Here is a 144,179-nt window from a genome sequence, read left to right on the forward strand (position 1 = left end):
CCTATTTTTCCATAAATAATAAATTCACCAAAAGTCTCTGTCCTAAACCCACTAACTGTATCCTATGAAATTTATAAGCAACTCTTATTTCTACAGCTTAAGAAAATCTCTAGCACAAATACAAAAGTCTTCTTTGTATAATTTCATGAGGTGATGCAATTAAGGTGAAGTGTACTTAGTATAAAGATTACAAATATGCCTCTCTGTGTACATGACACTTTTAAAGGACTTTAACAAGATGGCTAAGTAGCAGACACAGCACCTCTTTGTCTGCATTGCAGCAGTAATTGGCTTAAGAGGCAGACAACAGAACTGAACATTTGTCTGAGCTCCTTGGAAAATGTCTTCAGCCTTGGCAAATGTGTTTGCTCCACAATTCATTTTGTAGGTATTAAGCTGGGTCCCATTTGCCTACCAAACCATCATCTCCTTAAGCAGATTATGGTTTATAGCTCCAAACACCAGCATCTGAAGGGGAAGGGATGTTTCCATGACGTCACCCCAGTAGGTAGTGACATTTTGAATGCTTGATGACATTTCCTCTTGTAAATAGACAAGGGAAGTCAGTAGGTGCAGCATTACTTTACCTTTTGTAAAATGTCACTGCGCTGAGGAAAGCAAAAGGACTCCTGTATATTATTTTATTGTTTCTGGGAAACAGAAGGAAATTACATCAAAAAGTTCATGGAATCCTATGTAATTCTAACACTATTTGGAGGGGCTGCTGTAAAGAAATATCATTGAACTTCAACTGCATGCATTGTTAGTTTTTATAATAAATAGCTCTCTTACTTAAATTTATGCCTCTTTACACTTCTAATGCTCCTTACTTTATCCTGTAGAAAGAACATCTTTTACAGCCTTACCTGTCCTCTCACATTTACTTTAAAAAAAATTCTTCTTTTAACACCTAAAAATGTTCACTTCCTTATCTCTTTTCTTTGCTTTCCAGCATCTGTACTGGCACGTTGATCAATAGAAGAATGCTTTTCATTTTAGTCCTCACTCTTTTATTATCATTTGGGTCTCATGGCTCTCACTTGCTTTCACTCAGCTGGCACCTTGGTACTCACTGAGAAGAGTAATGCCGTTGGGGTGCTTGGCCTTAGCACTTTTTCCTCTCCTGTGGACATCTTGGGACTTTTGTGATTACAGATCACAGAAAAGGGAGTACATTTACTGTGAGTATAGTCTTCCACAAGAGAAAACATGTATGATCAGCAGTGTTACATTTTTCCCTGGAAAGCTGACCCCAAGCAGATCTGCGAATCCCACAGAAATTTAAGTCTGATATAAAAAGATTTCAGGAATAGTTTGTTGCAGTATTCTGAGTCTGAAATACTTCTCCTGAATGCCATCTATCCAACCAATCTGAGCTGCAACAAGCTGGTTTTCAGCCAGCTCTGTTTCTGCCAGTTGCTGAGAGCAGTTGGCACCATCTCTGTCTATCTCCTATGAAAAAGCAGCATAGAAAAAGATATAATCAGTATATCAATAATAATATTTATAGCTGAGGCTCGTTAGTTGATCATTCCCTGTAATTTTCCATCACATTTGAACTCAACCCCCAGATTATTCTGACCTTTCAGGACCTCGTGTATTTATTTAAGCAATACTTAAGAAATTTTATCTTCTAGGATCAGTCTAAAGATTCACTAAGGCAGGGTGAAATATCCTGCATTTTCTATATCAACATCCTTTTGGAACAGCTGCCCAATGCTGAGCCAGGCCAGCAGAGCCCACTCAGTGGGTTCTGATGTGGGGTCCAGCACCCTTTCAGTCTCACCATTGCTCTTTCAGGGTCTCCCAAACCTCCTTCTGATTTCAGGGCAACTCTTGAGGGTCTACTGCACAAACTCTTTTTTTGAGCTGTTGGATTGCTGTGATGGTGTTGAGGACCAGCATCGAGATGCTCCTGTGGACATCTCTGTGAGACAGACCCTATATCGTTGTGATTAATACTTCAAGTTTGTACTTTTATTCTGTATTAAAAGGTCTTTTGTACAGTACACACCCTTCTGCAGTGCCATGCCTCTCTCTGCCCAATCAATTTCTATGACATCGGCTTTCTTTTACCAACAGATTTTCTTTGGAGGTTTTTACGTGTTCTTGACAGACCAGCTGAAAGCTCTCCCATTTCTTGTCTTGTCCTAATCCTACAGAACACAGCAGGTGTTGAGTGTAGTCAATTTGGTTGCTGCCTTGAGGCAAGATGCTGTCTTGGTCATTGCATTCCCTCCTGACTTCAGCATGCACCCAAAGGCCACACCTCCCATAATTTTAAATTCTGTTTCCTTGATCGCCTTTATAAAGTGGTGGTGGTGGTCTATCTGCCTGGATGGAATTTTCCATCCAAAAAATAGACCTCTCTGAAATGGATATGGGAGGATCTTTGGGAAAAAGCAGAGCCAAATTTTGGCAACCATCTAGACTTATGATTCTTCCTCATGATAAATGCATTGTGGAATGTAGAGAAGTTTTTTTCAATTTCTCAACAAGAAATTCTTCAACACCACTCACAGAAGACACAGGGAAGAAATCTCTGGGCTGTAATTTAGTACAGCTTAGAAGCCTCAAGATGATTAGCACAATTTATCCTCATCATGTTAAAATGGCTGTGCCATCAATATCTAAAAGGGCACAAATCATCTTCCAAAGATGTGATTCTGTGAGTAAATTTTGCACCCACTCATTTTGAGGGGGCTGCAAATAGATTCGTGTGTTCTTCATAAAACCTGAGCAACAGCAGCATGTAATCCTTTTAAAAGAAGCAGGGAGGAAAAAATTTGCCTCTAAAAAAGGCAGACTAATCTCTTGGAAACTCCTCACTGGAACATTGTAACATTAACTGGCAGTTTCCTCGATCCAGGTAATTTATTCATGAAACTTATGGAGGTTAATCAAAAGTTCATATAATTGTAATAAACAGAATACATAATGGACTAATCATGCAATTCACGGCATTTTGTAATTTATTTGAAATATCAGATAAAAATAACTAAGAGGTGTGCCAGGAAGCCAGCAAATAATTTGGAAACTGATGAGCCTGGCATACCTGCTGAACTATGAATAGATAATGTAGTGTCTAAAAATATATAGACAAATATAATGAAGTACAAAGTCTTCCAGATGCTTTATTTTTTTTTTTAATTTTATTTGAAGGCTTTAAGAATTATTTTAAAGCTTACATTGCTGCATCTTGCACAATCTGGTTTCCAGATATGCCTTTAGCAGCACAGGTTTGTGGATGGTAAGGATGCACACAAGGATCTAGAAATGCACTCACCTTACAGGTATTAAATGGGAAGGAAAATCAGCTGTACTGGGATCTTAATATGTGAACAAAAAATGAACATTAATTTGTATTTGCTTTTTCTTTTCCCAAAAAGGATTTGTTAAGGATTAATAAGGACAGAAGCTATGCTATGAAAAGGTTCAGGGTTCAGTGTAAGGTGGCTCATGGTTATTTGTTTTTAATGAGAGGGCATGAAAAAAAACATAGTGTGTGTTGCAAGCACACAGATAAAATGCGTTTTCTATCATAAATGCATAGGTTAAATAGATATTTATAGCTATAAAATATCTATAAAATAGAAGTGTACATATGTCACTGAGTACAGGGAGGTGACTGAACACTGACAGAGTGACTGCCTGGAGAAGTTGTGAAGTCTCCATCACTGGTGATGTTTAAAATCCATCTGTAAATGGTTCTGCTCTGAACACAATGCCCCTGCTTGAACACAATGCCCTCCAGGTGTCTCTTCCATCCTCAACATCATTCTGTGATGCTGTGAAATTCTCATATATTATAAAAATAAATGTTTTAGTTGGAGAAATACAGTACATAAAAATGTCTCATATGTTTTCATTATGCCAAAAACTTATTGTTAGATATGGCTTATTGATAATGATTTGGTTCTAAACATAAAATCTTAATTTTACATAAATCTTACTAAGGGTGGGCCCTGAAAATCAAGGCATGCAATAATTAAATAATGTGCTATTCTGCAGAATAAATATGTTTTCTAAAAAATAAAATGTCTGAAATAAAACGGTCAGTTCTTAAAAACAAAACCCCAAGCAAATGTCAGCTACAGAAAGAGTAAGAAGATAGAATCCAATTTCCTGAAAAATCATAATTTTCCCAGGATACAAAGTTGAGCAGCCTAATAAGGAGATCATACAAAAAGAAATATTAAACATTTCACAGGAAGGCATTTTTCAGACCTTGGTTGGAAGACTTTCAACTCAACAGTTGCTTTAATCAGTTTAGTCAATTATATGCAGGGGAATCACTTCAAAAGCACAAGAAAATTTCATGTTATGCCTTGTAAGTGATGAATAACTTCTAGACTCTGTTCCCTTCTTAAACCCATACAAAAAAGATGAAAAGATTAGCACTTTTCATAGCACCCTTACTTTCCAAGATTGCTTTGAAAGCAGTGAGCAAAGCACAGTAGATTTGAAAACTAAAGAAGCTATTGTGCAGAAATTAATTGATGGCCTTGTTTTGACTGTGTTATAGCAGCACAAGTAATGAGTATAGACCTTGCTTCAGCGTTTTGCTTTCCAGCACATGGCAGAAAAGCCAGTGAGCTGAATCCTAGCAGGTGAATTCTTTTTTTGGAAGCAGTCAGGCTTTTTGAAGTAAGTGGGTAAGCTCCTCTCTCAGGCAATGTTTATTTTCTTTCTAATAGGCACTTCTACTTTCAGGCAATCAAATATTTTTCTGCTCTGTACATAAGCTCTTTCCTTTCAGGCAGGTAAACTTTTTTTCTCCCCCTTATTCCCCCCTGGTAACCAAACATAACCTAAAAGAAAAGGACAGATGAAGTTGTTTGCCCATAAAACTCTGCCACCTTCCTATCCTAGGAAGTTGTCTTGTGACCTAGTTCCTCACCACTGTTTGCTATTGAGCAGGGACAAAACCCAAATGTCATTTCACGACATAATCCACTGTCAAAATTGGCACTAGCCAGCAGGCCTGCTGGTGGTCACTCACAGTTAACAACTGTGGAGCAGGCATCACAAATTAATTTTTTCCACAAAATATGGGAAGTCAGGCCTGAAGAGTATTGGGAAGGAAGCGTAGGAGAACTCATGCTGCCTCTGTCATGTCTCATATACTCTTGAGACTTAAGTTTCCAGTACTTGTCAATGGCTTGCCAAGTTGGCATTCTTCAAAAACCACGCTGTTAATTGGTGTCACATGAACATGGTATCTCTGTTTTCTGCAGTACCATTAGTGGGCTGGTTACTTACCCACTTCTCCCTTAATGGCACTAACATTTATATTCTAGATTTGTAATGTGATGATCTTAAATGCAGTCAAGCTTCTGAGTAGTAACTAATGCTTTGGAAGCCTCATATTTAAAAGATTTTAATAGTTAAGCGTTAAATTTTGAAATCTTGAAAATACTACATCTTTTATAGAATAATATCCATCTTTTGACCGAGACCAAAGTGCACAGGATTATTACTTGAAGAGTCCTGAACACATGCATCCCTCTGTTTATAAAATACGTTGTACAGTAACAGTAAATCAAAATCCCTCTGAATATTGAGGCAAGCAAGAGGTCCTTGCAATATAAAATGCTTTGGAAACTTCATTTGCAAGACTTCATTCCAAATCATGTCAGAGTAGTAAGGAAAGGTTGACTGTGTGTTTAGGAACACTGGAAGTATCTTGCTTTAGGATACTTCAGTTTACATCCACTGGAGGAGTGTAAAATTTAAAGGCAAATGTCAATTTTGACATTTTATATCGTGCAATAAGATTCTAGGTTCAGTAGATTATTTTTATTTAAATGTAAGACAGAAGACAATTTTTTTCTTTTAAATCATCAACTTTATTTTTTCTGCATTTGAAGCACTCTTTAGGCTATTTACTAGCATTTGTTTCTGAAAGTTCCTCTTTCTACAGATTATGTAAATGCTTTTGATTGGGTAGGATCAACAAGCAGAATCCTATTCTCTGATAGGAGATACACACCCCAAGTCATCTGCAGACTTTGATAGATGTCACTTAGTATCACGTCTCCATTTTCACATTTACACAAAAACAGGACAAAACTTCATATACTTTATGGCTTTCTTGACAGGCACTTCCTTTGCAGCTCCACACTCAACATATAAATATATTAAATATTAAATATATTAAATATTTAAGTTTAAAATATAGATATATATATAAAAATCAGGCAGCATGCAAGGTGTCTGTCTGTGGGGTACCTCCCGTGCTGAGGGGATGGGAGAAGTGACAGCCCTGATGGGCATGACTGGATTTGTGCAGGATGCCATGGTTATCAGCCCTGCAGAGCTCCAGAGGACAGCTGGGCAGCTGTGTAAAGGCCCTGGGTGCCTTGCTGGCTGTCAGAAGCACAGCAGAATATTTTCACTCACACCTACTGAAGAATACCATGCTTATTTAATTGACTTCCTCACCCAGTGAATCCACTATGTCATATTGGCTCTTATTCAGTGCCCTTAACACAAATTTCAGACATTAGTTTTGTTTTGTCCTTAACATTTCATTCGTGTGAAGTAGCTGCCTATTGCTTTTAGTTGCTGCCTGCAATATTTCCTATGGCTGCAACAGGTGAAAATTAACAATCTGCTGGCTTTTGCAGGTGTTAGATAATGTCTCATGTGGACCTGGTACCTGCAGATAATTATACTCTTTAGTAGATTTACGTTGCCCGTTTTACTCCATGTCACCTGGGGAATAATTATATGCTACCTAGCTGCCTTTTCATACTGTTTTATAAACTATTTCATTTATTTATGTACAATGGAACTGTGGGGACCAGTAACTTTTATTTCTTCCATTTATCAAAACATTTAACTAGCATACTCCAAGGTGAGTCATCATTAAATAATGGTTCAGGGCACTGCTGAGGTTAAACCTAAATCATCATGGTTGTTTCTCTTGCTGCAAACCCCCAAAATCTCCCTTCTGGCAGTGCAAAAACCTTGACAGCTATGTGCTTAGGTCACACCGTTTAGTATCAAGGAACTGTCAGATCTTGTTTTCTTCTTCCTATTCTGCTCATTAGTTAAAGCAGATTCTTTCCTGCAACAGGTCTGCATGGTGCATCCTAGCCCAGCACGTCCTCAGGAGTGTGATCCCAGGATGATCCACCAGAGTGAAAATATCAGTGCTCTGTCACAGTAAGCCAAGTGTAACATCTTCCTGAATCCACTTACGCAGCCTGGCAGTTCTGCAAGTAGCTGTGTTAAAACAGCAGCTCTCAAATTCTCTTTTAGACTTTCTTCTGTCGGTGCTGGACCTTGAGGAATTTGGGCTTTTCCCCAACCCAAATATGCATGTAGCATTTCCCTCTGTGGATGGCAGGTATGTGACAGTAGGTTCTTTGTGGATGACTTAAATCAAAGACTTATCCTTAATTAACAGGTAAATAGAGAGAATTTCAGCTATAGAAAACAGTTTTTATATTGCCTTCATAATCTATTCTTAAAAAAATGTAGGATTGTACTGCAGTATTTTAGAGCATTTTTGAGTGTTTTACAATATTAGACATGAAAACTCCTTCTCCAAGTTCCACAAATTTGTCATTCTTCCACAGAGAAGAGTGCACACATTTATATTTTTGGGTTTGTTTTAAAAAAGATTTTTGAGGTGTAGATAGGTAGATAGGTTTTACATATAGAAATATGGGTAAAAAACCACTGCAGCACAAAGTCAAACACTGAGATGCTAGAAAATATCAGAACTAAAATCTACTATTCAAAGTATACCTAAGATGCATCTTACTTGTGGGGGTGTGAATGCAACATAGTTTTTCCTCGTGATCCGTGATTCACTCAGAATGCTGAGTGAAGTATAGAAAACTGAATAAAGGATTTATAAAGTATATAGCAATAAATACAGCAGGTGTGCACTAGTCCACTGTGTAACCTTATGATTTATCCCAACCCTGCTCTTCTGCATGTGCAAGCCTCTGAGTTGCCCTGGTGGGGCATTGTTAACTAAGACTCAGGACATGTTTATTTCAGCTTTCCATTTCCTTTTCTTTTTCCCCTGGAGCACTGGCAGTGTGTTTTGGGACTTCCATGTGCTTGCACAAAACCATCACGGCCGTTACTTTTCCTTTTGACCCTCCTATCACAGTTTGGGTCAGAATGGTCCAGAGACATCACTCATTTTCCTTGTCATAGTTCTCCTGTAATGAAGGGTTTCAGCATTTTGTGGGTGAGGAAATAAGGCTAATAACTTTATGGCAAACCAACTCATTTTAGCATTGCAAGCTGAAAACCCATATTTTTTTGCTGTTGTTAGATTTTAGAATACATGAAGCTGCTATTCATATCTCCTGATGAGCATCCAGGATCAGATAAATACCCTGTTTGTGATCATTATGAAAATATTACTGAATAAACTGAGAATTCATGGAATTCATGGAAATTCATGGAAAAATGTAGAGATGTGCCTACAAATTACCATCTCCCTTCTTGAAATGCACTTAATTTTTAAACTCATTGGGGTACACATGCTTTGCTATGAACACTGCAGTTCAGACACAGAGTCACCTTTGGCTTTATCTCCTGGCCACCCAAAAAGTGGAGGGAAATAATGCATGAAAGTCTCACTGCCTAAAAACTTTCTCCAGGTGTGAGGACCTACTTGGAGGGTGTCCAGAGAAGGGCAATAGAGCTGATGAAAATCTGGAGTACAAGTCCTTATGAAAGCAGCTGAAGGTGTTGGGGTTGTTCAGCCAAAACAAGAGCAGGCTGAAGGGAGACCTTGTCTCCCTCCACAACCACTTGAAAAAGGTTGTAGCAACAGGAGGGCTGAATATCTGAAAAAATTATCCACTGAAAGGGTGGTCAGAGCTTGGAACAAGCTGTCCAGGGAAGTGGTAGGGTCACCATCCCTGGAAGTGTTAAAAAAACCATGTGAATGTGGTGCCTAGGGACACAGTTTAGTAGAAATGTTATGCTAATGGTTGGACTTGATGAATGTGGATGTCTTTTCCAGCTGCAATGGTTCTGTGATTCCACACTCTGAATGCAGTGATACACTCTGGTTTTAGTCAATCTTTCCTCATTGTTTGTCAGGTGAGATTCACAGCACAATGCATTACAGTAACCCTCAGGTAGCAGCTAAAGTGTTATAACACTGTCTTGAACTGGCTCTGCCTTTTGTTGGGCAGAACTGATGTTCAGGGCAGGAAAATCTTCATCTGTGATTCCCACTGGAGTATGGAACAGGAATGGACTAGCACTATATCTTTAAATATATGTTTCACATGGTTTTGTTTTTAAAACAACTGAAAACAATAGCTACATGGTTACATATAGGCCAAGTTTAATGAAAAAATGTGATTGGAAATGTATATTATAAAGGAAATAAATTTTACTGGAACACCTCAACATTGAAACTTAGTATTTTAAAAAATAATAATCATAGGATATTTTTTCCAAAATGTTGTTTTACAATAACTTATAGTAGAAAACAAATACAATAATTTGGTTTTACTCCAGTAGCAACAAATTTGTATACTTGTTTCTCCTATTATTTAATAAAATATACAAACAATGTTATTATTTCAATTTAAAATATCTGAGGTGGGATTCATGTCCTCAGGTTTTAAGCTGTCTGCAGAGATCTCCTAGAGTAGAAAGGCAGAGCTAAGCAGCTCCATGACATGATTTACCTTACACTGAGGAAACAGGCCAGATTAAACACCTCCTCTAAGTGACTGCAGCTTTAACTGCATGGGTGTCAAGTTCAGCAAAGGTGTGGACATCCTGTCTATTGCTCTCTAAAGCCAGTTGGGTAAACCCTACTCTCAGTGTTGGTATAAGTGTGTTTTAGCATTTATTTCCTTTTTTCTTTTAAATTGCAGTTAGCTCTCTCTGAATAATGCACAACTGGGAAGAAGAATTGCAGGAAGAATTTATGTAGGATGTCAAAGTGGCCTCAAATGTCCTTTTGTATAAACAGCAGCACAACATTAAATTGCTTTTGATCACAGCATGACATATACATGAAGAAATGATAAAATCCAAGCACTTGCATATTTGGGGGGAAAAAGGGAAATACAAAGGAAAAGCGGAAAAACTGCATAGCCAGGCCTTAATTTTAATAGTTTTCAGGATCTGTACTGATCCATAGATGCAGACAGACTACCTAGCCATGGAAAATTCCCATAAAAACCCACAGATCCACAAAGATCAGCCTTAAAATGGGTTGGGAAACTGGTGATCCACTCATCATTGGTCCACAGCCACCGTATTTGATTATTTGATATATAAGGTAATGCCATCACTAGCAAATCAAACCTGCCTCGCCCACGCTTCTCACAGGTTTCTGCTGAGAGGCATCTATGCTTTGGAATATCAGTTTCTACTGATGTCAATGAAAAAAAACAAATTTGAGAAATAATATAGACTTGTTTGAATCAGATCTTTGACTTTAACATGAAAATATTCTGTATATTCTCATTTTCTCACCAGTTATTTGCCCCATGTAAAGCAATGCTAGTTAAATGGTTAAAGGAGAATTTTTTTATTTTATAGTGTTTTAAGTATCTGAATTTTTATTTTTGTCAATGATATACAAAATTTCAAAGTGTCAGTGAAATGAAAGTAGGATTAGAATCACAACCTTCTACTGTGATGGGTATTGTGGGCTGCTTCAGGCTAACCCATTTTGAGAAGTTATTGTTGAAAGAAGAACAACAACAACTTTTGAAATCACCTTCTGACTAATAATCTGAAATATCAGTGATTTTCAAAGTGACATGCTCCAGATTTTATAACATTTTTCAGGATTTCAAATAATATCATTAGAGAAAAAACAAAACCAAACACAAATAAATAAACAAAAATCAAGCCAAAACTAAAAAAAATATTTTCTCCCTCCCTCCCCCAAACCCATTCTAAGAAAAATGAGGAATTTTTCTTTTTCCTTACTGTTGGCACCCCAGCACTTCCCATTCAAACCACCCTCTACTTTTAGCCATAAACTACAGCTACAGCTTAGACAACTCTTCAGCAACAAATCTAGGATTAAAAATGTGGGTGTTTTAGTTTTAAAAATATAAGTATTTCCTTACACTTCCTCATATTGTCAAGTAAGAGCAATTTGCTAGCAATTAGAAGAGTCATTTTTTGGAAATACATACTTTCACTATAGGTAACAAAAAGGATGGGTAGATTGATGAAAGTTTTTCACCTTAACAGGTCGTTCCTTCTACTCCTAGACAAGGCAGCTACGTCACACACCTGGTGAACATAACCTTTCCCAGAAAGATGAACAATCTGCCCACAGGCTCCCTTCCAGTACTTATGACATCAGTAGAAATCCACAGGGTTGTTCTTTGAAAGTTTAGCAGTTTATGTAAGTTTTTAGAGGGACTACAGTGAAATTGATCACTTTTAATTACATAAAAAGTAACTTTAAATATGAATTTTGTGTCACTTATGCAATGTTGCATTCAAAATGTGTGTGGTAGGTAAGGCCAAGAATTTCTTGTTAGCACAGTTGAAATAATGAGAGTTTGATCATTTTTAGTCCAGACAAAGTATGATAAAGCAGTTAGGAATTTGGATGCATCTTTCTTTGTTTCTAACCCTTCTGCGGCTGTTGTGATCCCTTTTCTTCCTCTCCCTGGGACCCAAGGCCAGGAGATTCCTACAGGTGCTGTCAGTGAGGGTATCATGGTAAGTTGCCAGCATATGGAGTCCTTAACAAGGAGGAATACTGGGTTGTTTATGTCATCAGTTTCTTCTTCTTCTTCCCTCCAAGATCCATTCATGGTAATTTTAATGTTTTTTAATGTACTTTTATACCTTCTTCTTTCTTCACTGATCAGCAGCTCCATGTAACTTTTGAATTTGTTACACAAACTGCCTTGTACTTTTGTTAGATACTAGTTCTTCATTCTCTTTGTTGCCCCTAAAACCAGATTTTCCCAGCTCAGGGCTGGCTACATTTCTTTAGGGAACCATGGACACGTTGTTTATGGGTGGAAAGTGTCTTAAGCCTGTGCTCCATCTCCACCCTGTCTTATGGCCCATTTCTTGACACAGATATTATGTGCTGCTGGGCGGTGTGGTTACAGCAGTGAGGTACTTTATTTACTGCTAGCGTTCTTCTGTTGTGGTTTTTAAAATGTTATTTTTTTCATTGATTTTACCACCAAGTAATATCTGAGATGTTATAAAATTTATATACTATAGGAAATAATTAATGTGTCTTAGTGTTTTGATCATTCAGTTTCAAAACAGACATGATCAAAGTAACCTCTAGACTGCAGGTGGTTTTACATTTTAGTAAGAATCCGGGCATGTAAATTTGGATTTACAGTTAAACACCCTAATGAAAGTAGCATGATCTTCAGAGTCTGAATACAAGCTATTCCTGTGATACCCTATCTCAGTGTCTTAGATGACTCTGGGTTTATTTTGTGTCATGACGAATAACTCTGTTCTCAGTTGTGGGTCCTGACTTGCCCATTAAGGATAGCATTCCTGTCCAGAGGTTATGCAAGCCTCAAAGTAATTGCTTTTGCAATTACTCTGGGGCTATTTTGAAGGATTGAGACTCATTTCCAAAGAGAAAAATCAAGTAATTTTGAAGTGGGCAGTGGATTCAGGGTTGAATGAGAACAACTAATGAATCTAATTATGGACAGTTTTTTTGTTTGATGGTTTTAAGAGAATTTAATATTAAAAAAAAAAACAGTGGAAAACTATGTAGATATATTGGGAAGAAAAACTCCATTGTAGTTATCAATACGATGGAGCCGATACACTTTTCCAGCTTCCTGTTGTTTAAAATGGTGACACACATTTTATAAAATCATTTGCATTTTCCTGCTGAGTTACCTGTGCATCCATGGATCATTTAGCCTGCTTGCTGCAGATGGAAAAACACTGTCTTTTATCTTCAATAAGTTGTCTTAAACATGGTGGTAACCTTACCTGTGCATCAGGAGGCGATGATGACCCAGCCTTAGAAATTGTCTGTCTCACCCTTTCTCTGTCAAGAGACTTTTGACAGAAACATAATATTCCCTTCAAAATCAGTTTGTTCCTTTGCCTTTTTTTCAAATATTCCATTTATTTGATTCTCCTTCTTCCAAGCAGTCTTCAGCCCCACAGATTGATTAGATCCTAATTCTTTTGGCATGCTGTCAACTTGTCCTAGTCAGAATAACTATTAGGCCTTTGCTTTTCCTACTCCTCTGCAATTTTGTTTCCTTTTCTGTGCTTCATGTCTTTTCTTTGTGATTTTCACCTATTTTGCCTGAAGCTGTCTTCTGACAATACGCTACCATCTCTCTCTGTGAATTTGTTTTTTGCCTGCCCAAGTAATTTATTTATGTGTTAGTTTCCTCTTCACCATTATCCAAGCTGTTTGACTTTCTGTGAATTGCTTTTCAGAGTGCCTCCAATCCCTAGTATGTTATTAACAATTTGAAACAGAAGGGCTTTTGAAGCTTCTAATGCAACAACTTAATCATGCTGATGGTGTGTTTTTTAATGACTGAAATGCCTCATGTGCTCACACTGAGATAACACCTTGCACATGCCTCCAGCAGCCATGGAAAATAACACAGACTTCAGTAAGATTTAGGTTTTCTTTCCCTTGGCAGTTAAATGACATATTTAGATTACATGACAAATTGAATAAAAATCAGCCCTTAGAATATTGTGTTCTACGCCTATATTTTCAATTTATGTATTAGGGCACACACACACATATTCATACAAAACAAATTAGGAAAAAAAAACAAAACCATAATACTCTCTGTTCAATTGAAACAGCCCTTCAAAGCCTGGTATTTGGATATGACAGAAATTTCATCCCATGGCTTGTCCCTAAACTCCAGAAATAAATGGAGAATCATATACAATCCAGGATAGGGTTTCTGTTCTTTTTCATTAGTTCCTCTGTAGAAAGAAAGGCTGATGAAGGCAGACAGTAGAAATTCAACAGCAGCAAGATCAAAACAACCCTATCTTTATTCCCCTTGCACCTCACAGAAAACTGAAATGCCAACATGTTGTATGGAATTGCTCACTCTGACACATGTAATATGTTGGTGGCATGCTAATTGTGATTTCCTAGGAAACTGGTGGTCCTGAATTTCTTAGGCTTTTTGTTACTAGAAATTCTAGTTACTAACTGTCATCTGGAGTTTGGTTTCTGTTTTGTTTTGCTTAAAAAGAAAAACAAATTGGGAGAAGAATGATTTAATGTGGAAACTATCTAAGTACCCACACATAGGAATATAATTTTGAATTATATTGGTAAGTTTTGTATGGGCTTTTTGCAGCTTACCTATAAAGTGATTCCTCTGGGCCAGATGCTCTCTTTGTAATCCTGGTAAAGAAAATGAACAAAAAGCAATTTTATCTTCTGTATTTTGTTTTTCCTCTGTGGAATATGTCTGGAGGGACAGGAAAGGCTTGACCCTGTGGCAGGTGCTGGCCCAAAGCTGTAGATCATGAGACCAAACTCCTTAGAAGGCAACAGCCTGATGCACACAAAAATGTTTCCTGCAGCTTTGCAAAAACCATTTTTTATGAATCCTGGGTGAAAATATTTCTGACATATTGATTTTACCGATCAGGTCGTGAAAGATTATGTCCATTATTGTTGCATAAAAGGATGAGAGCAATGTTTATCTCTCTCCATCACCCTTTCAGGGATCTCTGTGTCTATCTGAAGAGCAGCAGTAGCAACCAAGTGCCCAGACGTTCATCATGGAGTCTCCAGGGAGTCTTGGTCATTTGTCTTGAATATAGACTTCACTAAAATCTGTTGTATCCTTGTCACCTCCACACTGGGCCCTAAAGTACTTTCTGCAGAGCTTATTGCGTGGGGAACATTAAATTAGAACTCTATAAACTTAATTTACTTCCAGAGCTTCATTTGCTTCCAAGTGTAATTCTTGATATTGATTTTAACTTATACTTAACTTTTATGGTGATAGTCATGCGTACTTAAGAGGCTGCTACTTTTTCTCTGCTGTGAAACCTGACCTGACTATTAGATTTTAACCACTGGAAACAGGAAGATTCCTTTCTCTGGAAGACATGTAAAGTATTAATATAGTAAATTAAAGCTCCCAAGACATTCTGCATAGCCTGTCTTCTGAGGTTTATATAGGGGAACTGGCTGACATCTGTAGGATGACAGCCATTACTGGACTGAACTAACATTTATTTATTTACTTATTCATTTAACAAATTTAGATTTTATTATTGAGAAGTGTATTTTAATATGCATTCTCATAAATACACATGGATTTTACAACACACAGAAGACAGCAGGCAAAAATGCACCAGTGTTTCCTATCCATGCTCAGTCATTCCTCCTCCCAATGGCAGTGTCAAGAGAACAATTGCAATGACCCTATAATGACTTTCATCTATGGGCTTTAACTTTTCAAGCATGTTTTGGAAGTTTCTTCATGTTGGAAATGCTAATGCTTTGATTTTCCTCCTATTTTTTTTCCCCAAAATTTAGTGTTGACATTGTTCAGACATGCTTTGATTTTGATAAGAACTTTTAAAGTTACTTTATATGGATTTTCAATGATTATTTTTGTGATCGTCTTTCTTCTAACTAAAACATACTTTTCTATTTTTAGAACGCAGACCACTGTGTGACCTTTAGGTGCCATCTGCTCTTGAGCTTTAGCTCCAGAAGAGGAGTACAGTGTATAATGGGTGATTTTCTGGATCAAAGAAAGGAATTGGTGACCCTTGAATCAGGTAGAATTCATTGGTGTGATATCCTCATGCACACATTTAACTCAGAGTAGGAGTAAGAGCAGTCATTCTTCTTTCAGTCCCAGGTACATGCTATTCCTAAAGAAATTCTGGTTTTCATTTTGAACTTTGCTGGGGTTTTCTGAGACACATGACTTTTAGGAGAACAGTCAGACCTGTAAATTTCCCAGTAGTTGAATTTTTAAATGTTGTATGCACTTCAGATGAAGTCATTACCAAGTGGTAAATGTTTTATTTATTTTCATTATGAATAGTGTTAGACCTATTGTTGTCTAACACAGATTGGCTTAAAATGTCATAAGGAACCTGAACATATAAAAAGACTGACATACAGTTGTGATTTATGATTTAAAGATGAATAAATAAATCACTAGTGAAATTTTCATGACAAAACAAATGAAAACTCTTTCTAGTAGAGAAAGCAAGTATTGAGTAAATGTGGGTAAATACAGAAATTATGATAATTTCTGTATGGTAATGTATGGTAAATATTATAATTTTCAAGTCTGGAGAATAATAATCAAAATATTAAAGTTAATATATTTTTCTGTAGAATGTTGTGAAATTGTTGTAGCCATAAATTATGACTACAACATAAAACAATGACAGAGAGAACAACAAAACAGAGAGATTCCATGCTTCCTTCAAAGGCAGCTCTCAAATGACACAACCTTCAGGCTGCAAGGAAAAATGGGAAAGGCCAGAAAACTTCCCTCCTACACTGCCTAATATTATTAATGAAAATTAGCTATTCCTCAGGCATTTTTTTAACTACAGTAAGTCAGCATTGACTGTTTGGTTAAAAAAAACTTTCTGCTGGTATATGCTGCTAGTAGTAGTTGGTTTCTGGAAGGCACGAAGATTTCCAGCTGCATAATGCAGTCTGGTGCAATTATTATTATTTCCTTTTCCAGAAATTCATGGGGGCTGCAAAGGAGGGTCCCCATCCACTGCAGTGACCTTTCTTAATTTGTGCTATAACTGATAAGATTTTCTGCATGTGGCTGAATGAAACACAGAAAGTAGAAATGAAAAGCATATTCAATACTTAATGATGTTAAGACAGCCAATACTTCATTAGAAAAAATATGCAGCTCTAACAAGAAGAATCAAGCCATTATAGAAAAAGCAGCAGAGAGAAAATGTAATTAAAACTCTATAAGAGCTTCTTTTCTGACATTGTTTTCACTTTTCAGCAACTTGGACGTTTTCTGTCTTTATTCTCTTCTCAAAATTACTTTTTTTATTATGGTAAGCATTAAATACTGATAAGGAATTGAAATTTGCTAGTAAAGGGAATGAATAGAGTAATGGCAAAAAAAATGAAGTAATAAGAAGGCAAAAAAGTACATAAAATCCTGGAACTTTTTTTTTTTTTTTTGCATTATGCCTGGGTGTTTTTCTTCTTGTTTCTAAAACTTTTGTGTTTAAAATGTTCTAGTGACCATTGGTTCCCCCCTTTCCAAAAGACTGGACGGTTCTTTCTATTGTTGCTAATCAGACCAGTTCAGTGATGTTTATCCAGTTTTTTACTGCCCCAAGTGCTATCTTGAGAAAATATATCCCGCGTAGGTTAGAAAACCAAACTGCTAAATCTGCACTGCAGCAGCAACATCTGTGTTGCCACCTACCCAGCAGACACAGAATTTTAAAATTGGGTTTTCCTTATAAAATGATGTGCTGAGATTCTCATCCAGGCAATAAAGTAAAGCAAGTAAATTTCACAAAGCAAGAGTCCTGAAGCACATTGAGCAATTTATTTTTAATTTGCCTCTCATTAGCTAATCAAGAAACAGTGGGAACACTGCAAACCCTTACCTGGGTGATAAATAGTTCATAAATCAAGATGACCCTTTGGGTTATTTACAGGCAAAACTTATTCAAATCTTGCCTTAAAAATTATGATTATGTCATTTTAGAGACTGCACTTGCCAAACCATCAGCTGAAGTGAGAAGCTGCTCTTGGTGTAACTGGAGCTGCTGGATGCCTGAGAGACTCCCAAATTAAAGTGAGCTGTAAATGATAATTTTGGATGATGGGTGGATCTCTTCTGCTACATGTGAGTCATGAATGGAGAGCCCCAAGCTAGGTGGAGCTTATTAGAAATCCACAAATATGAGAAAAATGTAGAAAAGTTAGGTTTTGGGGAGAGAGGCAAGAATTCTCTGCACATAATTGAAAATATAGTTAAATTATGGTTTCTAATGAAAGAGCTTTTAAACAGGTCTGGTTAAACTCTGTCTACCAGGAGTGAGAATACACCAAAAGCTGTGCTGAGCTGTGCTGAGCTGTGAGGAGATTGTCATTTTGGGTTGGCATTCTGCCTTGTTTCTACCTGCGATTACTCCTTTTACTTTTTGTATTGTTGTTGTTGAATTCCTTAAACTGACAGTACACTTCAAATGCCAAATGACTGGGGGGAAACATAAAAATATTTCTGTTCACAAATTCCCTATTGAGAGGTAGGTCATGCTTCAAAGTTTGAGGATTTCTGATTTGCTGTTTGCATTGTCATGCGGGGGGCTGGATGAAGGGCTAGCACTGCTGATTTTCTTACACAACCCATCTTACCTACCTGACTTTTAATTTACATTTCTAAAAATCAGATATTGCATTTCTTCTCTATCACCCAAAGCTGTCTTTAGACTTGGTTAGTGCTTGCCAATAATTTATCTATCATTGGACATAAATAGTAATTTCTGAATTATTACCTTCAATAACGTAAAAGACAGAATTACTTCATATCTACGAATAGTTATTATTAGTTTATTTATGTTGTTAGAGCACAAGTAGAAGAATGGGAGAAAATGTCTTTGTTATCATCAGTTACATACATCAAAACTCCTGAGGTAACTACAAATGGAAATACTGGAAACCTCCACAGTTGTCCCAGACTAATCCAAAAGATAAGCATTAGAGGAAGTGCAGAACTGCAGGTGAATGCAACACAAAGGACACAATTTTTTCATTATGGAAAAAAATGACATAAGGTGCATGCAATAGGCAGAGGATTAGAAAGGGGCATCGTAGACTAGACCTTAGCTACAGCAACAATTCAACAAAGGAGATATTCCACTAAGATCGACTGAGAAGAAGTTTTTAATCACCTTTTGACACAAGACCTAAATTTTAAGATCAGTGCAATCTTAAGGTTTAATGCAGTCATGTACAAACTACAACATCATTGAAAAGCAGAGAAAATGTGATTATGCTTGCTAAAATGAATCACTTTAGTTAAAGGAATTTCAGGTATTTTTAAAAGTGGTCTAAGACGTTCAAAAAAATGTTAGGTATTTAAAATTCTTGTAAAAGAGAATAAATCTGAGGAATGAAAATAATATTACTGATCTCCTGAAAATATCACTTTAGTCATTCATAACACTTGGTTTAAAAACAGAATCCAAACTCTAGGTTCCTTAACATAATAACTTGGCTAAAAAGGTAGTTATTAATAAAATATGAATTTGTGAGGAAATTCTTCTTCTCCTTTCCAGGATTGCATTTAAGTGGTTTTACATGATTCATTTACTAATACTAGTTGTTATGGAAGGTGGTGAAAGCAAAGGTTGTATAAACAATTTGCTCTTGATCATTTTTGATGTTGAAGTACTTCTCTAAGAGCCATTTAAATCTGCCAGCTCTGTGTGTTCCTCCATTTTCTCATTTTTCAGAAGCATGAGTGGATAATGAAACTACATAATGAAAAAAAAAGAAAAAAATCCACAGTGTTAACAGCTAGAAATGCTTATTGCAAATACAAAGAGGAAACATGTTGTCCATTTGATTTATTGTTGCAAATATATGCAATGGAAAGCATAAGTGTTTCTAATACATAAATTACCTCCTTCCTGTGGGGCTTTCTTCAGTGGCACTACCCCTGATGTATCTCCAAGCATTCAAGCCACCAGTTCTGTTGAAGTCCATTAGAAATTCCACTTCATATAATGCATTTCACTATTATAGCAAAAGTCTTTACTCCCAAGAGTGAGAACTGTAATACATTTTTGTTATGTAATTGTCCACAGACAGGAGAGCGCCTGTTAGCTAAATCTGATTTAGTACAATGCTGCTATGACTGGTAAAATACAACACTGTAGAGTAAAGTAGTTAAGAAGCAAAGTTTATTTTAATGTAAAATAATATTTTAATGTGTATGTGTGTGTGAGATTTTACAATAGTACAGTTTGATGGTACTTTTTTCTCCTGTTGCAAATCTCACTCTTGTCACATTCATATTTTCTGAAAAATCCCTTCGCCCAGGATTTTTCTCCTGGGAAGCTGAGAAATCTCAGAGGAAAAGGAAAACGATAATTATCTGATTTGCTTCTCCTGTGTTTTGCTCCTTTGGAATGTGTTTGGAGATTGTTTCCCAACAGGTGATTGTTTCATTGGTTTCATGTGAATTGTTTGGACTTGTTGGCCAATCAGGGTCAAGCTGTGTTGGGATTCTGGAGAGAGTCACGAGTTTTCATTATTATCTCTTTGGCCTTCTGTAAGTATCCTTTCTGTATTCTTTAGTATAGTTTAGTATAGCATTCTTTAATATAATATAGTATCATAAAATAATAAATTAGCCTTCTGAGAACATGGAGTCGGATTCATCATTCCTTCCTGCCACGGGGCACCCTGCAAATACAATACACTCTGTATGTAGCAAAGACACAAAGACTCGTTTTTGCTTTGTAATGCATTTTGCAACACAAATCTTTGCATGGAAAGGAAATATTAGAATAACATCAGTTGTTCTGTGAGATCCCACAGATCCCACTAACACTCTTGTGGTCAAACTGCATCCAGCCCTTGGATCATTATTACATGTGGCACCTTTTATGAAACCTTCATCTTGAAAAATTTACTCGTAAATGTTTCTCAAGATTACCACGTACAACTGGAATAATTGCATTTGCTACTTCATAACATATCTACAGTGTAATTACTGGTGTAATTTCATAGCATAGTCTAAAGGGTTTTTATATCATTCAAGATCCTTTCTGTTAAGTTCCTCTAAATTGTCATGCTTGAATGAAAAATTTAACATCATTCATCCTGAGTTGTCACATATTTAAGACATATAAGCAGATGTCATTTGAGCGCAGAGATGTCAGAATAATTATTAGGAAGACTGGAATACCACTTTTTTTTTTAAATAGCAAGATGCTTGTGCTGGGTAATCTTTCAAACAGCATATTAGACAGAGGTCTTTCAGGACAGAATATAGGATCCCTGTTCATGTTTTTACACAGGTAAAAAAGAGTTACTCCATCTCAGAGCTGTGTTTATGTAAAAAGTAGTTAACAAACACCAAGCACCCCCTGATTTTGCAGCTAAAAAAAAAAACCCACACCAACAAAAAAGAAAAAGGACACTTGTATGTCATAGGTTGGCAAGCTCCTAAATAAAGAGAATTAAGTTTATATATTTGAAAACTCAAATTACCATTTTTTCTAAGTCTGTTGATCTTTATGACCTTGTTTGTGCTAAATATGGGACTATCTGCAAGGGACGGCATAATTTTATACTCTATGGGCTTAAATTAAATGCCAGAGAGCTTCAAAAGCCATTTTAATTGCTAAAATGAAAAGATGACACACATCAAAGCATCTTCATTTTTTTCACGTCGATGCCTACATAGCTTTTTTAGTATCCATTTGGAGCTGTTACTTAGGCTTCATCCTTATTATGGCACCCCTGTATTGTCTTATTTTTTAAAGACTGCATCATCACAGTTTCAACAGGAAAGAAAAACTGAGAATGAAATTGGCTTTGAATGGCTGCAATATCTGGGTTTACATGATGCTTTTTCATTCCTGTTTTTCTCCCTTTGCTTCCAAGGCTGTGTATTCCTTGGGCTGGAGACCCAGTGGTGTTTTCTGCTCAAGCCCTGGGTCTAAGGCAGGATGTGCCCCAAAAAGGAGCATGGTCAGGCACTCACCTCGTGCATCCCAGCCATGGTGCCACATGTAACTTGTTTAGTATGTAAATGGGAATTTGTACAAAATTATGCAGACTTAATAACCTCTACCTGAGCCTCTTGAAGCTCTCTTGTTAGCAGACAACATAAAAAACTATTGTCTCTGAATTCCCAGTGCACTACACTTACAAGAGATCCTTCTGGAACAGATGAAGTAATGCCCAAATTCTTTATAAATGTCAAAAGTGCCAAAGATTCTTTGGAAAGCTTTTCAGCATCCTTCCAAATTTAGGATTATAATCTCTTTGTGTATCTCTGCATGTGCATAAATAAAAACAAATTTTCAAAAGAGCTACACATTACTGCCCTTAATGCAATCATGAAGATTCAAATGTTACTTAGGACAAAGGGAAAGAACAGACTTATTTTCACCCCGAGTTGCCACTAGATATAAGAAGTGTGATTAGCTCTTCCTCAAAAAATTCTTTTTTTGGTCAAACTCTATTATTACTTTAGTTCATTTGGCCCTTTTTGCCTTCTATTGTGACCAAACCAGTGCTGGCAATAAGGATTTTTTAGCTATTGCTGTACAGTATTTGCACAACATCAAGATCAAGATGTTTTCCTTTTTCAGCTGCCCCTGACAGCAAATTCCTAGGGGTGCACAAGAAGCTGGGAGGGGATACAGCCAGGACAGCTGACCCCAGAGAGAAATTAAAAACTGCTAAAATTATCAAATTAGCATGTAACAAGAATGAGGAAAGAAGCACTAAAGGCTTTGTATGAATGAGAAGGAAGTCAAAGATAATTTATGTACTGGCTGAAGCTGAAATGCTTCCAGTAGGACAATAATCCTGGCAATTTGCTAAAATAGTTAATGGAAAATGGCTAATTGAAAAACAGTAGGGCAACAGTATTCAGCACAAATCTAAATCATATTCAAACATCCCGACAACTATAACATAAAAATATACATGTTATAAAAGGAATTTTTAATAAAAATAACTAATTTCCTTATTTACAGGAAGGAGAAAGCATAGTCCAGTCAGATGAAGGCTTTTAAGTTTGACCTTAAAACTGTGCAAAACTTTACAGCTCTTTACATTAAAGTGAGATAAAATTCTCTGTCAGTTTATAAAATTACATCTTTCTTTAAAGGTGGTTGGTTTAATAAGTAAGGTGCTGTAGATGTCACTTATTCTGATCTTATTCCGACCTACTCTGACCTTAGGTAAGTTTCTAATTTGGTAACTATATGGTAAATTATTAGTTAACCTGGAGGGAAAGGTTGTTATTGAAATAGCTTTATTATGGGTAAAAAATTAGAGAAAGCATTAGCTTTTGTTGAAAGGGAAATTAGAGAATAGGGAGAGAATTATTATCATTAATTATATTCTTCCAGGAACAGCCTTAGGACTTATCTATAAAAAAACCCCAAACTATCAATAATTATCCACACAAAAGTCAATGCCATTCTCCAGTTACATGTATAATAAATACATTTTGAGATATCTTCTTAATCTGCTCAAGGATAGGAAAGGATTTACTTTGTTATTTATTTAATTGGCGACCTTTACTATTTTTCTCTTAAAGTTCAGAAAACTTGAGAGAAGAAACAAGAAAACTATGAGTAGCTTAAACATGGTACAATCAATCCTTCCTTAGAGCCTCTCAGCTCACTGGCATAAGACAATGGTTTAGTTTATGTTTAAAATATTTCTTTATACATTTGGAAATGTACAATAAGGCAATTTCATGTGTCATGTGTCAGTATTAATGATTTAGTGCTCTAGGTGGACTTGAAACTATGTTTAAAACCTGAATGAGATTGATACACTTGAGATGATATGAAGCTTTAATGTTTGGATGTTTGCACACAGTGGATTGCACAGCTGATAACAGATATAAAGAAAGAGTTGGATCATCCACATAAATGAATACACAATACTACAGCCCATCACCCTTTTCAGTTCAAGATCATTAAGAACATGGGAAAAAATTCTTCTCCATCTAAAACCAGTGGAGTGGATGAGTAGTTTGATTCTTTCCCATTTACATTCACCATGTTTTCAGGGTCAGCTTGGCTTTTTCATTCTTCAAGCAGATGCTGCAAAGTAAATATTATGCAAGTTTTCATGGCATGTGTTGTAAATTCCATTCTGATGGGAGAAGGGTGAGTTATATGTTACAAAACAAGTATCAAAATTGTTTTAATTACATCTATTTCTGTAATTGTCAGTGTTACAGACACAGCCACGATATCCCCATACAAAATGGATGGAAACTATATATGGTAAGTATATTAATGAACTGATGAAAAAGAGAAGACATAACAATTCCAAGGGATCAGGCAGAGACATCTTCAGGTGCTGGCTAAAAACATGATGGGTTGACTAATTAAAGGCTGATAGATTTTAGCACATTATTGTTAATGAAGTGTAACACTACACTGTGAAATGCATCTTCTGTCTCTCTCTCCCACCCTCAAAATATGAAAAGAAAAAAAAGACTGGAAGAAGACTGGAAGAAGACGCTGTGGAGGAGGCTGAAGTGATGAATAGTATGAAGATGGATGTCAAATAGAGTGAGTACAATAACAGTTGAATACAGGACTGTCCCTGAGAGGGCAGGTGGAAGTTGAAGAAAGCTGTACCTAACAGCACTAAAACACATTGCCTGCAACAGTGCATGTAACATCTGCATGAGATTTAGTTCTGGGTGCAAATTTTTCACAAAACTCCTGCTTTCCATTTCACCTCTAACTATGATTGCTAGACATTCACTTTTAAAAATAATAACAAGTGAAGAGGATCCTTCTGCCAGGTGCCTTTTTGTAGTGACAAGGATTCAGATAATTAACTTCTGCATTGTGTTTTACCTTTTTATGCACAGTTTCTCAATCCATTCTGCCAGCTCTTCAGTATTAAGAACTTGCAGTCTTTATAAATGTATCTAATGTCTAGTATGGCAGGAAGAGAATGCATAGGATATTTAAGAGAGAAGTACTCACTGTCTGAGCTTTCCTGGCCAGGTGAATTGAGGAAAAGGAAAAATTATGTGCATTTAGTGTGGAGGAGGCAGACTGGCCTTTCCTGCAGATATTCAGCTGGCTTCCTTAGGACGAGGAGAGCTTTTGATGAAGAAAAGACGCCATTTTCCAATTGTCTATTCTTCAAAGTTCAGCTGTGGCTTCATATGACAGCACTGCACCAGATACAGTGCTGATTCACATTCCCACAAGAAAAGCACTCAGAAAAAAACAAACTCCTAAGTGCCTTTTGGGTGTACCTTGGGGTGGCAGCAGCATTGTGAGCACTCCCCACACAAACCATGGCCTTTCCCCTTCTTCACTGATTTGCTCCTAGGAAAAACTTCTGTTATGAAATGCCTTTGTGAAGGTGTATAAAGAAGTCTAGTTCCTTTTCTCACTTCAGCTGTTTGAGCACAAATACCTTGAAACCTAAGCTAAAACACATGCAGAAAGAAAGGTGCTGCTTGCTTTTGCTCTCTGATATCAAAGTTAACTGATTTACTGACATTGAGGAAAATGAATCACAATCTTTTAAAGGAAAGGGTAGATAACTTGTCCAGCCCCACACTGCTGGCTGGCAGGATTCTGCCCAGCCCCACTGTGCTGCCTGATAACACTCATTTACACAGACTTGCATATCTTAAAACACCCCAGAAGTAGGACTAATGTGGAATGTAAGTACTGTTTGAAGCAATTTTTGAACACAGGCTGTGTTTGCATGCACGATAAAAGATTTTCATCATCAGGATGATGACACTTTATTGTCAATTATGTATCTTTCTGCTTAGCTGCATTCCTGCTGAATTTTGTTTTAATACAGAAATGAGCTATAATCAATAACTTGTCAAATTATTTATTCCTAATGGACTAGGAAAATCCTAGCCAAAGGATTTTGACATTACTCTCTGAATGAATTATCTGAAATACATATTTCTATTATTTGACCAGCTCTCTAGATTATTAAATAATATTCAGTGAATAATTTATTCAACATTTTTCCTGTCAATCTCTGAATAATTTACTCATGAATACATTATTTTTATTATTTAGCCAAGTATATTTCCAGCATCCGTGGCAATGTCTTTGTTGTGTAAAAGCATGGAGATCTCTGGAAAGGGAGATAAACTTTTAACTAGCATAACTTAACTTCTTTGTATTAAGCATTTTTATATACCCAAGTGCATAATTAAATGAATCCATTTTTATCTCTCTCTCTTAGTTTAATGAGTAGTTTTCTGCAACTCTTTAACTCAATGATCCCTACTATTTTTACTGAAAACCTTGCACTGTTGCCATCCTGCCCCTGTTTGTTTTATTCAAGTCCCCAGCACCATTCAGAAAACTTTGGTTACTTTAATTTGTGTGCTGAATATATATAATGAGGTAAACATTTACATTGCTTGACTTTTTCTGTTAACCCAGGTATTTTGAACAAAATATTTACATAAATACACAGTGAATAAATGCAAGCCTGTGACATACAAACACAAGTGAAAAGAAATGAGTGGTTAAAAATGCAGTTCTGACAGAGGAAGAGAAGTGAGATGATTGCATGGAAAGACTGAAGAGGCAGGCCAACTAAAGGTGTGCTGTGGAATATCTGTATCTATTCACCAGATTTAAAAATGTTCCAATCATCTACACTGGAGCAATGATGAAATGGTTTGAAGATGAACAATCCTGCCCCATCCTACAGCACTCATTCTGCCGTTCCCATACGGGGGATGGAGGCATGAGGTGAATTTGGGGATCTTATGACTGCAGTGCAGTGACACCTACTCCTCTGCCCTCCTGAGTCACAGTGGGAAATGAAGACCTGCTTTAATTACTCTGCAGCTCAAACAGCATTTTATCATTTCACTTCATAGCCATTTAGGATGTAAAGGAATTTTGAATATGTGACTCATGGCTCTCAAGAATGTGTAGTATGGATAGCTACACCTAGTAAAGGCAAACTGGAGAGCAGGGATAGTACCTAAAACCAAAACCTAGATCTTGTTTCAGTTCCAGTTTAGCAATTGCTTTTAAAATAATCTGGTGCAGAGACCAGTGCCAGCACAGACTGTGATACCCTGGACATGAATGAGATGAGCACTAAATCTTCATTTCTAGCAGTAAGTTCTAGTGAGTCTGACACTATGTCCACTAGTCAATACATGACGCATACAGAGGCATAGCAAGAATTTAAACCTCTCCTAATTCCACCTCATTTCCACATTTAGGAAGCCAGGTCTCAGTTTTTACTTGCAAATTGCCAAGGACCAGGAGTTTGGCTACTTGCTAAAGGTACTTCCTGGAATTATCTAACCTAATTGATAGTTTCACTTCTGAAGGCAAAATTATTTGACTTTCAGGCATGCTAAGAAGCTGCCTGGTTTGGATATGAGTACCCAAACCCAGAATTTTAATGGCATCTGGGGGCTTTCAGGGTCACATTGCAGCTCTGAGCAGTACTTCATACCACCTTGTTGTTAACAGAGTAATATTCCCTTCATGTCTCTAGTAGACTAAAGAACTAAGGATTTACACAAAAAGTGTGATTCATACCTGAATTTTAGGACCTAAAGTAGGTGACTGGAGGAAAACCTGGAGTTGCTGCTGTGTGTTTGAAACCTGGGGGCAGGTTTTAACGTGGAAGGGAGGTGTTGTCACCATTGCTTGGCTTAGTTTGAGGGATATGTTCAAGCAAAGGCCTGAGGATCTAGGCCTGGATTACCAAGTTTGAACCTTTCTACCTGCTGTTGGAGAGGCTGATATAACCATGGTGTATAGGCTTCTCTCTCCAAGGAAAGAAGAAGCAGGAGGTGTATTTTAGAGAAATGGGGGAGGCTGTCACCATTATTTCCATTTCAGTCCTTTGGCAGGCTAATGCCAACTGAATAAAAATTCAGGAACCAAGAGCTGCTGCAGAACAGGTGAAGACCTCAATAGGTTTTGGGGGAGGATAGCCATAGGCTCCATGAACTGGCAGAGCACCCTGATTTGTGCTATGGAGGCAACACAAAGTGTGGAAAACAAGGCAGGGATGGATAACAGAGTGCAGCAAACAATCTCCTTATGGCCTGTGCTGGAATGTGCCACCGAAGAGCAGAGCAGAAACAAAGGACAAGCCATGTTGTGATTTGTACACAAAGGTGGTTCATGGAATCATTGTTAGCCTGTGTGTTGTACTGAAAGGAAATAATTTCCTTTTATGTTCCCAGAATATGTATGTGATTCTGTAGAATGTTTCCTTTTTTCACCCACACTCTCTTCTGTTGCTGGGAGAGTTTTTCACCCTTTCTTTAATTATATCCTAACTTTTGTCACACTGTAATACTTAGTTCTTATTTCTGCCTTGATTTCTTTTAATTCTTAATACCTCAAAGGTCATAAGGTTGATTATTGGATTATTCATGGAACCACTGGATAGGGAAGCTGCAATTTAACAGTGAAGAACTGCTGTAAAGTTCAGTGAACTCAGTACCTCCTGCTTCTGTAAGATTGCCTACAACATCAGCTATGGGAAAGGAGTAAAGGAATTTTACCTAGGGAAAAAAGGAACTGTTCCAGAATTAAATAAAGAAATAATTTATTTCAATTTTTTTTCCTTATTTTATTTCATTTTCCCGAGTGGCCAGCTTTTCAGTGGAGCCTCTCTGAGAAATGGTAAAAACATATTTAATCAAAATTCTCTTTCCTACCACTGTTGTTTGGTTTTAGCTACTATGACTTTGTTCATCTTCCTTGTAAGGAAAACTATAAAAGTTAATCTTAATACTAGATTTTACAATATTTACTGAGTTGCTTTTTAAAAATTTTCTGAGCTTGTAAAAGTATAATTATCGTATCCTAATAATTATAACAGACGACATTTCTCTTCCTCTTCACAGTGTTTGATCTAAACTGAAAATTTCTGATCTTCTTGTCAAAGACAGAGCTGTTTTCTTGGGAATATTTTGAACTTTGATGAAAGTTTTATGACACTTCCAACAAAACATGCTGCTCGTTAAAGTTTTATAGCGTGAGAGCTCTATCTGCATTGTTTTGAAATTGTAAATATCACATAATTGTCATCAATGAGAGGCTGATGAAATACCTGTTCCCAGAAGCTCGTGCCTGCAGACGGGAGTTTGGTCACAGACCAATAGATGCTTTTGCAGTCCCAGGCTTCCAACACAAGGTTCTTTTCATTCTGTCATTGTGATGCTCCCAAAAGTCAAACCATGATGAAACTGATGATTTATTTATAACATTTTGCAAGGCGTTTGCAGAGGAAACAAATTTTGTAGTCTTTAAAAATCTTATTCACTTTCTCTTTGTCCCATGAGATGCCAGGAGATTAGTGTCCCATTAGTTTCCTTCATCCAGTTTTTATGAGCCAAAACTTACACATCTGTCTTTGGGTAGTAATGGATAGCTATGGTTCCTCAGTGATAGGAACATTAGCTGCAGAGCTGTTTTGTTGTGGGACATATAGCTCACACAACTGCAGTTGACACAAATGCTAATTCCCCTTAATATTTAAGCCTTGGAGAGTCTCTCAAACAAACAGACAATAAGACTTTAACTGTGTGTATATATATTTTTATATTTAAAAATTTACTTGACATGTTAGTTTCAAATCTCTTGGTGTGTATTGTAGCTTTTCTGATAATTGTGTAGAAAAAATACCGCATTCAATGAAAGTTTGTTCCTTTTCAGAAGCACTTGAGTAATTTGACTCCCAGACAACACAAGGTTTTATCTCATCATTATGAAGACTACATGAAAATATAAAGATGTTGCTTAGACAAATTGCTTTTTTTTTTAAGAGACAGCCTAATTAAAATTAGAACATTATTATTTAATGTCATCTAATTAGAACAGATAACATTTTTCTTCCCTTCTAGCTGCATGAGCAATGCCTGTTTCCCTACTAGCTCCACGGAATGTGAACACACTCAGAGGAAGCAGATCATCGCTCTCAAGGGCTATGTACACCAAAGCAGCAAGCCAGGTGAGTTAAATGGAAGCCAGAATATTTCACCTCACATGGGATGTACACTTCAGCTTCTGACAATTGGTATTTTTTCCTGAATCACCTCCTGCAGGTGTGCTTTTTTGTCTTTATTGACAATGTAGGGAAGCTGGGGAAATTGTGTCTGAGCTGAGCTGAGTTGACTGTCCAGAGCTGGGTGGTGTGAATACCTCTTGCACTCATAAAGTAGAACACAGGTGCTCATTTAAACTGCAGTGCTGGCAGCACTGCAAAACAGTGATAATCACAATGTTATTACAATCCATATCATGTGAAAGTTATGTACACAAAAACACCGGAGTGATGATAAACTTGAGAAAGACAGATTTAAGAAAATGAGGGAACTCATAGAAAAGCCCTAAGGAAAATAAACTCCTTTCTTCTACTGGCATTTCTTCTACTTAAGAAAACAGTAATAGTGTCTCAGGAGGTGTTGTGCTACTGAACAAAATGAGAATAAAAAAACTTACATAGCTAAATAGCAAATTTCAAGCAATTGAACTGAGAAAAGAGCCCTCAAAAATCTAACTCACTGTAGCCAGCAGACAGGAAATAAAATAAACAACAGTAGGATTTGTGAGAAATAGAAGAAAAATCGAAACATATTTTCAAACTAACTAATGAACAGAAATGAAGGCTGTCTATAAATACAGATATTAAAATAGGTAGATACATTAGAATTGATGGATAAAATGCTATTTTGCTAGTAAAGGTAAACAATTATCAGAGATTATCAGAAAAAAGGCAAAAAACAAAAATCAGGGAAGGCTGATTATAGGCCTAAAGTTACTCTGACTGAACTCAGTCATGAAATGTCTGAAGACCTAGAACTTTAAACGATCATGACAAATTTGAGAAATGCTCTAAAGCAAGCCAACTAAACAGAAGACATGTTATACAAATACATATATATATATATATATATGCACACGTATGTATTTTTACACACACCCTTGTGCCGTAGTAATTGACTTCAGATGTAAACAACAGGAAAAACAGGGTGTGGGAGTGTTCAAGAAGAAGACAGATCACAAATGTGAAGGATTAGCCAGTGAAGGTATCAAGGTGAGCCAAGCCCAGGGAAGACAACTGCAATTTAAAAGGGCTGTTTCTGAAACTAGAGAGAATAACACAAAGGAAATCAGGGTCTGAATGTAAAGTGATGTACATGAGGTAGGAAAACTATAGAGAACAGCTTCTAGATTTGCACACTGACACAGTTCAGTTAGCTTGCTGTTGTTGTAGAAACCTAAGGAAAAAAAATACTTTCCTGAAAGCAGCTTCAGGAAAAAAAAACCCCAAACAATATTAAAATGCATAAAGGCAGAATGGAAGCAAATATTGAGGAAAATGGCATAATATATGTTTGTAAATTAGTGGTGAAGCTTTATTTGAGTTATAGTGCTCATCTCTCTAAATATTGAAAATTATTTGACTCACTGAAGCATTCTCTTTTATGAAAAGAGTTTGAAAAAACTGATAGTACTATTTTAGAGAAAAAATAAACAGTTTCTGCAGTTGGCAGAAAGCTGGCTTATAATTCACTTGCTTATTTAAGTATTTAAATACTGAATTAGAGTTGAAATATCTATACTACAAATATTTTGCAATAAATTCAGTAAAACTCATTTTAGAAACACAAATGTGTTTCCAAAATGACAAATGCCTCTAGGAGTTGATCGCTTTCCTTGTAATGGCTTTAACTTAAATAAGAAAATTCTTCCCTGTTCTTTTCCTTTAATTTGGTGTGCCAGAAGCATCCACTTACTAACAAAAATGTTGAAACCTCTAAGCATTGAAAAATTCTTGCAATTGTAATACCATAGCCTCTGACTGGACCATTTTGTATTTGGTAAAATTGGGCCCGGAGAAATGTGAGAGGCAGTTTTTTGTTTTAACCTCAGGTTATAAGATATAAAACTATTCATAAACACTTGAGTCTGCTTGAATCATGTTTATCTTCAGTTAGAGGATTATTGGCAATTATTACAGATGCCTGATGAAGCACAAGGTTAAAAAAAGGTGAGTAAATTAAAATCTAAGGATGCAGTGCACCATCATTCAAGGACAGTAATACCTAAGTATTAATATATTTTCAAATGAGTTATCTCTTTAGTGTAGCACTGTTATGATAGAGGCACTGCCACTGTTCTTGATGGGCTTGGCCTTGTTCAGGGACAGGTCTGACTTGGGGCCAGCTGGAACTGGCTCCATCAGACATGGGGAAGGCTTCTGGCAGCATCTCACAGACCTACCCTTGTAGCACCCATCCAGGTACAAAAGCCTTTCCATGCAAACCCAATGCAGCATTTTATATTTTACATAATATTTTATAATACAAGTGCAAATTTTTGGCACTTATATTATAAATATAAATAATATAATATAAAGCGTCAAATAATTTTTTTTTTAAATCCTGAGTTGTATTGATACATTTAAATGTTTTACTTTCGTGCCTTTATTTTCTCATTATCCTTTTCTCTAAGACATACTAGGAACAGTCTTCTATTCTCCCCATGCCAAGTCCCATCAATGGGAGTCAGGGCTGGTTTGCTAATTCAGGTACAGCCTTGCTGCAAGCAGTGTTGTGCTGCAGGCTTAGGAAGGCTTTTCCTCTCAGTCTGAAGGAATTATTAAAAAAAGAAACGAGGAGCTACTTAACGCCTCCAGCTCACTGCTGTAATTAAAAAAAATTATGATGTTTCAAAAAGCCAAGTTGAAGTTCTAGGAGCTAAGTTTGCTTGCCGCATGAAGGTAAGATAAACACTACCTGCTTCATTTCCAAGGCCTGAAACAGCCTTTGTATTCACTTTTTGTGACCTTTTCCAAATTCCAAATGATCTTAGGTAAATGGCTTTCTCATGCTGCACTGTTCTGTATCTGCTGCTTTTGACATGAGTGACTACAACACAAGGGTACAAAAGTACTATGGTAAAGACTCTACGCCTCTATAAATATTACACAATGGGTGTGTCACAAATAAGAAATAATATCACCTGCAAGAAAATGCAAAATTAAAAGAGGATGGAGTACTACATTACTGCTTCTTAGCCTAGAACATGAAGTTTTTGGGCCCCTCAGTTTGGGAAGGACATTGAGATGCTGGAGCATGTCCAGAGGAAGGCAACGGGGCTGGTGAGGGGCTGGGAACACAAACCCTGTGTGGGATGACTGAGGGAGCTGGGGGTGTTCAGCCTGGAAAAAAGGAGACTCAGGGGTGACCTTATTACTCTCTCCAACTGCCAGAAAGGTGGCTGTAGTCAGGTGGGGTTGGTCTGGAGAAAGCTCCAGGCAGCAACTGACAGAACCAGAGGGCGTCTTCATCTGTGTCAAGGGAAATTTAGGCTGGATAAAAGATTTTTGGAAACTAAAAAGTTTTTTTAGGAAAAAGTTTTTCACAGAAAGAGAGATAAAGTTTTGGAATGGCCTGCCCAGGGAGGTGGTTCAGTCACCATGCCTGGATGTGTTTAAGAAAAGACTGGATGTGACACTCAGTGCCATGGTTTAGTTGAGGTGTTGGGGCTGGGTTGGATTTGATGACCTTTAGGGTCTCTTCCAACCTAGTAACTCTGTGAATTCTGTGAATTCTAGAGATCTACTATGTAGCTTATGAGAGTGAGCTTCCAATACATATAGAAATTAGTTGTGGATGAAGTCCTACATTGACTCAGTGAAACTTGGGCATTAATGCTGCAATGCTTCCAAAGCATTCTCTGTAGGAAATCCACATAGAGATGTGGGATGAAGTGGTAATATGAAATGAAATTTGTCACTCAAAAGCCGCTCCAGTCTACATTGAGGCATCGAAATATTGATTTTATTTTCAGAAATGCTGAGCATCAGCTTGACTAAATAGAAACAATATTGTGAAACATCACTGAAATTAAAACAGCTGGTTAAACTTGCAAGTCTAAATACACTCAAGTTACTGCAGATATACAATGAACTCAGTTCTCTGTGGTGTACAAAAAGTAGGGGTAGATGTTCAATCTCTGTTTAAAATCTTGGCACCCACTTTAACCAGTGTATTTTCCTACCTATGTCTAATGCTTAGTGTCTTGTGAAATACTCATTTTTAGTCCATATGGCCCTCCTGTTATCCTGCCTACTTTTACACATGAAGTGCATATGTAAGACATTTGACATTCTACTTCAATATAAAAAAGAAGTCTATTATAATTTCAAAATAATGAAATAGAAACTAGCAGCTAGCCATTGGAATTTTTAATACAATTCAAAGTTAAGAAGAATTGTTATTTACTTAGGACTAAGTTCTGCAGAAATCAGCTTGCAATGTCGCTATTGAAAATTACTTAAAGTGATTTCTAAGAGGAACTTGAGTTAGGATTTGATTTGAAATAATTAAGTCTCTTAATTCTTGGGAGGATCACAGTGGCTAAATAATTTAATTCCTCTCCTGCCCCCTTCCTTTTTGCCCCCAGCAAAGTGATTTGTGTAAATGACTTCTTGCCACAAGTGGGCACAGAGTGGGATCTCTCACTTCTATGCTGAGAGTCAAGGACTGCCAAATTCCTACCAAACTACAAATGCAGAGACCATGCTGAGGGGTATATCATGAAGAATTCAACTAAAGTAGACATGGTTTTGTTTGTACCTCTTGAAATTAATTTATTTTTAATATCAGGACTTCTTGTCACTGCTGTGTATTTAATGTGCTGAAAAGATTAATATTGGTGAGTTTAAAACTAGCTGGCTTGTGACAGATTCATGGGTGTTAGAAGTGCTGTTGTAATTAAGAGCAATTTCAAAAAAATTTACTTGAATGTGCATATGCATATAATATGGAATCCTGATTTTGGACATGAGTCAGACCACTTAATGTATTATAGACACCTGATGGCAGTGAAATACCCCAAACTCTGTCTATGCTAGAGTTTTTGTTTTTACCTCTTGAGATTATTTATTTTTAATATCAGGACTTCTTGTCACTGCTGTGCATTTAATGTGCTGAAAAGATTAATATTGGTGAGTTTAAAAGTAGCTGGCTGTCATGGTTTGACACTGGCACAATGCCAGTGCCCCCATGAAGATACCTTCTCCCTGGTAGCTGCTGTGAGATGTGACCAGGAATAAGCAAAGCAGGCTCCTACTTAGGGAAAAAAAAAAAGAACCAGAACTTTATTAACTACTCTACAACTACAGATAAAAAGGAACACACACACAGGGAAAATGAAAACCTCACAAATGCATTTCCTCCTCCCCCCACCAAATTTCCAACACAATACATCTATTCCTCAAATCACCAACTCTTGGTCCAGCACCACCTTTTAGACAATCAATCCTCAGTTCATCAAGAGGAGAGGAGTCCTTCTTGTACCATGGGCTTCCCCTGGAAACACAGCTGAAGCCTCGTGTGTTTCTGTGTCACTCGTGGCACCGCCCGGAGTACATCTGCCATCATGACTTCTTCCTTTCATGTCCAGTGCTCTCACCACTGAACACAGACCAGAGCTGCTTCTAGGGTTGTCTTTTAAGGATGCTTTGTCCCGATCCAAAAAAGGCACAGTCTCTCCTTTGGGACACCTGTCCCCACAATCTCTCCTTTGGGACACCTGTCCCCCCCATATTTTTTCACCCCCTGGGGCCGAGGGGCACCAACACTGAACCCTCTTGGTTCTGAGGCATTGCCTCCCCCTAGATGCAGTCTCTGTATCACAAGGAACATGGTTCTGTCCATGGCTGTACAAAAAGAGTCCAGCAAAAGCCACTCCATCATCTCTTCCCACTAGGATTCTTCTCTATTCTTCCACTATCTCTCACTCGCCCAGACCTCTCTCACACTTGCACATTTCCTTCCTCATCTTCCACTCTATCTCTCTTCTAGGAAAGGTCAATGTTCTGTAAAGTTCTCATTCTCCAAAAAGGGGTTAAAAGCTCCTACAAGCGGCCGGCTGAACCCCCCCCTCTTCTCCTTCCCAGCCGTGCTGCCGGCACAGGCCCATGTTTATCCAGTTTCAAGGTTACAGTCCCAGGCAGCGGCTCTCTCTCTTTCTCTCTCTCTGTGTCTCTCAGTGGGGGCTGCCCGGTGGCTCCCGGTCTCTCTCTCTCTTCCACCCTTCCACCCCGGGGCTCAGGCCTACCTCTCTCGGCCACATGGCTTTTCCCCTCCCCCTGCCCAGCCAGCAGCTGGGCCAGGGGAGAGACCCGAACTCTTTCCCGCCGGAAACCCAAGAGAACCCTCCCAGGGGAGAGCTCTGCTTTTAACCCCGTGTTCTCAGAGGCGTGTCCATGTCCCAATGGCCAGGTTAAATGCCAATATTAAAGTCTGAACGTCCATTGGCCCAACCATAGCATCCCAAAAAACACATTTCCTGTCAAACCACCACACTAGCTTATGACAGATTCATGGATGTTAGAATTGTAGTTGCAAATAATAGCAATTTCAAAAAAGTTTACTTGAATGTGCACGTGTATATAATATAGAATTTTGATTTTGGACATGGGTCAGGTCACTTAGTGTATTATAGACATCTGATGGCAGTGAAATACCCCAAACTCTGTCTATGCTAGAGCATGCACAGTTCCCACTTGAAACACATGCCTAATTTCCCTTTCAGCTGCAGACAGAAAATGAGGGTTAGGCATGATACATGCCCCAAACCTATCTCATTATGAAGTCAGAGTAGGATCAGAAGATGGAACCAGCCTTTGGGAGAAATGAATTGTCCAGTAACAGAGGTTTTGTCTCTGTGTATCGTCTGCTTGTAAGAGTTACTTCTGGGGATAGCTGCTACTGTGTGTGGATATCTAGTTGTTTGGGTTTTTTTCCAAAGATAGCATCATTTCATACAAAACCAGCGCCTCGTGCTGGGAAAATCAGGAGCCAGTGAATGTTTCAAATTAATGCCGCCACAATGTTATCTGGTTATGCACAGGGGGGCTTTTTGTTGGAAATTCCCACCTTTCTGCTGTGGAGAAGGAGACTACTGAGCTAGAAATTCATTCAAAGGGACCCAGGAGAGTAGTTTTAAATTTCATGATCTTACAGTAAAAAGGTTTTGATCAGAGCATGGTATCCAAGACTGAAAATTTAGACATGCATTTCTTCACTTGTGATGTTCTGAGTTTTCCTCTGGAACTAGATACTAAAGTCCTTCAAGAGTTATGGTCAAATAAATTTTGAGCAGTTATCTCTGTGAATGTTACCTAAAAATAATTGGAAGGTTAAAAGAAGGCTGTAACTTATTTTCTTCATAATAATGTTACTTCAAACAAAGGCATACATGTTCCAGAAAATAGAATGGTGTACAATTTCCCAGGATCTGCTATTCTTTTTGTCATCATCTTAACCTTAAATTTCAAGGGACCATCAATCTGAACCACATTATCCTTAATGTTAAGGATATCCTTAATGTTAGGAGGTTAATCTTTCTTCCTGATTTTAAGATAAGGATAGTCTAATGACAGAACAAGAGTACACCAAAAACTGTATATCCAATCTTTTAACTACCAAGAGAGTTTTAATTTTAAAATCTGACCATTAAACATTCCAGCATGTTTTCACTCACCATTAAAAAGGATTTTTGAGAGAGTTCAAACAAAATACTGTTCTAGAAATTAGTTCGTTGTCAGGAAAAAAAAGAATAGTAGATGTGTTGTAGTGTTGTATAATAATATGTTCCAGACTTTGCTAAATTTAGCCTGTGGTTCTTTGAGTGTTTTCTGGTACGTTGTGTATGTACATATATATATATATATATATATATATATCTCCTGTGCCTCAGAGATGAGGATGATTAGCAGAATACAATAGTGGCTGCTCTTGCACAAGTAGTAAATGTCTTTCCTCTCACAGAATAATCTTGTAATTTAGTGCTTGGCCATGTCACAGCAGTTTAAAAGCAGCATAGATGCACTCAGTATGACAGTACCATCTGTATTCTTGGAAGAATATAATTGTGATGCCTTTATTATTATTTTTGTAACCAAAATAATCTATATTCATCAGCAAATTTGCATCTTGACAAATTTGGACTTAATTATCAGTTTGCATCCATGGCTTTTAATATGGATCATATTTGCTACATAATGCAACTTTAGTGAGTGAAGATAATTAATCAGAACATGTATTGGTTTTGCAATTTTGTCTTATGTATTCTTCTGATTACTGTTGATCAATATTTTAGTATTTCTGTACATAATGTGTGTTCAAAATATATGTATATGTTCATATACTATATATGTTCAAAATCACTCAACTATCAATGCATTTGATGGGAAAGGCATTTGCTCTTAACTGTAAAAGGAAAATAAAATGTGTTTCATAGAGTGGTGAGGGGCAGAGAACAAGGCTAAAGTTTGTTGCTCTGCAGATTGGAGAGTGGTTTTAAACAGGGGAAAGACACAGCCCTGGGAGGAAAAACAAAAAAAAAGTGCAGGAAGGCATGAGGCTTCATAGAAAGAAATTGTTTCTGCCATTGCCCTGAAAAATGAACATGGATTAAAGATGCTCTGCTGCAGGATCAGGTAGAAGACAGAGGGCAGTACAAAATATTGGGGAAGGTGGAAAAACTTCTTGTGGTGTCTGAAAAGATACATGATATATTAATTGGTTTAATTGCAGTGGAATTAAATGAGATTTCTATTTTGAGTTATTATCTTCCATGAGACAGTATCTGAGAGTGATTTATAGATCTCAGTGAGTTAAGCATGAAGCTGAGAAAGATCATTAGCACATCATTTACAAAGGCACATTTTTTTTAAGCCAAGGAAACTATGGCTTGCTCCTCAGATAACTATCAAGAATTCAAAGAAAAACAAAGCTAAAACAAGATAAAATAATATCATGGACTCCAAGACGTGATGTTACTGTGAAAACCAATAATCCTTGAAGAAGGATTTTGGAGAATTGGAATTTTAGAGATTTGTTTGACAGCAGTTTCCTTTTTTTTGCTACCTGAAACTAAGTAGCCTATCACTGCTACCTGGAAAGGAACCAAATAATTTCTCTCCACATGAATTATTTTTAAGAAAACACCAGAGTTCATTAGAGGCAGCTGAAAAAAAAAACATTTGCCCTGTGACTTTTACAGATGGGTGGGTTGTCTCTCCTGATAGTTTTTACGTCTTTTTATATCAAAGGGACAGGACAGGTGGGATGCATGTATTCTCTGTGAGTTCCAGGACTTGAAGGACGCGTTACTTTTCATTGAAGGTAGGGTCTTGTTGGGTGTGAAGTTACTGTGGGCTAAAAACCCTGCCTTGCTCTTCATCTCAGACCTACAAATTATAGGAAACAGTTGGAGAGTGTGTGAATGTTTCTTAGTAGCTCTTCTCCCTCCCAACTACAGCATAATGGTTGTGGAGGTAGGTAACTCACACTCAATCTCTAGAGAAGGCTATAATTGGATCTGACAGGATTGTTTGATGAATTATATGAAGTTTCATAGGTGGGAATTATTTTAATTCTTTTTCATTCTCTTTCATTGTATTCTCTTTGCTTGACTGGACATTGAGAGTACTAAAGGTGTGACCTGATGTGCTGCTGCTCTTCAGCTTGTGTCTCAAGAGCTCAGCACTGGACTCTTCTGTCTAGGCTGCTATGGAACCAAGCCCAATGGTCCAGAAATCCCTCTTTAGCTTCACGTTCCACTTTTATTTCTAAACACTGAAGACTAACTTTGTTCCCAAGTCTTTATGTCCCCTTTACACTGACTGTAGGAACTCAGCTTCATTTTAGTAATTCACTGAAAAATGCTGGTGGATGGTGTTTGGGCTTGTCTGGGATTTTTTATTGTTTGTTTGGTTTTTTGGTTGGTTTTTTGGGGTTTATTTTTTTTTTTTTTTTTGTTACTCTGTTTGTAGGATGCACAGTCTGTATGTCATTCTTAGATTCAACAAGAACCTCACAAAATATGTTCTACGAAACCTAACAACAGATACTTTGTTGGGAGCTCTAACTCCTACTGCCTTTGTTTAACAATAAGCTACAGCAGTGGAGCTTTGCCTTAATTTGAGATGGTTATAAAGTGTGACAAAATTAAAAAGAAAACAAAGGAACACTTAGATGAACTGTGGTGGTGCTGAGTGACCTTCTGTCATGACCCCATAGAAGAGAGGAAATTGCTGATAGATGAAGCACTGCAATGAAATCATTGACAGCAGAATATGGGAAACTGAGTAGAGGTTTATTAAAATGAACATGTTGCAGACATACCTGGAGTATGAATTGTACTACTGAGTCAGGTAAAGGCAGACACTGTCAGCAGAGCATGTAAAATTTGAAACCCAGGCATGCAGTAAATCTTAATCTTTGAGCTGGAAGGGTTATCTTTAAAAGAGAGGGCTATTTTGTCTCTGAAAATATTTAAGAAGCTCACAGTAATTTGGCCTTCCTTTCCACACAGTTTCTAAAGTCCGTAAACTCTATAATTCACAAAATAAAATGTCAGTAGTCCCTTTTAATTTTTTCCCATTGAGTTGTTAATACAATAAATTTCAGATGCTGACTGCTTTTTGAAAATTATTAAAACAAGTTCTGTTGAGTGCAACTTGTCAGTGGGGGAGGCATAGCTAGCAATTCTCTAATGGCTCTGGTAATTGCATTGCCTTGTATCTGGAATGTACCTATGCAACATACCTGAACTGGTCAGGCAGGAGGTATTGCATCCTTTTTTTTGTAATCCTAGGAATTAGATACAGATTTTTTTTTTTTATTCTGAGATCCTGACACAATGTTTCTGAACAAATAGAAACGCTCTGATTTATTTTGAGAACAAACATAAAGTGCCAAGTTTATATAAAGTTATGAAAGTTGATGTTAAAACTCCCTCAGCTGTACTATTTCAGTTTGCTTGCTGAAAGTGAGCAGTTGTGATTATAATCCTGAAGATTAAAAATCCACACTTTGAAGCCTTCGGTACAGCATGCCTCTTCCTCATGTATTCATAATATACAAAGGAACTTTGTATCCTTATAACCAGGAAGTACTTTGAGGACATTCTCTGGGATTTGGAATATAATAGTAAATTCAGTTTGACTTTGATATTTCATTTCAGGACAGCCACAAGAAATAGCCTAAAGTAGCTCTTCCTTTGAGAAGGAGAGTGGATTCCCAACAACAGATGTGGTTTTTGCAGTGCTCTTGCCAGGTACAATTTGGATAGCACTGTCATTAGCCTTTTCTTTTCCCCAGTTTATGAATTGTCTCTGGCATTGTGTTCTATAATCTTATTGTAGCTCAGCATGGCTTTGGCTAAAACTTATGCTGGAGCCTCTTCTTCTTGATTACAGTTGCTATTATTATTTTAATGTCTAATTACTGACAGAGGAACTTAGTTTCCTTGTTGTTCCCTCCTATAGTTAAGTCTTTTTTGATGAAATTCAGACCCCCATCTGGCATGGACTAGTGTAACTCCATAAAAGTCAGTGTTGATTTACACCAGGGAGAGAGAGGAACCTTGCTCACAAATTTATTGGGAGTTCTTATCCTCTTGAGTCAATTTTCTATGTTTTCATGGGGTCCATTCAATTTTATTGTTGTTGTTGTTGTTTAATGCAACAGAAATAATACAAAGAATGAATGTGCCCCTCGTTGTCCCTGTGTCCTCATGGGATGAGTGCCACTATGGCATTCTGTGCATGCATGTGGGAGTTTTAACAAAACACAATTGTGTTTTGTGGTGATTTTGTGACTGACTCGTGGAATTAATTTGTGCAACTGGCTCAACTTGCAGTTGCTTTTCTTCATGATTTAGAGACACATTTCTGTGTTCCATTTCACCCTTCTGTAACTGGAGTCAGTGCAACTGCCACCACCAGGGCAAGAGAGCAATTTTATAAACTCAGGGGTTTTCTACAGATAAAAGGTGTTCAAATTTACATTTCATGCCAAGCCTCTAAATTTCAGTGGTTAAGCAACCTTGCCAAAATGTGAATGATTACCCTAGAAATAAGAGTACCATATTAAAGCAATTTGATTAAATGTTAACTAATATAGTCAATCTTTTGTTATTTGAGAGGACTAATATTTGGTTAGAAACCTTCACATTTAAGTCTGTTTGGCTGTTAGTAAAAAGATGAGGGGTTCTGTTCCCTTTTCTTTTTCACTTTTCATGTATTTTGAAAGTGGAACACTATTCAATCTTTCATTTCTTTTTTTAATATTTTCCATGCTTTGCTTGATATTATTGAATCAGTTTTTTTTTTTTAAACAGAAAAGCGTTTATTTATTAAAATTTGATTTTTTATATTATTTTTACATTGCCAATGTACATTTGTACTATATGTTGCCCTTTTCCTTTTTTGTCTACTCCACAATTCAGTGTTTTTTATGTGTACTGTACGAACATGTTGAAAGACTTAGCTAATGCAATAAGAAATGTAACAGTATTATTGTGAGAGAGAAAATAGGACTTCAATACAACATTAACTCTGTTAATATTTTACTTGTTAAAGCATATGTCAGCAGAAGTGAGTTTACCTTCTAAAAATGGTATCAGAACTGCAGGGTTTGCATGGGTATGTGAGTAAATTTTTGTAATTAACTGGCACATCATTAAAACTAAATTGTATTAATATCTAGACACAGTTAACACTAACCATTACAAAAATTCAGCAATTATCAGTGGAAAAATCAGTCACATTTTGAAGATAAATAGTAAATAGAAATATCATTTCTCCCTTTGATTAAAACTCAATGAAGCATCTTAATGTAGCCTCTTGCACTTTATTTTACACTTTAGCAAATGACTTTAAGAAGTATAATCAAAGTTTATGTGCTTGCAGTAATGGCAGCATCCTTCTTATCCAGGCAATGGAACACTGGAGCATCAAATACTTATTCATGATCTTGCTTTCTCTGCAGGGCTCCTGTGATATCATTAGAAGCATTCAACCTAGACTGAAAGTAATATTTGCAAAAATAGATTTTCAACTTGTAAATGATTTTTTTTTTCCTTCTCTTAAGTGGCTTAACCTTCAGGTAACCCAGTAATTCATGGATGTCACTTTTGAATTGGCTTTATTTCAAAGGGGAAAAGAAAATATGACTACTGGGCAGTGCCTATCAATCAGACATAGATCCCTCTAATGTATTGCAGATTAGACCACAAACCCTTTCTCTAGGCTTTTAGAGAATTAATTTGTGTGCAAGTCTAGATGTAATTCAGCTTTAGGAAGGTTTTAAGAATAGAAGTCATTAGCAATAATGCAGAATATTTTTCTTAATATTCAGGTACTGTTTGGAAAACCTCCCCTCATTCTAATTGTTTTCATTTGTGTGAAGTATTTTGGTGATGAAACTGAGTAGAACTGGTTACAGTGAGGCAAATCAATAAATTGAAGTCTGATTTCAGGATGATTTATGTTAGAAATACAACACAGTACTGCTTGTCTTGGAAATGTAATATTTTTAAAATTTAGAATTCTGAAGTTCGATGAGAGAAAATAAAAAGGTAAAATCTCTATTGGCCAACATAAAAAATGTACAGTGTACAATCTCTGTAGATCCTATGGCTGCCAAAAGTTTCATTCCCCAGCTGACTTGATTACACCTGAAGTTGTTTATTGGCACAAAACCAGTATATCCGGCATATATATTTGAAAAGACCACGGCAGATATGAAGAAATGAGAGACAAAATAGCTTATCGATATTTTAGGGCATTTTAAGAAATGGTTGCAGAGAAGGAAGGGCTTCCTTGCTTACTTTGTGATCTATATTTTTTTTCCAAAAGCTCACTGCTCAAGGCATAATTAAAATATTCCACTGACATAAGACCTGGGTAGAAATTTATTCCCCCACCTCCAGCTGAGATATGTGGCTGTAATTAGACTGGTGAGGCAGTAATGTTTGGCAGCAGTTTGCAAAGTCTCTGCAAGGTCTTTCAGTGATGCTCTATCAAAACTGAAATATTCTTTCTATTATCACTTTGCTTAGAAAAGTAGAAAACAAGAGGAATGGACTTCACTGCACACTAAGTTAACAATTTTATGTCCTTTATCTGTTCCTTTTATCTGTTCTGACATGTTGCTATTTCCACCAAGCTGAGTAAGAAAATATGAACTTTAAAATTACATCTGAGTGGTAAGTACTGAGGAGGAAGAGGAACTACTTATAGTAAGGGATAATGTGTGCTGAAAGGTTTCTGTTGGCTCTCTGTGATAGAAATGAAAGAAAAAAAAATATTTACCTACCATATGCTGCTTCATAATTTGATCACAAAGTTTTGTGTGTTTATTATCTGCCTTTAAAAAACATTGTTTCTTGCTAGAATTTGACTGTAGAGGACTTCAGACTATTGCCATGTCACCTTGTACAGACTCAACATATTGACCTAAATCTGAGTCAGAAATGTTTGCCAGCACTCTTAGGTAATCACAGTGATTTCAGTGATTTTGCTTCTCTTTGGGTGTCTGTCATTATTTTGCAGTTAGGGATGTATTTTGTTTTCTAGAGACAGTGGTGATGTTAAATATGGGAGACTGTTCTGCCTGTTTCTTTTTCCCCAGTACTACAGGGCACTCAGACAACACTGTTACCCTTGATATCTACTGCTTAACTGCTTGTTGCATATTATCTGCAAGTTCTGAGTCTTGGACTTTCCTTCTGTGCTCCTTGTGATATGTTTTGTAGTTTGATAAGCCACAATGAACAGAGACTGCAGCAAACTTCCATCTTGGCAACTCAGTGGCTAGAAAAGAAAATTATATTTAGAAAATAAAGACAGAGATTAGTTCCTATTAAAATAATATATTGGTAATAAAGATTTTCCAATGATTTTTGTTTTACTTCTTACTTGTGACTAAACCACCATGTAGATTAAGTTGTCTACACTGTAGTCAATATCTGTATTCATTCAGAGGCAAAAACCAAATCTTCAATGTTTCTGAAAAAAATCAGAAAATTTTGTGTAAGAGATGCACCTGTAGCAAATGGGGTATTAACAGAAAAGGTGTTGAAAACAGGAAAGATCATAGAGCACTTTGAAAGGTGGGAAATTTATTGGATGATAGAAGCTGGCTTTTGTACCAGGGTTGGAGAGAAATCTGCACAGAAAAGCACCAACCTACAAAGAACAACTGGAATGAGAATCTGAATAAAATGTACTCTAAAAATCCCCTTAAAATCAAGAGCAGCTACATGTGAAGTAATGAATGCGATCAACATTATAATTTTTGGCTTGCTCACAGTTTGCTCTGCATCCTAGGACAGCAATTTTGTAGCTGTGGGCTGCAGTACCAGAACAGGGCTGTCCCTGATGCTGCTCTGCGGGTGGTTTTTATAATTTGTGCAATATCTGAGCCTTGCAAGGACTCCTGTTCAAGCTTTGGGAAAACACAAACTTCCAGGGATGGAGTTTGCCTTGCATTTTTAGCATTCTACTTGAACCAGTGCCAACTGATTTTTAAATCACCTCCTCAAAATGGTTTGGAATTCTCTTGCACTATTAGTGAGCATGAGTGACCATTTCACTGAGGCTCTTCAAGAATTCCTTCTGTGCTTTTTTTAATACCATGTCACAAATACACTTTATTTTGACTTGGCTTTGTAATTGTTTCAGAAGGAATTATTTTGACACCTTCTAAAAACGTATGTAGGAGTGGTGGAAATTTTTATTTAAACATTTTCATTTTGTGGATAAATATTCTTCGAAACAAGCTTTCTGTGACATGTCAGTTTTGAGTGATAAAGTTTTATGATACATTTTCATGCTAAATGGAAAGATTTCGACAACTCCCCTTTTCTTAGAAAAACAAGCAGGGTGGACTTGGCATGAAGCTAGACTGGCAGAGACTCAAGTCCAATTATGCATGTTTGACTATCTGCCTGAGGTCTTCCAACTACCAGACAAATATTTTAGCCATTTTTCTGTTCTGGAATAGTGTTGTTGCTTTGCTCTCCTTTGCTTTGTTTCCATTTTCTTCTAAAAATATGTCCTTTCCCTGATGCATTGAGAGAAATAAATAGAGGGAAACAACAGTAACTGGTGTGAGCTGGAAAACATGCTTATCTGTACATCTGAATATAAGTGTGGCAGTATATATAAACACCTGTAGTAAGTGGAAAAATATCTCCTCTCATTTTCTAAACTAAAACATAGCTTTTAGTTCTTTTTTGTGGAATGAAATGGAAAAGGGAGAATGGAGAAGGAGCAATAAAAATAACACAAAGCTAAAACCTGATAGAGTTCATCTTCTATAAGCCTTGAAAAACTTCACTTTATTCAGTAGTGTTAGTGCACTTTAAAATTATAAAATGGAAAAAAATATTTCCAAGAAGCACTGTGATTCCTTTCATATGAGCATATCAGGCTGGTGTGGTTTGTTGCACTGCGTCACAATATGAACTTTCCTCTAGTTTATTTAATGTTGCAGGGTGCTCTGTGCTGTCATATAACTGCAAGAAATAGACATACTGAAAAATGTGCAATACAGCTGGTAAAGGATCTGGAGCACAAGTTTTGTGTGGAATGGCTGAAGTGGTGGGGGTGTTTATCCTGGAGAAAAAGAAGCTCATGGGGGACCTTATTGCTCCCTGTAACTACCGGAAAGGAGGTTGTAGCCATGCGGGGGTTGGCCTGTTCTCTCAGGTAACCACTGACAGGACAAGAGGAAATGGGCTCAAGTTGCACCAAGGGAGGTTTAGATTGGATATCAGGAAAAATTTCCTCACCAAAAAAATTGTTAGGTATTGGAAGAGGCTGTGCTGGGGGATGGTTGAGTCACTGTCCATGGAGATATTCAAATGACATGTAGATGTGGCACTTAGAGACATAGTTTAGTGGTGGGTTTGGTAGTGTTGGATTAATAGTTGGACCCCATCTTAGAGGTCTTTTTCAATCAAACCCTATATGTAATTCTATATTAATCCTTTGAGTACAAATTAATGCACCTGAATCATATTTGAATTCTCTTTTTCAAAGACTGACTCGACTGCTATAGGCAATGTGTAGGTAAAGCTAAAGGTACTTCTCATTCAATAGCAAAATGCTTTCAAAGAGAATGAAATTATTATTCTCTGTGGTAGTGTACAGGCACCATGAGTCTAAGCAGACACAGTGTCAGTTTTGATTCATTATTCTTCATTATTTTTCAGTATTAAAGTCAAGATCTTGCTGCTGATGAAAGTGAGCATCAAGCAGTGAAATGTCAGGTTTCTAAACTGCTACCTCCCGATGAAGTTTCCTTCCTTTTTGTCTGTCTTGAAGAAAAGAGAGTAAGTGGGTAGAAAGCTGTTGTGCTGTCAGCTACAAGAGGAGGCTGAGCTCCATGCAGGGTTTCCAGTAGTTTTGCTGCTATTAGGAAGTTCTGCTAGTCAGGAGGGGAGATAGACTTGACATTAGGAAAGCAGAGCTTTAAAAATGGAATTTTAATAAAACTATGAAAGCTACTTGGATGTCTGGTTCTTTAGGGGCAGAATAAGCAGCCAGCATCTGGTAGAAAATATTTAAGATTTAGGACAAAAAACATGTTAAAGAAAAGAATACTGCTTCTTGTCAAATTACTGTGAGGTCTCTGTGGAATATCTTGCTTCCTAATTGCCATTAGATTTGTTATTTTCTCTACCCACATGCTGAAGTAAAGAACCTCACAGTAAATTTTTTGGATCCTTGTTAATATGTCTTATGTGCCAAAGAATATACTTGGCTGAAAGGAAGATGTTTTCTAGATAGGAAAATCTGCCTTCTGTTGTGAATATCTTGGTGTTTCCTGGGAATAAGAGTTAGGACTTTTCCCTCTAGTTGAGAAGCTTCTAAATAATCAGAATTATATACTTTAAATGTTAACCACCCTGTGTTGATAATGACTTTGTGGCATTGCAGTCATTGCATGCTGACCCTGTCTCCTGCTGCTGCTGGTCAACCTACACTGCCTGGTAGGTGAAGTTTGCTGGTTTTGGTCATCAGTTTCCTGTATTAGAAGAGGAAACCCTAGATATATATGTATGTAATACATCAAAGGTTAATAATGAAAGACGTTTACAGATGAATGGTATTTCATACATTTATCAATGTCAGGCAGATAAGTCAGAAACAAATGTCTTTCAGATACTGAAAAAAAAATTGCATTTTCTCTTGCATGATGGTGGGTTTTAGAAACAAAGTGCAGGATTTAGACAGAGATATAAGCTTAAAAATGTACCTAAGGTTTCCAGTGTGTTGTTGAATGTTTATGCTATTTTTTAATATTACATAATTTTTGTGGTCTGTGATGGGTCATCTATGCCTATAATAATGCTAAAAAATCTCCACAAATGCCCAACCCAGTTCCAAGTTCCCAGCTATGCAGTTGTTTAAAAATAAATGGCAGAGAGTGAGGGGAGGGGAAAATAAGTGAATGATGGCTCATTTTTGCATGTGAATCCAAATAAAAGAGCAACCACATATGCACACTCTTCTTAACAAGTTTTGTTTGCTTAGAAACTTTAGGCCCCAGTTTCTCTTGCATAGTTAAATGGTTCATTTTCATCTTTGTTCCTTTCATAAACATATGCACTTTCTGTATTTCAGCAACAGTTGTTGAATTTTTGATAATCTTTTTCTGTCTGTTATGACCAGAGCCCAAATAATCAATGAATGAATTTGATAAATTCTTCTGTACATATTGAAGCAGTAGATATTAATCAGAATATAATTTCTTAGGAGTAGGATAATATTAGTATTCTGTCAGTAATTTCATGTTCCATGCATATTTAGAATTTCATATCAAAAGAGAGAACACCCATCTTAAAAGCAGAATAATTCTTGTTAAAATCACAAAAGAGGGGATTTAAAGGATGAATTTTTTGTGATTTTTTTCATTAAATCTAATAACATGTAATGAACAGATAACTTTCTATAACCTTCCAGCAATTTTGTTTAAGTTTAAATGGGAAAAACTCTGCACATTTGGTCAGGTTGGTTCCTCCTCTGTTAGTCTGTAGTAAAACATAATTCCTTTTAGGAATTCCTCCTAGTTCTTATTTGCTAATAAGCTGTATTTTGTTTTCCATTCAAAATTCTGTGCTTCAGTCTGACTCTGTGCAAGACAGACAGATTGATCACTTTTGGAGATAGTTGATAGTGCTGATTTTTGATCTCAATGACACATTGTCTTTTGCCTAAGCTATGAATGCAATAATCACTTTTTTCTTAAGTGAGGCACATATTTCAAGTGCAGATGTTCCCATGAAACTTATCAGTATAATAGAGAGAATTTACCCATGGAATTCTGTTTCCAAGTAAGTAAATTATAAATGTCAAGTACGTAGTTTCAAGAAACTGATAATATATAAAAAAGTTTCTTGTTGTCTTGAAATCACAGTACACAGGAGCTGGCATTGACCTAGCTCTGATACTGTATTTGAAAGCTGAATTAAATGAAATAAATATGAAAAGGAGAGCTGATTAACAGATGTATGTAACATGTAACAGATACATGCCATATTCAGAAAGAAAATGTTTTCAGAAAAGTACGTCTGGTCCAGCAGGATATGGATTGAATAGAATATGATCAAGAGGGGATGAAATGACCCATCCACAGTGGGATCAACCCTTTTGTTGCCAAAAATAAGTCAATTCTTGTGTTCCACTACAGCAAAAATGTTCAAAAAAATCTAAGTTGTTTCTTAACTATACACACATGCCCAAGCTGTTGTTTCACTTTTTTTTTTCAGTACTGATCCATCACTGGAAAATTTTTTCCAGTATTCCAGTACAGTTTTTTTCCAAAACTGATTGTTTTACGTGTACTTTCACATCTTGAACATTATATATATATATATATATATATATTTGTCTATACTTAAAGTCTATTAAACAGTGTATGTTTCAAGGGGTGCTGAAAGAGTTCTGACCTTTTCCAATTCTTCTACATGCTGAAATTTGAACACTGGAAATGTCATTTGTGATATAGACTTACGTGGATTAAAGTTATCTATAATGAAATTCAGTTCTTGTAGAAAAGTACTCTTACCTAAAAATCCTTGCCTCTGTCTTTGTGAGGAAATCTGATATTATTTTATTACTTATGTGAAAACATGTAGTTAGGCCAACTGATATGGCATGGCTGAGTTCTGAGGCCCTAACACCAGGGAGTCTTCAGCTTTTCTTGCCAAGATATAGATGCAATTTTGTGATTACTCTCATCTGATTCTGGAATGTTCAGTACAGAACAGTACAAATGGGCTGCAAATTCAAATGTACCTTAGTCTAGAGGTATTGCAGAGGATGCTAAAAATAACAAAAAGGGAGAAATTGGAGTATAGGAGAGGAAAATATTGGTTGGTCTCACAAGTCAGAAATGGTTTTAATTATCTTTACTGGCAGAACAAGCAAAAAAAGCAAAACACAGAATCCTAGAGATTCAGAAGAGTTCTCAAAGAAGACTTCAGACAGGTTTTTCCTTGCTTTTGCATTCAATAGATGCAGCAGATTAGTAGAGCACGTTCCCAAATCACAGCTTCACTTGCCATGAAAATGTTGTCAATGAGATTCTACGAGCTGCTGAGCTGCACAGCATCTCAGGAGAAAGGGACATAAACCCATGTCAGAAGCTGCATCAGGAATTGGCACAGATTTTCCACCCTTTAGTCGTGGATCCACGTGTGCCAAAATGACAATAATAGTAGTAGTAATAGCCTCATGTTCAAGAATACATCCTTTATGAACCTCTTTCGCTGAAGAGCTCTGACTTAAGCCCATTACACTGCCTCCAGACTGCCTAGGTATCTTACTTTTGTGGGTTTGTTGTTTAAAGGCTTTATCCTGTATTTTTAGCACTTCAACGTGTACCATGGGTGCAGAACTCAAAGCATTCCTTTAGTTATAAAGGAGCCTGCCAACTTGAATTGATATCTTTTTATTTGCAGCCCGCATTAAAAGAAGTCATCTGGTAGGAATATACCAATGCTTGATAAAGATTCTAGTTCATTTAACTGTTCTGTTGTGCTGTTTCTTTCCAAATAGCAGCTTGACTGATTGAGGAAAGCTCTGCAGTAAGAATTTCTCTGTTTACGTAAATTGTATCTCAAGATTTAGCAGGTGTAATACAGGTGACAGTCCCTCAGATTTTGGTTAAGATTTAGGAAAACACTACTTTTAGGATAGAAACCACAATTTTAGGATAGAATATCAGTGATGACTTCCAGGAATCAGTCCTTTGCTGTTACCACTGTTCAGACTTATTGCCTGCTAGATCACAAATAGTTTTTCCAAGCAATGAAATGCATGAGGTGGGAGCTAGTTTGCAGTAAGAGCATCTTTGTTCCCTTTCTTTGTGATCCTTGTCCCCGTGAGCAGTGAACTGCAGTGTTATCACTTTTTTTACACAGGGACTCCCTGGATTCCTTAAACATATGGATGAATCCCATTTTTTTTACAGTAAGGACAGGTAAGGAATGAGCATTAGCAGAGGAATCATCCTTATCCTGCCTCATTACAGAGGCTCTGTTCTGTGCTGGAGAGATCACCTCTTCAGAACCTCTCAGGCTCAAAAGGTACTTCATTAGTCTCTGCTCTGAGATTGACAATGAGTGCCAATTAGTTCCAGGAGGCATTTATTGCTGGAACAGAAATTCCCTCTCAGATAGAAACAGTAATGGTAGCAGACTAGTGCTGCCATAGCTGGGCTCTCCAGGTATTTTATATAATAATGGTTTTACCTTGGCTGAGTGTCTTTAGAGCTGCTGTAAGCTGTAGTAAGTCACACTATTTGGGCTACATGCAGACGTCTTTCATGTATGATGTGCCTGAGTCAGTTTCCTGTAACTGATATGTACTCCTTGATCAAGGTTAGTGTCTGGATTTCTATCAATGTTTGCCTGTTATGTCATTGTAAATATGCTGAACATTGGTTTTTTTTAGCTGGTCTTGTATTTATGTAATTTATTGCTCTGCTTCTATTAAGAAAAAGAGAACTTCTTATTAAATATATCCTTATTTGCTTTATATTTTTTCTTCTGTGTTTTATGTTAGTTTTTATTTCTTATTTCTGTCATTCTAATAGACCTTTCTTCCTAGCATATAAATATCCCTCCGGAATTAATTCAAATTAGCAGTAAGATGTCACTTTGTCACTTTGTTGAGCAACTTTACCCTCTTTCTGATTAGAAAAGGTACTTCTCAAATTTGGGCCCATTCCAATCATTGTTGTTATTAGTCCATTAGAAGAAATAGTTTATTCCTTTTTTAAAGGGAATTTTTTTCCCCTAATGCTCTAAAACCTCTACCAGTTCAAAGTGTGCTCTGTTTTGTTTTTTTTTTGGTTTTTTTTTTGGTTTTTTTTTTCTGGAAAGGAATATTTACTAGAGTGTACTAAAGCCATGGGAATATATGAGTTATCATGGGGTAAATTTGCTCCTGTCTCCTACCAGTATATTCATACTTGTGTTAAAAGACTTACAAGAGGAAGAAGCTAGTTCTTCAGTCACAGAGCTAAAAGAAAGAGTTAAGGCACATTATCCAGGCAATTTCACATGTCAATTCTCATCCTTAGGAGGGACACTTATGCAAGAAGCACCAATGGAGGTGTCCTGTGCCCTGCTGTTTCACAGGATGGGGCCAGTTTTCTTACACTTCAGGCATGTTTGACTATTTTGATAAAGCTCATCATGCTGCAAACAGCTGTCTCATGAAGCCAAAGTCTGATAATTCAAATAGCTCTGAAAAAGCCAGTTAGTGTAAACAGAAAATATAGTTTAGCTTGAAAGTTTGTGTAGGGGAGAGTTAGGTTGCTGTAGGAGAACTTGACTAACAGTATTTTTACCTGTGACTGTGTACACAGGGGTTTTTGGATGAGGGAAAAGACGAGGATCTGACTCCATGTTTCAGAAGGCTTGATTTATTATTTTATGATATATATTACATTAAAACTATACTAAAAGAATAGAAGAAAGGATTTCATCAGAAGGCTACCTAAGAATAGAATAGGAAGGAATGATAACAAAGGTTTGTGGCTCAGCTCTCTGTCTGAGCCAGCTGGGCTGTGATTGGCCACTAATTACAAACATCCAACATGGGCCAATCACAGATCCACCTGTTACATTCCACAGCAGCAGATAATCAATGTTTACATTTTGTTGCTGAGGCCTCTCAGCTTCTCAGGAGGAAAAATCCTAAGGAAAGGATTTTTCATAAAAGATGTCTGGTGACAGTTACCATGTTGGCCTCTGGAAAGGTCTTAATGTTTGTTTTCAACTTGTCCAGACTGTGAAGGAAAGCATCCTGTGCACACACTTAAAGGAGCATGTTTTATCCTCCAAAGATCTGCCTGGCAGCACATGGAGGATGCATAGTTGTGATTTATCAAAGCTGTGATTCATTATAGAACCACAGAATGGCTAGGGTTGGAAGACACCCTAAAGGTCACCCAGTTCCAATCCCCTCACCGTGGGCAGTGACACCTTCCACTTGACCAGTTTACTCAGACCCCCTTCCAGCCTGGACTTTACCCAACAGACTGTTTGTCACCTTTTTCCACACTGTGACCACACCTGCCTCTGTACATGAGCTGTCTGCATCCGTGCTCAGGCACAAGGTTTGATTTGCTGTCCCTGGCAGTTGACATTGAAGTCTCCTCATTTGGCTGTTGAAAGCTATCATAGCACCTGCTTAACAAAGGGCCAGAATCTGGGAACACAAATGTTGTGAGAAAAGAAATGAAAGACAGCCATGAGCTGCTCTCCGAAGTTATAACAGCAAAGGATCAGAGATGTGGAAATGTCATCTTTGTCCTGCGAGATGCTCAATAACCTGCTGGGCAGATAATCTGTGCAGTGAGACCCATGTCATGGGAGAAGGTTGGATGGGATGAGCTCCTGAAGTGCCATCTAACTTGTATTCAGACAATTCTGACTGATGGATTAATTATCCTTTATAAGACGTGATTTCAATTGTCTTCTAAACCAAGAAGAAAAAGAGAAGAAAAGTAATAATCCTCTCTTAAATTTCAACTGCCAACCCAAAAGTTATCCCTTTGATCATCTGAATACACTATTTGGACCTAGATTTTCTCTTAGTGAGTTCTTAAAGTATCATTCTGGAAAGATTTTCTTTTTCTTCTCTCCCTTGTATCTCTTGGTTATACCATTTATTCTGCAGGTTTTTAAGCACAAATATTCTTCCTCTATTATTCTTTTCATATTTGGAGTCTGTTTTTCTTAAAGTTCCGCTAGTACTACAGGATAATATCTGGTTTTTTTATTAAATTTTATTTGGTCTAAACTCATATCTTTCTTATAACTATATTTAGATGAGAAGGGACAGGAAAATAAAAAGTGGTGACAGTCACAACCTTGAACAAGCCAGTATACTATTGACAAAATCAGTATAGAGAACTTATATATCTGTGGCATAAGAAATTTTAGAAACTAGTATTTCACAGACATTACTTTTGATTTGCTTGGGAACAGAGAAACTCTGCTAGGAGCCAGGGTGTGGGGAACAAAGAACTTCCAGGTTTGAGGCAAAGATTTGAGGCTTTTCAAAGTTTCAGATTTGAGAATAAATCACACTTTAAAGAGAACTGCTGCCTGTAAAAAAAAAAACAAAAAAAAACAGATGGTGCTCAGGGGAAAGGCTTATAGCTCTGTAAATTACGAATTATCTAAGCCAGTTTTGTTAGGCTAGTTAAAAGCAAACATCTGCAGAAATGGTGAAAAAATAAAGGAAAAAAATTCTGAACGCATAAAGTCTTTTTCCTTAACTTTGAGAAATAAGAGCTTGGGAATTGCAAGTGGATTTTTTGTTTTTGTTTTTTTTTTTAATATTCAGTGGGGTTAAAATGTGCACTTCATAAAATATCTGGGGTTTTTTTAATAGCATCTCTACACTATTTCACTGTAGGTGGCTTCAACAAATTCCATTTTCCTTTTATTCCAGTTGCTTGCTTGGCCTATGTTTCAGGCAAAAGCACCCTCTCTGATGGTGCTTTTAAATTGTACAACTATTTTTCTTGTATAATTAGGTTTTCAAGTAGATTTAGCTCAAAGTGAGGGGTATTGTCAGCCTTTACTGGCCTGGTTTCACGACCAAACCAAGACAAACACTGTGCAAGTTTCCACTGCAACATTGCAACCCACCCAGGGTGGCATCAAATGCTCTTCAGTGATAAAAATAATAGCATTAAGAAAGAAAACAATGAAAGGAACAATGCTTGGATAATGCCTTAGTAAATGGAGACCCTCAAGTGCTAATCTAATTTTCAAAAGGATGCACACATACCAGGCAGTGTGTCTCACCTGTAGGATAGAGGAATCAGTTTGTCCTGTAAAAAAGAAAAGAATAAGATAGTCCTAAATAAGTACAAATCTGATTTTATACTAGTGAAGGGTTTCCCCTTGGAGAATTCAGTTCAAGTTTTGGGATTTCTGCTCAGCCTGCCATAAGCTATTAGATGTGATCTTGGATCACCATGAAATTTTTGGAGCCTTAGGGATTTGGGAGTTGGATTGATCTGCTCTTGTACCTCTCAGACATGGCATTGAGGGTTGAACACTTTTTGGGAGATTTGGGACATCTGTGAAGGCTGCTGCTGCTCCATGCAGCCTTTCTGCTAAATTGACAGCTCTTGGACTGGAATTTCCCAGAATAGGATCTGTGTCCTAGGAATCTGCTTTCATGGATTCAAATGATCCCTTGTGATCTCTGATGATTTCCACACCACCTCCCAGTCCCTCAAATCATATTAATATTGAGCATGGAGAGATTTTCCTGTAATGCTTTTACTTTAGTCTGGTATTTTAAGAGAAATTTTTTGGGGCCCTCAGGCTGTTACTTGAGTCATTTCCCACAGTTTTCATGGGTATTCCCTGAGCATAGCACACCCTAAATATTAATAAAATTATATATCTTTAGATTCCAAAGGTAGAGATAGAATGTTTTTGTTCTAGATAGGTACACTTATAGATTGCAGCATCTTAGATTTTTTAAGTTTTTCAGTAAAAGTAAAACAAAAAGACCTCATCATTACAATTTTAAGGACAAAAAAAAAAAAAGAAAAAGAAATTATGTCCTCTTTTCAACTCCAATGTGCCCATTAAATATTGAAAACTGTCAGCACTAAGAAACAGTTTAGGAATTCATTTAATTTTTTTTTCCCTCAGAGTTTTGCTAAACTTCATCCCAACAGAGAGATGCTTTTATGTATCAATTTCTGGGAATAGTTTGCTCTCCAACACCCAGAGAAGATTTCCCTAACCAGAAGATAGACCTAAATACATAGACATTTTTCATCACTAATGCATTTCATCACTAATGAATTAATTAGTGCTGTTCTCCAGAGGGGAAACATTTTCCAAGTTTTAATGCAGATTTCTTTGAAATCCCACGACCCAACCATGGAGCCATTTAGGTTGGAAAAGACCCTCAGGACGATCAAACCCAAACATTAACCCAGCAATGCCAACTGTCTTCTTAGTGAAAGGAGAGCTCAAGAGGATCAGAATCCTCACCTAATTTGGTGTTATCTGCAAATTTTCTGAGGGCTCACCTTGTCAATCAAGGTGCTAAACAGGACTGAGCCCTGGGGGACGATCTGGGGCCAGCTGGATGCAGCACCTTTCACCACCCCACTCTGGTGCCAATGGCCAACCAGGCAGATTTTTATCCAGCAAAAGTATATCTGCTCACATGCTGGAAATCCAGTTTCTCCAGTTTCTCCACTTTGAGTGCCAAAGGCTTTGCTCAAGTCCAGATAGAACCATCCATGGCCATTCCATCATCCACTAAACATCCTAGAATGAGATCAAGTCAGTCAAGAAGCACAAGAAAAAGCAAGAGTGGGGAGAAAGGTGAGAGGTTTTTCGTGGTTTTGTTTGGGATTTTTTTTTTTTTGTTTTTAGGGTTTGTTGTTTTTATTTGTTGTTGTTTATCGTGTTTTACTTTCTATCTTAAGTGCATGTCGTATAAAATCACAAAGAGCCTCTTGGGAAAAACTCACCATGTTCAGTGTTACATGGGGTTAAATGACTGAAAGTTGAGAGATCATTTTCTTACATTTTCTTTTGCTACTTGCTAAAGGAAGGGAGTATTTCTGTTTAACCAACATGTCTATTTCAGATAACAAAGCAGATTTTTTTTTTCTGGATTTTTTTTCTATTCAGCAAGAGCTTTCCTACTGAAGAGTATATTAATCATAGGTTATTGTTATAAATAGGAGCTTAATATAAGGTTTTAGCAGGTTTAGTTGATTTTACTTGTATCTGATTAGGAAAAAAAAAAAAAAGCTGAATATTTTAAAACACACTGAGGATGAAGTTAATGGAATTTATGTTCATCTGCCAGAATTTGGTTTGTGTATGCATCTGGTCCACTGAACTAAAATCTTGTATCAGACATTTGGAAGAGACATCAGAAACTGCTGATTTTTTTAGTTCTTATTTATTGGTACAGTTTAGCTGAACACTGTCTTACCACTAAAAAGGCATAGATAAAGAGTGCTTGCTTTTGCTATTTTTAAAGAGAATAAAAAAATGAAAAAGGTGTACCAGATGGCTTAGCTGCTATGGGCAAGTGAAAATGCAAATAATCTGAAATTATATTAAGTTATGGTTAGTGGTTACTCATCAGATGAGGTAGTTTATGTTGGTACAAAAGCAACTCATTTATTTCCCTTAGCAGACAAATTTTCCCAACACAGTCCTTGTAAAAAAAAAATTCCTCATAGTGAAATAATTCCAACATTAAAATAAACAACAAAGCCTCTTTCCAAAGAAAGAGTAATTAGTATTTCAATTTATTTACTAGACTAGGCAGCTAATACAGCTTCTACAAAGTATTCATTGAGTGCATTTTTAGGATGAGATAATGGATTTTCAAATTATGTACACTGACAATATCAACAAAGCTGCTTTATTAGTCCTGTTTGGGCCCTGTGGTGTCATTAAACCCAACATTTGTCTACAGCTTGATTCTGTTAATGGAAATGGTGATCTAATTTTTAGTTGTTATAAGTTATCTATGACTCTCAGATGATATCTAAGTCTCTTGTATGATTTATTGAAAATTTACACCTGCAAGTCACGCTGGAAAAGAATGTATTTCTTTAGATACTTTAATTTTTTTGTTATGTTTTAAGCCAAAAGAACATAAAATTATTTTAATTCTAGCTGCTAAATCTTGCTTTTCCACTCAAGGACATGGTGGCTTCAATAAGTTATTCATATGTTGAGCTGGAAGCACAGGGCCCCATGAGGGCTGTATATGAGAGAAAGACAGTAACAAATTCTCTGATGAAGAGACAAAGCTTTATAGCCAAACTCCACAGTGCAGAGGATCTTTTTTTTAGAGCCCTTATGAAGCCCTGAGACAGGGTCTGTAATGGCAAAGCTGACATCAATTGGGATGATATGGCGGGAGCTTTGTGGAGGGAAGTTTTGTGGCTGTGAACGAAAATGTAGGCTACACATCTGGTCAGTGGCACGTGTCACTGACAGAGTATGAACCTTGGTGACTTCTTAAATGACATTAAAATTAATGCTATACTTCATCACTTTGCTTCTGCTACCCTGCCACATGGTTTTCCATATTTTACAGTGCACACATCATTTGAGTTCTGAAGGAAATTTGCTTAGTCAAAAAGTCAGCTGTATTCAAATTATTCATAAGGGAAATTGCATCTTAGGCAATTAAAATGTGTGCTGGGTAAAAGAAAATGTTTCTTCCTGAAAGGAAAGAGCGGATGCTTCATCTGTGAGAAACGTTATTACAAATTCTTTTCTGTTACTAAGCACCTAATATTAAAAAGAAACTTGTTCTAATCAGAGAGGAACCGTATGAGGGCATAGTGGAAATTTTTATTTTAGGTTAGATTGATGCTTTTATTTTTTTCCCACACATGATATTTGCTCTTCCACATCTAGTCCCCTTACCCTCCCAGAAGCACTGCTACTTGTATAAAGGATTGTACATTAGTTCTATTTTCTCTGTATTTTATATGTTAAATGCGATCTCTTCTGTCCAAATTAATGTTCCTTTGAGCTGCAGTTATATGGATGGTGGGAGAGCAAGAGTGATGTGATCAGGTTTGGACAATTTGCTAGGAAGGGAAATGAGTTTGGCCATGTTTGAAGCTGGTCAGAGAGATTAAGGTAGTACACTATGTATCTTTTTCTCCCTTAAAATATAAATTACCCCATTTGATCCATTAAAAAAATTAGATTCTGTTAGATTCATGTCTAGTCACTGATATGCAATTTATGACTATAACAGAGAATTTGTATTATTTGTGCTGTCTTTCCCTTATAAATGGCCAGTGCTTGTAAGCATTTTTTTAGCTTTCTTTTACTGAAGTTTACAAACCTGCATTGTAAATGTGGATAAACTGATAGTATCCCCTGCCATTCATTGTCTGAAGTGGCTCAAAGCTGATTTGATTCCTATTACTTCTGTATCAACAAATTCTGTATCAACAAATGCCACATTTTTAAAGATTTCTGAAGTTTCTGGGTTGTCGGTATTTTCTCAGTTGTGTGCAAGATCTGGTGCCAAGAACAAAAGATATAAATACACACGTGCAGTCACAGGTATGAAATGTGTTATTTTCACAGAAGCTAGAGAGAGGCATATCTTGATGTCCTAATGAAGGGGCAGCAATGGGGTGTATTAATGGGATAATAAAACCCATTCTTTTTTCAGAAGGTTGTGCCTGGGGGATAGGGGTGCAGCAGTGTCTGTGGGACATGGGGATGTGGTTTTAATTTCTCCTTACTCGAACAGTGCTCCCCTTGGACAGGCAGGACAAAACCTACTTCACCTTTTACTGGCAGAAATCACTGGTTGAAAGGAGACTTTTTTTGTCTATTTGAAGCCTACCTGCTGATGTTTTCACCCTTTTTAACATGTTCAGCCCATCTCTGCAGCCCAATAATGGAATACTTAATGCCATATGATACCATCGATTTCCAAGCAGAGTCCTGTTGGCTTCTGTGGGGAGTTCTGCTTTAAAAATCAATGGCATAATAGGATTTAAAGTAATAAAAAGAGAGAAAAGGGACAAGGAATTTAGTTCATGTGTGCCCCATGACATTGGAAAAAGACATTAGCTGCAGTACACAGACAATAAGCTGGAGAGGGCTGTGCATCCCTCACTCAAATGTTCAAATTTTAAAACACCTTATTTACTTAATAAAAGGAGTTTATGACTTATATTGTAGTTACAGTTTTACAAATTCATGAACTAATTATAAATTATAGGTGTTTTTCACTGAAATGAAGTATTTTATTTTGTTATTATAGATGCTAATAATTAAGATTACCCAATATTTGCATTTTTTTCATACTGAAGTATCAAAAGAATATACCCATAACCATAAATGTTAAAATAATTGCTCTCAGGGAAATGTGTTTCTGTGCTTGGAAGCATTGCTCTAATCTTTTCTAGTGTCATTTTGAAGTACATAATCTAATTGAAACCACAAAAGCAAAGTCAGAGCTATTGTGGATTTTGAAAAGTTTGCATGGGTCTGAAGTTGCAAGCATGATTTTATTAATTTTATAATTTCTTTTTAGGCTTTATTTTTCCTGAATGACATAGATGCAGCAAGAACAAAATATTGCAAGAGATATCTATCTCCTAATTTATATTCTTCAAAATTTAAGGCCTCAATTTATCTCTGACTTTGTGATATTCCAACTTAACAATTCAAACCTTCTTCCAGTAAACAAATTTCACTCTTTGTTTTTGACTCTTAACATGTTTTCCCTTTTGTAACAATTCCTGGCCCCATTCACTTCCATTTGGGCCCACTTCCACTTTCCTGGGCCCATTCACTTGAAGAATCATAACAGGGAATCTGTTTCTCAGTCTGGATCATTGTAACTTTCTTTGGCACAGATCTTCTGAGGAAAGATTTCTAGATATCCATGATTGGAAGAAAAAGGGTACAGATAAATGTTATATGTGAGGTAAATAGTTATAAGTAAGAATTTAATTGGGCTATATGTAGGGATTTAATCTTTTGTTCAAAGCACGTTATTCTGTTCTGTCAAAACATAAACATGTATTATATAAGGAGCTTCTTAAATAAATACTACATGAGTGAACATTAAAATGTTTGCAACCTACTTTGTACATACAGCTGGCCTTTCAACAAAGCAGGAGTTAATTAGGCTTGTGGGGGTAAATGCAAAAATAAAACAAAATAATAATGAGAACACTTCAAACCAATGACCCTGTTTTATTGTTCAAATGGGACAGTAAATAATACAAGCTGAAGGAAAATATGATAAATATAGAGAGAAGAAGAGAAGAAAAATCTAAGATCTAACCACCTTTTGGGACATGATTTTCTATTCTAGATTTTTTTATTAAAAAGCGTTTTAAATGTAACTGTATGACAGCTCTGGAGTCTTTCCTTAATTTGTTGAGGCTCTTCTTTCAGTTGTCATATCATAGGACTGTTTAGGAGAAAATTCCTTGGGTTTGAGTCCTGTCACACTTGGAAATAGTAAACACGGTCAATATTGTGTTGTTCTAGAGATGGGAAAACTGTTCTTTCTACCATTCCATCTTCCTCCTCCCCACCCCAAAACACACAGACACAGAGTCTTTCTTGTCCATGAAAGACCTTTATATGGGATTTGTTGTATGCTGATGTGACCTTGGAATGAGAGGTCACCTGGGGAGCCAAAGACTGGCAGGACAGTGCTGTTACTGTCATATTTTCTAGAAAAATCCCCTTGCCCAGGATTTCTTCTCCTGGGAAGCTGAGAAGCCTCAGAGAAAAAGGAAAACAACATTATTTCATTTGCTTCTCCTGTGTTTTGCTGCTTTAGAATGTGTTTGGAGATTGTTTATCCAACATATGAATTGTTTTGACTTAATGACCAATCACGGTCAGGCTGTGTCAAACTCTGAAGAGAGAGTCACAAGGTTTTCATTATTATCTTTTAGCCTTCTGTCTGTATGCTTTCTCTATTCCTTAGTATAGTTTAGTATAGTATTCTTTGATATAATATAAATCATAAAATAATAAATTAGCCTTCTAAGAACATAAAATCAGATTCATTAATTCCTTCCTAATGATGGGGGACCCCAGATATACCACAACCTGTTTCCTTGAGTCTGTGGTATATATTGAAATATTCTCTGGGAGACTTCAAAAAGATTATTTGAAAGGGCCACTTCATCACACTTATTTTCATATTTCTTTGACTGGAAGTGCTGCCTTGTGAAGGCTGACCTAGAACAGAGACTAGACAGAGCTAAAGAATAAAGTAGGGATTTATTAAAAAGCCTCAATGGATCAACCTTGGGCAGCACAAGAGCCCAGCCAGGGCTACACTCCCAGTGCACCCAAAATGGTCACAAAATGGTCACAAGGTCTCACACTTTTGTAAGTTCTGGTACATTTGCATATTGGGGCCAATTGTCCAATTACAGCTTTAGGTTATTAAGTTCCATCCTTCTTGTTTTCCTCTCTTCAGTTCACATTGTTTAAAAATCAATGGCATAATAGGATTTAACCTATGCTCTTGGACCTGAGATCTGGATCATTTGTCCTTGGTCCCCAGCTAGAGAAGAACTGTTTTGTCTCCCTGCTCTGTGAAGAGAGCTCACCATCCCCTCATATGAAGCCAAGACTTACACACTAAAGCAGCACAGAATCTGAAAAACAGAAAAGCTAAAACCTGAGGCATCAGAAGAAGCAGAGTTCTGATGATCTTGTCCTTTTTATGATTTTTACACAGAAATACAGAAACTTTAAGGTACATTTTGGGATCTTAGTCTCAGAGTATTTTACCTTGGGAAGGAAGATACATGTAAGAGAGGCAGTGGATATATTACTGGAGTTGCATGAACTGCCCTTCTGGATATTAGAAAGCACTTATGGGAGAGATGTGAAAAGGGTGACAAGAAATGACTGCAAACAGAATGAAAGCTAATAAAATATGAGACTGTAGCTACTGATCTCTAAACTGAAAACTTCAGCTCTGAGGTCTTATATAACAGCTTACACTTGTGCTTACACAAGCTTACCCATGTTCAGGTGAGCAAAAGTGCTGAGAAAATCTTCATGTCTTTCCTCCTTCTTCTGTGAACACTGCCTTGCTTAAATGTATCTGAAGTCTGTAGATCAGTGTGGGAGTACAGCTGTGCTTGCTGTTGCCTGAAGATAAACAAATATCAAATAAAAATCTGTGATCTTGGGGATGTAAACCATTAAAAAAAACTATCTATCTATCTATCTATCTATCTATCTATCTATCTATCTATCTATCTATCTATCTATCTATCTATCTATCTATCATCTCTCTATCTACTTTTGAGAAGGGATGAGGCTGGTTTAAGGCCCCTAAATCAGTATGCAGGACACACTGGTGATGATTAGAGAAGACAGATCATCTCTAATCTGGGGAGTCCTAGTGGGCTTTCTGGCATTTTTCCTGATGTTTTTTAGAGGAAATGCTGGGACATTTTGCCCCCACACAGCAAAAGGTCACGGCCACCTGCTTTCGTACATGATTGATATGAATCACTGAGGAGATGGACAGCAAGTACAGCTGCAACTGTGACATATTTTGGTATTTACGTTTTAAAATCTCTGAATTAAACACTGTATTTTCTTTCTGTACGTAAGTAGAACTTTAAAGAAGACAAGAAAGACAGCTTTAGTTTGTGGGATGAAAAATAAATAGATAAAAACAAGGAAGGGGAATTGGTTGAGTTTATTTTATTTTTGATGGCTTTCTGTGTAAAGCTGGAAAATGATCAAAGGCAGATGATGCATGTATGTGTTTCAACCTTTTTCACTCCATCTCTATTATCTGGGGATTTTTTTCAATTTTAGAATGGAAAGTTGAAATGTTCCATCTTGAAAACATCCATAAAATATTGTGCCTCTTCCAAAAACCATCAAAATAAAAAACATCCAAATAAAACAGACTGTTGAATTTAACCACATTAAAAATAGGCAATGAAAAAAATTATTTTCCCAAAATTAGATGTCTCTTAAAATGAATAAAATAAGAGTAGGATTTACTATTTATTCATTCATTGATATTGGACCCTTTTTACATCTTTCTAACCCAAATACACTTCTGTGTATTTTTTGTGAATTCTTTGGGGTTAAATCCCAAGCACTCTTAAAGATCTTCAAATGTTTTCTCATGAAATGCATGTTAATATGAATATGCAATTATAGGGCAACATTGCACTATTCAATGAGTCTTCAGTAATTTATTTTTATCTGCAATGCTGTAAAAATGCCTTTAAAGCGCTGAATCTCTTTAATACCTGCTGATATTGGATACCACAAAGCAAGAAAGACCCTGACAATTGCAATTTGCAGGTTTGTTCCAGCTCCTACTGAAGCAAGTAATAGCCTGTATCTTTACTTAAGTGGATGATGGATCTGGCACCAAATAAAAAGAATATGCCAGACTTCTTGCTGGAGAAGTGCATAGTGACACCACAAGTATGTATTTTTTAAATTTCTGTTCTTTTTTTCTTCTTTTTCTTTTTCCCTTTGACCATTTTGTTTTACCTACTTGGTAGTTTTCCATAGGTGCTGCAAAATGGAAGCGAGATTAGAACTGCAGCATATCACCTTTCAAATGGCCTCTGCACAAAGGTATGACAGAAGAAATTGATTTTCACTTTTCATCAATATTTCTAAATTGTAACACATATTTTACAGTAAAAGAAGATGCATCACCCTGGATTTTTTTTGTCAGCATTCCTGAAACAAAGTGCATTGAAAGCTACTAACATGGAAGTCTCAGCTTAGTAATTTACAGCCTACAAATGGATTTCCTTCTCAGAATGATAAGTCAGTCAGTGAACCATGTATTGTACATAGATGATGAGCAATTCACTCACTGGATGCAGGGTTTTAACATTTCTTCTCAAACTTTGAGACCTAGAATGAACTTTGACTAAGACTTTCTGGACCTTTCCAAGTTTGCATGCATTATTTGACTGTTCCCAAATGGGATCTGGTAAACAATGATTAACTGAGCATCCTCTTCATAAGCTCTTTTTGTTATTAGTGGCAGAATTCGAAGCATTGGTCAGGTCAGTTTTGTGCATCTGATGATAGCTCATCTCTAAAAGTCAGAACACAGAAAAGGTTAATTATTGCTTTTTCTTGTGTTCTCATTCATCATTTTTTAGCTGGCTGGCAGCAGATCTCATCAGCTGATCCATGAAGCTGCTCTGATACCTCACACATGCACTTACAGGGTGAGGCAGGAGGAAGGAGCTTTTGGATCTCTTAGGAGATTGTTTACTAGCAAGCACTATCCCTGTTTGACATCTTTTCTAGATGAAGTTTTCTTGGCTAAATTTGTCAGTTTTTTTTGCTTTGCTGTTTACATCCACGTAATTGTTACTGTATATCAGATTTCTCTTCCTGGAATTAGAAATGAAAATTAGCTTCTGGGAGAGGAAAGACTAAAGCAGCTCATAGCAGCTTAACAAGACAGGCATGCAAGACACCTTTCCAATTTCATTTATCTATTAAAGTAAATTCATAGGGACCCTGTGAATCAGAAGAACTGTGTTAAAGCTTCTAGAAGACTCTAAGTTGGGTTCTTACACTGAAATACAAAGTGTAATCACTCATGTCACTGTCATATTTTCTGAGAAATCCCTTTGCCAGGATTTCTTCTCCTGGGAAGCTAAGAAGCCTCAGAGAAAATGAAAACAATATTATCTCATTTGCTTCTCCTGTGTTTGCTGCTTTGGAATGTGGCTGGAGATTGTTTATCCAACAGGTGAAGTGTTTTGACTTAATGACCAATCACCATCCAGCTGTGTTGGACTCTGGAGAGAGAGTCATGAGATTCATTAGTGTTAAACCTTTATTGATTATTTATTGTTAAACCTTTTTTAAATATCCTTTCTCTATTCTTTAGTATAGTTTTAGTATAGTATTCTTTAAGATAATATAATATCATAAAATAATAAATTAGCCTTCTAAGAACATGGAGGCAGATTCATCTTTCCTCCTCATGACAGGGAATCCCAGAAAATACCACACACTCATGCTTATAACAACACCTTTTCTTTGCACAAGGAGTAATGAAATATAGATGTATATATATCCTACACAGAAATATTAACAAAAATAATTGGAGTCAGAGGGGAGATGCCGAATATACAATGTGTTCCCAAAAAGAAGTTTCTCTAATGGTTCTTAAGGAGTTTTAATGAAAGAGAACTACCACTTATATTCTCCATTTTGTTTCCAAGGGCACTCACTCTTGAGGTACATAATTTTTCTTTTATTTTCATTCACTAGGTAAAATATGTTTAAACTGCTAAGCTTAGCTTAGAAGAATGATATTTTCTATACTACAAACTAATTCTGGAGAGCCTTAAAATTAAATTTTAAGTTACTTGCCTCTATGTTTCAGGGCACAGTTTCCATGTAGCCTCTCTATTTTTGTTACAATGCATCCCTGTCCTAAGTGTATACTTATTAATAATGAATTGCCATAATAAATTCACTCATTATGGGACCTAGGTATTGAGTGAGTGTGGTCTAAAATAAGTGGGTCATACAGGCCTAGAAGTGAAACTAAGCCTCTAAAAAGGAGAAACTGAAAGACATAATTCAGGGACATAATGACTGCAACTTGAGCCCTTCTTCTTCTCTGGTTTCAGCATCTGGAGGTTGCTTACTGCCTGAGTAAGGGGGACTACACCAATTAATTTACTGTGCAATTAGATTTAAGCAATCATGGTGGGTGACAGCAATGAAAAAATACCACAAAGAATCCCTTCATTATCTTTCAAATACAACACTTGATAGATAGGTACAATCCTAGTTAACAGCTGAGCACAGGAAACTATAGATCTGGCAGCCAAATCAAAGCAGAAATATTTGTTTTCCCTACTTTTTAAAGTAAAGCACTGTGAAAAATCTGTACCATTTTAGTCATTTCTCAATGTTAAGGTAAATTAAACTCTGTGGAGTTTAATTTACCTTAAACCTGGAAGCACAGGAGCCCAGGCCCTGAGGAGGAATGTGTCTGGAGGAGAGGGGAGGAACCAGAGGTAGGTAGTGGTGAGCTGTTGGGCAGATCCGTGCGACTGGAATCAGCCTGCACTGAGATGGGAATAAAATGCTTTGGAGGAAGCTTTAAGCAGGACAATACCCAGCTCTCATTATTGTTTCTACTAATAAAAAGTGTATGCATATCTCTTGTGGGCGGTATAAAGGAAGGTTGCCTTTCCCCAAAGTAACTGGGGACAGCCACCTTCAAGTACACAATACATTTAGTCATCCAATCCAGCAACAAATTTTCCATTTATTTATTTATTTATATTTATTTTCTCCTTCCTTTCTCAAGTACATGGATTTTGGAATGGTTTTCACTTTACAGGAAATACAAGATGTCAATTTTCTTTTTTAAATTGGAGTGAAAAATAGATTTTTTAGTTTCCTTGAGAATAGAAATTCTGCCTATCATCCAACCTTTATCAAAGACCTGGGAGTAAATTCCCACATGTTCTATTAACCCCAAAACTACTGTGAATCTTAACACCAGCTAGGGCACATCTTCCAGCATGCTTTCCCCCAGTAATCATTCCAAAGGTGGCTGGTAATAACTTGCCAAATGACTGAGCAGTAAGTTTGGAGCCATGATTGTTCTTGCCTTGCCTCACCTCCTTTTCTTCACTCAACATCTTCCCCCTTTTTCCTTTTGCCGCTCCTCTATGATCAATATGAGTATTAAACTGTTAACCTGATACTGCTTTATTCTCTTCTTGAGAAAAACAAGACAGAAAACATTTGTGTGTTCCTAGTTTTGCTGAAGGTTTTGTGGTATGGCATAGAGCACGCACACATGGAAACAGTGCACAAATATTTCCAGAAATGTGTTCCAGTGCACAAATATGGTTGATACAGCGCACAAATATTTCCAGACCACACATGCACCTATATGGAGTCTGTTCAGAGTATTAACATGTTTTTTGTTGTGGAGGGGGGCGGTGTGAGAAAGCTCAAAGACTCTTTTTTTAACCATAAAAGGTAGTTTCAGTTTTGTACCCTTCAAACACTCCATTCCACATGGACAAAATCTGTGAAAACAAATGCAAGTGTTTCCATTGCTGAAAAATGTTTAAGTGCAGGTATATTAGAAATATAAGAAAGAAATCAATTTTCTGATATATTAAAATGGAAATAATAGTAACTTCTTTATTTCAATAAAATCTATTTGTCACTTAAGCAATAATAAGGGAGAATAGGTTTAATAATTTGTTGTATACCATTATATTAGCTTTATACCAGAAATTAGGTCCTCATGATATGTGATGAAATAATTGTAGATATGTGAAAGGTGGTTTTACCTTTAAAATAATTTGGCTGAATTTGGGAGATGTGAATCAACAGGGTGCAGTCTATTATACATTTTTTTTTATATTTAATGTGCTTTATTTACTTCCTTGTTTGATGATAATCATGTTGTATTTTATATGTAGAAGAATGTGTGGGGTCAATAGTATCTAATTTAATACCTGTTAATACTATGGATAGAAATGGGAGAAACATTCTCATAAATGAACTTGCTCCTAAACTCAAAATGCTTTTAATTTATTTTTTGAGCATACACTGCACCAAGTTCTTATTTTTATTTCTCTTAATTTGTTCTGACTAGTGCAGTTGTAACTTAATTCTTATCAACTTTTTGAGTAGAAAGTAAATATACCTGAGCTTAAATGTAATTGTAGCAAAGGGAGAGTAAAACAGCAAAAGCACAATGCAGACATGAAGTGAGCAATGATTATAAAAATACTGTTAACTGTAATTTAAAAAAAAAAGTGTTCTCTTTCCCTGGTTTTCTCTTTATTTGTAATTTGTGTGTGTGGGCACACAGACATGTCTTAAACCTGCTGCACTCATTTTAATATTCTTTTTCTGCAATCAAACATCAAAACAGTATTATGCTCTTGTCCTTATTGAAATTCTAAATACAAGTATACCCAAAAGTGATGGGGTTTTGTTGTTGTTGTTGTTGTTGTTTTGTGTCAATATTTTATTCGTGCAAAGTGGTAAGTAGGTTAGTAGGTATAACAAACAACTTAACTCCAAGTATCCACTGTCTTCTCTGTTAGAATATTCCCTTTATATTTCAGGTTTAGGAGCCATGGTATAAATGAAATACCAGCCTCTGTTTGTGGCAAAACAAAAAATCCCACAACAACAACAAAAAAGTGAAATAACTTTTAACTGATTTTTTTCCCCCCCGGAATGTTAAATCATGAGGCAAAAGCCTGTTCTTGAACTCCCTATCCCTTCCAAGCACTGCAGAGTCTTGTCAGAGAAACTGCATGCTGCATAATTACCAGAGAATAAATCCACTTCCTCTTTCTTCTCAACTTTTAACCATAATTTTGAAGTATTACAAAGAAAAAAGCAGACAGAAGGGTCTTTTCAAATCCTGTATCTCCCACCCAGTACGCTAGAAAAGTTTGTGAAGCTTATAACCATGTCAGTATATTTCTTATTGGATTCTTGTTGCTGAGTGAAAGCAATATGAATATAAATGTAAAAATTTTCCATGCACATCACAGACCATTTTGGCTACAGAGAAACAGAAAACTAGTCATTAAATAAAAGTGCTATCAAATGAATGAAATTATCCTACAATATTGTTGTGTAAAAACTAACATTAATCCTTCACACCACTGGGTCAGTTTCTGGTTTCTTGATTTTTTTTTTTATTGTTACTAAGGTGTGAAATTCATGGTTGAATTTCAAGAAGTGCCCAAATAACTACCATAAATATTGTCATATATCTCATTTAATCACTCTTGCTTCTTTCCTACATAAATATATTTAGTCAGAAGAAAAAGAAAATAATTTATTTCAAAATCTGTAGTGAAATGTCAAATCATTTACTTCGCTGAAGTTTTATCAGTTTTCTGTGAAATAGCTGCATATAGAAAACTGAAGAGTTTTTTTCTTTTGATGTTGCAAGGCTTGTGTTTAAAACAAAAATGTGTGAACCATGATGTATGAATAAGGTTTCTTGATTATTTTTTAAAGACTTTTAGACCTTTTTTTATGCCTACACTATTTAGAGGAATGAATTAGGTTTAGGTATGATTTTTATTTATTTTATTGTGGTACACAGAAAAAACTAAATGTGCCAACTTACTCCAGTACTACTCATTCTTCAGCACCTGCAGCCTATCCCATATTTCAGCTAATTTGGTGAAGTTGGAAAATCAATTCTGTTTTACAAATACTAATGCTGTGATCATTATCTTTGCTCTAAGGGCTTACATTTGAACACAACGTAATTCAGATTAATAATGCATATTTAATAAATGCTAACATAAGTACCAAGGAAGCACTTTGGTTTCCAAGTGAGTCTCAGCATATGGCTTTAATATCTAATCAATAATTAATTATAAGCTAGTTGACCCAATAGGCTCTTGCTACTTGCACATGTTAAAAAAGAAGGATTTGGTAAGCAGATTGGAAAACTAAAAAATGTAATTTATAATCTCTTTTTGCCCTTTCTCTTCACTCAGGCACAAGATTTATGTAGTGTTCAAGAGCCCTTTCACCTACATGCATAAAATTAAAAAGAGAGGAGAAATCTGAACTTGGGATGAAGCACAAAAATACAGTGCAATGTGTGTGTGACCCATGATCCAGTCACATGGAGTGGGGGACCTGCTGTGCCTTCAGGGCAGTCAGCTTGTAAACAGCCTCTGTGAGTAATTTGGTGGCCAAAGATACACAGGGCATCCCAGGCCAGTGTTTACTGGTGGTGCCATGTGGCATTCACATTCTCTGAAAAATCCCTTCACCCAGGATTTTTGTCCTGGGAAGCAGAGAAAAAGGAAAACAATTCTTATCTCATTTGTTTTCCTTGTGTTGTGCTCACATGTGGAATGTGTTTGGAGATTGTTTACCCACAGGTGATTGTTTCATTTGTTTCATGTGAGTTGTTTTCACTCATTGGCCAATCAGGGCCAAGCTGTGTTGGGATTCTGGAGACAGTCGTGAGTTTTCATTATTATCTTTTCAGCCTTCTGTCTGTATCCTTTCTGTATTCTTTAGTATAGTTTAGTTTAGAATTCTTTAATATAATATAGTATCATAAAATAATAAATTAGTCTTCTGAGAGTCAGATGCATCATTCTTTCCTCTCTGCCACGGGTGTCCCTGCAAATACAATACTTGATGCCAGTACAATCCTTCCAAAGCTGTTACAGTCCTTTCTATATATTATAACTGAGAGATGAATATCTGCAAAAGCTGTACTGTTCCAAGTAGTTTGTGCAGGCTATGCAAAACACCAGGAATGGCAGTGAGTCATTAACTAGTTAACATTAACATTAACAAACCACTAACCATATGAACTATAAGACTGAAGGCTACCAACTCGAGCCACATCACAGCTGCAGAGCGACTCTGCAGGTGCCTTTTCTTGGCAGGCTGCAAAGTGCTGACTGGTGACCTGAGTGCAAGTTGAACTGCAGATCCAGAGCTATGCCCATAGCTGGGACAGTGTTTGACTTTGACTGTGATCAGGACTGGGGAAGAGGAGGCAGAGAAATGAGTCGGATTAATATTTTAAGAAACTGCCAGAAATTGGAACAGTTAAAATATGTCAACACTGAATGTGCCACTATACAATGGACTAAGTATTTGTCACTTTGGCTGCAAAATTGTTCCAGGTCAAAGCTGTGAATCACAAATTTCCTGACTTTGATGCTCTTCATATCCATTGTGTTACTATTTGTATACTACTTTTATTGAGTTTGGTACCACTCTCTCCTTTTTTTGGGAGGGAGAAATCACTCTGCCTTCTCTTATCTCTTGAGCTGTATCTTCACTAGCTTATGACAGAAACAGAACAACATAGACAGAGGTTACGGCTTAGTGACCTGAGCTCTGTGGAGAAGCTTTTGTACATGAAGCGTGTCTGTAATGAATCTCTATTCCTGTTAACTATTCAGGGGTTTTTTTAATGACAGATTTTCATTGCGTTATGAAAATGTTGCTAAGGAAAAAATGATCAATTTTTTTTCTTCCTGCTTCTGCACTCTCAACAGTTCATACTCAGGATATATATCTGGCCAGATATGTATCTTTTTCTCTGATGGAAAAAAAATTGTTTTAATTACTATTACTTTTAGATTACATATGTATTGCAAATATATATATCTATATATATACACGTATACATATAAGAAAATCTATTGCCAAAGAGTATTGAAAATAGGGATGCAAAGAAAAATTCCTCCAAGAGGGTCAAATTTCAATTGATTTGACAGTGCTGATGTTTAGATCCCTCCTGAAGCAACCTGTGGACCTTTTCTCTCTGAGTTATGATCAGGCATTGGTAGATCATTGCAAAGTCTCTTCCTCCTGGCAAGGATGGGAAACTTTTACAGAGCTTGACCACTCCTGACTGTGAAGATTTCTCTCAAGCTGAGGTTAATGCTCATGCATTTCATTTCTAGCAAATACATCTATAATCATGATGGGAAAGGTATATCCTCTTTCCCAAAAGAACTTGCCCTCATTTCCAGCAGGTGAAGTTTGGAAGCCTGTTTCTTTGAGAAACTGCAGTTCATGGCCCTTGGGCTGCCACTGAGAATTTGAACCTTTCTTCCCACTTTTTCCTAAGCCTCAACTACCTGCTGTAATGAAGATCTTGAGCTTTGAATGTTACTTTCCTATAAGGGTGAATGACATTGTTTTAAGCAGTTCACTGCCAGTAAATGCAGTTCCAATTTTAATACAGTTAGCTCCCATTGACTCTCTCATTAGCAGCAATAATCCATTGAGAAGAACTCAAAAAATTGCTTGTGATCTTAAGAACCTTAAAGAGCATTAAAGAAGACGTCTTACTGAGAAAAAAAACAGATGCCTGCTGGTATGGTTGATTGGAATCAGATACATGAGCAGTATTAGCAAATGCCTTGAGTTTTACCCAACAGCTTAATTAGAAAGCACAATAATGTCTTTAATATTTATCTTAGATGGTGTTTTTTCTATGAATCCCCAGTGAAGATTTCAGCTTTGAATACTTGCCCAAGGTTGATTTCACCATGAAGGAAACCCTTACTCTCATGCTGGGCTTGTCAGGTCTGCCTTTCAGACATGCAGAGCTGGTTTGCCTCCTTTGGTTTTCTGATTGGAAAGTTTGACACTTCTTATAATAATTTATAGGCTCCTTAGGACAGAGAACTGGGCTTTGCAAATAGGTTGCAGGCTTATGGTCAAGATTTAGATTAAGACTAATATTTTTGTATTCCTAGGGATCTTTGTTTCAACATTCTAGTTTGGCAGGTAGGAACAGACCTGGTTCATAGCATTCATAAGAGAGATGGTTTTAAGGTCCTGACTTGAGAAGGAAGCTGGATCTCACATTCTAGTTTTGGTCCTCCTTTCTTTGATTGTTGTAAAGCATGTACATTAAAACAAACAAATAAACAAAAACTACCACCTGACTTACACTGGCATATCTGGAAAATTATGATCATTTCAAAATACACCTGACAGCTGTATCTCAGTTCAGTATCTCATGGTATTCCCTTGGTCTTTTATGTCTGTTATGGGATTATCCTTGTATATTCCTGAAACCATGGATGGTTATTGTTTATTTAGTAGCTAGACAGTAAGCACATGTCAGTAGATGTATTCTGGTATGTGGATGGTGTCTTTTTCACTTATCAGCCATGTTTTGGCAACTTTCTGCTCATATAATAAGAGCAGTACTATCAAAGAGTTTACTTATTCATTGCATTAAGGATGTAGTAAAATCATTAATGTGTGATTTAGCAGTTTGTTATTCTTCATTAAAAATGTATTAGAACATTAACACAGTTTTGTTCTCAAGGGCATTACACGTAGAGAAAAGAGAGGTTAGAAGAGAAAATAAAGCTGTACAGGTTTGTATATTTTTAAAGTTGCATGAAAAACTATATTTTCTAATCCCAAAGCATTATTATGCAGTGAAACAGAATTAATGAGACAATAACCCCACTGCTTAGAGATATTAAATTTTGTCAAATCTCACCTCACCATCATTTTGGAGGTATGGGAATCTGACGTTTCTGGTCGTTTCCTCTTTAGCTTCTACAAAAGTCTACTCTACACAGCTTTCTAATTAATCATTCCAAAATAGCAAGCAAGTGCATCATCCTCAGTAGTGTTTCTGGCTATGTGTAAGAGTTTTACTCCAAAACTTTGGATTGTTTTCTTTTCTGCTTCTTATATCTATGGACAAAGTATATTTCTCAAATAAAAGAATTAATAGAATAAGGTATCTGTGCTATTTTTCTTTTAGAACACTGCGTGAAATAGTTTTTAACAGCTTGCTATTCAATTAGGATTCTAATAATTTTTTTTGATGTCTGAATAGAATTATTTTTCTGTCAGGTGCATGAACAATCCTCATTTACATAAGAAGCCTGAAACAGTTTTTTTTTTTTGGTCATACTTTGCTGTGCTAAGAGAGAAAAAAAACTGAGTTCTGACTAGAAGCACAAAATTTCTATGGTTTTTTTTTTCTCAGTCATAAGATTGGCATTTACAGGTATTTCCTTGAGATATTTCCTGCTCAAATAAAACACATCTCAGAAATATGTGAAATAATGAACTTTTCAAGCTCTGGTTGTAGTAATAAGAGAGTGGAAGAAAAGACAACCATTTCCTTTTGAAGTATTTCTCACCCAGTTATACAACATGCTTTCTGCAGGAAGGACAGCATATTCTGACCCCAGATATTTCTGTCTTTACCTGTGGATTAATTCTAGTCTCCTATGAGAGACTATAATGCAGTTTTGCAAAGGTCAGCAAAGAAAGGATTGCATGACCCTGTGCATATGGTGATTTCACAATGGTCATATTTGATGTGAGAGCAGGAAGGAAAAAAGCAGCAATAATCTGGAAGGTAGGATGGGGCAGATGTCCATGGTTAAGAAACCCTTTTGCATATTTAGCACAAGTAGTTGGTCTCTAACCTTCATAATTAGGAATATCCACCCCACTACATTACAGCAATCACTGTAGCTGAGATGTAGCTTCTGTTCAAGGTTAGAAAATGAGTTAGTCTTCTCATGGTCATAATACCTTATAAACATACATTAATACTCAGTCAAATTCTGTGATAGGAATAACTCTTAGAAACACAAGCCTGGATGCATCACTTTATGCAAACATGCTTTTCTTTCACACAGATTAAAAACAAAGAAACCCTCTTGACTGTTTTTTCCATGGCCCTGGAAGTGTTGCTGTGCTATGGCAGGGCCTTTGTTAAGACTGCAAGGGGCAAAAAAGCAGAAACATGAATTAGAGTCATTAACAGCGAATATGTTTCTTATTGGTGCTGTCTTTTTCCTTCGTTCATCAGATTTCACTCATTTGAGTGATACATATATAAGTATTTTCACTGCCTTTTATCTTTGTCAACTAAATGCAAAAGAGAGGAATCTATAATTTTGCTCCCTGTTATCTCTAATTCGAAAATATAGGATGTTCAGGAAGTTCTGTGGAGTTTGCAACAATGTGTTGAAAATTAGCTCATTTGTATGAGCTGACTGAAGCACCAAAGTGTCAGGTGTGTTCCTTTTCCCAGCATCATTGCTAATCCATACTTTTGGTAACTGGAGAGAAGCGATGTATAATGAAAAATGTCTACTGTGCTGTGTATCATTAGCTATTCCTTATTACAGTCAGTCATCTATTCATCCTTTCTGGATGTACTCATGAATAAGATGCATAACAAACTGATGTTCTGGTTTTTCCTCATTAGGAATCTGATATCTTGTTCAGCAACATTGAAGAGGAAATGATTGGCATTTAGTTCTAAGCGTGCATTTTATAACCCATAGAAAATTAAAAATAAACAACAATATCTACAGTGATTTCATATACTTTCTTCATATGAATTAGAAGCATTTACAAAAATTATGTCAGAGCTGGTGAATGTTTGATAGAAAATATCCTAGCAGCAATGTGAAGGTTTCTTTTGTAAGTGATTCACAGCATATCTGATGAGCTAACATATATCAGATAGATATATTTTGAACTTTATTCCTCAGTGTGATATAGTTATTCAGGTTCTCCTCAAATTCCTCTCTGTTAAATGTTGATTTTTAGCAGGCTCTCCAGTTGACAGATTTGAAATACGTATAAATAAACATATTTTTCAGTTCATTCAGTGAAAGGTAGGAATGGTCAGTTACTTGAGTCATAAGATTTAACTTCCTCCTAGCTGATCAGGAAACTCGCTCACAATAGTTTAGCTGCAGGTTTTTTAGGTACTTTTCTTACTCTCTTAAGAACATGAGTTCCTTAGAATAAAGGAATTTTTTAGTTTTGGAGATATTTCCAAATTTGGGTTGGTTTTCTTGCCTGTTTGTTTTTGGGGTTTTTTACAGCACCTAATTCCAAGGAGCTCCACAGGTACTCTGGAGTACCATTAACATGAAGTTTATAGAAACATAAGATTTAGATGCCTGAGGTTTGCTTGTTAACCACATTACTATTCAAATAAATATCAAAACCGTAACAGGACCTGTTATCCTATTTTTAGGTGCAGATTTACCACTGGGTAGAATATTAAAATTCACTTGCCCATGCCAGAAGGATTTCCTACTTGAAGGTAGTAGGGGAAAAAGTTACACTGGAAATGATGTGCACTGTTTCTTTAGGACTTTCTGATTGATAGTTTCTGGTGTGTTGTTTAGAAATGTAGCTGGTGCTCATAGCACTCACTCATTCACTGTGCAGCACTTCCAGGGCCAGATTCTCATTCACTCCATGTTGGATCAGTAAAATATGAAGAGAGCTCCTAGCTCATCCTTAATGTCTTCTGCTTCCACTGTGAATGTGTTAGCAAACATATCTAGTAAAAATTCCCAAGATAAATGTAATATTTTTGCTTTTATTGGTACTCCATCAACTGATTCTTGTTCATATATACTCTGCAATGCATAGCTGACAAAACTATGAATTATTGTGAATAATCACAGTGCAAATACATCACTCAAGAATTCTTGGTGAAACATCGCCTCCTTGGACTTAGAGAGTGTTTCTCAGTTTAAAAAAAATATGAAAAGATCTGTTATCTCATTTTACACATAAAAACCTAAGTGATAAATGTTCTTAAAAATAACTCTGTCAATCAGTGTTATTTGTCCAGATGGAATTATGTTTTCCTTTCAACATTATCTGTGTGTGCCTGTATCACTGTTGGAGAAAAACCCAGCAATGCTGTGTGTAGATGACTAACACAAGGACATGGTTTTTTAATAACTACTCGAGAAGGATCAAAGAATGCACGGTAAGTTACATAGAATTGATATTGATCAACAAGGTTTTCTTGAGGCACAACAAGACTTTCAGCTGTACCACATATACCAGGCATCAGATTCACTCTGTACATGTGTTGGGGAAGAAGAAAAAATAAAACCAAAAGGAATAGAGAAGCGAAAGCAACTGGATAAATCAAGTTCTGTTGAGGCAAACCTACAATGCAGCTGCCTATTTTTTCTGTTATTTTGGGCAATGCTTTGAAGCACAAATGCTGGGCAAGGAAGGCTTGGCAGTTTTCTGAAGTACATCATACAGGACAGGTGAAAAAAAAATAGGTCTGTGATTTTATTAGGCTTTAAATATGTTTTTAGCTTTCACACTGAATATTGCCAGTTTCTGTCTATTACATATTTATGCACTACTGCTATATATACATATATAATACTTCTATACATGTATATCCATAAAATACTGCACAGATACAGGAGGACAACTGCCCTCAACAGTGTTTTCTGTGCCTTTAATATGATCCTTGGGCCAGTCTTTGAGACTATGAGGATGAGATGTGGGAACATAGCTCCTGGGATGTTAGAGGGTAGGAGCCAAAACTCGGTTGTTTTTTCTAACAATTTTCATGCAGATTTGCTTCATTCAGAGATTAATCTCTTTGTTGAACAAATGAGACTGGCAATCCATTCACTTAATACCCCTTGACTGATTATAGCTAGACTACTTATAGTTCCTCCTTTAATTTTGGCCAGACTCCCTTCTAATCCCAGGACATGATGGAGAGTCATATTCCACTCACTTTTTCCTTCACCTTCACTAATTCAGATATGTCCTTCTGCAGTTTGTCCACCTAGACTTGGCTTTGTTCCTTTTATCTTCTTTGCTATACTTCAATCACATTCAGCTCCTATTCTTGCTTTGTGTATTTCCTTAATCATAAACTTTGTCAAGGTGTCAAACATAGCTTCTAGAATCAGTTTGGCTTTTCCCTCCCCAAGGTATCTTGATGTACCTCTCTCTGTGCCAACTCCAAAGCATTTAATCACAGGTATTTATATAATAAAGGTATTTATATAAGACATTACTGCATGTAAATCATGTAGAATGTAAGTAGCATGGAGAAGATGTCTTACAAAACCTATCTTTTGTCCAGATGTATTTCTTTGTCACAACAAACTATTCTGATCTTCACAATGGGATGGATAGCTTGAACTACTGTAATCAGTGCATTTTACACTTAGCAGGAGGGGAAGGCAGGAAAAGGGCTCACCATCCTCATTTTTTAGCACATTTACTTGTAATCTGAGATAAAAATGCATGCTTCTCAGCATGTTGAAGACTTAATTTTAAAAACTGATGTTTACTTAATGCTTGTAAGTGCAGCTTCTGACGAGATTGGCAGTTTATAATATGCCAGCATTCCCAGCTGTTACTCAAATAAGAAGGGAAAATAAGAAATTAAGTCTGAGAAAACTACTTATCCACATGATAGCACATGGGGTATAAACTTTACTGTAAAAGAGCAACACTTACAACACAAACATTTTCCCCAATATGAAACACAATTTCAGATACAGCTGTTTGTTAAATTTGGCCTAGGAGGCCTAGGAGGCCTTCACAGTAAAAACTTTTTGTCTTACTAACACCCACTTGCTAGTATTTGTACCTATCTATAATGTATGTCTGTAGTTCTTTCATAGAAAATCTGAGCATAATTGATTGGTAGTTATTAGCCTTATTTTGTCAAGGACAGAATTCACATTATCTTATTCAGGTCTTCACAAAAAATTGCAGAACCAAATGGCACCATCACATTCTGTAGAAGAATTGCATTCTTTTTATTACAATTATTTAGAGGGGTGAAGAAATGATATAAAGATATCATTTAAGAAGGCATTCTTCATGGCCTTTTGTGCCCCTGAGGGCACAAAACCTTGAGGTTTTTTGCTCTCAATGTATACATTTTGCTGTTCCCACATCCAGCACTGATTGCTTTCAAAGAAAAAGCAAGTTTTAGTTACTTTATCTGCTGGATAGGTAAATAAAGGCACAAAGTGATAAAAATGGTTCATTTTGTCTCACACTGCAGGTCAGCTGCAAAATCAGGAGCAGAACTAGGGACACCTGGCTGCCAATCAGTATTTTCATCAAACACTCCTTCCTGCCACGTCTAGTGCTGTGTTATTCTTTGTGAATCTCAATAGCAACATTTAAAATAAGTGAGTTTTTGGGGCAGGGGGTTTAGTTCCAGCTATGAATGTGTGAGTCTTGGTACTCTGTGGAATAGCAGATGTGCCCAAGATAGTGCAGTGCTGTTATCGACCCAAATGAGCGCTGTGCACTCACAGCATCAATCTACAGTGTTTAATTCAGATGCCTCTGAGTGATGGTGGCATTTGAAGCTGTCAGGGAAGGAAGTCTGTTTGGCAGCCACTAAAAAAACAGGTCTTATTTATCCTAGGTGATGGTACAGCGTTGTTTTCCAAGGCATTTGATGTGTTTCTCTATTTCTGCTTCTGCAGAGTCTTTATTGACAGTCTGAGAATGGTGGGGGGCCATCTAAGGGTTTGTGAGTCTCCATCATAGATCACGGTAATTTCATCATAAATAATGTGAAATTCAACTCAAGGTATTCAAAATATGTGCATGCTCTTATGGACAGAGGACAGAAGTAGTGTAAGGTGCATGGATGAGTGTAGCTCAGTCACTGTAAAGCAGGCAATGCCTGCCATCTGCATTTGTTTCTTCCCTCAGGATTGCATCTTCTCTTTTGCTTTTCCTTTTCCCACTCAAATTGTTATATGTTATAACCTCATGGTGGTAGTGAAGCAAATATGAAAAAAAATTCACATTATTCATTATGAGTTTTCCGCACTTCTAATAGCATGAGTGTATGGATGTGGTAAGAGCAATTTGCATTAACTCTTATAAGTCAAGTTTGTGGCTGGCTTCTCATAACAACATAAATAATGAACAATAATGAACTTTTTTTTTTTTTGTTTAGGCATTTCACTGGAGCTATAACCATGAAATGAAAAATAGTTTTATACTGTCTCATTAGTTTTCTTTCCTTATTTTTTCTTTCCATAAAGTGTAAGCAATAGGCTTTTTGTTCCAAAGCGCTCATTATTTTTTGCTATTTCATTTTCTTCAGTTCCATAAAGGCATTTCTGATAGTATAGTTATCCAGGCACTTTCATTCTAGTGGTGTATTTTACATAAGTTAACCTTAAATATCACTAGATACATTTTCAGAGTTCCAACTTGGCACAATTTCTTGGACTTAACCCATCCTAATTTAAAATCTTCCTTAAGGCAGTAAGTTCTAACCCCTGGCTTCTGACATCATTTTCTGGAAAACCAATACTTTCTATTTGCAAATAAGTATTTTATCTTCTCAATTAAGGATTCATTTTTCCAGTGGGAAAGCATAATTCAATATGTCAATTTGAATTTTGAACTAATAATATGTGTTTTCTTAATTTCTACATCTATTATAAAGGTGCTGAATAATTTTCTTGTCTACGAACTTCCAATCCAATCCTATTTGTGTGGATTCTGAAGACAAGGAAAGGAAGATAATAGGAAACTTCTTTTAATCTGTAAATATTGGTCCATGCTCTATAATGAAATATATATGCCCCAGGTGATTCTGGCTCTTAAAGGAGATTATCTGTCTGTTCAGCTGGGACTAATTACAGTCTGCAGCAGCAAGAGAGAAAGATCAGGAGACCAGATGGCTTGGAGAAGTGCAAGGGATTTTCTTCCAGCAACAGGTTACAAAAGAGCTCCTCGGTGATCTGGGAAAAATTACCATGGCACATGAAAACCAAAAATTCCTTGTGAGAGAGACTCACAAGGAATGTATGAAGTAGAAAATCTTTCCAAGGGGTTTGTTCTGGGTTTTTTAAGGTGGAGTGATTACATTCAGGCACTCCTAACAAGCAGCTTTGGAAACAGGGTGGGATAATGCATCAAACTTGCAGAGGCTTCTGATGGTTCTTCTCACCAAATGTTTTGCTGCTGGGGAGAAGGTCACTGCTGAGGCACAGGTAACTGGTGGGGTGCTAAATGCCTGTGTTCCAGTTTCCAGTCTGGATGGGAAAGAGTGTTGATGAGCAAAGGCTAAGCTCAGGTATCCCTCTCTGTTTACTAGCATGTGAAAATCTTTGCTGATGTCCAGAGCAAACTTGTGAGCTCATTAAAACTAGGCTGGCAGTTCACTGTGTGGATGCTGGGTTTATCTTTGTGTTTAACTGGTCCTTTCTTTGCATATTCCTTCTCATTTTGGCTCATGCAGGCATATAGCCAGGTAATTGTTGTTAACTTTGCTGGTGTTTTGGTTGCTGTTGAGTAAATACGGGAACTAAGTGAGTTCAGCATCATAGGGATTTCACCAAATCAATGTGTTTCAAATGGCAGACGACACTGAAGAGTAAGTTTCACTTAGCTGGAGACTTGTATCGCTGAAATGTTAGATTTACATGTGTTGCAAAAATAGATCTGTGGTGTGATCGCATTTGAATTTCATATATCTAAGTGCAACATGCAAATGGAAAAAAGTGTTTCTGAAAAAACCCAGAAAAAATCTGACCTTAAGTAAAAAAGTTTCAGTACAACTAGAGTAAACTGTCTCAGCTCCATAGAATGTAGGATCTGTTCTATGATATGTTAGGGTGTGAATTGATAAGACTAACTGAAAATAATTTTAGGAATTTGCTGACAGCTCCTACTCATCAGGTTGTCCGTTGTCTATGACATCAATTCTTCATAGCAATGTCCTGTAGTTCAAAAATTGGAAGCAGCTGTAAATTTGTAGATTTTTTGTTTGTTTGTTTTTAACGTATATGTGGTGTTACAAGAAATGCTGTAAAGAGATTTTAGAATTCAAGGGATAGAATTGTAAACGTTTTAAGTAAACTATTCTATGACTTGAATCAAGAGATTCAAGTCACAGAATAGTTTACTTAAAATGTTGAAAGTAAATCTGGAATATTTTAATCACGTTTTCCTTTGTTCTAATGGGGGTAGGAGGTAAGGTTTGGTTTTGTAATTTAAGACCCATTGTATTGCAAAGAATTTCATGCAGCATTTGATTAACATTTTAAGTTTGAGAGGATTATGCTTTTAGTTTTGCACTGTCAGTAAGGTGAGGTTTAGTGGCAGAAGTGGAAAGATACATATGTTTATCTGTAGAGTCATTTAGCCAATGATCAATAGGTGTCTGACGATAAATCAATATGAATGTAATCTCCAATCTGTGGACTTCGAAGAACAATCTCCTGAGCATTCCTACCACAAAAATCTATATTCACTCCTGTCTTCATTCTAGCTGATTTATGCTCTGATGCTGTTTGCTTTCAAGGACCTCCATTTCTCTAAGTGCTGCCTGGTAGGTAAGCAACAATCCATCAGCACACTACTAATATCAAGGAGGCTTATATTTAATTACAGATAACAGGCCCAGTGGGACTGAGAACAAAGTAACCAATCACTAAGATTTGATATAGTATAATATAAAAAGAGAGTGAAGGCATAAAATGTGAAGGACCTTTATAAAAGAAATAGGTGTTCTGATGTTATGCTCAAAGCATATGGAATATGAGTATGAATTATATGATAGATTGTGTTTGCAGTCTGATTTAATTCTTTTCACGTAAGAAGTGCCCTTGGCAACAAAGGAAAAACTATTGTAAATGACCAAATGTGCCTGTGATTACCTAAATTTGGTACTGTCTTAATTATGTGCGTGTAGAGAATACATATGTGTTAGTTCTGTTTCTAAGCACAAATGTGCTTTTCCATTTTACTGTTAGGCAAAAATAATACAGCTAATCTTCCTTAATATATGAAATATTTTAGCATCCCTTCTTCCTGCACATTAAAAGCAATGTAGGTTCCCCATAGCAGAGGTAGCACACTGTACTTCCTAAATACAATTTCTTATATTTCTTCATATTTGCAGATGTTAGAGCTATTTTTCTTCATACAGACTTGCTAAAACTTGCCCTGCCAATCCAGCTAATGTCTTTTATTCAAAGCAGCACATGAGGGAACCTTTATGGGCTGACCTCTATGGTGAGTTACATGTGATAAATATGAGAGGCTTGTGTGGTGCTTTAAACATAGTTCTGGTAGAATAAATCCAAACATTCTGAATAGCCTAATGTTGGCTAGTTAGGAAAGTAGCTTAATAGAAACACAACCAAACAATACCACATCTATTTGAAAATTCATTTTATCTGAGTCTCTAATGTTAATTATTTTGAGCTGATGAGAATAATTTTTAGGAGAGGCCCATTTTATAAAATAAATTCCTGACTAGGTCTAGTCCCAAGTCCTTGCACGGCAAAATCAGAATAGGTATAAATAAGAAATGCTTGAAATGAGCATGCACAACTGTCATAGCTGAAACTTCTAAAATGGAGTGGGAAGACCTTCATTAGTTAGATGGAGATAAAAGAGACACCAGATGGAAAAGGCAGGGTACAGAAATGAAAGAAAAGGCAAACAGACTGCAGTCAATATGAAGAAAAGGGAAAATGCCAATGAATATGTGGAAGCCCATGATGCAGCTTAAATGTGTATATCTCAGCAACTGTGTAATGAAGACAGTTGCTAATCACTGTCTTATTTTTGTTGAAGTAATCTCAAATACTGGCCTTTGGCTTCTGAAAAGACAACCTCAAGCTGGGTCTCTTGGAGGATACTTTATCTGTAAAACTGAATCTGCATGCCTATGTAAAGGGATTATTGCTAAAGTATCTGTGAAACATTCTAGAAAGCACTAATCTCCAGGGAAAGACATTCTTGTGAATTTAATTTAGCTGTCACTGGATTTTGACCTGTCAAGGGTTTTTATTTTTTGTTTTTCTTTTGTTTTACACCAATATTTGCTAAGTTAGCCTAAGGTTTTGAGCTCTCTGAAAAGTTGTATGGTGTGTTTCATGGGTGTTAAATTAGCTATTCACACACTGTCTAAAAGCTTTTTTAAACATCTACTGTACTTTTAAATAAATTTAGCTTGGTGGAATGGGGCTTTGAGCAACCTGGTCTAATGGAAGCTGTCCCTGCCCATGGCATGGGAGTTGGAACAAGGTGACTTTTAAGGTTCCTTCCAACCTAAACCATTCTGTGATGCTGTGATTGTAAAATAAAGAACTTCTATGAATATGCACTGAATAAAAAGAATAGATTTATAAGCAAAAAGTTGCAGAAATCAGGTTGTGTGAAGATTAGGAGGGAAAAACATGGATTTGCTTTGGTCTCTTTAGATTTGCTTCCTACAACTCTGTACCTTGGCATAGTACTACTGATATATGCCACATCTAGAAAATTACCCAGATCTCTGTAATAAAATAATGTCTCCTGTAAAGTAGTGATTGAGGGAGCCAGAAGGAAAGACCTGAAAGTTCTTTAAAGTGTTCTATGTTTTGCTGATAAGAAATGAAATAATAAAGATATATTTAAATAAATAAATGTAAGTGAGGTTCGGCCAGCATGTGAACTGAGTGTCCTGACTCTTCAAGATGGAAGAGTGAGTGATTCTAACTTAGCTAAAAATGTATTAAAGGTTTTAATGAACCCCAATATAAGAATGTTTATCAAACACTGCATATTTTTCAGGCTCCTTTGTGCTCCCCAGTTTCTGGCTGTGGAGAGAAACTGATGAAAATTTTCCTTTATTTGCAGATGATACTACTGTTTATTGAATTTTTTTTCTGTTGAATTTTTCAGTTAAGTCAGGCACATTTGATAATTCTCACTGAAAATAGTTTCTTTTATTCAATTTTCAGGTCATGCTTTCTATCAACTAATTTAAGAGAACATGTAAGCATCTCTGCTAGGTTTACTGGACCTCCATTTAGGTAAATTCCTCATTGTTTTCAGGGCTTGAATATTGATGGCATGATTGGTAGGTATCCAAAGAGAAATAATATGTACTTTGGCATTACTTTTACATGCCAGCTGGTCTGCTGGTGTTGCAGGCATCAGAAGGGTCTATAAGTGGGCAGCTGTATGGCATTTGATGTACATAGAGTGTTTATTTTCCTTTTTTTTTATAGCACTTTTGTTATGAGACAGTAATAGGAGTTTTTTAGCTGTTCATGTTAACAAGAAATACAGGAGTTAGTAGCTGCATGATGTGACTAACTTCAGTAAAACCTGAACATACAAGATAATCAGGAAAACATTCAAATAAGCTTGAAACAATCCTTGAAATTTCTAATAACATGAAATATTTTTCAAACTGACATATCTTAAATAAGGATTTATCTATTTTTGTCAGAAAAAGCCTCCATGCACTTACTTCTTTTCCTTCATCCTATGTGGTAGCCAAGAAATCCATCACTCACTTGCCATTCATTTTTAACATGTCTTAAGTAAATTGTAGATTTCCCTGGTTTTATGTAGACTGCAAATTTGTGTTGACTTTTTTTCTGTTTCAACTCAATATTCTTAAAAACAAACAAACCCCCTCAGATTTAATGATATTTTGGGAGAGGGAGTTTCTGTCAAGATATAATAATATGCAAGTAATTTAATCATCTTGGTTGCTTAGAATCTGAAAGATTGAATTATGTCAACTTCTATATTGGCAGGCATACAAGCAAACAAAAATAGTTATCTAGATTTCCTATTACAGAGAGCAATAAAAACTCCATTTGGTGTACAGGCAATTAGATCTTGGATAAATTCTAAATGTTGTACTTTAATGATGTGTGCATATACACAAATTCATTTAATTTGGGCTAAAAAAAAAGCCTTGGGTATGGAGCTGCTGCCTCCAACATACACAAGCAGAATGTACTGTTTGAGTGCCAAATAAAAGTGTGTTTTCTTAGTTTCAGGTAACCTCAAAGGTTTAGACACCTTAGCCTCAGATACTAGGAAAGGAGTTGGGAATAAATGGGACTAACTAGTTGACTAACAGCAGAAAGCATGATTTATGAATAATTATTTTAAATTGTCAGTTTTTTAACCAGTGCAGATAATATTCACAAGATCTAACAAGACATGGCTTGTCAATGTGAAAAAAAATATGACAAATAGAAAGTAAGCAGGAGAAATGCCAGATGTCACCTTTCAATTACAAATACACTTGTGATGAATAGAACTGCAGGACTCTCATCTAATTCTCAGTATGTTGGTGATTATAAAAAGTGGTATTCTTACAGTGGCTTTACTTAAACTCATATGACACTCAGAACTCTGGGAATATTTTAGTTTGGAGCTGGTGTTGTAACAAGTAAGGACCATTGCTCTTGGTTGTGATAATTAAGGTAAAAACCCAGTCTGAAGTCCTGTTGTATGTTCTATGCTTATTTTCTTCAAGATCTTGCTTTTTATGATGCTGATGAGATATAGCCACAGAGTAAAATAATGGCACCATATTACTATTAAAATACTAAATGTTCTTTTTATTACATTATTATTATTACATCTTTATAAATGTGGAGAGTTATTCCTCAGTCAGACTTATGGGCAATTGAATGACTGAGGATTTAGAAACTTCAGTAGAGGAGAAGTGTGACAGTGTTCACAGGGATCTTCAGGTTGAGGGAAGAGATGAGGATCTGACTCCATGTTTCAGAAGGCTTGATGTATTATTTTATGATATATATTATGTTAAAACTATACTAAAAGAATAGAAGAAAGGATTTCATCAGAAGGCTAGCTAAGAATAGAATAGCAAAGAATGATAGCGAAGGTTTTTGAATGATAACAGAGAGTCTGAGCCAGCTGGGCTGTGATTGGCCATTAATTACAAACATCCAACATGGGCCAATCACAGATCCACCTGTTGCATTCCACAGCAGCAGATAATCAATGTTTACATTTTGTTCCTGAGGTCTCTCAGCTTCTCAGGAGCAAAAATCCTAAGGAAAGGATTTTTCATAAAAGATGTCTGCAACAGAGAAGTGTAGGTGTGAACAGGGGAATAGTGAGCTGCTTCAGAGGGAACTGCTCCTATCCCTGCTCTTGCCCACTAATACCTAGAAACTGCTTTATCTTTCAAGGTAAAGGAAAATACTCTTGGACAGAAAGCAAATGTGAAGTCAGTCTATGTTTGGCACCTGAGAACAACTTCATCTGTCACAGCCTGAAGCCTGTCATCACTGCTGGTGACTGTGAGACCAAAGCCTGCTCTGGCAGAAAATTAATTAACCTGAGGCAGGTCCAGCAAATGAAAGAAATATTAAAGCTTAATTCAGAGTTGGTGATACTAACAAATATCCTTCCAGTACTAACCAATGCTCTTCATCTAGTCTCCTTATTGCTTTCTAAGGTTTTCTATGTTTCCTTGAGAGCTGGAGCTTGTTATCTGGCATCTATGTTCAATTGTTACCAGAGACTGAAATACTAACTACTTTCTTTCAGCTAAATCCTTAGAAAGTTCTTGTGAGGAAAGAAACTTACTTAGAAGGTTGTATTCATTTTAGTCACAGAGAATATTTTTTTCCACTGCAAAAAAATTTTTGGGCTATTGTGACAGTGTTCACAGGGGTCTCAGGTTGAGGGAAGAGACAAGGATCTGACTCCATGTTTCAGAAGGATTGATTTATTATTTTATGATATATATTACATTTAAACTATAATAAAGGAATAGAAGAAAGGGTTTCATCAGAAGGCTAGCTAAGAATAGAATAGGCAGGAATGATAACAAAGGCTTGTGGCTCAGACTCTCTGTCTGAGCCAGCTGGGCTGTGATTGGCCATTAATTCCAAACATCCAACATGGGCCAATCACAGATCCACCTGTTGCATTCCACAGCAGCAGATAATCAATGTTTACATTTTGTTCCTGAGGCCTCTCACCTTCTCAGGAGCAAAAATCCTAAGGAAAGGATTTTTCAGAAAAGATATCTGCGACAGGCCATCATGTCTGAATTTCTGATCTCTGGAGCCTCTCATTTTAGCTGGGGAGCCAAGGAGCATGAGACAGAAATCAGAGCAAATTGTAAGGCACACAGCAGAGTTAGCTGGGTTTGTCACTGTGCCTCTGCAGGGAGGAGGACACAGACCTTCCTGATCAAAGATGGTTTCTAAGATGCTCAGGGATATGCAGGAAAGAGATGCTGTTCTCATGTATTTACGGCAATCTTGTGGTTTCTGCTCCTCACCTGCAATGTGGTTATGGGTCCAAGGGGGGGAACACAAGCAGCAGCCACCCATTCACAGCTCTTTTGCTAAACAGTTGACTGGAGGATAGAAGATGTGGGAGGGAGGAGGAGGTGAGATTCCCTGAGATATTTCAGTTCCCAGCATTCATGGCTTCATCACTACACACAGTGTATTCATCTCCTCCTTCACTTAACCTGCGTAAATGGTGGTGTTTTCTGTCTTCTTTCTAAATGAAAACTCCACTCCTCCCATCTGAAAATTCCTTGTTACAAGACCTAAGGCAAAGCCTAGAAGGACTGCTAAAGCTGAGCTGCTCTTCAGGCCACAAGAGGCATCTCAAAGTTAAGGCTGATGCAAATAAACAAGGTAGGGAAAGAATGCTGCTTTTGCCTTGTGCCTATTCTGTCAAAGGCATCATCATACACTGAGGCTGTCAAATTTGCTCTTTTTTTGACTCTTTTAGTCAATAGTTTAGACTAAAAACAAGTCTGTTTCAGTTGTCTAAAATAAATAAATAAGGAAGTTGGAGCATAACACGAAGCATGCGGTGCATGCAACTAACCAAACCTCAATATTACAGACTGCTTAAATCCAATGAACTTCAAAGAGAATAAGAAAACATTGCCATTTTTATTCTTTTTATTTTGGGTAAGCAGGTGGGAGGTTAAATATTCTATTTCTCTGGTAGTTTGGGGAGAAAAAAGGGAAGATTCTCATTTTTTGATTCAATAATTCATGAGAGGGGTATGAAAAGAAACAATACCTCTTTCCCATTTATTGTATGAGGAGGCCCAGACAGAGAATGATGCTGTGACTTTACTGTTTATTGTGCCACCTCTGGCTACAGAGGTTGATATAGAAAAAGCAAATGTCTCTTTTGAAACTTGGGTCTGGGAAGCATTTGCAATCTAAAAGAGCTGCTGTTACCATGCTGGGAAGCCCTAGGGCTTCCAAATTCTAGCATTATTGTTTGCATTTGATTTTTGGTAGTGGTGACCTAGTTAGGCCAGGAAGCCCTGAATTAATCTAGGAGGAGAAGCTTTCCTGCTGGCTTTTCCCCATGGGATGAGCATGGGCAGTTCCTGGCATCAGTGTGTCCTGTTTTCTGCTGATTTTCATCAAGCCAGAGGACAGGGCTTCTGTCAGGATTTTCTCTGTTCTCCTAGGATGGAGGAGCTCTCAAAACAGTCCTGTGTCACATGAAGATTTGCTCATTATTCTGTCAGCTGGGGGAAAACACCCAAGTTGAAAGCAGGAACTGCTGGTCAGCCTCTGCATTTGGGGCTTGGCATAATTATAAAGGTTTTCAGCATTCTTCTTCATTTCAGGCAGTTTCCTAAAAAGACAAAGGAAAACAATCCAGGAAAAATAGCAGAGAAAGATAGCCTCTATGTGTTATTTTATAATACACTATCTATTAAGTATCATAGTAAAAATGCTTTATTCAGAAGACAAATAAATGGAACAAATGCTGAAAACAAAAAGGGTCTGAATGCAGCTAAGGTAAAAAAATGCACGGTCTCCCAGAGTTTCATTACACAGTCCTCCATAAATAAGCTATTAATTAGCAAACAGGTTAGGATGAAACCCTTATTTGTTGGTTTGTTTGTTTTTTTCTTTAGAACGTAGTCCTAAACATAGTTTATTCATTAATTTTATTGAATTATATTCACTTCAAGTCTCAATGACCTGGCAAGTCATGATGGAAAATATTTCAATTAAAAAACAAGAAGGTTGCTCAGCCAAAACCATTATTTTTCCTGAAATGTGAGTTTGAAATATTCTTTATAGATTCTTACATTTTTTAAATTTTATTTTTTAGTAGGAGTTTATGAACTTCTTTGAATGAAAACAAAGAAAGAAAACAGGAAAACCAAATAATACTAGATGTTTTTCCTAATGATTTCTCTCTAGAGTGGTGTGCTTTTTGTAGAAAGCAGCACATTTTCTGCTCAGGAAAAAAGAATATTTTCTGCTCTTGCATCAGTACAGTGTTCTTTTGCAGCTGTTCCTGTTTCCCTGTGGGGAATGCAATAAGCTGCAATTAAATGCAGGTGCTTGGATGTAGGAGAGCCCTTGCTCTGTTTAACAATCTGAGGCAACAAACATAAGAACCAGAGAGACAGGGATCTACCTTCTGTTTAATGGGGTGTGAACACTTTCTCATGGCACCAAGATAAGTGCCTACCTTTCGTTAGAAGTACATTTCTGGTTTTCCCTTGGTGAAAAGACAAAGGTCTTCCTCTTGTAGATTAGTTCACTGCTAGGAGAGAAAAACTAAACAAGACCATATGCCGTGAGAGGAAAACAGCAGTTGCTAGGCAGAGGAAAATCTCCTGCCTATGTAGTGTAACACCACTCATTTGTGTTTCCTGTAAGGTGGGGAAGGAGGGAGAAATATCCTCCCTCATGGTTTTTTGGTTTTTTTTTTTTTTTGCTCCATGTGACATAGTTGAGGGGGGCAATATGCAGGTATCTCTTACACTAGAATGGAGGTCGATTTATCTTTGTGTTGGGGAGATAACTGAGACAAAATATGGCCAGGAGCAGGGAGTGACTCACTGTGGGGTTCTGGGCTGTGAGCAGAGACTTCTGTAAGAGCTGGGAGTCCCAGCACCCCAGAGAAGTGAGAGCTGCTGCTTGGAGTGAGGTGGGCGAGGGCAGCTACAACTGGACAGAGATGAATTTGTCCTCTAAACTCTCACAGACAGATGTTCCAGTGAAGCCTCAGAGCATCTTGCCCTGACCAAATACTTGGTTGTGTTCCTACAGTGTAGCCCCCAGCCCACCTTTTATCCACTGCTGCTGGACTAATAGTATGACAGAGGTGAAAAATGTCATTTTAGGTTGGAACCTTTGTGATCTGCTAATTTAATTTCTCAGCCCAAATGCTGTAGGTTTGCCCATGACCACAAGATGCACATCCCTGCACTGCCATCCCTCTCAATTCCTCTTACCATGGCTGGGGCCAAGCCAAAACACATCATCTGCTTCAGTATCACTGATGGTCTAGACTTCTGTCAAGCTTAGTTGTAATACATCAGCATTTGTGGGGAAGCTTGGGTCAGCTTATTTGCCTCTTTTTATATAGTGATTATATATTGTATTTGCTGGGAATGCCTCAATGAAGCAGGAATGATGAATCTGACTCCATGTTCTCAGAAGGCTAATTTATTAATTTATAGTACTTTATTATATTAAAGAATACTATACTAACTATACTAAAGAATACAGAAAGGATACTTACTGAATGCTAAAAAGATAATAATGAAAATTCGCGACTCTCTCCAGAGTCTCGACACAGCTTGGCACTGATTGGCCAAAGAGTGAAAACAACTCACAGCAGAATCCAATGAAACAATCACCTGGGGTAAACAATCTCCAAACACATTCCACATGTGAGCAAAACAGAGGAGAAGCAAATGAGATAATTATTGTTTTCCTTTTTCTCTGAGGCTTCTCAGCTTCCCAGGAGAAAAATCCTGGGCAAAGAGATGTTTCCAGGGAATGTGAATGCCACAATTATACAAGTTTTGATTGTTTAAGAACATATGCTTGTGGAAAAGCAGAATGTTCATATCCAGCTGCCTTCTGCCTGGAGGCTCCTTCCTCACCAAGAGCTGGGAATGTACCCTTCTTGGTAAAATGGTGCTGTGAAGCTTGTAAAGCACTGTGGAAGCCAAGATCATGTTTGCATGCAGCTGAAAGATTGCCTGTAACAAGACATCCTGATGCAATTTTACAGGATAGAATTGCTAAGTAGGAGATGAGCTATGCCTCAGTTTCAAAGGCAATTCCTTCTAGTCACTTGTGAGATTTACAGAGCAGATTTACTGTAGATCTTCAAGCAAGCGTTGAAGCAGAATTTTATTTCCTGAAAAAACAAAACTGAGAATGCAGCCCTTAAGGTCTTTCAGGCTTAGTATTTTTTTATCCTTGGAAGGTTTTGGGGATGCTTTCAGCCTTTGGAAAATATATGGTGATAATATTTTACTGTGGATGAGATTGTAAGTAATGTCTGTTGGCTCAAAATCAAATGCACAGGCATTAGATGTTCAGCTGATGGTTGGTGGGTTATGGGCTTGGTGCCATTTGGGGTTCAGTTGCCTAAATAGATAGAGGGATTTGAGTATTCAAGATATCACTGCAGATCTGACAGATGAAACAAGACACACATTTTGGAGAAGCAGGTGAAGGCAGTTGGGATGCTATTTGACAGTTAAAATGATGATAAGCACCTATGCTGCACTGAATCCTACATTCTCATTTTAAGATTCTTTATTTTATATGGAGCCAAAGATCGTATCTGTTGCACCAAGCAGGTTTGCTAATTGCCTAAAAATTAGGTGAAGGCAGCATGCCAATGAATTACAGTAAAATAAATTTGTGAGGAGTTTTTGTTCTGTCTATAAGTCACATGTTTTGTTAAAATTCATTAAACTACATTGTTTCAAACTAGTCGGGAGAATTTCCCCTGGACAATGTAAGGAATTTCCATATTGAAATTATTAATTGTAGGGGTTTTGGTAGCTGAAATAAATTTTAGGTGTTCAAAGATTTATAGCATTATCCTTATTAATCTTATAATATCCTTATTTTTCAAACACAAAATAATGGATTTTACGAACTTGTGTTCTGGAAGTATCGTTACTGATGCTGGCTGGTTCAGTTAATTATTTGCTTTATGAAGTGAATTCAGACTCCAAATATCTTCTCATCCCATCACAATTTGTGTCAAACTTAGCTCACATAATCTATATTTGAATCACAATGGGATGATTTTGGGGGTGGTCCTGTGCAGGGTCAGGAGCTGGACTTTATGATCCTTGTGGGTCCCTTCCAGGTCAGGATATTCTATGATTGTAGATTTTTCTTTTGTCTGGAAGTTTTATATTGTAGCAAAGATTTCTTTCTGCATGATGCCTCTATCGTCACAAAACTGAATTTTATAGGTAACATGAAAAAGTAGGAAGAGTTGTTTCTGCTACTAAGGTAATATAGATTTACAGGAGCATTTGCAAGAATAGCCAGGTTCTACATAAAATTTAGCAAATTTCATTTTGTTTTACAGAGTAATAATGTCATTTCCTCTGTCAGGATTTAGCAGCAGCTCAGATATAGCAAGAAATAAATTATGTTTCTAGGCATGGACTCTGGGCTTGACAATGAGCAGGCCCTTCTAAGGGTCAATGAATCCTTCTGCATAGTTTTCCTCATTAGGAGGAAAATTAAAATCTACCTTTGAAAATAATGAATGTAGGAGATGGAAAGGCAGATGTGTACCTTGGGAAGATGGGGACAAGGAAGCAACTGGAACAGCTGCACCTGTGCCAGGTAAGTTGGATCCTCTGCAGACTGCTCAGAGGTGGGTAGTGCTTTGAGTATGTTCTGAGAAGGATAAGAGGGATTTCCTCTCCTCCAATACACATCTGGCCAGAATTTGCTCTTTTGCACTCAGCCATACTGGCCAAGAGAAGGGGTGTCAGGCACTTTTGAATCCTGGGACTTCAGGAGGAGTAAATCTCACAATGCACTCTACATATTCTTTCTGAGAAAGGCATTTGTGTACCTGTGAAAGTTGGCAGCTGTAATGGCTAAACATCTTTTTGTTCTTTTACAGGAGGTTTTCTCCTCAGGCTATGTGTATGGGAGTGTTTTTTAACAAGCTAATTAAACAGCAGTATTTTCCTCTAATGGAGATTATCTAATTGGCTACCTATTTAATGGCTTACTTTGATATTTAAACTAATTCATACCCATAACCATACATACAGTAGAAATAAGGGCTGCTCATAATGAGAGACTTCTGAGAGGGATAGGGAAACATGAATTGCTAGGTGCCTTTTTCTCCTCTTTGTTCTGTTGCCTATGACTTTGAGTAATACATGAAACGTGAGAATAAAAATAGAACACAGTATTAGTTTGGCAATTTCAAAGTAAATAAAAGTAAATTCTTTATTTGTATATACCAGCACACTTCTGTTTTAGTATTGAATGTGTCAGGAGTTTTTTGTTGGTTCACTCACTCCCCACATACCACATCACCTCTCCACACAGCCCCACTCACCCCCTCAGCTAAAATAAGGAGGATTAAAACATGACTACAGCTGGAAAAGCTCAATTTTTTTTTCATAGTACTGTTGAGTTAAAATACATTTGCAATATTCAAACCGTGTATTTCAAAAAAGTGAATACCAAGACATAATGAAACAGTTTTTCATGTAGGTCTCAAGTATGAAAAATTGATTGACTCCATGCCCCTAGCCTTCAGAGGTCATAGTTATAAGCCAAGATAACATAACTCTTGAACAAGACTCTGGCAGAAAGTTGAAGAGACAAGAATGGCTGAATTAAATCTAAAGGTTATGTTCAGGGTTACGAGGCATTCATTGAGTGTTATCACCTTTATCATTAATGTTTCCAGGAGGAGGTCAGAGGGGATCTGTGGCCAGGAATTAAGGAACTCTCTCTTTTTGAGCAGTGTGGGAAAAGGTCTACAATGGCCTCCTTCCCTTCAGATGCACATTTAATAATGGGCACTGAGGGATGAGCCTCAAACTGCCAGGCTCTTCTCCTGCTTCTCATCAGGCAAAGTTGATTTTGCTTAATTTCAGCTGCAGGAATTTGCTTATTTTTTTGGTAGGAGCAGGATGAAGAGGATTAAAGCCAGGTCATCAACAAAAAGGCTATTTCTGGGGCCTGCAGACAGTTGTTTGGATGGTGGAGCAGCCCAACAGCTGCAGATGGAGATTAAGTAGCAATTGCTTTGCCAAAAAGAAGAGGAAAGGCTGAAAACACTTGTGGCAATGATGACTTCGGAAGAATTGTACTCAGTACCAAGTGCTTTCAGGCAAAAATTGGGAATTTACTTTTTCATGCACAAAATTACACAAAAGATTTTTCATGCACAGCATCTCAATACCTCCCACATCACAGCATCTGCTCACTTGGACATCACTGAGGTTAAGATTTTGCCCTAACTTTTTAGTGAAGCTTAAATTCTTTATTCTGCTGCTCACAGTAGTTCTGGAATATCTACTGTGAATCTCTGATGAGTAACAAGCAAGCACATAAAAGGTCTCCAGTTGATGTTGTTAATTTTTTTTTTGTTTGCTGAGGTTTATTTATTTTTCCTTAAAACCTCTGTGCATTCCTGGTTATTCTCTTTTTTTTTTTTAATATGAAAGTTGATTTAAAAATACCATGTGAAAAAAAATTCTTTTTTCCATCCCCTTTCAGTCAAAATTTTCCACAAATCCCATATCACACCCAGTGTGTCAGATATATAGAAAGGAAAAAGAATTGTGTGATTACTTTAAAAGTGCAGATAAAATCGTACAAGAAGTACTTCTGCAATCAATATACTGATTTACCTGGTGAATAAGGATGTATTTTCCAAAGCTCTAAAAGGCATTGTCAGAGAAAAAAGCCATACAGAAACACACAGCCCTTGTTTGTAGGTTGCATCTAGAATGGGGATGTTCTTGTACATCTTTTGAGTTTGGCCATTAACTTCGTATCTTATGGAAAATGCTGAAAAGACAATATAAAAATGATAGAAACTGAAATTCTCAGAACCACTCCAGGATGAATTTTCAATTTTAAATTATGTCTTAAAACAGGCCAAATTCTTCCCAAGGGTATCTCCACTGAAATACACTGATTTATGCCATAGATAAATGTGACTGCAGGTATCTAACCCCTGATAGGGAATCAGTAGATATACTTTCAAAATCTTGCTGCATAATGTACTGCTTTTGCCTTTAGGTTGGTGATTAAAGCCTCAGTTCCTTTTCCCCTGCCTGATTCTGGACTGCTGTGAGATTTCCTTTTCAGTGCTATAATTAGGTAAGGAGACATATTTGGAAAGAGTGTGTTCTAATTACACACAATCAGATGAAGAGATCATGCAAGATCAGTGTTAGGACTTTGCAAGCTGAGCTTGTGCTTCTTGCCCCTGTTACAGAAGGGGTTTTTAATGGACTTTTGAAAAATTGTACCCCAGTACTGCAGGTGGCTTCATGTCAGTCAGTCCCAGCTAGATTCTGAATTCAGAGAAATAAGCAGAACCTAGAGAATATGAAGCCTGCAGCTGCAACCTTGGCCAGTTTTTCTACTTTGAGCCCTGTGGAAAAGTGCTAGAAGACAACTTGTCTTGCCATTGGTTGGGTCCTGGCAGAGCTCTCCCCACTGAAATACAAAAGAAAAAGTCTCTTCATGGGATTCCTGGTGGTGATTACCTACTTTTGCAATTCTTCACTTTATCCTCCTTTCCTATCTTTCCTCCTTGCTCACTTCCTTGATAGTAAATAAATGTGAATTATCCTGTTGGTTACCAACATTTGACCACACTTGTGTCTCCATCTCACTCTGGGTATACTGAAACCAGCCCAGTGTCTGGCTTAGGATGTGTCCCTGGACTGGGACAATCCCCTGTTCTCTTCTGGTGACTGAGACAGAGCTTTGTTCAGTCTGGTAGCTTTTGGCAAAATGATTGATTGCTGAGAGCTTGCTGAGAAATGCACATATGGGAGGATAGAAAGCAATGAAAATCCAAAGGATAAAATTGTGTTAGGGCGTTTGTTTCCCATCATGAGGTAGTAGATGTTGAACAACAAGAAGCTGCTGTCATGGTACTGCAGAAAGAAAGACTTCAAAACATTTGTGTAAAATCAGAAAATGTTGTGCTTTTTCTCTTGCTAAATAAAAAGAATATGCCAGTTTCCAGGCCATGTTGAGTTGTATCCTTTCCAAAGGGGTTCTTTACTAGAAAAACAAAATGGAATAATCTTTGCTGTAATGTGAGATATTAAGAGCTGTTCCTGAAATGGCAGAAGTTAATTGTGGTGCTTATTATAACCCTGTTTTGTTTTGTTATTCTGTAGCACTCTAGCTGGCTTCTGTTCTTAATCCTTTGGAGTTTTGAGGTAACAAATCATACAGCCCTGCAGACCAGGGAGCATGCAATGGAAATACAGAGATCCATTTACACATGGAACACTGGAAGCAAGAAATACCTAATTAGGTACCTCACATTTATAGTCTTGTAGTCCTTTATGCAGGCTCCAAAAGTGCAACATGAGCTTTATAGAATGAGAGCAATAAAGAAGTCACATGAGAGGATCATTTGAGATATGTAAGGTGAGCTGTTGAAGCTTGCTCTAGGCCATTGGATATGTTAGCTGATGATGGATTGCAATCCAGGTGGAGATGCTTCATTAGAAATTCTGTCTTCAAACCCCAAACACAAGGCACAAACAGCAGCCTGAAGGGTTAACTTTGCCCAGTTGCCTTCAGCTGGTTGAAGCTTGTGCTTCTTCATAACAATTGCATCATTTATGATCTCCAGTTGGTGTGAGGAATTTCTTCAGGCACAGGAATATATTGCCTTACCATCTTTAGTTCTAATGAGTTTGTTACTCATTGAGAAGTGGCAGTGCAGTAGTTGACTGAGTTCTCTGCTTTCTAAGAGGCACGTTTTCATTATCTCAGTGCTATGGGCAGGGTGCATGCCGCTGTTTTAAGCTGTTTTGATTCACAAGGACTTTTTTTACCATGACATTAATGATACTCTGTAAAATGGAAATACATCACCTGCCACCTCACAAGACTGTATTTGTTTCTCCCGCAGTTACACTGAATTAATAGCTCAGTCAATCAGTCTGAAAAAGAAACCCAAGTCTGTCTTCCTTTGTCACATCCAAATAATTCATATCTAAAACTATAATTTTTTTTTTATTAGTGAATAAAAGATCTTGCTCTTTCTCTGAGTATAATCCCAATATTACTGCTCCCACCATTCCCATGAGTTACTCAGGATTACACCTAATTTTATTTGGTTATTTCTCCTGACCAACAGTTTACATGTCCATTCAGTTTTTCTCCCACAAAATTGTTACTGCCAACAAATTGCTACTTCTGAGGCTCATTCTTGTGGGAATACTTGAACAGCTTTCAGTCCAATGCAAATTACTGTTATTTTTTTTAGTCGATGCTTTACACAGTTTGCAATTCTTGTACTAGAACCTGTCTTTTACACCTGAAATCATCCTTTGTGCTGTAGGACAATATTGGACATAGAGTAGTTTATTTGAGCTTAGATTAAAATTATTTAAGTTTAGTAAATTGATCTTGTTTATTAAAACCATTATTACATTACTCTGGAGCAATCTATTTTCAATGAACTTCAACACAAACTTACCAAACTTACATTAACTTTTATGTCTGCTTTTTACAGACGTGTTTTGAGCTGTAATATTTTGCTCAACTGGGATAAAACTAATGTTCTTAAATTTTCTTGGTTATTGTTCTTTTTTCCTTTCATTCTTAAAGCAAAGTACAAGATCTACACTTTTCCTGTTGTTTTATGTGATAGTTTCCCTGCTGTCTTATTACATAGTTCTCCTCTCAATATAATTTCCTTTAAGAACTCCCTGTTCCTTCTTTGATCAACTTTAATTCGGGCATTTTTTTTCTTGTCTCAGGATATAGCTTCACTATCAGGTATTTCACCTGGCCACTTCACCTTTGATCATCAGCAATGTCCTTGCCTCTGTGTTAATCACAGAAAAGCAATTAGTTGGTTTTGTGATCATACCTGGCCTTATCTTTATTCTGTCATTCTTAGTGAATGCCTTATGATTGGATCATTTTTAAGTTCACTTATTAGGCTTCTCAAAAACTTCAGTACCTTTGTAGGGAAAGTTCTGACACTTAAGCAATTCCTACCCTGCTTCACAGGAGTAAGTAGAAGAACTCTTCAGCATTTCTCTTTTACTTTTGCCAAATTATGCTGCCTGTAGAGGAACTGAGGTGTGACAGAGGGGCAAGGAACAGCGGTGAGACCACCTGAAATAGAGACCTACACTCATCACTGCACTTGCTAGATGCTGTTTACTGACACTAAATTAGGTGCTCTAAGGAAAATAAGCCTGTTGTGAAATTTACATATAGCAAGAAATCATTAAAGTAATAGCAAAATATCGGAGAAAATCTTGTCATGGATGAAAACTCTCCACAAGGGAAACATTAAAAAATAACGTTTAAAGTCATCAGTAATAGACTTAAAATTTAAACAACTAGTTGGCAAGTAAAAAAATTATGTAGAATTTATGCAGATCCCAATATCCTAAAGGACCCTCTCTCAAATATATGACAGAAAGGAAGAGCTTTTCAGTCTCTGTGAGGGTCAAAAAATGAAGATAATTTTTGAGGGTCATGTAAGATAATGAATTCTAATATTGAAGTTGTAGAATTAATTATTTGGAGACTATATTCCAGGGGTAGTCTGTCTTATTAATTCTACCAGTTTTCCTTTTTCTGTGTTTTAGATAATTTACCTCTTCCCTGAAATGTAATGTAAATCTCTAAGAAGAGGAATACTTTTTTCACACCTTGGCAGCTGCAATAAAATTATTGGTGTAATGAAACTAACCCAGTGTAGCAATCACTCCATGATAAAGTAAATGAGGTGACATCATTAGCATGAAAACCTCTGTCCCTCAGTACACAAACTACACTTTCAGGACACTTTCATACCAGCCACTGCAAGAGGATGTTTTGCACTTGTGTCCTTTTTTTCATTGGCTGACTTTGGAGTGATCTTTATTCGATTTCTTTTGGTGTTCAGTAAGAAAAAGCAAAACTACAGCTACAAAGAGTAGGAATGGCATTAAATAGCCTTAGGCATGCCAACCCATACTAAGTATATGCAAATTGAAAACCAATGTAATAACTGGAAAATTTATAAAGAGAAAAGAACTTGCGTGTTCTTATTGCATTCCCCTGTTTCTTCACTAGCCAGCAAGAGCAGGCTGAACTTTATCCAAAACTGATGCAATTTTATAAATCCTTCTGCCTGCTCAAACTCTTTTGGGCTCCCTTAATGCTAGACAGATACATTTTTAAGTCCCCTGTCTCCTTAGCAGGCTGGGAGCCCCGGTGGCTTTAAAGGTGTAATATCATCTTCTGGTTGACAGAACCTGATCTGATCCCAGATGTCCCACGACTCTCACTTCTCTGCTATTAAGTTCACAGAGATGCTACCACCACTGTACTTGCTTTCCCTATAAATACAGCAGCTGTCTGTCAGTCTCAAATCCTAGAGCATTTTCTGTCTTTTTAGTATCTGCTGCATACTAGAGAACTCGTTTTCCAGAAAGCTGCCAACAGTTCCAGTTCTGAGAGAGATGGAAAATGCAAATAACAGCAGTGTAAATATATTATACAAACATAACTTGCTCTTTTTTTGGTTGCTGCTTGCTGTCTCCTGGAAAGGAACAAAATTTGAAACATGTAGAATAAAACATCTACAATTAGATATTTTTAAGATAATAATAAAACTAAGTTTAAAAAAGTTTTAGTTTTGTTTAGACACTTTTAAAAACATTTGGTATGTAAATTTCTAGAAACTGTAAGAAATCTGGGAATTGTAAAGTAAGAGTGTTTTCAATTGTAAAGAGCATTTTACCAAGAATATATTAGTATCGTCTCTCCAACCCCATCTGAAAAAATAAAATCCAGATACTGTATCTTAAAACAATATTATCTGCATTCCGAGAACTTTGATAAATGCTGCAGAAGTTATTTAGACAAGGGAACTGACAGTGCAGGTTTGAGCAAATTTTGCCTTGTGGGTTCAATAGTACCAACTGCTACAGTGCTTTAATTTGCCTTGAAAGAACTGTTTTTCAGCAACAATTTCTAAAGGGTTTTTTTAACCTCCTCCCTATACAGTGTTTACTTTCTTTTCCCTCTTCTCCTTATCTCCTATCTTCCAAAACTGAGTCATATCTTGTCTGCAGCAATGATGGAGCTCTTTTAATTAAGGAAATGGACCTGAATAAACACACTGAGCTTGGCACAGGCCTGGGGAGGTGCTTCCCATGCAGTCATGCCCACTTAGTGTGTGTTTGCATGCATGTGAGTGATTTGGCTGGAACAGAGCAGCAGCTTCAAGCACAGGCCACTCTGGCTAACCAGCCATGGAATGGGGTAGATTTTTTCTCCAAATTTGGGAAAAAAATTAGAAGCTAGATCTTCCTTTCCCCTTGCCAATGTGTCTCTTGTTATGTTGAAATAGGAGAGCCCGTGGATATCTTGCCAGGTCTTATATATTTCCACTAAATAGCTATCCACGGACTTCTGATTGCTAATTAAATTTTCAGGCATCTATCATTTATCTCATGTTTTGAGGTCTTCATTGCCCTTTCACTTGGCATCACAGCCAGACACCTGGGAAAAGATAAGATATAGAATTGGTTCTTATTGAAAAGCTAGCTGTGTTGCTGATGTGATCTTATCACACAGTATTGACTGAGCACTTAGAAAGTAAAATTGCTGGCAGCTTCTGCACAGTTAACATACTTTTATATAGAAACTTACTGCTGGGCTGCAATACCCAAGCTATATTTTGAAAAGGTGCTCCAGAAAACTGTAGAGCAACATTTTACCCAAGCAAATGAGTCCTTTGGCCTCAGTGATGTTGACTCACAGTTTTGCTCTTGACAACTCATGAAGAAATTGCTGTATTATAATGAAATGGGCATATATATATTTTTTTTTTTTGCACTGAAGTTTGAGTTCCTGTGTTGGGATAGTGTTCAGACAGTACTCAGCTTTGCAGCACTAAAAATAGGACATATGATATATAATAAGCTAGTTTCTTGTAAGAAAATAGTGTTACATTTTTTGCTCTTAAAAACCTCTTGAATATGTTTTTTTATCTTTTGTACTGCAACATTTTCAGCATATGGCAAAATTATTACTCTGCAGTAAAGAACAAAACTAAACTGTTGTCAGTAACTCGTGCATTGTTTTGGTAGATGTCCAGTTTTCCATCTTCTGCCTAAAATAAACATCATTATACTTCAACCCACCTTTCAAAACCAGTATTAATAAATCAGGCCCCATATTTAGAGTTGATTATACCCTTCCTTCAAAGCAGAGGGCAGATAAAATCGTAAGGCTCAAAGCATTAGTGAGTGCAGTTATGAATGCGGAAGCATCATCCCAAATGTTTTTACGTGTATATCAAGCAGGGCCAATTGGCCCTCACTAGGCTAAATCTGCACTCCACAGCAACAACATATTTTTAAATACTCTGTTATGGTGGTGCCTTGTGATTTGTTTGGGGTGGGGTGTGCTGGGGGAGAGGCAGGATTTTTTTCTGCCCCCTTGTCAAGCTGAAGGCTGTCAAGAAGCGAGGTCTCCATTGGCAATATGGAAAACTGTGGAGAATGCACATACCGGCAAGAAATATCAAAAGGCTGCATGCTGCTCTCTGATCTTGACTTCACAAGACAGCTGGGAAAGCACTTTTTTCACTTTAGTTTTACTCAGTCAGAAAGTATTTGCCAGTGTGGCAGCACAGTACAGGAAAAGGACCTTATTAATTCAGTCATCTAGTTTAAAGAGAGGTAGACTCTAATATGTATGTGAAATAATGACCACTCGCACTGCTCCCGAAGTGTTACCCTTGAGCAACAGAAATTAAAATTCATCAATGTGGAAGAAAGTGTGTCACAATGGAAATCAGATATCTGAACGTGGTGGGATAGTGAGGCCAGTTTGGAAAAGACTTCTATTTCATTATTTCTCTGCCTTCATAATTCTCTTACATCTTTTATGAGGGCTCATAAATGAATTCAGGAATAGATTTTGAGACAGACTGTCATCCTCCCTCCATCTCAATCTTGCAAACCACAGGCTGTCTGAGAGTTGGACTGCTTTTTACTTGAGGAGGTAGAAATTGATAAGATTTAGATCAACCAGAAGAATAAGGAGAGTATCTGGAGGGGGAACACCCAAATTCTCAAAGGGCCACTTACTGCCAGCATGAATCCAAGAAATTTTTTTATGCTCAGAGCAGGCTGGTATTGTACTGTATTTCCATAGTGCTTGAATAAGTAGGAAAGGAATTGATTGCACAATTTTTACTTCTCTGTTTGCTTAAAACAGAACATTTTCAAATAAATTGTTCGCTGAACCATCTATTTGTATACATCTGTGGGTGCATAACTGTATTTCAGCTTCAGGAAGCACCAGAGGGGGTAAATAATGTATTCTGTAGCCAGCCTGGCAAATTTTAAGCATTCCTTTAGCTATATTATGGCTTGGCTTGTACATCTGCAGTCAGGACTGTGAAGCAACAGCTGTGCAGCTGCTTCTTTTTCTTAACAGCTACGGAAATTCTGTGCCGGGTGGAATGGGTGGCTGATCTCTTGACTCCACTGAAATAGGTAAGATAAAGAAATTCCTCTAACTGTTGTGTTTTGCTGCTTGGATCCTGCTCTCTGTCTTCCTGCATTAAAAATTTGTACTTTTTGCCTCACTGGCAGCTAAAGGTGAGAGCAGGTGAGAAGCAGCAGTGTTGTGCCATGGGGCAGAGCAGCTCCCGTGGTCATCGTGCTGCTGGGGTCAGGGCCAGCCTGTGCCACTGCAGTGGGGTCAGGGAATGTCATAACCTGCTCCCTGAACTTCTGGGGGTGCCTGGGAGTCCACACTAGCACCAGGGGTCAATCTGGGCTCAAAACTCCAGAAAGGCTCTCATCCTGAAGGAATTGCTGTGTAAGCAGCAGATTGTGGCATTCACGTTCTCTGAAAAAATCCCTTTGCACAGGATGTTTCTCCTGGGAAGCTGAGAGGCCTCAGAGAGAAAGGAAAACAATTTTTATCTCATTTACTTCTCCTCTGTTTTGCTTATGTGGAATGTGTTTGGAGATTGTTTACCCATAGATGATTGTTTCATTGGTTTCAGGTGTGAGTTATTTCAACTCATTGGCCAACCAGTGCCAAGCTGTGTTGAGACTCTGGAGAGAGTCACGAGTTTTCATTATTAGCTTTTTAGCATTCTGTAAGTATCCTTTCTGTATTCTTTAGTATAGTATAGTATTCTTTAATATATGATTGTATATAAAGTAATAAATTAGCCTTCTGAGAGCATGGAGTCAGATGCATCATTCCTGCTTCGTAGGGGCATTGCCTGCCAATACAATAGCAGATCACATTGCACTGTGCCTTGTATGCATCTGGAGAAAAACACCACCAGAAAAATACCACCTGAGGAATGTCACCATTAACATCACTGGCTGTTCCTACAGAATCAAATATCAGGTTGATAAAATGTTTACATCTTTGTTCTTGCATTATTTTGTTTACAGCATCACAGTTAGAAGTCCAAATATTCAGTTTTCCTTGAAAGGAAGATATCTCTGTACCCAAACTTCTCTTATGGACTGGTTTGGTTAAGAATTGATATTTCAGCTTTCAAACAGGGAAGGAAATAGATATGATCCCTGGTGGTTCATTGAAGGCTCTGCCTACTTGGGAAATTTTTTACTGTGCAAGAGTTTTGATTTAAAAAAGACAAATAATAATGCTTCAGGTATTTATTTTGATGCTAATTATCTGGTTCTGACATGGGCTAGCTATTCATTTCAGGGCATTTCTCTGGCAGGAGCTACCTTAATGAATCTCTCCTCTGATTTTGGTGGTCTCTAGCAGCTGTCAGCAAGGAAAGGGTGCATCTTCCTTGCTCTGGCTGGGAGGCATGCATGTGAGTCTGCATTCTCTGGTGTATTAAAGAGTCTTTTCTGGGAGTGTTGAAATGTGTTGTCTATAGCTGGTAGAATTCCTATCGATAATTTCCCTAAAAATTAATTAGATTTTATCTCGTGCTCCACAACCATTCAGCAGGCTGCTGCTGAAAGCTCCACTGATGATGCAGAAGTCAGTATTTCTTATTCCTGTGCTAAGCAGAGATAGGAGGGAGCAGCAGAATCACACATATGCATATCCAGGGCAGATAAGAAGTAATATTCTGTTCCAACAAGCCGACTTCATATCGACGATGAACGGTGTAGCAAGAGCTCTGTCCCTCTCTGCTCCCAAGGTTTGTGAGGGGAAAAAAAACATCACTGATTCTTATCTGCAGTTTAAAGAAATGTGCATTCTGGAGAGGGACATGATAACCTGTTTCAAATTTTATGTTATGGTGTCAGTTTAGTCCTTCTGCGTTGTACCTGCTTTTTAGTTATATTAAAAAAAGTTGTCTTCAGTGCTTTATATTTGTCCTCTGCTTCTGCATAATGTTGGGACTGTTAGAAAAGTTCAGTGCTTGCATTCTTACAGCAGGTCAGAGATTTTAGCACACTTCTTACATTTTTCATTTGCGATTGGGTTTGTTTGTAGGTTTTGAGGTTTTTTATTCACCTTTGCATTCCTAGAGAGGAATGAAGGTGAAAAATGGCAGGTGAAAAATACTTCCTTATGCATTCGTTTAAACCTTTAACCATGCCTCAATTTTGCATCTGTTTCAGTGATGACTGCTAGGATTTGTATTTTTCCAGGTTCAGATTAAGATACTTTTGTCAACATCAGTCACATAGACAACTTTGATTTTGTTTATTTTAAATAAGCATAATTTTCTTTATGGATACAGTTTTTTGGAGGGAGGTTTGGGAATACTGTTGGCATTAACATTTGAAACACCTGTTCTTTTTTATGTCTAACTTTATACATGTATATATTTAAAGCTCTTTATTTCAATGGTAAAGGTGCCACTATAAGTATCTAAAATGAAATAAATATGAAATTTAAAATCCACTAAATATTAGTTATAGAAATATTTCTCTATTTTTAAAATTTCTCTTAAAGCATGACAAACATCTTTTAAACACAATGGCTGCTTTTTTGTTTTTGATAGGGATTTTGGTAGGTTTATTTGTTTTTTTTGGTTTTGTTTTGTTTTTGGGAGGGGTTTGCTAATTTTATGAATTGGTTAGAAATTAAGAGTACATAATTACATAAACACATAAAGAAATTAGAAGTACATAATTGTGTGTGGACATACATACTCTGCTTCTTAACCATTGTAACAATCTTGAGGAGTGTTAGGGTAACAGCTGAGAGCTTGCAGAGGAGTAAGAGGGATATTGTGGTTTGGTAGAACAAATATGGGGGGATTTTCTTATTTTCCTACAAGATTTAGATCTGTGAGTTGGAAATTAACATATTTTCATAGATTACACCATGTCATTATTTGTGTAGATTTTAGCAGTCATACAAGACACTGCTTGTTTCATCAATATCTTTCATATTTCTCTAAGATACATAAGTAAATTATGGGAAAAAAAAGAATTTTAAGTCTCTTGGGAAAACATGACATAATATCTTGTTTTTGCATTAAAAAGAAAAGTTACAATTTCTGTGCACTCAAAAGGATTTTGATGCATAGATAAATGACACAGATGTAATTGAATAACCACATCACCCTTGGATTCCTCAAGCAGCTTGCAGTTTGCTTAAAAGTCAACTCAGTGTCATTTGCATTTTTCACAAGATCTTTGGCATCTTTGAATGGACACAGCACACAAAAGGGGTGGGACTTTGGGGGTTTTCTTGGTTTTTTTTTTTTTTTTTCTTTAAGAGTTAGCTCTTTAAATAAGATTTTCTTCTCTTAATTATGCACTATTCTGCCCAGTGATATAAGCTTAGTATAACTACTTATTAAAGTTCTAGGTAATTATTCTGAAAAAGTAGATGAAACCACATAAAAAGTATAAAGGTAATATGACTATATGGCGAGAATTTTGTGAGTAATGAGTCTATCTCTGAGGTGAGTTTGCTTTTACATGGAGGCATTTTAGTGTAAAACATTACTTTTATTACTGTTGGGCTATACTTAAACCACAACTCAGCTATACCTATATAGGCACATTCTCACTATTTTCACATATCTATAAAACTTGATCATCTTGCTAAAATAGGTGGTAAACTTGTTCTTTTTTTTTCCAATGGAGGAACATCTCCCCACAAATCTGTAACATTTCAAGCCAGAACACATAAACTGACAGAAATAACTGAGTGGAATAGACAGTAGGGCATGTTCACTTATGGAAATAATGGCACTTAATACTCTGAGTGTTCAAAGAAACCTCTTAATAGGAAAGCATTTAAATGTATCCCCAAATTTGTTATGTGTTTTCCCCACTTACTTCCTGCTGTAGTCCAAGTCAGAACACAAATTGAGAAGTGCCCCATCAAGTGAGTTATCTCTTGCTATTCTTTATCTTTCAGAAGCAAAATCCTTATCAGGGAGAAGATCTTTAGAAGGCAGCCATAGACCATTAGCTCTAGATTTATGTATATCCTTCAGCTTCACCCCATGCAGGCTTTGTAGTTAATGACATTCTAGATATGCATCTCTCAGTTCTGTGCTTTAATTAATGATCATTTTTGCCATTATCAAATCTGTTCTTTGTGAGTTTGTGTGAGGTCTTTGCCACCTATCATCAGTCAAATGCTCTGTGTATCTTTTTGTTCACACTTGCATGCTGACAGTATTTAATGCAAGCCTTAATAACTTCCTACCTTGTCTAAATAACTAATAGACCATCACATTTAAGAGTCTGCCTTAACACAAGGTTTTGTAGACACAGCTCTCATCTGGAATAAAAGGCCCCCATATGTCACTCATCAAAACAGGGGAAAATGCTTACCATCTATTAAACTGATCAGCTGTTACATCAGAATTGCTGTTTAGAACCATTTTGTGCTGAATATAGCAAGATTTGTGATGAAAGTACACAAAAGTCCCTGTATGTTTGATTTATTTTTGTACTTTTTCAATTTTCTACCTACCCCTTTCAACCTGACTTGCTGACACTCTTCTGGTCATAGTCACTGCTCTCAAAACATTTTGAAACCTGAAATGAGACAGAATACATACCAGTAAATTCTCTATCTTCTCTTCCCTTGGCAATGTACTTTTGGTAAAAAAAAAAAAAAAAAAAGTAAATGACTCTGTTACTTGTTTGTTTTTGAAAACAACTTGTCAGTTTATTTTTGTGTCTGTGTGACTAAGAAGGGAAAAGAAATATTTTATTTGTTCTGTAACAAATTTTTCCTTTTATTAACCTTGGAATTAAGTGTAGAACGAGTGCAACAATAATGAAGAAAATACTTAGAAAATTGATTTTACGTGGAACAATTTCTCAAGGAAATATATGAACGCTTTAATTGCAAAGTGAAAATATTTTCACAAAAGTTAAAGTGAGAGCATCCTGAAATAAAGCATCTACTCACCACATGCTGAAAGAGAAAAGAGCTCAAAACTGTAGTGAGGGAAGGATAGTTTGCACTCTGAAGGAGGATGAAGATGGACTTACCTACTTTATTTAGGTAGATGAAAGCTTTTATTTACTGAAGGAAATGTCATGAGCATGAGCTGAAGTAAATATCATGAGCATGAGCTCAAGGCCTGAACACCTGTCCTGTCAGGTAACAGAACTTAAAACTGCAATCAAAAAAATGAGCATATTTAGCAATGAAATAGAACAAAAGCATTGCAAACATCTACGAAACATTAGAGCAATGACAAATGTGTTACTATATACCTTTAGAATGGGATTAATCTTGCACATAAATGGACCATATGGTGCAAAGTAAGAAGTACATGGGAGTCCTTTTGCATATGGAAATTAGATACATGTATGTAGACACACATAATAGCCAAAATTTGTTGATATATAAATATATGTTGATGTATCAAAGCAATGTATTTCATTAAAAGCATATTTTGAATAAGAATATTCTCACAGGAAAAGAAAGTAATAAATTCTGTTTCTGTTACTTGAATAGAAAGCATTATATGGTAAAATCTGCTGCTAAAATAAGCTTGTTAATGAACATGAGTATCAATTATGTAACTTCTGCACTCATTACAATTTTGAAGATTTAGCCTTCAAAACAAAATGTGTTTGATTTTATGCACGTTAATAACCTTCCAAGTGACAGGTAAGCATGAATGTAAATGAAATTGAACATTTTTTCTTAACATATATTTTTAGATCAAAAGCTACCGGAGATGATAAACATTTGCTCATCAAATGTAGCTTGGATGTCTCTGCAGTTTACACCAGCAGAGAAATGAAACTGCTCTTGCAAGGAGTTAAGGACACCACAGCAGGTCCTTTGAGGTTTGGATGATGGATCTGTCTCTTTGAAAAGGTTTCAAGTTCTTAGGCAGCACATGAAGCTGGGTTTGTATCTCTCAGTAGACAGATCTTGGTTAATCCATTACAATCACTAAACAGCTCTCTCCACTCTATATAAGTCAGATTAAAAAGAATAACAGAAAACTTTTTAGTGCAATTTCTTCTGCAGCTTAATGGCATAAGGAGGGTTTTTTTCTGTGTGTACTGGTCCTGAGCAATTGCTTAACAATTTTCTTTCCATCCCAGTCCTACAGGCAGGACTGGAAAAAAGTGTATTTCTGTTTCTTGTACCTCTGTAATGAGGAAATGTGTTGTTCCCAAGGCAATAATCTGCTTTGTTTTGTTTTATTGTTTTGGATAATCAAATATCTGTGAAAGACATTGAATAAAGTCATTTGTGATCAGTCTTCCAGTCATAGAAAAGCACAGGGAAAGGTTTTTCTACTGAGTTTGATCTAGAAAATTCAATTTAGTGCCTGTTCCTTTGTTGCTAGTGTTATCATCATGTACATTGCTTTGCACAGGGCCAGAAAAAAACAGGGTTTGATATCCAGTTAGTGTTACCTGGGTGAGTGAATCATTTGTAAAAGTTGGCTCAGTTCACAACAGAGGAAGGGCCTGTAGCTTATTTCTCACACCACAAGGCAACTGAAGCTTAAGGGCTGCTTTTGGTATTTGAGGGAAAGAAAAAAATTATAATAATATTATCATTGTGACCTCTGAACCCAAGTCCTACCCTGTAATGATAGGGTTAAAAAAAAATTATTCACAAAAGGGTATTGGGGTTTGAAGCTGCAAATAGTGCCATCTTTGCTGTTAATGACCAGCATAGGAATTATTTCCTTGTAATATCCAGAAGCTGCTAAAACCCAAATCCATTGAGATTCACAATTATCATTAATGGAGTAGAATATTTTCAGGACGGTGGAAAATAGCCGGGCTTTAATAAAATATTAATGGGCAGAAACCATGGATTAAATATTCATCTTTGTGCCTTTGGAGGTTATATTCTATGGCTCCCCTACAGCCCATCAGTAAATAATGATCTAGTGGCAAAACCTTCTGGGACACAGTATAGCTTAGTACAGAATTGCTGTGTAAAGTTAAATCATAGCATTTACATATTTTCCATTTTGTAGAGTAATTACATTGTTTACATGGGAAAAAAAAAAGTCAAGTCAGTACTGATAGTCAACTAAATTGCATCAGTAGAGGTAAATTACCAAAGTTGAGCTGGAGGCATTTTCAGCATGTGATTCCTTCAATACAAATGAGATCTCTCTGTACAGCTCCTTGGCACTCTCAATGCTTGTCTTGTGGAACATTGCTGGCCAGCATCTCTATCAAAGGGAGCTCTGCAATTTAAAGTAGGAGAAGAAAGAGAAAGAGGCTTCCATGTGTGTCTTGTCCTCTAATCATAACAGAATCACTTTAGTATTGCTAAATTGAGAAGGGGGAGCTGAATTTCCCCTGAGAATAAAGATGCAGGAATTTCTCTGTCCTGCAGACCTGAAGGAAAGTGTGGTCTTGAGATTGGTTAGTAATGTGAAGTCAGGGCTTTGATAGCCCCATTTCTTTATTAAAAATTGTCTTGATTTAAAATTGGTCTTTAATAAGAAAACATTCATAATGACATTGCAGCATCTCATGAGAGTTGCACTGGAGCCAAAGACTTTGAAAAATGTGGAGAACATGGATAACAAGCCATTTACATATGAATATTAACACAAAGTGTGGCCTTGGGGAAAATGTAGGCAGCTGGACCAAAACTCACAACTTACTTTTCATCTGATTACTACCTACCTATTGTGTTAAAAAAAAAATAAACAACAAAACCCAAAGCGAACACTGCACCATGATATTTCTTGGTGTCAAAGATTATATCTCGGTGTCTTGGTGTCTTTGGTGTCAAAGATTGATTCATTTGTGTTTAAAAGTCAAAGAGCATAGTGACATGGATGACTTTAGAAATTAAAGCAGTTTGTTATTCAGCCACAAACTATAAAGCATGTGAAGTTATTTAATTTGAAATGTAATTAAATTTCTGTCTTCTCCAATTCTTTTTCATGGATAATATTGATTGTAACTGATTTCTAATGTGATGTGGAATATGGAAGATTCCAGCTCCTCAAAACTAAAGGTTTTTAGTTGTATCTTTCCAAACCATAACAGCTCATGAAAGCTAAGTCCTCACAAAGGCTTAAGGCATACACATGGTTTCCAGCAGGATTCTGGAACACTTGAGAAAAGAAAAGTGCGCCGATAGGAAAAAAAAAAAAGCTTTTCTCCTTTGACTTGCAAACATACTAAATCACTATTTCATTTTCTTGCATGAATTTCAATAGCATGTAAATTGTAAATGACAAGTATCTGAGAGAGATCTGAATGGATGGATGTCTGCTGTTTGTTTTGTTTGCATTCTGGCTTGGGATTTTATGAGAGTGGAGAAATCTTTTTGTTTGAAAATTGTAAGTCTCAAGAGGCTTAACAGAGTTGGAGCTTTATTATGCTAAATGGCTGCTTCTGTATTACTGTGCTTTGCTTAATGATATTCAGGAAATATTCTTCTTTCCTAGGAAATTCATTGAACATTCTCTTATGGGGTTTAGCTTATTTAACAAGTTAAGTAAGGATCTCCCTTACTTGTGTACATTAAACAAAAAAATCAATATAAGGAGACAACCAACAGATTTTGCATTTTAAGATTTACTGGACATGACTGGCACCCACTTTGTGTTAAGCTATTTTGCCTTTTCATAGCCAGCTGTTTTCCTGCCTGGAGGCTGGTGCTGAGTGCTGTGTAATGCTGAGATTTTTAGGTTCTGCTCTGTCTTATGTAATAGAGACGCATCCTTGTCACACAGGTCCTTCTAACAAGACCTGATAGCTCTGAGATGGTTCTGTGCTAAACCTGGATGCTGCCATGGGTAATGCATTATGAAAGCATCCAGACCTCTGGATGACTGAGACAGGTTCTTTCTTAATGGATGGCTGATGGTGATGGCAGCTATAGTAATTAGAGAAATTTTGCATATGAGTGAGGAATCTGAAAAGTGGGAGATGTGTATACATCTTCACGTCTTATTTATGCAGTAAGAATTTTTTTTCTTATGGGTATAAGCAGGTGCTGAGGCTTTACAGGCTGTATTGTAAGTCTGAATAATAAAAATGTGACTGTAAAGATATTTTTATTTCTGGGTAGTAAATAATATCTCTGCCTTATGAACTGCATCCATACACATTATATGAGGAATTGCAGTCACAGTATTCTCACTACTCACAAGGAAGTATACACAACAAATGGTTTTATTGATTTTCAAAATACCTGAACTAAGTATGAAATGAGTATAAACAAAATGTCTATATAAATATGTATAGATCTATGCATGCCGCTTGATTGATTAAGTTCTACACCTGTGCATGTGGAGGAAACAAACATTAAAGCCATCGCTCTACAGAACTGATGCAAATGTGGAACAGAATTTATTCAACTGGTCAGACCGTGAGACTGTGGGAGCAACAGGAGGTTAATGAAGTTGCAATACTAACTTATGCACAGTTCAATACCATCTGACTCAGTTAATGGAGGAAATGTGTGCTATAATTCATACCCAAAGGTAAAGGTACCGCTAGCAGATGTGCCTGGTACTTTTGTTTCTGCATTGTCACTGTAAAATGCTTGTAAAAAATCTTTGCAATGGTTTCATTTCTTTCCAGGTAACTGCCCTGGTTTTAGCTGGCTGCTGGTTTTGCTCTTATTACACCATGAAGTTACACTCAGGCAAATGAGTTGTTCAGTTAAGTAACTGTGAAACAGAAATACTTTGAGTTTTCAACTGCTTCTTTTCTTTATACCTTTATTTGTGCCCCTGGATGTATGTATTATCATAACTTCACAGGACAGCAGAATAGACTTTGACTTCTCAGAAAACTGTATCTTTACTGCTTACACACCTTTATGTTTGTTTCTAAACCTCTTGATTAAAATGCAGTTGTGGTTACTTTGCCTGGTGTTGAGAAGATCATCCTTGAAGAACTTGCTAGCCAGGTTTTAGGAAGTGGCAATCTTGTGTTATAGTTTCTGTTGACCTAGAGTTGTATAAACAAAGGTGTAGCAAGAAAATTGTGAAGAGACTTTTATTTTTCTCTCAATAAAACACTAATCAGCATCTGGAAAATCAATTTGTTTGATGGATTTTGAATGATTTGCTCCAAAATGTAACATCATATTGGCTGAAATATTTGTTGGTTGTTTTTCATTGCCATTTATCAATCCTTCTATCAGTTGAATTTTGACAAGCCTAAAGTTTTCTGTAGGTGGAGAAGTCCACTGACCTCAAGAACCCAAAAAAGTGTCAATTCACCTGTTGTGAAAATTTTTTGAAGCAATTGGAATTGTTTGGTATCCTTATAGCTCTCTAGTGAGTGTGCTCGGACAAAACCATGTTCACCATATTTTTTTAATGATATTGAATAAATAGTCTACCAAGTTCCCAGACAAAGCAAAATAATCCATTCACATAATATGTATATTTTATTTATTTATTTATTTGGGAATTGGCATTGCATTTTCACTTTGTTCTTTCATTGAGTGAAGGAGTGCCAACATACCCAATATCTGAAATATGTGTATTTCCTGACTTTTTTTCCCATTGTACATCATTTTAATGCTAAGTATGTGAGGACTTTAAGTGTTCAGCTTTTAAATGGATGTAATTTTCATTTGCTACCCAGCAGAATAACCTTATCTACAGCTTTATCGCTGCTAGTTTCAGTCCAATTAATCTGCATCAATATTACCGTCCTTCACATCATCCTCTGGAAAACTTAAAAGGAAAATAGCTTAATTAGGAACAGCAATGGCATTTCACTTTCAGAGAGCTGGAATGTTCAACACACTGCCTTGAAACAGCATTCTCCCTTTAGAATAATTTACATGTCAGATGCTGAATAAATATGCATTCAATGGAAGGGATTTGTGTAAGCAATGTACAGAGAGTGAGGTTTTCTTGTGCTCAGGAATTAAAAAAAATCATTTGAAACTATTAATATTCTTCTACAGTTAACACAAGCAAGTCAGCATCTGGTGTCATGAACTGTAGGAGTGATAGAAATTTTAAAATATTATGAAATTTGACTAGATGCTTATACCCTCCTATTTCCATTTTTGTACCTCATATTGTCTTCCCACTTCTATCAATAACTGTTACTTGGCTTTTTAATTGGAAGATGAAACATTTCATGGTGATCTTGGTTCTGACCTGTGTTATTGTGAATACTTTCCTTATTTGGCATTTAGTAATTCAAAGATGGAAAAGACAATATGTTTTGTAATGCTTAAGGAACGTATAAGTTGTTTACAATAGGGAATGCAAATTGCAATTAATTCCATTAGCAAAGAACAAATACAAATTTTCTCTGAAGCAGGTTTATGCAGAGATATTAGATGAGTGTTCTGAAGGATAATATGTAAATGGCAAGTGATTAGTGAGCTTGACATTATATTTTATAAAACTGGGTATTTTGCTCTAAAACTAATCCAAAAGAACAATAGAGGTTAACCAAAAAGTCTGTTTTCTTCTACAGATTTGTCCAAATGACTGTCAAGAACTCTTCTGACCAGAAAATGACTCTCAAGTTCCTGATAATCTGATTTGCTAAACTCTGGAAACCTTTTATCAAAAGTGAAAATATTGTGACCAGTCTCCTCCAATAGTCTCTGTATTCCCAGTAGTATTTTCTGTATCATATGTATGTGTTTAAAAATACACTGTTAATGCAAATCAGTTCTGTGGAAGGTGTTCTGTAACTTGTAAATCTGTATGATCTAAATTATTTCAGCTGCTGGGTCGATGATGATTTTGGAGCTTCACATCAAGGAGTCTGTTAGCCCCATCATTTCTCCTTTACAGAGAGGAGCCCCATCACGTCTCCAAACATGACCAGCTGAGAATGAAGCCTGTTTCCTCCTTTTGTCCCAAAGCTGTTTGAATTGATAATTGGTCTAATAATATGAGTTATGAAACATCCAGTCTGAAAATAAGAATCACATAGGTAGTGTTCTTTTCTTGTGTAGTACTTTAGTTACATATTTTGAGGAGGAAATAAAATTTCTCATGTCAACCTGGCCTAGTGAAAGACATCCCTGCCCATGGCAGGGCATGGAAAATAGAGGAACTTTAAGGTCCCTTCCAACCCAAGCCATTCTGTGATCTTATTATTCAACATAGATGGGTAAGAAGAGAAGTTTTCAGGGCATTTTGTTTTCCAAGAGGAGAAGAAATTAATCGTGATAATTACTTATGTGTCTTGGCTGGTTACAGGTGTCAGAGAAGGAATGCAGTGGTCAAAGAGAAACACACCAGGAACCGGTCTCAGCTTGGTAGATATTCAAACAATAACTGGTACAAGCAGTGTGATAGAAAACACCATTTTCTTTTGTTACCACTTGCGACTTCTGAAGCATTTTCTTTGTTGAACAACACCCATTATCTGAGATTACTCCTGCTACTTTCAGCACTTTTATGCTGCAAACTGCACAGCAAGTAAAGGTCAAATATAATTAGCTGGGGAAAGTTGTTGTTTGTTTTCATCCTCACCAGAGCTTTTTTAAACTTGTAATTATGAACAGAGAACAGGTAATGTGACAGAATGTACCACAATGAAAATTTGATACATTGTGGAAACAGTATTTTACTCTGTAGTAGCAAATTTAGTTTCTTATACTCTGTCAAAGTTTCATTCATAACTAGCCCAGAAGTAAAGCAACATCACAATGAGAGAAAAGAAAGCAGAAGCTTAATTTAAAACCCCAAAAAAAGCAATGCTAAAACGATTGTACATTTAAGCTTTACAAGAGAAAGGAGCTCGAAAATGTATGGAAAGCTGGAGAGAAAGGGGAAGTGCTCTGTGTCATGACTAATGATACAGAAGCCTTCAAATGCCATGAGCTGTCAGGAATGAAAAAAGAACTGTTGGGATTGTATGCTTATTTAATCTTCCTTCTCCATCGTCTCCACCTGGAGGTCTTGGATATTTTTTCCTTCTTCATATTTCTTTGCTGCATGGTTATTTTATTGGAAGCAGGAGTCCAAGAGACCACCAATCCAAATGTCATCATAACTTTTCAAATTACCTCTCTGTTCCATGTTCAGCTCACTAGCAAGTACAAATGTGTGGTTCTTGAATCTAATGAGAGCAGGGGAATTACAGCAATAAAATCAGGTAGGGCAAGGTAATAAATAAGTTTCCCACTTCTATTGCTTATTTCACTCATGGTGGTTAGTAGCAGTTCTGTGCATTTCACAATGCACTCTGAAGAAATGGTATGTTCAAACAAAATCTGCCAGTAATGTGCATCTATAATTAAGATGATAGGACTCAAAAAAAGCAGCCTGGATTTTAATCTCTCTATGTTTGAATAGAGATCTGTGAGCATTCAGTACGGATGTAATAACTTGACAGTTTAATGTGCAGAATTCAAATTCCTATTTGCAACTTCAAATACTACTTTGGTGGTGATTTGGGGGTGGGGGGATGGAGATTTTTCTTTTTTGTAGATGTGGTGCAAGGCATCAGAAAAAAAAACAAACATGTGAAATGGCAGCATCAGTAATAGGGATATGTGCTAGGACCATGTGAATATTTGTAGTTTAGGATAAAACCTGGAATTGCTGAAAGGTAAAAAAAAAAATCAGTTTTACCTAACCTCACAGAAGCCAAACCCAAAAGGAACTAACTTCTCAAACTCTGAAAACTCCTTGGTTTCAGCTGAATTTGCTCAGAGGTTTATGTTTTCTAGAAAATTGGAACAATAAAAGTAAAAAGTAGTTCCTTCTTGAACTAAGATTTAAATTTAAAAAAAAAACTATGCAAGCATGTTCCTCATTAAGTTTGTTAATTGATTTTTTCCAAACAAGGATGCACGCCCACCTTTTTAAAAATAAGCTGTCATTGACTTTTTTATAATAATCTTTTAATATAATCATAAGCCAGTGTTTCACCAAGTCTTTTTCATTTCACTGCCACCAGTCACAAATGAGTGCTGCATTCATGACAGTTGTTTCTGAATATGTTAATGTGGTGAAGGTGAAATGTAATTAACAGTATGTATCACATAAATGTTTCAATCAATTTAAATTAGTCACTAGGTGGCCATGTACCACAGATGGAAGTGTATTATTTAACAAGAAGAAAATCCTTATTAATAATGCAGTTCTTATTCTAATAATGGATTAATAGGCATTGTCTGGAATTTCTGCATTGCCTGACATGATTTTACTAATTTTAATCTGAAAACATGAAACTTATTCTTAGCCATCTAATTGCCCATATCTACAGCACTTACTCAAAAATAAAGTAAGTATTGGAATCACAGGGAAGGCTTCCCTGAATAAAGACAGAAATTTAGATTTCTTTAGAATGCAACATTCCAGATTGTTTGTTTGTATATGAACGCACTTCTGTAGGACACAGAAGTCATGTGAGGGGATATTGAGTTATATTAATAGAAATCACTCCTTTTTATTTCATTTTTCCTTGTGAGGTGCTTTCATAAGGATAGACTCATCCCCTCAGAAGTTTTACCTGTGCTGCCTGTACTTTTAGTGCTGTTACAGGAGTTAATATTTGCCTCATTTGTTTCACTGATCGTATTTATTCAAGAGAAACCCTTCACTGTGTGCAGGATGATAAATGTACTCTCCCTCTGTAAAATATTTAGTAAATGATCTTTCAGCTAAAAAATTAATAGTCAGGTATCATTCAGGAAATGATCAGCTGAAATTCTCATGCCTTTAGCAAGTTAGATGGTCTTGCTTTTTTTTTTTTTAATTTTCAGGGAGTCATTCTTTTTCCTGCTAAAAAAAAAATGAAAGCACAGCATGGGATTCTCATTTGTAAATGTTATTTTCAGTCTGCCAGCCTCTGCATGTTTAGAACATTCTGAAAAGGAAATGTATCATTTTTGGATGCAATTAAATGTATATTTAGTGCTGGATAGATCAGATGGAATTCTTACAGATATTAGAATTGAAAAAAAACCCCATGTTTTCTTAGCTACAAACATGTAAAAATAAATAGACTTGGGTTAAAATAAATCATGTCAAAACTTTGTTACCTAAGGAAAATTGTCAAGTTTTTCCATCTTAGAATAGCAAAAATAGGAAAGATACACTCAGCTGTTTGCCCGCATTTATTGTATATTTCATCATTTTGATTCTAAAGCAGCTGTCCTTTTCTAAAATTTATACAAAGAAATAGAAAAAGTAAATATTTTCTTGAAGGTATTTACATTAGGCTATTGAGAAAGTAAATAGAATCAGCTTGTACAATTTATATGAGGTTACAAGGAATGAAAAACAAAAGATAACCATTTCCAGCTGTGTTAGGCTTCCTTGTTTATTTAAATATTCCAGAAAAATGCCATCTATCAAAAAGTTTCACATTCCACATAGAAAAATGTTACCTTTTTAAGCATTGCTAAACCCTTTGACATATTTGAAAAATTGAGTCCTAGGTCCTAAAGGTTATATGTCACAGGAGAAAGAGGAAATATGCTCTGTCTATGCCAGAATGGCAAATAAAGATGATAAATCTGGAGCTGGAAACAAAATACTCAGATTCATAGTCCCCAGCTTCATCAGTCCCCACTCAGTTGTGGTTTAGTCTGGCCTTTACTGACATATGAGTGTATACAACGGGGAAGTGATGCTCATTAGATCATTGCCCAGGGTGAAGCCTGGTGAGGAGAAGGGTGGAGAAGGGAACCAGTGGTATAGAATAGATTTTGAATGCTCACCATGCTAAATCCTTTCAATGCCAATTAATTGATTTGGCACTGGGAGATTTTTTGGTTTCTCTTTGTTTTCAGAGGCAGGGTAATTAAGCTAAAGTATGCCTTGACCCTCTCCTTTCCTACAGTATTTTAAAAAATCAAATATGTAACAGGTCTGTATAGTATTTGATTCTAATTACAATTGGTAAGAAGAGCAGTCAAGGAAATTTGTTGTTATGATTAAAACAATTCCATTCACTAAGTCTTTGCAAGAAAGATGCATTTGGATTGCTGAGCATTTCTTATGCTGTAGGTAAATTTATTATTTTATCCTAAATAATTTTGCCAGGCTGCTGTGAACACAGAAGATCTAGAAGAGCTCTGTGAGAGATGAAAAGGAACAGTGAGGTTTTTCTACTTGAGTAGAAAAACTTCACAGTCATAGTGTGCACCTTTGGTGTGAGAGAAATTGTCGCAGACATCTTTTATGGAAAATCCTTTCCTTAGGATTTTCCTCCTGAGAAGCTGAGAGGCCTCAGGAACAAAATGTAAACATTGATTATCTGCTGCTGTGGAATGCAACAGGTGGATCTGTGATTGACCAATGTTGGATGTTTGTAATTAATGGCCAATCACAGCCCAGCTGGCTCGGAGTCTCTGTCTGAGACACGAGATTTTGTTATCATTCTTTCCTTTCTATTCTTAGCTTAGCTGGCCTTCTGATGAAACCTTTTCTTCTATTCTTTTAGTATAGTTTAAATGTAATATATATGATAAAATAATAAATCAATCCTTCTGAAACATGGAGTCAGATCCTCGTCTCTTCCTTCAACCTGAGACCCCTGTGAACACCATCACAAGAAATAACTCAGATTCTGTGCTAACATGGCTGCATGACTTGGGCAAAAGATTACTAATTTTACAGTGACAGCTAGACACAGTGATGCTTGTAAACAGGCCTGGCATTTGACTGTAAGCTAATTGCAGCATTTAACTTTATGTTTTAGATTTATTTCCCCTTACAACAACGCATAGTTCTGTCTTCGTTAACATCAGCAAGTTAAGGTCTGATGTCATTTTCTAATTTTCAAGTAAAATAGCTAATATAAGTAGGCATGTAAGAGAAAACACCAATATCATGATCATCAACAAGTGAACACTCTAATGAAGAAAATACAAGTGAAGGGAACAGGGACTGACTGTTGGTGGTGGTCCCTGTCACATAACAGAGCAAAAAGCTTTCCCTACCCTGCTGAATCTTACCCAAAAGAATGACTTGAGTTTTCTTTCTCTGTGCTGTATCCGTAAGGGAAAGGATTCTCTGCAAAAGGGCAGGTGAGAGTTTTGAATGAACCAAAGCTGCCAGTCCATGCTATTAGTTGTGCAAAAACACTGGCAGAGTGTTGGAACCCTGGATGCTCAACATTTTAAATTTTCTGTGCTGAAAGGCACAGACCCACAAGAGAACACTGCATTTGACCTGAGGCCGTGGAGAAAACATCCAAAATTGATTAATAGCACTGGGATATGGGTGTGTAGTTTGATTAGAAGTGTGTAATATCACAGGGTGGAAAACTTAGAGCTTAAGGTATTAGAATATAAAAATATATGTAAGATAAGATGGAGGGGTTAGGGTGGTGGCTGGTTGTTCTTCTACACCTTCTTCCTTCTTCTTCATGGGTTTGGCTGGTATTTTGTAATTGGACAGAAAAGTCCGCATTGTGGATTTTGAGTGATTAGTTATTGAGTTAAAAACAATTTAGGTGTCATTTCTTAATTGGATAGTTTAGCCTTAACAGATCTTGTAGAGAAAGATAGTTAACCATTTTGCAGCTTGTTAGTAGAATGCTGTAGAACTCACGACTTGTAAGATTGTGATATAGATAAGAAATAATAAGCATTTGAGCCCAAACACAAACTATCATCTCGAGTGCTTTCAATCCTGACCTTGACAGAGGCAGAAAAGAAGCCAAGAACCAACAGCAGAGGCCTGGTTATGTGCTCTGAACTCCCCCATAATGTGGAGTTTCAGCCATCCTGCCCAGCACTGGGCTTTGGTGGAAGACTAGAAGCTTCAAATACAAAGCATCACCCTCTGAACTACCTGCTCAGATGCTGCGCAGTGCTTCCCTCATCTCCCACTGAGGTTCCATGGTAACACATGCTTTGTAGTGGACACAATATTTAAACATTCAGGTTTTTACTTAGATACTTCAGCAGAGTAGTAGAAAAATAAGTGGAATGAGAAATACTCTAGACCTGGATGAAAAGGTAAGGTTCTGCATATTTCAGGTACAATACCTGTCACAGACATCGTTTATGGAAAATCCTTTCCTTTGGGTTTTTCCTCCTGAGAAGCTGAGAGGCCTCAGGAACAAAATGTAAACATTGATTATCTGCTGCTGTGGAATGCAACAGGTGGATCTGTGATTGGCCCATGCTGGATGTTTGTAATTAATGGCCAATCACAGCCCAGCTGGCTTGGACAGAGAGTCCGAGACAGAGCCTTCATTATCATTCTTTCTTTTTCTATTCTTAGCTAGTCTTCTGATGTAATCCTTTCTTCTATTCTTTTAGTATGGTTTTAACATAATATATATCATAAAATAATAAATCAAGCCTTCTGAAACATGGAGTCAGATCCTTGTCTCTTCCCTCATCCAAAGACCCCTGTGAACATGGTCACACATTACCAACAACCAAGAATGCTTGCACAGTAACCCACTGGAAAATGACAGCTTTTATTTGTGGTTTCCCACTCTGCAAATGTCTTAAAGTTCTGTGTTTATCATATATGCATACTATGCTGTATAAGCACTATGTATGCAAACTGTTATTCAGAATCCAAAGAGTAAAATGTACTTAATGGCAAGGTAATAAGTGTACTGTATGTCCGTAAAATAGTTTGTAATTTATGGGGACAAAAACATTAATGCTTTTTACCATTCAGAAAATATCAGTTGGATTTTTTTGTAACTGTAGGTACTTACATGCTCTGCATGAATATTTTCATTGTTAAACTTATAATCTCTGTTTAGTCTCTAAATAGTCTGAGAAATAATTACAGCTTGTTGTAGCTCTTAAAAGTGAGGACAGGCACGGAGAAGTGTAAGGACAGAGATGTGTGAGCACCAGCTCTGAAGCCTGTACTTTAAAACTGTGGACAAAGCAAGCAATTTAGTTTTGAGTGGTCTCAGTTATTTCCATAAGAAAGAACATGCTGCCTTTAAAGTGAATTGTGAGAGACTGGTAGCTGTTATCTTATGCCCTATTTGTAGCATACAGATTGGATGCTAACACAGACCTTTCTCACCATCAGCCTTGAGCATATTCCAAGAGCTTCAAATGAAGCAGGGCAACCATTACTGGCACACCCAACTCTTCCACTGAGGCTTTTAAAATTAAATTATCCACCCTAAGCATCTTCTCCATATATTTGCTCTCTATAAAGCTACTGAAAATGTTAAGGGACAAACATTGTTGGTAAGTCACAGTAGAAATTACTGTGTTTACTGGATATCCTGGTTTGACAGGGATATTTGTTTTTATTTACAGCTGGTCAAATTAAGCTGTTATATTTGATTTTAAGTGTACATTTATTTTTTTTTCTTTTTTGCAAAATCAATGCAGTGTTTGCCAAAGATAACTAGTTTTTCTAAAGGAAATGCAGACTTCTTTTTAAGGCTGAGAAAGACAGAGCTCAATCCTAGCTTATACAGATAACTTTATATAAACCACATAGCATAAGAAGCTGTTAATATTCAAGGATTATTAGTATAAATCCCTTTATAAAGCAGCCTTACTTTAGCTTTTGAGTGATGTTGCAATATTGTTTTTCAGTGAGACTGTCCTTGAGAATCAACAAACTCCATTTCACTAAGAGGGTTAATTAAGGTCAGGTTGATAATGACGTAGGAAGAAGCACAGGCTGAAGCAGCCATGTGTCTGATTGAGATTTCAAGGTCTCTGCAATGCATTAAAACTCTGAAGCTGTCTAATGTGGACAGCATAGCATGTTCTTCAGGGAGAAATTCTTGAAACAAACCTAAAAAAGAGATTCAGTTCCTTTCCCCTGAAGGTTTGACAGTGCTTTTCCAGCAGAAATCTCCTGCTAGTCAGCTTTGTTTCTGAGGGAGTGTAGCAGGTCAGGGAGCAGAGTGCAGCTTTCCTGGGTTTGTCCAAGATGGGAGAAGGCCATGTTCTCTGCATGGATGTAGCTGCAGCAGGGAACTGAGTCACATCCTGCATCTGGAGGGTGAGCATCTGTCTGAGTCACATTCTGCATCTGTCTGCAGTGCTCTGCAAGTGCTGATCCCCTGCTCTCCTGTGGGAGCAGGAACATCACGTGTCGCAGACATCTTTTCATGATAAATCCTTTCCTTAGGATTTTTCCTCCTGAGAAGCTGAGAGGCCTCAGGATTGATTAACATTGATTATCTGCTGCTGTGGAATGCAACAGGTGGATCTGTGATTGGCCCATGTTGGATGTTTCTAATTAATGGCCAATCACAGCCCAGCTGGCTCGGACAGAGAGTCTGAGACAGAGCCTTTGTTATCATTCTTTCCTTTCTATTCTTAGCTTAGCTAGCCTTCTGATGAAACCTTTTCTTCTATTCTTTTAGTATAGTTTAAATGTAATATATATGATAAAATAATAAATCAAGCCTTCTGAAACATGGAGTCAGATCCTCGTCTCTTCCCTCATCCAAGAACCCCTGTGAACACCATCACAATAAAGGGGTCAGCCAGCCCTTTCTCCAGGGCAGCACCTTGCCCGCAGAAGGGAATGGGCAGGGCTGGGGCCGCTGCTGAAGAGGCAGAGGCACTATCCTGATGGCAGAGCAGGAGCCAGTGTGTCCCTGGTGATGGATAACAAACCATGTGTCAGTGAGCCACCCCGGTCCAGCTCTGGTGCTGCTTCGGTTCTTGAAAGACATGAAGAAAAAGCCAAGATTTACATTTAAACAAAGTTTAAATGCTGTGAAATTGCAAAAAGAGGAGAGGGTATATTAAACCCAAAGGGAGAGGGAGGCAAAGGAAGGGTTGGGTGTGGCTTTCCTGTTTATATATGTATATTTTTGTGACAGTGTTCACAGGGGTTTTTGGTTGAGGGTAGAGACGAGGATCTGACTCCATATTTCAGAAGGCTTGATTTATTATTTTATGATATATATTACATTAAAACTATACTAAAAGAATAGAAGAAAGGATTTCATCAGAAGGCTAGCTAAGAATAGAATAGGAAAGAATGATAACAAAGGTTTGTGGCTCAGCTCTCTGTCCGAGCCAGCTGGGCTGTGATTGGCCATTAATTAGAAACATCCAACATGGGCCAGTCAAAGATCCACCTGTTGCATTCCACAGCAGCAGATAATCAATGTTTACATTTTGTTCCTGAGGCCTCTCAGCTTCTCAGGAGAAAAACCCGAAGGAAAGGATTTTCCATAAACGATGTCTGCGACAGGTATTTCACCTACTACAGTGAAGTAGTAGGTGAAAGTATACAGAGGTTTTTACCTTCAAATAAAATCCCCACCAGTGATCAACATAACTTTCCAGCACAGCTTCCATTGCCTCATCTCTACAGTAATTTTTGTAGAAGGGAGGACTCACAAAATGTTTCTCCTATCTTTTCAGAGCAGTGTTGAAAATTTAAATTCGACAGAAATCATCAGTCTCCATCTATTCAATTTCTGGTAATTTGGATCATGCTATTTTTGTAATTTTTACAGATCTGCAGTAATAAGGATCAAAACATTGAAACTTCTAAATCCAAGCAAATAAGTGTAATGAAAAAATATAGCTGTCAAGGACAACTGGAGGAGTACTACTGCTGAGTGGCTTAGCTTTATAAAGCAACTCAAGCTCTCACCCTCAAACAAATAGTATTTACCAGAAGTTCAGGCTATGACAGCAGCTCTAAGGCAAGATGTTTAATTTCTCTTCAGGGGCACATTTATCAGAGGTTACCATTTTTTTTTTTGCATAGAGAAAAGGCAGCTTTTCAGAATCTTTTCTGTCTTTATGGTACAACTCAGTGTTTCACAGAGGTAAGACACGTTGTACAATTTCGTTTTTTGTTGTTCCTCACATATAGAATAAGCTACTCAAAACTTCATCACATCAGGCACAAGATTTTCATTGCTCATTTAAATAATCATGTGAGACATTACACAGATTAATGATACAGATGTTTCTTTGGAACAAAAAGAAGAAAATGCAAGTTTAGGAATTATTTTTTACCAGGCATGGAACACACAGGAGCCTGAGATTTGGCTTGCTTTTTCTTTTCACACTCCCATTCTTCATTCAGTTTTTGAATATTTGAATAGTAAGCAGAACAATTGTGTCTAATCAAGATCCACAGGATGTATCTCTCTGTCATTAAGGTAGCAGACTCTCAGGAGACAAATTATTTGGCACCAGATTTCTCAGTTTCCATTCTGCCCTGGATAGAAACAAAAATGTTGGACTCAGACCTGGTTTCTCTTTCCTTTCCTGCCTGTTCACTTTGCAGTATGAAATCACAGTATCTTGAGCCAGTCCCTGGCTCCTTCTCACTTTATATTCTAATTCACAGAATCACAATCCTAGTTTATGTTTTTTTACTGAGCCTAGTTCCTTCTCTCATTCCTTCACAGCACAGACCCCTCTTGAATCCTGACCTTTCCCTGCACTAAAACTCCTGAACCTGTCCAGTTCCTGGTCCTGCCTGTGTGTAAGCTTGGCTGCTTTCAGCTTCCTCCTGTGTGCCTGGCAGACAGCGAGAAGGGAAGGAAAAAAAGGATCCTCACTTGCAGTTCCAGTGCTTTGTGCCACAGTGGCATCTAGCTGCCGCAGCCACGGACGGAATTCCACACAGCCCAAGCAGCCCTGCCTAAAGATGTGCTCTGTAGAGAGATCACCTGCCAAAATGCTGAGCATATGTAAAGTATGATCAAAGCCTCAGCATGGCCTTAGCATTTGCTTTTCCCCCTATCCAGCAAGAGATGAGTCCTTGTAGGGAGAGACAATCCGAAGTTTCAGGTCTGAGCTTCTCAACTAAAGCTTTTCAAGGCACTGGCTACAAAATTGTTTGTGTATTTGAAACAGTATTTCACCCTACTTTAGTCTTGGAAATAGTTTAAGAGCTTTATCCTAAAGCATTCCAAAATATTTTTAAAATAATCAGCACCCAGTAAATTCTCCCAAGAGTGGGGACTCAGTGGAATGAGCCCTCCCTATAGAAATTAGAAAATGTTTGAGCAGCTAGTCGAAGAATTTAGAATTATTTGATTTTCTAATAATAAAGAGGGCTGGTAAGGATTTCCTTGGGATATTTTCTGTTGAACACATACTATTATTTTGTTCACAATTGTTTTATTCAGTATCTTTAAAGCTAAATCTTCACCAAAAATATGTTTTGTTTGTCTGCACACTTTGGCAATATAGGAAACCAAGACAATAAATGCAAAGCATCGTTTCCAGAGGTTCAAACTTGCACAGGTTTTTAGCATGCCAAGCTTTTGCTGAAGAAAAGAAGCCCATTAAAATCATTCAGGCTTCTTGTCTCCATAAAGCTGCATGTTCCAGATATATAACAGTTTGTAGTGGATATTTTCACTGAACCCTCACTCTTCTCTGAGTTTTCTGGTATTTTGAAGTTAAGGTTTACAAATTTTCTAATGGTTTTCCTTATCATTCTGCAAAACAATTCAAAAACTGTTACCACTCTGAGTGCAAAATATGAAACAGACATAGCAGTGGAAACCTTTTACACTCCAAAAATAATGTTCAGGATTGGGTTTTGTGTTACTATATTTTTTTCCTATGTGTCATATAGATAAGAATTAAAACTTGATGAGTGGTCTGCGAGGGAAAAAATGGTGTTTTCATTACTGCCAGGCAGACTGTCCTGGCATTTGTCATGGTGGAGCACCCCTTGGGGCATTATCCTCCCCACAAAATCCAACCACAGGGAGCCCGCTGAACACAGCACACAGGGTAACACGGCTTTCTTATTTAAGTGCATTCTCTGGTGGATTCTGGAACATTTAATAGTTTCTAAAAGCAATAACCCCAGCCAATTAAAAAAAATAAATAGGAAAAAGTTATGTTCATTTTTAATGCAGTGACAATTTTGTGACATTTACTTGACAAGCTTCTTTGATCATGAACTAAAGCTGGGACTGAGGAATCCTCAAACCACATTTATGTACCATGCTGCATCCACAGAGACAGGGGGACTGACATAGTACCTTGTCAGAACAACCCTTTGGTATTCTTAACACATGATATTTATGTATTTCTAATTTGTTTTGAGAGAGTTTAGTTTTAATTAAAATTTAAAGATTATGAAATCAATGATTTAGTTTCGGGGCTCTGGAGCAGAATGAGAATTTTTTAATAAGCTTTTACATTTTTTATTGGAGGAAATTAAAGTTACAGTGTGCCATACACCAAGGCTTCTTTTTGTTGTTTTTTTTTTTTTTTTATAATGAAATGACTGAATTAAGCCAACATACAGCTCAGGTTCTGAGCCAAGGGAGGCAGCTCTGTCTCTTCACAGCACTAACCTGACTGTGACCTGTCGGGTGATAGAAGCAAGGCTGTAGGAAACAGAAGGGAAGGCTGATTTACAGCCTTGCAGTATATATAATTTAGTGCTCTTTTTTCTTCTCTGTGAGCCTCTCTCTCTTTGATTTTGTTTCTTTGCACAGACAAAGATGTGTGACAATTAAGTCCCACTGATCTGTCTGCAGGTGAGCTATGGCTCAGGGGCAGCAGGTTTGAAATACTGACGGAGTAATGGAAACCATCAAGGCTCTCTTTCCTCTAGGCTGAACTTTTCTATTACTTTTCTCTGAATAAAGCACATTCTTCTGCACTCATCCTGTTCTACCACTACAATATCTGTTTTATACAACCACTGAGAAACTGTATTTTCAAAAATAATTCTTATTTGCTGTTTATTACTAGCCCAAAGTTAAAGAAAATAAATCACAGTGTTGCAGCAGGAAGTGTCACCAGGTGAATTAAAACTTCATTTTCATATACAGGTTGCTTAGAGATAAGACTGTGGACTTTGTGACGCATCTGGCATTAAGCCATCTCATGGTGGCAGAAAGATATGAATTTATATCCTGAGTGTGTGTTTGGAAGGCAAGGAGACCTCTGCAAATCATATGCAAGTAGTCAGTCTTACTGAAAAAAAGGATAAAAAAAGAATTCCCTCCTAGCATCATTACCTTTAAAGAATAGAAGTGATTTTTTCTTAGAATTTTAATTTCATGGGGAGGAGTTTCTTCTAGAAATCATTTTTGGGGCTGTCTGTCCCATAGCTCTTGTTAATATATGTGTAGGAGTGGGGAGTAAGGTATGAGCATGACAGGAGGAGGATGCAGGGATGGGGGGAAAAATGGAAGTAATTCTGTCTTCTATCAAAAATATGTGTTGGCCCCAGATATTGGTTTCATCTGAAAATTACACTTAATGAAAACAAGAAAAAAAGAGGCAGAACCCTTTAAACTTCTTGGTTACTTATACCTTTAGAGATAATAATGAAGAAAAATTATTGAAACAGAGAGCAGGGGGCAGATGCTCTTAATAATATTGAAGCAAACTTGCACGGGCAGAGCCAAAGAATGACAGCTGCAGATTTGATACCCAACACTTGATTTATCCTTTCTTTTGCTAGGTTTTTTGGTTGTGTTTTTGGATGGCTAATACCTATATAATATCTACATAAAGATCTTTCTGGGCCAGGCTGATATATGAATGAATAGAGCTAGGTTAGGACTGACAAGTTAGTTTTTAAATTATTAGCAGAAAGACTGGGGGCAGGGATCTCCTTTATTCCTAAATGGTGGAATTAGAGGAGAAACAGAAGTGGAAGGAAAATTAAAAACTACTGTATGATGAAGAGGCAGGCTAATATGTAGGAGGGTAGTCAAGAGAGAAAATCACTGCTAAAATAACAAGCTTTCAGATTAAAACTTTGATTTATGTACTTGAATAAGGCAAAAAAAATCTCAAAAGAACTGAGGAACATCCTCAAGCAGAAGTCTGAAGACATTGACTGTACCTAGAGTGACTTTTGATAAAACTTTATCTTTAAAAATATACTAAAGGAATTATTGTTTTTTATGGGTTCCTGAGGAAACATTTTCTGAAATTAGGAAACTGATCATGTTTGCTTTTTTTCCTGCTGTTGGGAAATCATCTGTTTCCCATCATTCTTTATTTTCAGATTATCATTCTTTTGAATTTCTCTTTTGGTTTATTCCTAGCAAGTTAGTAGGATCAAGATGAGAAACTCTGCTTTTTTGCACGAGGTTTTTACCTTAAGATCTTGACTTGTTTGTCTTGTAGAAAAGCCTTGTTCTAAATGTCAAAGATTTTGATGGTCTAAATTAAAAAAAAAAAAAATAGTAAACTGTGAAATGGGAATGGGAAGGAATTCCTCAGTGGAATCTTCTTCTCAATGTATTGAGAATTTTTCCCCCAGGGTTGTAGAAATTTTGGTATGAATAATGTGGGTCCTCTGTTCTGAGGTATTCAAGTCATTCTCCTAAGTCACATAAACCCAAGTACATTTTGATAAATTAGTAGATAAATATGTTATCAGTTTCTTCATTAGTAAACACCCTTCTAGATGGTTTTATGCTAAAAGGTATGCATGCTCTTAGATGCAATGCTAAATATTGTATTTAAGGGATTAAAACCCTAAAATCATATTCTGACCTGGGGATAGGTTGTTACTAATCAGAGCCATAAAGAAGCATGCAAACAATGCATCCAGGTACTGGCCCCTGCAGTTTCCACATGGAGGAAAAACTCTTCCAGGATCACATGAGCAAACCTCTTAGAAAAGTTAATAGTTTGAGCTGTTCAGTATTTAAACTTTGGTGTTTTTTTTTTCTTTTTCCCACCAACATAGTGCAAGCTCATTACCAACAAAACTAATCAGACAAGGTGTTTAAATAGGTTTCAAGGGCAGTTGGCAGATTTATTCAGAGACCAACATTTCCTCTTTCAGTGGCCAATTTTTCAGCTTTTCAGTGCAATTGGGAAAATGCTTGAAATAAAAAAGGATGACGATGATGATGATGATGATAATAATAATAATAATAGTTGGGCAGAAGAACCAAATGAAATGACATCTGTATTGAAAGCCACAGTAAAACCTTCATTAACTTAGGTGGAGTTCCCATGGTGTCGCAGACATCTTTTATGAAAAATCCTTTCCTTAGGATTTTTCCTCCTGAGAAGCTGAGAGGCCTCAGGAACAAATGTAAACAATGATTATCTGCTGCTGTGGAATGCAACAGGTGGATCTGTGATTGGTCTCATGTGCTTGTTTGTAATTAATGGCCAATCACAGCCCAGCTGGCTTGGACAGAGAGTCTGGGACAGCTGCCTTTGTTATTCATTCCTATTCTATTCTATTCTTAGCTAGCCTTCTGATGAAATCCTTTCTTCTATACTTTTAGTATAGTTTTAATGTAATATATATATATATCATAAAATAATAAATCAAGCCTTCTGAAACATAGAATCAGATCCTCGTCTCTTCCTTCAACATAAGACCCCTGTGAACACCATCACACCATGGTAAGAATTCCTTGTTTTCCTGATATACCACAGGTCCCTCTGAGTAGGTCACCACCATTCCTGCTGTCAGCAAGTGCCAGTAGGAGCTGCACTTGTCTGGGGTGGTTCTGCCCTACGGGGTGCTGTGTTCTCAGGCCCCAGCTCAGCAAAGCCCTGACTTTGCTGGGGTGAGCTCTTGGCACGTCAGGAGTCCCAGCCGTCCTCTAAGTGCTTTGCTGGGCTGGTGCCAACATGCTCAGCTCTGTGAACAACTAGGCTACCTACAGTAAACATGAATTTCACCCTGTGGTTTCAGTTTTGAAGCTGCCAAGTTCACCTCGTGTTTGTAGGCTTGTGACTCCAATGATGTTATGAGTCTGCACTCAGAAGGAAAATCTTTAATTCTGGGACAGCCTCAGTAAACAACATGGCCAGAGGCACCAGTGTCCCCACCCAGGGAATGGCTGATGAGCACAGCAATTTTTTTCTTTTCAAAGAACTTTTTAAATTAATGAAACTGAGCTGTAATTTTAATTTGTTTCCAGTCTTCGCAATGCAAAAGCAATGCAGCAGAAAATGTTGCCTCACACTGCTGCTCATTGCTGATTCCTGGCCAAAAGAAGTCACTAAGTACTGCATGGATGAATGGCTGTAAAATATGTATCAGCTGAATCATATTGTTAATTTCTTTTTTTTTTATTTTTTATTTTTTAAAGCAGAGACCACACTGTACTTATGGGATTGAGCTGGGAACCAGTTTATTAAACTAACAAAATGAGACAGGTATGCTGTGCAGAGGAAGAGCCAGCACTGATCCAACTCAGTGTCTTACTGATGAAGCACTGTATTTATGGGGGTAATGCTAAAGGTTTTTAAGGTGATGAACAGTACATGCAGTTTTCTGGGATAAGCACTATAATTTGCAAATGATAACTATTTGTATCAATCTGAATACCACAAATCAGGTATGTATGTATGAGCCTCTAAAAGAGCAGTTAAAACCTCATCTTCAAAAATAATGACTTTTTTAATCTTAGTTGGTTTTGAAAGCTAGCACAGAAACTGGCCAGTGAAGGGATAGAAATATTTTCATGAATGTTGATTTGTTTAGAGCAGTGTCTCAGAGGTAAAACTGACCCAAGCACCTCTGTTTAGAGTTGTTCTTCTGACTCTGAATCAACACAATGAAAAAATTCACATTTTCAAAACCACTGGCATGTTGTTTGTAATTTTGTTCCTTGTGTGCATTACAGAATCAAGGTCTTCAAGGAAAGGAAATAAAACAGAACTCTGAGTATCAGTAAATAACAATAAAGAATGTAGGTAGTAAACACTGGCATGAGGGAGGACTTAAAGAGCAAGATCATCATTTTTGCGAGACCCAGCTTGAGACTGACCACAAACAATAATTTCTTGGAGAGAGAATTGGCGTGGACTTGAAAGTTAAAACCTGGGCTCTCTAATTTGATTTTTTGTTTTGTTTCTTATATCTCATGGAGGATTTACAGGTCAGTAAGATATCTCTGAAATTTTCCTCATATATATATATATCTATATTTGTATATATTTGTTAGAAAAATAATTTTAATGCCCTGTCTCTATTAGTTATATCTTATAGTATTGTTCCTCTCCAGAAAACTTATCTATTCCCATTATAATGATAAGTATTTTTGATATGATTTCAGGTGAGTACTCTGATTAATAGTCTCTGTCCACTTTGTACCCTTCCCTTTTTAGTTTAAGCATGGGGCTGGAATAAAAAACTCCAAACATTAACTAAAGTGTTACTTGGGAAAATTATGCAAATTACAATTGTCTGCTATATTAATTAACTTTGTTCATCGGAATAGCATATGAAAAATTAAATATACTTCAGAATGTTAAATTATAGCTGGATCATTCTGAAATTAAAAAAAATTAAACAGATACATGGTCATAGTCTGCTATTCACCCTGTGAAATTGCATTTGACCTCCAATCGGGTAATTGTATTATGCCTGCCTAAATTTCCATGCACAGTGATTTACAATTGAACATATTATTCTACTCCTCCTCTCTGACTGTAGTGCATGCTGCTGCTATTTATTGCAGTGTAGTTATATTTATTGTGGTGTAGTTATATTTATTTAAAGGATGATTGTGTTTTAGTGGCTCACTCCCATGGTTCCTACACAGAACCCTTTGGCAAGCGTGTTTTCCATCCAGGTAATTAATGCCATGTGAATAATAGATTCTTTATATTCATGTATAATATATTATAATATATTATATATGTATGTATGATATATTATATATATTTTGATGTACTTCTGATGAAACAGAGAGCGGGAAGTTAATTACAGAACAAAACCAACAGCTTTGTCCCTGATTTTTTGTGCCATTTTTTGGGTTCTCCTTCCTCAGGATTCCTCCCAGAAACATCCCACAAACTACTCAATCCTCTTTATCAGCAACAAGGACAGTTTTCCTGAAGCTGGCCTGTGGCTCAAAGCAGTACCTAGTGAATATAAAGATATAGCTCACTCCCTGGACAGAAGTTCAGCATTTATCTGACATCAGCCTTCAAACATAATTGCATGTTTAAACTCATTGAAGAGAGAGAGCTATTTCATCATGGAGAAAATAGTGTATGCTCATTTTTTTATTTTTAATCAGGCTTTAGCTCTGTGGCTTTATGGTCTAAGAAGAATTCATATCAGATGGGAATAACAGGCAGAGAGGCTAATTTGAGACTAATAATTTGAAACCTAAATTACTCCTGGTTAAGCATGTCAGAAAATGGATTGTGTTGGAATGGCTGAAGTCCAAAGTCATAGAGTGGCTACAAAGAGACCTTTTCCCACTCTGTGGATGGAGTCTTGTATTTGGCAAAAGAGTAAGAGCTTGATACAAAAGCATGGTTAGATTGGACCCACAAGCTCTGAACTGCACATAATTCCTGCTCTGTACCTGGGCTGAACTGCAACATGCTGAATAATGCATATTGCAAGTAAATGTTAGATCTGTTAGTGGCACCAGAACTCTGGAGAGCAGTGAAAACAAACAGGATCTTACTTCAGCTATTAGTAGATGTTTGGCCATCAGTGCGAGAGAGAGCAGTGCTTCTGTTATCACAGCAGCTGTGAAACCTGCCTTAGTACAGCCTAAGTAACCCTTCCTGGAATTATCTACTCCAGGGGCGGGCTGGGTGTAAAATTCCAGCATGAGCATATCCTGAGACTTGGAAATGCTGGGAATGTTTTCTGTTTGTCAACATCTCTTACTTTAATATTCTCTGCTGTCAGCAAGATTTGTCAATAAAATACCAAATCCTGGCTTCCCTTACTTAAAGGCACTTCAGATCCGATCCTTTTTGCAGTGCAGGAATTGCATCATTCCCCGAATTTTGAACAGTTCCCAAGAAAGAGATCCAACTCTGCTTGAAGAAGAATATATCCACTATTCTTGAACACAGAGATATTGCTTTGGCTGAAGGCCAGCCCGAAAATGCCAGCTTTGCTACTTCAGTATCTGAAATGTGTTCCAGAGAATTACAAAAGTGCTTAATGACATTAGATTTTGAACTAGAACTATTGTTTTAGCTAGAACATATAATGTACATCCTAAATTCCTTAATTTTCTTAATTATCTCCTAATTACAGTCTCATTAATTACTAATTTATCTTAATTTCCTCTGGTAATTTCCTTATTAGTCTCTGTTTTAATATGATACATTTTTATCCTTTCTCCTTTAATTGGGAAATAGACTTTACAGTCTTTGCTATGACAAAAGGTATGTCCCTACTTGCTGCACAAGATACCTAAATATGGATTTTTAGTTAGCATGATTTCATTAGAAACTGGAATGACCATGCAACCATCAGTCTTGCTCAGAACACAGGGAAAGGTATATGTTTCTCAGGATTTAAAAAAAAAAAAAAGGAAAAAGAAAAAAAAAAGGTGGGTTTATTGTGAAGACCACAGTGTCCTCAGATTTCTTCACAAAATATAGTCAGTCCAATGTTTAGGACCTCAATTTCTTTTTACTTAGGTATGGTTTCTTCTCTGTGTCTCACTTTAAAAGATCTTAAGTGAGATTCTTTTTTTTTTATTTTTTAAATTTCAGAAAGCTCTGAAATCAGAGCCTATCCCCATGGATGTATATTCTCCACTTGAACTTTCCTCCAGGCATTTTTTCAGAAATTTTTGTTAATTGTCTGTATTATAAAAAAAACAAAACCCAAAGCCACTCAAACCCAAACCAATATATATACACACATAATAGAAAAATCTTATTCCTCCAGAGCTTAAGGTTCCCCTTGCTTGAAAAACTGTACATTAATTAAAACATCTATTTCCCCCCCCCCCCCTTTCTGAAATAACTCAGGCTGGAGGTGTAACTCATAAATGCTTATATTTTGTATCCAAATGGAGGAGGAGTATTTCTAAGGGAGGAAAGTGCACAGTTCAAATGAACTTTCACAATATAACTCAGCAACATTTTAATCAGAAAGGATTCTGTTAGCACAGATGGAAGCAAAGCAGTAGGAACATAAGCTGTCCAACAGTAGCAGAGCCAGGAAATGAGAGGTCCTCAATTTAACAGTGTTGGCAGAGTGCAATTCCCAGTAATTGTGCAGTGAGTCTGATCCTGCACACAGGGATAAGCTGGAATTGTGTGACCATGTTCACAGGGGTTCTTGGATGAGGGAAGAGATGAGGATCTGACTCCATGTTTCAGAAGGCTTGATTTATTATTTTATCATATATATTACATTAAAACTATACTAAAAGAATAGAAGAAAGGATTTCATCAGAAGGCTAGCTAGGAATAGAATAGGAAAGAGTGATAACAAAGGTTTGTGGCTTGGACTCTCTGTCTCAGCCAGCTGACTGTGATTGGCCATTAATTAGAAACATCCAACATGGGCCAATCACAGATCCACCTGTTGCATTCCACAGCAGCAGATACTCAATGTTTACATTTTGTTCCTGAGGCCTCTCAGCTTCTGAGGAAAAATCCTAAGGAAAGGATTTTCCATAAGATGTCTGTGACAGAATTGTTTTCTTTTTGTGGAAATTGTTTTTAGGAATAGCTTTCAGAGTCCATACCACACAAATGTAAAAAAAAGTAGACTCATTATGATGCTCCACCAGTTGACGAGGATAACACTGGGATGTTCCCTCTCTGTATGACAGTAACAGCCTAATTACTGATTTTGCCCATACAGAGCTGAGCCTGGATAAAAAATGAAGGACAAGTTAAGAGGAGAGAGCAGGAAGAGCTGCAGACTTATTTATTATAAATATTAGCATTACATCCCCTTCTTTGCAGCTCATGGTGGTGCCATGGAAGGATGGTAACAGAGTCTCTCAGAGCTGTAGATTGCTGAGACTCCTGCCAAGGCTGCATCCATGGTGAGCTGAGCTGCCAGCAGCTGCTGCCTGTCCCTGCCCAGGGTGTGATTTTCAGCAGGGTCAGGGCATTACCCTGAAGGCAAAGTGCAGACTCACCTCGCATGGCCAGCGATGATGGATTCAAGCTGAAGTGCTCCTGTAAAGCAGCTCTGAAGCATTCTCCTAAGATGAGAACCTCAGCCAGAGGGACAGCAGCAGAGGAGCCCGGCTGTGGCATCCCTAACAGCCCCAGCCATTTGCTAATTAAATGTGTGTCAGGCCTGTCAGCACGGCCTGAGGTAAATTGGAAAGGGAACAGGAGACCTTCAGCTGGCAGCTGCTCCTGTGGCCCTGATCAGAGCCTTCTCTGGAGAGCTGGGGGAGAGCAGAGCTTCTGCAAGTATTCTCCAAAATTTACATTTCTGGAGGCACCTAAACCCGGGGTAGATTTTCTTTCCAGAGGTATAATAGATTAAAAATCTAAATACAAGGAACCTTGCAAAAGTGGCTCTGAGTTACCCATCACTCCTGGGACTTATTTTAATTCACTGATCCTGTGCTCTTAGTATTTGCCTACTCTTTTTGCCTTTCAGTGTAATTTTATTAGAAAAATGATTGCAGAATTGCCATTAGCTTTTAATTTCTTGGTTTGTTTTGCATCAAGAGTTTAAAGTTTGGGCATTTTGTTGTTTGTTTACTTCATAAAAAAGATTATCTTCTGCATCTGTTGAGATGAATAACTTCCTCAAATCTGGAAATGTGGCTGTGATCTTTATTGGCCTTCTCATTCATGCTGGATAGAAATCACTTTTTTTTTTCTCGCCTCATAATATTACAGAATATAAATCAAATGGTGCTGTATGACTAAAGAATTCAGACAGTGAAGAAGTGCTTGAATTTATTTTCTGGTTCATTTTTTGGGTTGTTTTTTTTTTTTTGGTTTTTTGGGTTTGTTTGTTTGTTTGTTTGTTTGTGCATGAGGAGTGTGGTGCTTGTCTTTTAAAGCCAGCAGTAAGCAGGCACATGGCTGCGAAATCCTAACAAGTCCTTTTTCCTTGGTGACTTCAGCTTTTTGGGGATTAATGCTTGCTCATTTGCAAGTCTCAGTCCATTTCAAGGGAGAAAGAATAAAGTGGAACAAAGGCTAATAAGCCATCTCCTCAATAATGAACAAGCATTTAAACTTACTGTCCTTGTAAGTACTGATAGTCTTGAGGCTGTAGGAATTTAGCTTGTGTACACAGCCAAGCTTAAAAAAATGTCTCATCCCTGAGCTCATGAACTGCTTACCTGTAGCACAGAATAGCCCACAGGAGAAACCAGGTCCATGATTTTTAGGCAACAAGCTCAAAGGAAGTAAAAAGAAAATCTTTGTAGATTAATGTGTATGGAGGCACTTGCTGTTTCCAATTGCATTGTACATAGGATTAAAGAGAAGCAGAAAGTTATTTCCTTTGCTGAGACAATCATGTGCATCCACATATGCATTTTTGAAAGACGACTTCAGAAAAGGAAAAACCAACTACTGTTCTACAGTATAAATATTTTCCCTTATTTGTGTTAATGTTGGAGGAAAAGAAACAGCAAATTAGTTAAGGGTTTTCTTGATTTTAAGGAATATAGTGCCTTTAAAGACACTATCTTTTATTTTGTGTTTTCCCCAAAGGATGGAGACTTTGGTGTAAATAAAGGTTCTGGAGTCCTTGAATCATCCTCCTGGACTATCTTTAAATCTAATCTTAGCCAAACACTTACTAGTTATATGATATAGTCAGAGATTAGGGGCCAAATTCTCTTTTCAGTTATTCTGCTGAAACCCATTGAAATCAATGTGAGATTGGACTTGTGTAACAGGGAAGATTTGGGCTACTGTCTGCAAGAGATAAGAACTGGGCCAATACTATAACAGCCTTTTTCAAAAAAAAAAAAAAATCTTATTCAAGCAAACTTAAAGTCACGTGCTGTCCTTGATGTGCACATACAGAGCTTCAAGGGTTCATGTTGGATGCATATTTTAAAAAAAGAATTTTTTGCTAGTCGTTAGGTACAGAAGGAGTTTGGATGGAAAAGTATCCAAAATTTAATAATTTTACAATTAAGCATATGATGCTCTATGTTTGTTTTGTAGGTGAGCAGCTTTTTCTGTGGCACAATGCAAATGACCTTCCCAAGAAACAGCTGATACTATAACTCCAGGTGATGAAGTGCATAGAAAAAGGGAGCTTTTTCCTACAGTATTGCAATAGCTTTTGTGGAAATAATAGGATCACACCTTTCTTTGTTTTCCAGACTTTGCTACAGCACTTCTGAGAAATAGTACTACTTGGTGCTGTCATGGAGTTTCAATCTCTAAATCAAAGCACTCAAACAGGTTATGTGAAAGTAAGAAACTTATTATAAGCCATTAGGATAGTTTGGTGAATAGAGAACAAGTTCTCACCATGCCAGGACCTTCTTTTCGTTGGGAGCTAGAGAGGAAAAAGCTGGTTTAGTTTGCATCTATGATAAACAGCTCACCTGCTTCTCCCGTGTTTTAACTGAAACTTGGTACGTTTCTTGTTTTACTGTTTGGTTTTTTAGATATATTCAGGATTAAAAGCATCTGAGGTACTGCTGTCTTTACTCTTGAGTTCCTTCTATTTTTTTGCAAGCAGTGCCTCAGTCTTCCCCTGAAATCTACTTTGGTGAGTCACCAGACCTGTGACCCCATTTTCTTGGTAGCAGAGACCGTAGGAGCAGCAAATTGGTCCATACTGGTACTTTCTAATGTTTTCCTGCTGTCCTCCTGCACTGGGATGCTTGCGATAGAGTTTTCTGTAACTGCTGTAGTCATATAGACACGTTCAAATTCATAGAATTGTTACTGTTGAAAGGGACCTTCAAATCACCTTGTTCCAAACCCCCTGCCATGGGCAGGGACACCTTCCACCACGATCTGGTTGCTACAGGCCACATCCAACCTTGAACACTTCCATGGATGGGACATCCACAGCTTCCTGAACAAAAATGGTGAGGCACTGCTTTGTGCTGGTGAGGAGATATGTTGTATATTAAAAGGAGCTGGTTTTGTTGGTTTTTTTCAGTGGCAGATAGAAAAATTTGTAGCATTATATCTAGGAAAAAAAAACCAAAATAAACTGTCGCAGACATCTTTTCATTAAAAATCCTTTCTTAGGATTTTTTCTTCCTGAGAAGCTGAGAGGCCTCAGGGACAAAATACAAACAATGGTTATCTGCTGCTGTGGAATGCAACAGGTGCATCTGTGATTGGTCTCATGTAGATGTTTGGAATTAATGGCCAATCACAGCACAGCTGGCTCTCTCTCTTTTCAAGCCACAAACCTTTGTTGATTCATTCCTTTCTATTCTTAGCTTTGCCAGCCTTCTGAGAACCTTTTCTTCTATTCTTTTAGTGTAGTTTTAATGTAATATATATCTTAAAATAATAAATCAAGCCTTCTAAAATATGGAGTCACATCTACATCTCTTCCCTCATCCTAAGACCCCTGTGACCACCGTCACAATAAACCATAAAATATTTTAAGGCACTTGTATAAAAGGAGATTTATAGAAATGTAAGGTAGTATTATTATAGTCATTTTATTAAGTAACAATAGTACTTGTTCTTTCAGCATAAAATCTGTGCACACGAAATAGAGTAGGTGGCAGCCTGTAGTAAGATCACTGTGTGCTGAGATGCTGACAACCAACAAGGAACAGCTCTGGAACACCAACAGGAGCCACTGTGCTGCATGTGCACAGTGCAGGATGTGAACACCCTGCAACAGCTTCCTCCAGAGTGCTGAAGACAAATAAAACCAAGCTGTAGCAGTGTAAGGAAAAATACAAGATAAAGCGTGCAGCAAACTACACCTGGGGCTCTTCTTAGAGAATAAATTGGATACATAGTAAAGCAGAACAGGTGTTGATTGGCAGCTGACACTAGCTCTTTCTTAAATTGGATATTATTTGGGATTTTACTGCAGCACTGAACACGGAAAAGAGACTCATGAGAGTTTGTCAGCATGAATCAGAGGTGGGAAACCTCTGGAAAGACCTGCCAGACAGAAAGGTTTGTTTATTCCTATTTGGACAGGTTTTGTTCTCTGAGATGAATCTAAAAATCCTCACGCTTTGACCCCTTCTGTTCATTTGCACCTGCTTTCTGCTTCTTTAATTCTCCTACAAAAGCCTGGATTTCTGAGGGAGCTGCTGAGTGTGAAAATGTTGCCCTGTTTCCTGAAAGTGAAGTTAGGGTATTTCTCAAGAAACATAAAGATTTTACAAGCAATAGCAAAGCAAATGCAGACAGATTGATCTGGATACAATGAATTCCACATGTAATACAAGAGTGAGTTCCTTTTTTTGTTTTTTTGTTTTTTTTTTTTACCCCAGAAATAGAGTCCTAATTACCTAGACTGCTGATCAAGGCAATCATCTGGGTTTTTGGGACACTTGTATGCACATTTCTTTCCAATTAGCACGTTCCAGATGAGGTCCCAGTAGCTGCCTGAAATCAGCTTTTCATAGATGCAGTAAATATTTTTCTGTGCAAAGGGGAAAACTTCAGGTAGTCATAGGATAAGTAGATGACATCTTTGAATATCCTGTAGTTATTAGCCACTTACTTAACATATGCAGCATGAAAGTCTTTGATCTGAATCTGAGACCAAAGCCATCAATTTTCCCCCCTTTTTTTTTTATACTGCTTTATATTGTTGAGCCTAAAGATAGAAAATTGATTGAAAAAATGCTATAATTTAAAGCATTAGGATGTCATTGTACGTCTTGATAATGTTCTCTGGAATTTTTTATCTAATTCAGGTTTAATTTGACTTCAATTTTTTGTAGTAGCTTTCTTCTGCATTAAAGATGAACAAAATTTTTACATTAAGGTGTTTGGCTCAAACCATTGACTTTCCTGGTAAATTTAGGAATAGAATTGTTTGATGAAAAATTGGTGCTATATTTGCCTTTCATTTGTTTTAGAAAAGTGCATGCCAGAACATATTGGTTGCATAAATTAGAAGTTTGGCCTGATCCATAAAGTCAGAAAACTGGTACCACATGAAAACTTGTATTCTTGCTGTCTGATTTCAGGAATTAAAATTAACTACCTGGAAGATTGTGCCCTGGTATAGAAGAATTGACAGAGAATGGGGGAAAAAATTCTTATTTAAGAAGAACACTAACAGAATGTACACATTTCTCATTTCTTTGGACTGGCACATTTATTGGGTAAGTCAAAGAAATGCCTTCATATTTTATTGCTGTGATTTAATTTCCCCTTTTTTTCAGGTTTTCATCTTGCTGCATAGGGTACATAAAGCAGCTTTTCAAGAACAAAAGCAAATGAAAACTATGATTTTTCTTTTTCCAACTGCCCCAAGTGTTCTTAAACCAAATAAAAATATGATTAGACATAATTTTTAAATACAACTCCATGTACAACTTAAAACTAAAAGGAGTCATTTTTCAAACCACAAATCCTTTGGGACACTCAGGGAAATGAGTGAAGATTTTTAAAAGAGATTGTGTGCGTATATATGTGTATTTTGTGGTGACAGCCTCTGCCAGAATGAGCTCCAGTTAGATTTGTCTGTCTCACTGAAATTCTACTTTTCTCTTTTCCTGCATGCTTCCAGCCCACTGTTTCCATCAGTCCATTACTCTTTGTTCCATCGGACTAATTACACGCCCGGGCTCTTGGAGCGCGCATCAAACTCAGTGGCGCTCACGCTGCGGGTGAATTAATTAAAGCACCGAGAAATTCATGCTCAGCAAGGAGAACAATTGGCTGGATGCACTTGGATGTAGATTTTACCCACAGAGACCTCGGGGCAGGCAGGGGAAGTGCTGTGAGCGCGTCCCACGTGCGGGTGCCGTGTCTCCGCGCCGAAGCCAGGCCACCACTCATCCAGCAAGTGGCTCCTTCTCCCACATCTGCTCCCCCTGCCTCCTCAGTGCTGCAGACAGCTGTGCCCATTATGCTTCAGTGGGGTGAAGGATAGGGAGAACAAATGCCTGGTGGAGGCATTATGTGTAGGAGAGGAGTGCAGGAAGGTGTCCAGGAGCCTGGAATGGAGGTAATGTAGATGAGGCTCCTGTCTGACAGCAGGACCTGGAGGAGTGTTACTGCCAAGCCATCTGGGAAAGAAATTTGGTAATGAGAGGACACTACTACGCCAGTCCATCATCTGTTATGATTTCCTGGAAGTTTTAAGTCTTGATGTGTGAGTGAGTCCAGAACTGTAACACAGGAGAGTGAGGACTGGCTGACAGCCTTTCTAAGAAAAATTAATTTCAGCAAGTAACAGCCCCTCTAATGCAATAAACTATAAATGCCTAATTGAGTTACCAATGCAATTTCAGAGATTTCACTGTGGTTATACACAGTGTGTGTGTGTGTGTGTGTATGTGTGTCACAGTTCATCCATTATTTAGCCAGATATTCTTAGGATCTGGGTTTGCATTAGGTTACTGGGAGCCTGCCTGTGGCCTTGTAAAGGAGGAGGCAATCAATAGCAGGGGCCTGCTGCTGTCCTCACCAATGTCAGTGAGTTTTGCAAAAGGACTTCCAAAGAACAGGGATAACATTTAGGACTTCTACCACATACTCAAAAATAGAACAGAGTGTGTGCAAAGTGATCAAATAATTCTCAGTCCCTTCAGCATCTCTTATTCCTATTCATCAGCAGATGATCTTATCACTTGGTTCCACATGAGCTGCATTGCTTTTGATGATGTCATTTTTAGAGATCTTTTGTTTAAAATTGTGCCATTTCCCATATGGACACTTTTATTAATTTAGTTCAATATTTCATTGATTTAGTTTTATATGGGAAAGAAACCACTTAAAATTGATATGAATTGGGTTTAAATTGGATTGCCCACAGATACTGTTGAGTTCACAAATTTTTGCAACCTAATAATAACTTCAAGGGCCTTCATTCCTTCTTCATTGCTCTCTTTCAAGCTCTGTAATAAGTTAGTTGTTTCTCACACCACTCATCTTGCAGCAAGACTTCCCACAGTTAATTAGAATTTAGTTGAACATCTTTTAATGCTTAACCTTTTAAACCACAGACAAATATGGCTTAAGAGTCAGCACTGTACATATAATTTATAAATTTTAAAATCTATCAGTTGCATACAGTCCTTTAGCTAAGGGGATTTCTGTTTTGTTTATATGTTGGATTTTTTTTTACCTATTTACTATTTCTTAGTAGGAAACTTTAAGGGAATTCACTTTCATAATTTCAGAGAAAGCCTTCTGATTTAGCACAACTTTAGCATAGTGTAATGTACTGTGATGGAGTCAGCTAGCTTTGAGCTACTGCTCTAAAATTGGCCATTGGCCAAGCTGATTTGCTTCATGAATTAGAGAAAATTAAAGCCTCTTGCCCTGGTGGTGCTTATTGGCAAATAGGAGCTTCTGGAACTTAGGGACATCACAGATCTGTCCTTTTTTCCTGATTATCTTCTCTGCAGTGCAGCCCAGTAAAAGGGACATGGCACCACACCAATATTCCTGCTCATTAGTGAAAATCCTGTCCCTAGGAATACTGTGGTATTGGAGTTATCCATTCATTGGCTTCAAAGCAGATAAAATGGTGCTGTTTCTCTGATATTTAGTGGATTATTGCATAGCAGTGCTACCAGATGTGTGCAGAAAGTTTCTAAGATCTGGAATATATTCCTTTAAAAACATGTGAAAGATGAGATGTTAGAAGAGATACCTGTTGCCTTGTAACCAGGTGGGCTGGAGCTTATTACAGCAGAAACAAGAGCAAGTATATTTTACAGGCTTTTGGTTTTGCCTTTTTGCTACTGCTCTCCTGAGGGAAACAAAACCATGTGCTAGCAAGCAGAAGCTGCCAGTTTAGCAAAATAAAAGAAAAGGTACAGGTCTTACAAGAAATGCTGTGAAACTTGTGGCAATAACAAGACAAAACCATGTGGCGTTCACATTTTCTGGAAAAATCCCTTCACCCAGGATTTTTCTCCTGGGAAGCTGAGAAGCCTCAAAGAAGAGGAAAACAATAATTATCTCATTTGCTTCTCCTGTGTTTTGCTCCTTTGGAATGTATTTGGAGGTTGTTTACCAACAGGTCGTTGTTTCATTGGTTTCTGCTGTGGGTTGTTTTGATTCAATGGTCAATCAGGGTCAAGCTGGGTCAGGACTCTGGAGAGAGTCACGAGTTTTCATTATGATCTTTTTTTAGCCTTCTGTAAGTATCCTTTCTGTATTCTTTAGTATAGTTTAGTTTAGTATTCTTTAATATAATATAGTATCATGTAGTGGTTAGACATCCCATTCCTGAAGAATGGATGAGACTAATGTCTAAACTATGAGGTCAGTGAAACAAAGCAAATTTGAAAGACCATTTGTTCAAGGAAGCAATTTGCCAATGGATGCACTGTGCAGTGGTAGAGA

At 37.0% G+C, this 144,179-nt stretch overlaps 1 long non-coding RNA gene across 1 annotated transcript; it reads left to right on the plus strand.

Moving 5' to 3' along the window:
* The first annotated feature begins 23,866 nt into the window (after positions 1-23,866).
* Positions 23,867-114,807, plus strand: LOC136556035 (uncharacterized). Its single transcript, XR_010783572.1, has 5 exons — positions 23,867-23,976; positions 24,183-24,267; positions 26,137-26,298; positions 29,586-29,692; positions 114,608-114,807. It is a non-coding gene; the product is annotated as an uncharacterized lncRNA (long non-coding RNA).
* Positions 114,808-144,179: the final 29,372 nt, after the last annotated feature.

The sequence above is a fragment of the Molothrus aeneus genome, chromosome 4 (genome assembly GCF_037042795.1).
Source record: "Molothrus aeneus isolate 106 chromosome 4, BPBGC_Maene_1.0, whole genome shotgun sequence".
Classification (NCBI taxonomy): domain Eukaryota; kingdom Metazoa; phylum Chordata; class Aves; order Passeriformes; family Icteridae; genus Molothrus; species Molothrus aeneus.